The sequence below is a fragment of the Anoplophora glabripennis genome, unplaced genomic scaffold (assembly GCF_000390285.2).
Source record: "Anoplophora glabripennis isolate ALB-LARVAE unplaced genomic scaffold, Agla_2.0 scaffold627, whole genome shotgun sequence".
In the NCBI taxonomy this organism is placed as follows: Eukaryota; Metazoa; Arthropoda; class Insecta; order Coleoptera; family Cerambycidae; genus Anoplophora; species Anoplophora glabripennis.
The window spans coordinates 12455-156633 of record NW_019416971.1 but is presented as its reverse complement, the minus strand read 5'-3'; the positions used below and the strand labels follow the sequence as shown (position 1 = coordinate 156633).

Here is a 144179-nt window from a genome sequence, read left to right as displayed (position 1 = left end):
ACAATAGTAATATCATCTAATACAGAATTAAAAATGACTAGATTTTGTCATAAAAATAGCAGCGATATATTTCAAAAAATTAATCTGATGATGGCCCCTCGAAGACGAAACGTGGGATTGCAAAAATGTTGACGCTATTGGATAGAACGAAAAAAGTGGCAATGTAAATATGCAATTTATTTAAAATTCGTTTTCAAATAAAGCCAGAAAAAAAATAAAACGATTTTGCAAAATTGCGGGTTTTCGGATTTCGCGTCAACAGTAGACTCTGCTGTTAATACTTTGTATTGCTGAAATCTCAAATCGTCCAGAGATAATTTATCATTTGTGCATTTGTAATTCGACTTAGATGTTTATAGCAATACTGTACAAAAATAAAGTTTTCGGGCAAACCACGACACATTTTTTTTTTTATTTTTTTCCGTAGAATTGAATGGTGTAATCGTGCGTAAAGAAATTATCAACAATAACTGAAAAATTCATTGTTGCAAGTCATTTTTTATTTTTTTGCATTTTAGAGCATGTCTGAACTGTTTTTACAAATTTTTTTATTTCACCAAAAAGTATATGTCAAAACGAAAAAAATTATTACCGGCAGAACTCTGTACGATGATTTTTTTAAGTAGAATTTTTCTTTGAAAAAAAAAAGTGTTTCAGGCCGAAAAAAATTAATATCTCAGAAACTTCTTGATTTTTTTATCTAAAAAAATTTGAGGTTATTTATGACAGAGAAAGGTATGTTTTCACAAAGTTTCGTCAAAATTAAATTACTTTTGCGGAAATGAGAAATAAAAAACGAAAAATCAGAAAAAAAACTGTTTTTCGCATTTTTCTCGGAAATTTTGAGGTTATGTTAAAATGTGACCTTTACAAAAGTTGTAGATTTTTGTATGATCTACAACTCTTGTACTGATACTTTTTGGTTTGACGTCAACTTTCACTAGAAACCCCAATGATACAATTTTTCATAACTTTTCAACCCCCCAAATCAACCCTCCGCCGCCCCTGCTGATGCATTTATTTTTTTTAGGTTTATTATAAGCTCTTTTACCATTTCCACTTATAAAAGTCCAGGATAAATTTTTTTTTCTCCAAGTGTAATTTGGTTGGACTATATATTATGATGCCATTTCCGAGAAAAGAATGAAAATACATTTTTAAGCTGCATTCATGTGAATTTTATTTATACCTTTAATAGCAATATTGAGTTTTATTAATTTATAAAATTTTGTAAACAGAACTCTGTTCAAATTATAAGCACACTATATTGTCTAATTATTTATTTATTACATTATTCAATAGCTATGTAATATTTTTGGTTTTTACTATATTGGAATAATATATATTTAGTATATTTAATATTTAAAACAATGTTAATAATGCCCTTTTTGCTAAAAGCTTAAGGAGATTTTTATAAATCTAAATTTGCATTGCCATGTAAGAACTCTTTTTAAATCATTAGTTAGTATGGGAAAATATTTTTCATTTGCCTTATTCCAGCAAGTATTTTTTCCCTATGTTTAGAAATCGTTCCACTTTTAGTGTAATAATGCTTAGAAAGTTTTACTTAAGATAATTGAAAAATTTAGTTTTATTATAAATCTGACTTTCTCCACAATGGTCTGAAATGTGAAGTAGTGGGAGGGTAATTCACAGCAGTATCAAACTGAATTGATTCCATTGGTCGAATGTTTTATACCATCTTCCTCATAACTATATATCTGATTAATTATTATATGTTATAGTGTTCGACAGGTTTCACAAAATAGGAGAGTAAAGAGAATAAATATATGTATTGCATAACAAACAGGAAATAGTATAAAAAATAATGTACATAATGTAAAATTTAGTATAATATTACATTAATAGTAGGTGTCTAAAAATTACTACAATAAAATAAAAGAAATATCAGACAATACATAAAGATAATTTTATGTATATGCCAATACCGCTGAAATTGAAAATATCAAATCGCTAATATTAAATACATTCGTAGGTAGGAAGAGTAGAAAAATGAAAAATATTACTCTCTTTTCAACTAACCCTCGAAAAATAAAGAGACAGTCAATTTGACTATGCAAAAAACTTACGTCTTAAATGAAGACTTTTCAGTGAATTTAATCTAATAGACTTCATCCATTTTAAAACTAATTGTAATACATTTAAGGAACTTTTCTTTGCACTGTTTCTATGTTCTGCATAATTCATATAATTACAGTGAGGAAACCAATTGTGGGCAGCATATTATCCGAGTTTGAATAGAATAGAGGAGTCTGTTTATTGGGACTAGTTATCAATTTGAATTAAATTGTTTTGAATACGTGTACAATCGTTAGTGTTTTCAAATATACATAATATATTCAAGTCAAATAATGAATAGTAGAAGCTTAATAACAGATTTCGATTGGACGCCAGATTCAGCTACGTAATCACCAGATCTGTATTCTTAAAAAAATTCATTGCTGATACCTAAAAATTTACTAGTGGTGTTACAGTAGATGTGACTGTGAATTAAATACTTAAAGATTTTATTAAAATTTCTTTATAAATAAGGCAGACTTTTGTTTATTTGCAAATGTTAGGGGAAGTTTTAAAATAAAGATTAATTAAAAAGTAAATACATAAATAAATCGGTAAGTTAATATATCGTCTATAGTAAAACGAAAAATATCATTTCAACGCAATTTTATAATGTCACTTTCAATCGGACCAAGTTGCTTCTGAAATGGACTTTGATATTAAAAAAATGGAAATGAATTCGTCTTCATTTCCACATGTTACTAGAATACCTGTCAAACCATGCATACTCCGGAGAGTCACAAAGCACTGTAGTCAATTCTGGCATGTTGTGCTTTCTATAGTCTGTTTAATTAATAAAATCAGATTTGTTCTCTGTACAAAGTCCATCAGCTCTCTTCTGTGAAGGAACAGTCAACATTTCCTTTGCATGAGCCTATTTTGGTTGAGTTTGAATATTTACGATGTTTGTTTGTTTGTTTGTTTGTTTGTTTATTTAATTCCAGAGATCAAGACATTGTACAACATACAATTCTTAATATAGGATACGTCACAGAAAATAATTAAATACAAACATTAATGTTAAAATATTTATCAACCGAGTAAAAGGCCCAAGGGAGGAGAAATTTTTTTAATTCTTGTTTAAATTTATTTTGTGAATTTATATTTTTTAAATATTTTGGTAGCTTATTAAATATACGAATAGACATAGACTGAATACCTTTAAAACACTTATCTGTCCTATACTGTGGCATTCGCAAATCGTCTTTGTACCTTGTGTTATGTATATGAATATCTTCTTGCTTTATAAATTCATTTATGTTGTTCTTTATGTATAATGCACTGAAGTATATGTATGTATATAGAAGGGAATGCTAATAAATTATATTTAAGAAATAGTTTTTTGCATGTAGATCTTCTCGGGACCTGTGCCATTATACGAATGATATTTTTTTGCGCTATCAAGACCAAATTTGCAGTTACAGCGTTTCCCCAACAAATAGTATCCCCAAAAGATAGTAAGGAATATACATGTCCATAATATAATGAGAGAAGCGTTGAATCAGCAACTACCGGTCTTAGTTGTCTAAATAAGAAGCTTAAAGAGTTTAATTTGTTACAGACATGGGTCACATGTAAACCCACGATAAATTCATGTCAACATGTATCCCTAGGAATTTATATTCATCTATCACAGGCATGAATTTACCAGAAACAAATTTAATTAATGGGCTGAGCTCAGAAATTATATTTCTTGCAAGAAATTTCATAAGATGGGATTTATCACAATTTAACTTTCTTATTCTTTTTGGTCCATTCCATTATATTTTGTAAAAGACGTTGAATCTGTTCGGTGGAACAATTGCCCTGCTTGATTTTGAAAATGAGGTTAGAATTATCCGCCTATAATATCGGTAACACATCTCTGTCTGCTATATCAGGCAGATCATTAATCATAATAATAAATAATACCAGGCCCAAAAAACTGCCTTGTGGTACCCCACTGTTATTCAGTAAAACTTTTGATTGTGTGCCAGCACTGAGATGCACACATTGCAATCTATCCTATAAATATGATTTTAGCCTATTCAGAGCAATGCCCCTAATGCCAATCTTTTCCAATTTTACAAATAAAATATCATGATTCACCATATTAAATGCAGAATATTCTTCTAGTAATACGTTGGTACTTTGTTTAACTACAATTAAAAAATCTTATGAGAGACGGCAGAGACACAAATCTATCAAATCTATGTATTCTTCACTCCTTTGTATTGCTTGTGGCTATGTTAATGAATCGTTCGATATTTTGTCATTTGAAAATTAATTAAACCAATATAAACTTAATATATTTCAACATTTACTAACAATTGTGTCTCAGTAATCACTATTGATTCAGCTTCTTTTCTTTACATCACACGTCATGTGAATTGTGGGGCAACAGTAATTCTCTTTTCTGGTCGCCAAACAAACGAGTTCTAGCTGCAATTATCCCAATTAATCGAATTTGTTGGCTGGCACCTTGCTCACGTGCGCCCTTAACAACTAGGAACGTAAAAATGTTGAAATCTGTAGATCTGTACCATAATGCATGTCAACTGAAAAATACAGTTCAAACCTATTACTCATGGACTGTTTAACTGTGAAACAATTTAATTATAGGAAGTCAATGAAAGTTAAGAGAATGTAGAATTAGATAAATATAATATATTAGTATTCAACGTTTTTTATAGAGGGGGTTCCTGAAATAAATGTGTTCTTTCAAAGGTGTAATAGAAGATGTGAAAATATATTATTTTCGTAAAGCAACTTGCGATCTATCTAAAATATGCGTTTCAGAAAATTAATCAAGAATTATTACTTGAAATAAAGTAGACCAACTCTGTATCGCTCTACTTAATCTACTGATTACAATGCAGTAACTAGGTCAAGTTCAGTGTGGTTACTTGCACTACGAATTGTCGACTGTATATATATTTTTTTAACATATTTACTTAATAATCTGCTCACAATAGATGGATGCTATCCTGTTCGCATATGTGGACTTTGTACTATACCTAACTTCTGAATTAACTAATATATCTCATGTTAGTATTTCCATATTTCCTTCATTTTATTTTCTGTTTTTCTGGAACACATCATTATATCATTCGAAGACGTTATTATAAAAGTTATACTGTGTACAGAACGGAGATAAGTTCGAAGAACAAAACTTTGTTCTTAAAACTATTTTATGACTGTTGAATTTAATAACTTCAACTAAAATTTAAAGGTTCTTAAAGGAAAACATCATGAAATGGCAATTTCTATTCCGCAAAGCTTTCTAAACTCACTTTATAGCAACGTGTGTCTCTATTTGCTTTACTCTCCGTTTGGTCATGTAGCTTTCAGAAAGATTTTAACCAGTGTAGTCTTTATGAGCCGTGTAATGTCTTTTCCAATAATATATCCATGAAATGGTGCCGAAAATGGTCACTTAAGAGATCTAAAAACCAACCATAAAAGATTTCTGCTATATTTAACTTTATTACCATGTTTCACCAAGAAAGTAAAATGAAGACAGTAATTTGTGTGTGATTTTATTTACGCAGTACATGACTGATGCATTTGGCTAACAGTAATAATGATTCGCTTCTCCTTTGGATCATTTTAGGCCAAAAAATCTTATGAGCCAGAAGTCTATACCCACTGTTTTCTGAGATATAAAGTGTTGAAGTTGAAAAATTATATCCACAGATTTTTAAATATTTCTGAAAGTGTCCTGTGTAAACTGATGACACTTGGCCTTGAATGCAGTATTGCCAATTTTGTCGTAAACAAAACCACGGAGCATCAGAGTCTTTTTACTCTTACTTTATTATCTCGTATTATATAGAGCACTCCAAATATGTACCTAGGCTTGTTATATATTGTATCACGTACTGTTTTCTTCATAAACGTTGAAATGTTGAACCATTATTACTAAAAAAAAACTAAAACTGTGTAATTTATATTTAAATAACCACGTTCTATTAATGGAATAAGTATTATTTACATAGTCTCCCACAATTATTTTTTCTACTGAAAATAAACGAGATACTTTTATTAATTTTCAACACTGCCCATATGGAAGATTCATCGTTTTTTGGACACATGTTGACAGCAACATTTTTATTGGTTTGTGATGTAGAATTGGGTCTAGCCTGTCATTTTCAACAGTATATTAGAATTCTCTCACAATCAGTAAAAAAACTAAACTAATATTTTACTAGGAATATTCATTAAGCAATATAACTGAGTGAAGTTTCAATTTATCCTTTAATTAAATTTAATATGCAGGTGTTTTTAGAAGAACATGTTTTAAATTTGATTACTACAAATTAGTATATTCAAAATACAATAAATAATGTTAATAACATAGTTTACCAGTTTAAAAATTAATATTATGCCATTCAATTTAGATAACATCTACACTGAAAATTTTTATTGCACAGATACACTACGTACTAAGCTTAAACATATACAGGGTGTTAATTAAGTATGTACAATAAATTCAACAGATGATTCTTTGAGAGATTTTAAGACAAAAAGTTCATATAAAAAATGGTCCGCAGATCTTTCGTTTTCAAGATACAGAATGTTAAACTTTTGTAAAAAATTGCTATTTTGTAAATATCTTAATACCCTTTACCAAATTTTGTTGTAATTTGGCAGTGCTACTTGTAGTGTTAAGGGGCCAATTTAATCCTAACTTGATTAGATTTGTTAAGTCCAGTTGCGTCCCTTAACGAATATTTTTGACAAAAAAATGTACACCACTGACTTTATTGTAATTTTTATATTTATTTTCGATTAAGCAACTAAAAATACAACTTTTTTGTCGCTAGAATGTTTTTCGTATCTTGATTAATTTTTGGAGAAAAAAAAAATAAAATCCACTTAATTGCATATCCCTGGACCACGCAAGAAACATCTAACATCTTAACAAATCTAATCGACTTAGGGTTAAATTAGCCCATTAACACTACAAATAACACTGCCAAATTACAACAAAATTGGCTAAAGGATGTTTAAGGTAGGTATTTACGAAATAGCATTTTTTTTACAAAGGTTTAACACCCTGTATCTTGAAAATGAAGGATCTGCGGACCAATGTTTATATGAACTTTTTGTCTTAAAATGACTCAAATAATCGTCTGTTGAATTTATTGTACATACTTAATTAACATCCTGAATTGAAATAAGGCTTTATTCTTTGTAGATTCACCTACAATTTTCTAAAAATAAAAAAACTCGTAAAAACGAAGCCGCTAGGTTTTTTGTTTCAGTAAAATCTGGTGAACTTCACGTTCCATTTCGAGCTGTAGAGATAAGAAATTGGTGCTAAAATATGCTGTAAAGTTGTAATCTTGGCAGATTGCTATCAATCCGTGGAATTCATCCGGATTTGTTCTGCCGTCTCTAATTCACTCTTTTCTTTAAATGGTTTAGAAGTTGGTAGTAGGTCGATAAAATGTTTTATTTATGTTATAGCCATATATCCAAATGTTTTAAAGCATTGTAATTCAATTAAATAAACGCATATAAGGATTTCTGGTGTTGCAATTAGATTTGAATGTCAATATTCGTAGATAAATAAGGACGAGATGCGTCATGAAAAATATTGTAAAAAATGTTTGTAAAAAACGAGAAAAAAATTATTGAAGGCGATTCCGAATACTGAAATCCGATGTTAGTATTAACGTTTCTGCGATAGTGTTTACATTAGTTTTTCAAGTGCCAAAAATGTTTTACGTTTATAGCAACTCTGGAGTTGATGGATATCGTTTTAATTTATGGTGAACCAATACAACATTTGTGTTGTGGTGAAGTATTTGTATTATGGGGAAGCAAAACAACATTTGTGTTAGTTCGTAGAAACTGGATAACAAGTGTATTTACACATCGGCGGACAAAATTTTGAACAGTTGTTGTAACATCAAGTATGTCAAATTATTTTGTTAATTAAAACCACACATTAATTGTATTAATTAATAATAACAATAGCACCAAAAGCAGTTGATTTGCTGATATAAAATAGCTGTTATAAAATTGTATTTATTTCCTTCCTTAGGAAAGAAAGTACATTTTTTGTTCGTTCATTTTTTATTACACTTTGCCGCCGTGCCGTTCGCCGACTGCATACTTTGACTTGCGTAAGATCAGGTTTTACAGTGGATCAGTTTCCAGTGCCGTGTATAGAGTGTATAGAGTGCCGTGTGTGTGTAGAAGTGTATTTTTAAATCATTTTCGAACTGCTCTTTTTGATTTTTTTTACAAAATTGTATTTGTAAGTCATTCAAAAATTTTGTTTGAATACCATGTATAACATGCTCCTTTTATTTGACGCTTATGGATTTTATGAAAACTTGCTATAGGTTTCCAATTATATTTGTAGAGCCGCCTGCCTTACGCTTCCTAAAATTGGTTTATCTAGTCGTTACCTTATAATCTCTGGAGGCCCCTAAGGTTGCCATCTGAGTCCCTTTTCCTTTTGTATTTACTTTGACATTAATTAATGTAGAAATGAAATTTTTCTTTGCGTTTATACCGCGCAATTATAATAATAGTCTTCTTAAATTATTACAACCAACATCTTAGGCAACCAACATAACACGATCGGCACAGTCAACTAAAAATCTCTAAAACTTAACGTCATCGAAAGTAATAATTCGCTTACAATCAACAAAGACAAACCGATGCGTTTACGTTCGAGATAATGCGAACGCAACAAAATGTGAAAAGTTGTACTAATCACTAGCCGGTGTTAGTTTAATAAATTTTTAATTTTATTCAATTTACTGGTTACATAGTTTGTAATTATTTATAATACTAATTTCTGTGATACATTTATTTGTAACATTATTTGCTTATATTTTGTTTTAAGAAACGCAAGTAAATTGTAAATTAACTATATAGTTGCATATTTATCAGATACCTTTGTGCTTTTGTATAATATACACCGAGTTTACAAAGTTGAAGAGAGGATTTTTTTAAAGTATGCATCAATAATAAGCATTACTGACAATTAAAATCATTGAAACTGAAAAAATCATTGAAACTGAAAAAATCATTGAAACTGAAAAATAGTGTTTAAAATTAATAATCAAAATTGCTAAAACTTATTGACAACCTCTGAAATCGTCCCGGACTTGGATACTACATCAAAAGAAGCGAATAGTTGTAGGGATATTGGAAACGGTAAGAGATAAGAACTAGCTTAAATGGGGGCAAAGTTGCGTAATCAGGGGACCAACATTATGGCTAAAAAATCAAGGCTAACATGATTAGTTTTCGAAATATTTGAAAAAATACCGAAATTTTGAAAATCCGTTTTTGTTTCATTTCAGCCTTGTTTGAGGTGATATTGAAAAAAGAAAAACACTTTCTCATGGCCAGTTTTTGCTCTCTATCGAATACCGTAATCAGTTTTTATATGTAACGTTTCGTCTTTCCAGGACCATCATCGACTTCATTTTTTTAAATACGACCATGGAAATTTTATTACATTTTTTGCTAGCCTTTATGGCCCCCAATACTCTATTGCCTCGAAAAATTCATCTTCAGTGTATTCGTTCCAAATTTACTTATTTTTTTTATTTAGATTTCTTTGTTTATTGAATTATCGTACACTGTAAGTGTAGTTAGACCCTGTGAAATCCATCTAGTTATTTAAACTATTACCACCACGCGTTACAATAAAACATTTATTATTATTAAAGATATTATAAAAATATGTACCTATATTTATATTTAAGAGATTAGTATCTAACCACAATATTTTTCATGAACTTCTTCCGGACATTACCACTTTCCTGAATAATAATTGTATGCACCATTTAAGTTTTTAATTAGTTTAAACAAATTATACAATTACAGATAACGTCATCTTGAGAGGAACATCGAGGGGAAAACTACTTCAAGTTACGTTAAGTTGTTTCTTGAGCAAACTTTACGCTGCAGTGAAATTTAGTTGGTAGTTTGCCGAATAACTTATGATTAATAATTTCACTGTACTGCATCAAGTTTTATCTCTGGCAAACGCACGATAAAATTAATTAGACATTGTTTAATTTTGCATAATTCCGTGAATATAATATTCTCCAAACACATGACGAATTGGATTCCTCTTTCTGGTCACGAATAAAAAAACAAGTTTTAGGAAATTGATATAAACTATTATTTTACAATGTGTTAATTATATACAATTTTCCAATTATATACAATTCATCATGAAAATTATATTTTGATGGTGAATTCTACATAACAAATCAATGAAATAGTTCCTATAAATATATGTCCTGAAAAGTTAAGGTTTCGATATAGAATGTGTTGAAATAAAAAACATGTATGTCACATTTATTTAAATATCTCTTCAGAAGCTTGATGAAGGTTATTGAAACTTGAACTAATGACGCAACCCATTCTGGGTAAAATTTTGTGATAATTTTGAGATATAGAAACAGTCACGAAAAACGTATACTGCTTGTATACTTTATTATGTATTTTTTTTCTAAAAGTAGATATTTTAAAATCATTACCCAGAAGCATTATTGACAAATGTCTAATAACTAAATTTGAAAACTTTAAAGAAACGAAGGAAATTATGGAAACATATCATTCTGCCCGCAGAATATGCTTAGATAGATGGCGACCCATTTTATCTGCGTCAATTAGTTTCTACTCTCGGTTTCCCTCGTCACAGTCTGTAACACTCTTCTGACAGCTCTGTTACAATCCCTGTCTATCTGTAAAGAGAATTTCCCCTAGCACTAGAATATCTTTAGAACCACAGTGGGAGACTTCAATGTTAGTTTCGTCGATGTAATAAAACAAGGAAGGTACTGGAATAAATGGTTTAGCTGAATTGGGAGAAGCCACATTTCATACGAAAAAATGATGATGAACTTTTCAAACATGTTAAACTAGAAAAATTGTATAACAAAGTCGCGAGAATAGGTAGTTGTATCAAAATATTACACTGTTATTCTTTACTCGAGAAAATATGACATATTTCAAAAGACATTAGTAAATATTTCGATCTTCGACTTGTAATAACTTTTAGGAAATTTCTCTAAAAACTTTGCGATTACATTGCGAACATATACAGGGTGTTCGGAAGCCAATGAGCCGTGCCTCGAGGGTAGCTTACTAACATGAAAATATACCGATTTAGATTTAAAATACCAAAGTTATTTACTTGATACAATTTTGATTCCTTAAAGAGTAATGGGATTTCAGTTTTTTATTCTATAATCTATCATTTTAACACATAGTATGTCCATACACTGGCAAGTTATTTTTTTAGAGAAATACAATATAGAAACTCATCAAAATAAAGAATGGTGCATTGTTTTATATTGTATTAATAATTTTGAAAGATCCATGTTATCGACATCAGAAATATTAGATAAACTTTCACATACTTCGTTAAACTCCAGGATCTACTTTAATGTTTTTAAGGCTGTTATATTTTCTTGAATTGTCTTCAGTACTGAATAGGGCCTACCAGTTAAAGTAATAAATAAATTCGTGACTTATTTTGATTTACAAAAATTCTTGATGTGTATACCTTTTAGGTAACTTTTACAGTATTTGCTTTTATTTTGTAACAATAAATACAAGATAAATGCCATTGCAAGTCGACTGGTCACATTCAGTGTGACTCTTTAAGGTATGAAATCTCATATCTCAGAGACAATTCAATTGATTTGGGTAGATGCATCATTTTCCCAAACAAATTTCTCATAAATTGGATAAATATAGTAATTACTACGCTCATATTAGTTAACATAAAGTTTAAGCTGTACTAATTCGAACATATCAAAGCTAGTGTTGACTTTGTTTTCAAAATGTTAAAAATAGACTATGAGTTTTTCAGCTAAAAAATAAATTACTTGCAAAAACGCCAAACTATCAAATCAAGAGAAATGCGTGATGGGACACTTAAAAATAGTTACGTTGGAAAAAGATTATAAATGAACGTGTATATTTTAGCAAACCGGTGTTTAGCATTTTGCTAGTCACTAATTTAGAATAAATTCAGTTGAACAATTATACAGGGTGTTTATTAAACATATGGCAAAAATTCAAGGGGTTGTTCCCTGGAATATTTTGTCCTCTGATGATTTTTGGAAAGTTGATTTTTTCCGAAGATACAGAGCGAGAAAAATTTTCAACAATAACATTTTATTACCGAAAATTACATGTAAAGATTCTTAATCTACAAGAACTGTTGAAAATGACTACCTCTAGCTAGGATGCAAAAATCCAATCTTCTGCTAAACTCTTTCAAAATCCCCATGGTTGTTTCTTATTGAGTTACACCCAGCAATTATCAGATTTCTTAAATCTTCCACATTTTTCACTAGAGTAGTATAAACTAATGATTTTAGATGACTCCATAGGAAATAATCCAGAGGGTTTAAGTCCGGGGATCGAACGGGCCATAAGTGAGGTTCACCTCGACCAATCCAGCGATCTCTGTATGTTATTGTTAAAAACTCACGAGCCGCCTCATTAAAATGCGCAGTTGCACCATCGTGCATAAACCACTAACAAAAATTGAATTGTTGAAGTCTAAAAATACACCTCGAACAGCCAAACGCATACACATGTACACACAAAATGATCAATCACAAGATGTATTAAAATGGAATCCACGTTCAAACTGTTTTTTTTTTCAATGCACTTGCCTCCTTTTTTTCTTTCAAACAAAATTTATACCCGGTAAACCCAGTGTAGTGCGCCATACTTTTATTTCGACTACATTAATAATATCAAAAATATCAAAATTGGTTTTGCCGAAAATTTTTCTCGCCTTGTATCTTCGGAACAAAGCGGCTTTTCAAAAATCATCAAAGGATAAAATATTCTTAGAATAGTCCAAGGAATAACCCGCTGTATATTTAAATATATGAGCAAAACACCTGTACATAATATTTTTAATGACCATGGGCAATACAATTTAATTATTAACAGGTAATATATTTGCAATATAAAATAACAAATTGGTGAAAACAACTGTTGAGTGTGTGAGCGCATTGTCATCGTTCAAGAAAAACCATGAGTTGTCCTGCCACAAATCTGAACTCTTTTAGGATTTTTTCACGTAGTCGTTGTAAAACACCTTGATAGTACACATGGTTCACTGTTTCATTTACTGAGTTACCGACTTTTTTTCTGTTGTTCANCGCATTTGCGCCCAGGAACGACTTATGTTGGTAGGCCCTAACCACCATTCAGTGCATGAATGAGGGAAACCTGGAAAACCTCATTAATTAGGGGGGTGGTCAAATGCCAACCGGTGTCAATCTCTCACATTGATCCAAGCCAACATTCTTCCACCCTACCATACCTGCACAGACGGTGCCAATCCTCCGTACAAGCATAGCTAATCTACGGTCTACCGGCCGCGGGAATCGAACCCGGGCAGAAATTTGCACACGATTAAACGACTGACGCCTTAAACCGTGCGGCTACCGACCGCTAATAATTTCAAAAATATCAAAATTGGTTTTGTCTAAAATTTTTTCCGCCCTGTATCTTTGGAACAAAGCGGCTTTTCAAAAATAATCTTCAAATGACTAAATATTCTCAGAATAGTTCAGGGAATAACCCTTTGAATTTTTGCCGTATGTTTAATAACACCTTGTATATAAAACGGTTTTGTATTTTATACACTCAAGTTATTCAAAGTTAGTTGCATACGAAACCTCTGTGTTCTATCGAATTTCAATTTCTTTTAGTACAATGTTAGCTAATTCGGATCAGTATCAGCTCGATACCATTGCATTTGATCACTTGCTGATCTACAGTGATGGGAATTGGAAACTCCAATAGCGGAAGCGATTATCATGTACACCTTGTTTGTTTGCTTTTTGGGATAGCCGCAAAGCTTGCAGACCCCAAGCAATTATCATGTACAATATTGAATTATAAAAAGTAGATTCACTACAATGTAAATTACAGTTACATTAAATCCAGATAGTTCTAAAACATTTCAAGTATCAGCAAAGCTATTTCACCGATTTTAAATTAATATTGTTAAGTTGGATTAAACTTTAGTTCAGGGATAAACTTCATGTCAAAAACGACTACGTTCTAACGCCTCTCCATCGATATATAAGTGTATTTATGTACGTAAAATGCAATTTTACATTGTATACATTGTATATTTTAATTAAAAAGCATATTAGAATGCATTATTACTTTGTAACCTTTTTCCTAAGAATGGGGCAAAAAAGACGAAGTCGACAAATATTATGTCCGACCTATCGAAAAAATCAGATGCAGTCGAAATGGATGATGAAAAGGGATTATCTGGAATATTCAAAAAGAAAAAATCTGAAGAAAGGGAAATCGAACGCAAGACTGAAATACCCACTGAATTATTAGTACTTTTATCCGAAAATGTTTTAAAAAATATTATAGAGAGCGGCACATTCTTAGGAAAAAGTCGCAAAATATCACGACGTTCGCCCAATTATAAAGAAGGAGGCAGACACAATTGAAAAACAGAAAGGCAGCAAAGGTGAAGCTAAAGGTTTATTTGGACTGTTTAAAAAGAAACCATCCGAAGAGAAAGAAATAGAGTCGAAAATTGAAGAGATACCAATTTTATCTGAACAAACTGTTAAGGATGTGACGGCAACCGACGAGGTGCAGTTATATCACGATGTACGACCAATTATTGAAGAAACAATTAAGATGGAAGTAACATCAACAAAAAGAAAAAGGACAAAGCGAAAGGGTTGTTTGGTGTATTCACGAAAAAATCCTCGGAGGAAAAGGAAGTGGAGTCAGAAATCGAAAAAGAAATAAAGCGTTCGAAATATGACCGAAGATTTTACTGTATATTTTTACTATTTACTCTAGTGATTTTATTACAGCGATATGTATTTTATTAACCCTTTTATTAACATCGAATTCAACAATCCCTAAGGGCGTTAAAAGTTTATCATTCCTAGGTTTGGGTTTTAACGAAAACCCCGCTGATTTCACTACATTAATTACTTGTGTACCTCTAAACTCAGAATGACTACAAAACTCTATAATATTCTGTCAACAACATAACTTTGCAAAATTAAGTTCCCTGCTTTATGATTTATCTTTCTCAGAGTGTTGTATATTTTATACGTCGTAGGAGGCATAACTAAATAACTGCTGTTATCGTAAATATGGCTGTTCATATACGTGAAGCAAGAAATAATCCAGTCTCATTATAGTACAGTCACCACAGATTTACGCGACAAGTGAGTGATTTCAATATTGCAGTTAAATTATAATATTGATTTGTGTGTCATCAGCAGACGTCCCCAACCCTTGTTTAGAGTTGACAATTAAATGGAAATATTACCTTATGACCGATGGAGCTTTACTTGATGTGTTGTGTTCTTCCTTGGATTAGGGTAAACAATGAAATAATATACAGGGTAGCCCATCGAAAACGTACCGCAAGGCATTACAGGGTAGTAAAGAACTTTTCGGCAAAATGCAAAAACAGGTCAAATTTGTTTCTGAGGGGGATAACTTTTGGCTCAAAAAGCATACCAAAATCTTCAACCCCCTAAGTGGGGGTGCTATCCCCTAAATTTTTTCAAATGGGAATGGGGGTCAAGTGGGGGGTCATTAGAAAGGGCTTTTAATTCTCTATACATCGATTCTTACTTTTTGAAAATCGATTCATTATTTTAGAAAATATGCAGCTTTGAAAATACGAACAATATTTTTGACGAGAAATGCGAAAATCGATTTAATTTTACTTCAAAACTTACGGTATTAGTCAAGTAAATGCTGAAAATGTTGTCCGCCAACTTGCATACAATGATACAGGTTGTCTTCAAACCGTTGTCGAACATTCTGGAGCACTTGCGGTGTTACTTCGCGACATACATTAATGATTCGTCCTCGCAGATCTTCCAAGGTATCAGGTGGAGTGCTGTAAACTTTGCTTTTAATGTGCCCCCAGAGAAAGAAATCTAAAGGATTTAAGTCGGGTGACCGAGGGGGCCACTCAATTGCACCTCTTCGTCCTATCCAGCGTCCTGGAAACGTCTCATTTAGGTAATTGCGCACATTGAGCGAGTAATGTGGAGGAGCTCCGTCTTGCTGGAAAATCAGTTCGTGTTCATTGTAAGCAGGGTCGTCCTCTATGATATTTGTTAGAGCTGGGTCGATGACATTTTGTAGTAAATCCAAGTACATATCGCCTGTCAAATTTCCAGGAAGGAAAAAAGGACCTACAATGGAATTTCCAAAAATACCTGCCCATACATTCAACTTCTGGGGGTGTTGGGAGTGTGTCTCATGGAAAATCCTTGGATTGGTATCAGCCCAGTAACGACAATTATGGCGATTCACTAAACCATTCAAGAAGAACGTACACTCGTCCGAAAAACACACATTAAAGAGGAAATTATCGTTTATCGCTCGTTCAGTCATTATTTCGCAAAATTGCAAACGACGATCAAAATCGTCTTCATTTAGCTCTTGCACTAGCCGAATCTTATAAGGATGGAATTTGTATTTTTTTAATATTCGTTGGACACTTGTACGACTCACTCCTGTCGCAGTAGCCAATTGCATTGTACTCAGCGTACTATCCATTGCCACTTGCCCCAATACCGCTATTTCCGTAGGTTCATTTAGTACCGGATTTTCAACCTGCCTCTTTTTGTTATGAACGGAGCCAGTTTCGCGAAATTTGGCCACCAATTCGCGAACAATTTTTCCAGACGCATGTTTCTCAGGATGCCGTTGGTTGAACAGTTCGGCGACCCGATTTCCGCATTCATTGTTTTTGAAAAAAAGCTCAATAATTTCTACTCTTTCTGGAATTGAGTACACCATAATTAATCAATTTAAAAGACTCGGCAGTATTGGTACTCTTCAACTACAAGTCACAAGACAGTTATCTAGCAACTTCTTGTGGCCTATCTAAATACGAAACAAAAAGCGGACAATTTTTTGCTCACCAAAATCAGGCTAAAGAATTCGCAAATCAAAAAAAAAACAGCGAATTCTTTTGAAGGAATTTACCAAGCTAATACCGTAAGTTTTGAAGTAAAATTAAATCGATTTTCGCATTTCTCGTCAAAAATATTGTTCGTATTTTCAAAGCTGCATATTTTCTAAAATAATGGATCGATTTTCAAAAAGTAAGAATCGATGTATAGAGAATTAAAAGCCCTTTCTAATGACCCCCCACTTGATCTCCATTCCCATTTAATTCCCCCTCTTAGGGGGTTGAAGATTTTGCTATGCATTTTGCGCCAAAAGTTGTCCCCCTCAGAAGCAAACTTTACCTGTTTTTGGATTTTGCCGGAAAGTTCATTACTACCCTGCGGTACGTTTTCGATGGGCTACCCTGTATGTTAATATACAACGTGAATGACAGAGTGAATACGAATTATCAACTTAAAATTTGTGGATATATAGGGTCACTATATGATGTTACTTTTGATACGATTTTTTAAGTAAATAAGAATATGTTACAAGAATTTTACTGTTAATTCAAAAGTTGCGTAAAAAGTGACAAATCAAATGAGTGCTTTTTGTTAATTACTGCTTGATGTACTTTCAGTATACTGTATGAAACAGTAAAACAATTATACAGGTGTGAATTTTTCTCGGCAGCTACAAAAAAAAATAATAATTATCCCAAAATAACTTACGTGTGAAATTTAACGGTTAAAATTTTCAAAACAGCCGAATGACCATGGGCGTATGATGTATTAAAATGAGGAAGTTACATCAAATTTTCTTTTGAAGCAAAATTTATTTAAAGTCCAGAAAATTATTATAAAAGTATGTTTCTCTATGTAAAACCCCTTTAAACTTAACTATTAATATGTAATTAATTATTGAAATATTGAATATAATTAGGTGGGCGAAAACGGTCCCTAATTATTCGTCAAGCAATTTGTGACGTCAGGATCCGGTATATGAGTGTTAAGACTGTCAAGACGCGGGAGGCTGGCGCTGTCATTACATTGCTGTCATTTAATCTTGTGTTGACTTAGTTTGTGTTCGCATTGAATTCTGAGTAGTTTTGAGTAGTTAGTTTTAGCGTGTAAATTTAAAGACAAGTTTCATTAATATTCATGGAGTCTACGAACATTTCCACTATTTCTACCCAGGCAGCTTTAATGCGTGGCGGCTTTAGGGTCAGAATTACGACACGAGAACGTGAAAAACATAACAGTGTCTGAACATAAATATTATAGTACTCATGTGTAGTTCCACAACAATAACTGCCCCCAACAAACTATTTAATGTAGGTACCAAAGGATGAGAAAATGAGGAAGAAATGGTGCTAGTGTTAAATCTATTTAAAATATCATGCAAACATATTTTATAGAACATCTATTTTCGGCAAATTATCAGATTGCTTTTGGACAAATCCAGCTTCTGTAGCCATAGAATGTACAGTTTTTAAAATAATTAACAATATTGTGTAAAAGTAAATAATGTAAAATCTATCGGGCACACGTAGTTTGCATAAACACAAATGAGTAAGAGTGAGACAGACTACAGAACACAGAACTACACGACTCGTTTAATTTGGACCGATACCGGATCGTGACGTAAGAGTCAGTCGTCTTTGTTTAAGACTGTGTTTTAGTGCATAGAGAATTATTTTGAATTTCTATATTTTTTTATAGGAAAACTATTAATTAAAAATTTAAAATTTATGTGGCAATTGACTTTTGACGATGAAAGGAATTTAATAAGAAAAGAAAAAAAATGTGCAACTTCCCCATTAGGTACCTATTAAAATGAGATTCTCATTAGCAAATTTTTATTCGGCAAAAAATTTTTCCAGAAAAAACTATTATTTTTGTTTTAAATGTAACACCAACAACATCGAAGTCGGCTTTTATACAGGGTAATTCACAAATGGTGGCCAAAAATGAAACCTCGTATACTTTGGTGAATTTTAAGACTCTTTCCTATAAAATTTTTATCTAGGACGCTTCGTTAAAAAGGTACAGGGTGTTAAACTTCAAAAAATACTTTTAATTTTTTTAAATAATTTAAAAACTAGTAAGAGAAATAATGTGAAATTGGGCAAATGATGTAAACATTGTTCAAAATCTGAGGGCTCTTCCTAAAATTTACATATACAGGGTATCGGTGACATATTTTTCTAAATAAAATAGTACGCCACTCCTTTACGGTAACAACCATGATATTTTGAGATTGGTCTTTCAATTTTCTACAAATTACTACTCTCTTATGTTTTTCGAAAAAAGTCTGAAAAACAGATTTATAATTTATAATGTAGTAAAAATAATACTAGAGCTAATGTATTAAAAAAAAATTGTTGTATTTTAAAACAGATGGTGATTCTGACTTTCAAGTAAAAAATTAGTAGATTTGTAGTTTTGTGAGCTGAAATTTTTAATGAGGGTCTGTAAAACTGCCCAACTAAACCTTGTGGGTGTATGAAACTAATTCTACGCTGAAATAGATAGGAATTCTGGATTTTTAAAAAAATTAATGTAATTCGAATTTCTATGAGCCATCATATTCATTTTTCTTAAAGTTTAGCTTAAGTAAAAACTGACTTCAGGGAGTGTTGTTGTATTTAGAACAAAAATATTATTAGTGATTCTTAGTAAAAACTGTTTGCTGTATAAAATATTGCTAAATTGAAATCTGATCTCAATCACCGTACAAACACGGCCATTCTGTTATTTTCAGTTATAATATCACAAGAGCATAGAAAATATTCGATTATACTTCCGAGTCACGAGACGTATTCTGCGAAACACCACGACAGCGTAGCTGGAGTGGTGTTTTAAGGATATACGTCGAGTGAGGAGGTTAGTATAATCGAATATTTTCGTTTGCTCGAGTGGTATTCGATACGATTACATAATGAATTAATTTTTTTTGACGTTTATTGACAAATGTTAAAACTATCGTTACCATGACATAGTTCACATTGTTGGAGGAGGCGAAACACCAAAACGGTTATACCACGTCGTCAAGAGTATACTCGCTTATCAATACATAGTAACTACGTAAAATTTGTAATTGCTATTGGCTAAATTTCTAATGAATTATATAATCGGAAAAATTATCGCCAATTTCACATTTATCGCCAATTTCACACCGGTAAGTCCACAGCCGTAGCATAAAAATTCATGGCTCATTGCATAAAATTGTCTTCTCTATTTACCTAAATTGTACATAATGCCGTTACGGAACGTCATGAACATCACCCTGTATATTTTACTATTTAACGACTAAATCAAATAGACCTTGGTGCGTAATATTCCATTTATTCCTTGGTCTTATAATCCCCACTTATAAACACTGTGGTACCTACCCCAAATCGCATTAAACCTCAAAGCGTTTGTTTAACAGCCTAAGCCAGAAATAAACTTTATAGAGCAACTGACAAATTTAATTCCGAACAAAGTCAACTATACAACCCTAACGCCTAATCCGACTTCATAGAGAATAGATGTGTAACAGTATTTTGAACACCGTTACGGGTGCCCGTAGAGAAATGTCCACTTGGGTAATTTTCAAATGCAAACGTTGTTAGAAAGTAATTCGGTATTCTGAACTCGTCCACATACGTTTTACATCCGAGCACATTTTGCTACGGGCTGTAATGGAGCCGAACACGGGCTGTTTCTTATTTCATTCTAACCATAATACATGGTTTGCATTAAAGGCCGATCTTTTCATCTTCTTGTAAATTTATTAGCCGTCAAATCGATACGTTTTGAAGAATTATCTACTGTTAAAAAAGTGTAAAATTTTGCTTTAAAAAATAAGAGAAAGTACCTAATGTAAACGTAATATGTGTGCAGCACGCTTTGTTTCCGAAGATAGGAGGTGTTTAAGTTTTCGAAAATAAAATTTGTTTCTTCATAGTGACTAAATGGGTTGACTAAATCAATGCAAATTGGAACGGATTATTATCTAATAAGTCTACACTATTTGAATATGGCGGTAATGAATGAATGATTGGCAGAGATTCTGAGATGTCGTCATTTATTTGAGCACTACTTCTACATCTTTCTCTTTTCAAAAAGACCCTCTATTTTCGAGAAAATTGCAAAATGTAATTTTGAAACATTCTTTGTCAGTCTATCCATAGCAATGCAAAATTTGACTTTTTTATGTAAAATTATTTTTTTCCGGAAAAGTAACATCGTTCTGTCCTTTAAGTTTTGAAGCATTGTCATAACAATAATTTACTGTGGTAATTAACAAACTTTATTTCGATTGTAACTTTAGTGCGATTATAAATTTGCTCCAAATTATACAGGGTGATTCAGACCTTATACAAAAAAAAATCTGGATGTACAAGGGACTCTTACAAATATAATTTTGTAAAGAAAAAATTAAAAAGGGCAGTTCGAAAATGATTTAAAAATACATTTCTACACGGCACTGGAAGCTGATCCACTGTAAAACCTGACCTCGCACAATGCGACCGGCATGGCGGTGCGATAAAAACAGACAAAACCTTTCGCAAGGAAAGAAATAAATAGAATTTTGTAGCACCTATTTTATATCGGCAAATTCAACTGATTTTGCCTTTATTAGTTAATAAAATTAATTTGTGTTTTTAAATAATAAAATCATTTGACATACCCGAATAACAATTGTTCAAAATTTTATCCACCAACGTGTAACCACATTTGGGTCCATCTTACTAAGTTTATACGAACTAAAATAAATGTTGTCTTGCTTCACCATAACACAAATGCTTCATCATAATACAAATGTTGTCTTGCTTCACCATAAATTAAAACGATATCCATCAACTCTGAATTGCTATAACCGTAAATCATTTTGGACACTAACTACGAAAAAACTATTGTAAACACCACAGATAACAGGTAAACACTATCGGAACGACGACTGCAAAATGGATTTCAGTATTCGGAGTCGCTGAGACCATGTGGCTCTCCACGCGTATTGCGAATGCCGCTAGAGACTACAGTTGTCCAGCTATGTAGTGGTTGAATGTACTATAATTTCAATAATTTTTTTCTCGAAAACTATAAGAAAATTTTAGAAAAAAATTTTTTTTACGATATTGACTATTTCTCATGCCGCATCTATTCCCAAATTTTTTTGGATAAGTTGTAAATCTCCCTGTATAATTAGAACTCTGGACTGAATTCTTTTTATATCGGTTAAATACTATTATTATTATCTAGAGATATTAGGTATTAAAAAGGCTTCATCTTTAAATATAACTAACAAAATATTTTTGAAAATTTGATAGTTCTTTTGACAACTGTTTGTACATATTAACAACAGCATTTTGCTTAGTTTATATATTTAAATAATATACAAAATGGTAAATAAAAAAGTACTATACAGGGTGTCCCAGAATATGTGAGCAATCTCTAGAATTTATAAAGGGGACGTTAAAATGACAAGTTCCTATAGTAATTTTTACCTAAAGGGTCCCCCTGAAAAACTATTTTCTTTGAATAACTTTTAAAATACTTTGTGTAATTTAACTATTTTTTAATATGATGAATTTACATTTGCTGAATATGCCAGCATGCATTTATTGTATGGACTTTTGGAACTTCTTCAAGACAAATTGCCAAAACTTTTAGACGACCTACCTTTAGCAATACGACATGGTATCTAGTTCATGCATGATGGGACACCACCCCATTTTAGTCTGGCAGTTCGAAAACACTTAAACAGGCATTTCTAAAATCGTTGGATAGGTAGAAGAGGACCAGTGGCTTGGCCTTCTCCATCCAACAATCTGTAATTCGCAGACCTAGAGAATGCTTAACATTAAAAGGAGCTCCAGTTGAACCAACATACAAAATTATGTAATCAAAATCATATTAAACAAAAATATTTTATCCATATCAACTAAGGGTACCTTTTCTTTAGTTTAAGGTTAAGCTATCTAAAAATATTATGTTTGTGCCTTTATCGTAACGGGTGTAAAAAAAATGGCAGTATTGTGCTACAGCTAGACCGCCCCTGGCAAACCAAATAAGCCAAATTGTTTTCATGGATCAATTTTTAAGGGATCTTATATGTTGTCCTTCATATTAAAAAATAATTAAATTGCACAAAGTATTTTAAAAGTTATTACAAAAAATCGATTTTCAGGGGCATCCTTTAGGGGCCTGTATCTCCGTAGGTCCCCTCTTCTAGGGAAAATTTTTATAGGAACTTGTATTTTTTAACACCACCTGTATAAATCCGAGAGATTGCCCACATATTCTGGGACACCCTGTATAGTTGAAGTAGGACAAAGAAATAACAGTTTAATTTCTTGACTAAACTAAATTATATTATTTTAAATCTTTCTTTTAAATAATAGTATAAGAGATGAGAACATTAAACATCCAACATTATAGAGAAACATTTAAATATGTTTATTTTATTTTTTAAAACCTTAACGTTCTGAAACACACGTATATTAAAATTATTACCAATTTGTTTGGTAATTATTAACCATTATTACATTATTATTACATTTCGTCAACGTTTCGTTTTTTTTTAGAAACATTTTGAATGTAATATTTAATATTAAATTTAATAGTTAAATATTTAACCTTTACTGTGGAATTTTTTTTAAATTAGTTGTTATCTGAGTTGCAATAATTGTCACCTACCTCCGTTAATAAAAAAGTGTATTCAAGTAATACTGTTCGTAAAACATGAATATCTCTTGTAGACATTTAAAATAGCCTAAGGCATATTTATATCATTAAATGAAAATATTATTTAAAAATCAGTTAGATGTTAATCAATTCTGAGAATTTGACATGAGTAAGAATGTCCGAATTTTTTAATACATAGTATGAAATATTTGCCAATTTTGAACAAATATTCTAGTTAATGCCCTTACACACAAAAAAGTGTTTATACTCGAATATTCTAAATGTCTGTGCGAGCAATTGAGTAGTAGATTTGTTTGAGGCAAATCGTTAAGTATTTTATAATAAAAACAAACATATCTATCTCGTGTACTAGTGAATTACTAATTGTCTTGAAATAGAACAGTCCAACGAATTTGTATTGCATGCATATAAATGGAAAATGTCCCTGTCACCTCAATATTCCAAGAACCAAGTCAACAACTGACATACACCACATATACATGCAAATTTAGGTATTGCTGCAATGTAATAGTGGTAATAGTAAACTGGAGTATAATACTATACACCTAGAGAGAGCGAATCGCATAAACGGTATCAAAGTGATCAGTTTATTTTGTACTGCAGAGAATTGTATTTAAACGATCAATAAAGAAATAGATTTTATAACATTTTAAAAATTTCCTACATACGACTACATATTGAAGAAGGGCATTTTCCTAATCAGATTATAATGTAAATATGATAACTAAGAAAATTGTTTTACTCGATTACGTTTCTAAAATGGTCTCTCAATCTTCTACTCCTGACAATTTTTGCTCCTGGATGTCTAAAACATGACTAGGTAATTTTCTACATAAATCGACATTAGTGAATCTGCAAAAGCTTATATATAGAAACATAATTCGTGACCTGCTGTTAAAACTACTTGTATTTGATACACGTTAGGTTTTTGCAACGTCAATAAATCCGTTCTGATTTTAAGTTAGTATTTGATGTTAGAACCTTTAGACTTTAGACATTTGTCTGTCTATACTTTAAAAGCAGTGTTGAATGTCAAGTTGTAAATAAATAAATAAAACAAGTCTAAATATGTTTGACTTCCGCTTCAATGTCTTATTTTAATCGAACAGAATATTTTTGTGGATTGTGGAAAAAAATATATAATTCTATTTTTTCTTTCTATTTGTTATGTGCACACATTTTGTATATGGGTATATACTAAATATCTAGTACAGTTTTTTTATGAATCACTGTGTATATGCAAACTTGTTAAATTAATTATAAAAGTTAATATACGAGACAATTAATGTTTCTGTTTTTTAAATGAGAACACTCCTTGTTTCCATTTTCACATGAGAAATAGTTTCACGTCTCCCTGGTACCAGAAAACATCGCAAAAGAAGTCACTAGAAATTTCAGCATAATAAGAGCAAGCATAATGAAATATAATGCCATTAAAAAGCTTTTAAAGGACACTTGGAAGATAAGCTGCAGAGAAGTAATTGCTATTGTAGTCCAGACCGCGCTTTTCTCCAGATATTTACCATGGAAGAAATTCTGGAGATTAAGCCGACTTAGTAATCTTTTCAAGCGGTAAATTACAATGGCATAATGACTCATTTTATTCGGTGTGTCGCATCAAACTGATACTATTGACGAAAAGTTCTGAGCATAATTTTATAATTACCGATTACTTTGGCGACTATTCTGAAATGTAAATTTTTGAGGAAATTTAAATAAATGTGAAATAGTTCTACCGTATTCCATAAAGTATCTATAATAATAAGTCCGTGTAATATTTGTAATATTTGTTGAAATAAAATTCCAAGAAAAGAATAAAGCCAATAAAATTCTGTTATCGGAACTACTGTAACAATTTACTGCGGCAGGGGCGTGCCTTGAAATTTTCCGGGTTATTTTCAGTATATTAAAGTATCGTCAATAAGTGTCGAACGCGGTTGATTCCAAGAAACTGGCGCAGGTTTCTTCTTGGAATTCATCTCAACAAATACCGCACGGATTGTAGGTATGGTATGTACCAGCAAAAGTTAACCAAATAATAATTTCTTACTCATAAGGAAAGCGATCTGTAGAAAATAATGAACAGTTGTCCTCTTTGTTCGTCTCTGGCGATCGGTATATAGTAATTTCAAAAACGAGAATGGCCGTTCAACATTCATCAAGGTCACAGCCGCATATCTAAAATAGTCGAAGTTCTTAATAGATGCTACTTTTACTAATGATGACGAAACATCAACTACTTCACATTTTAATAATTCCACTATCCGCGTCATTGTGTAATAAAATGTACATATCTACCTGTGATCTGATGTTTCACATCGATCAATTTATTCAATACGTAGTATCTAGTGGCACCCTAAGGCCTACCCTGTCGGCTTGATGGCGTGCCGATGAACAATCTCCGTTTTTTCTGAGAGACGTTTGTCCATGCGTGAGTGAGTTTGACGTTTTGCTTGGTCGAGTGACTGGCATTTTTTTATGGCAGTTATTAGCGTGTTGTGTATTGTGAGCATAGAGCGGCACACGGTTTGATTTAGCGCATGTCTGCTACTATAACGTGTGTTGCCACTTACTAGCATAATATAGATTACTACTGTTTATTTATTTGATTTTCGATGTCTACTTATCACCAACTAGTCATTCTTGAGAGGAAAATATTTGTAGTCATAAATTATTTTACTGGTGGAAAAATATTTTCACACAAAATGAAGTATTTTCACAGAAATTCATCACTGCCGCTTTACGCTCAAGAATTTGTGTTGATAAATGTATACCTTTGATGTTTTATGTATATAGAAGATGAGGTTCCTAAACTTTAGATAACTAACACTTTGCACATTTTAATTATACTTCCATATTTTAGGTCAAATTATCTCCAAATGTAGGTATGCCTTAATGCAGATAAATTGTTAATATTAATATTAACTGTATTTTAAAAATTTTTCGACATATTTAAATGTTTTCTTGTCGGAAAGGAATTTTATAATATAAAATGTTTTAAATACAGTTTTAGATCCAGGAAATAAAATATATGAATACATCCCACGGATAACTATATTTTATACATTTTTTCCTATTCGTTTACATTGTAAAATAAACCATTTGTCAGAAATAGCAATTTTGTTTAATGTTCTTTGGAAGAATACGTTCTACTCGTATAACACTTTGTAGAGATGTTTATAATATTTTCCGCAGTTCCACAAACACCAATTACTAAAAGGTAATAATTAAATCGTCGTGCGATTTTAAATAACCTTACAAATTGTTGTCTTTTTTAAAATAATGCAGTTTTAAACTATTCTTCAATGCACTAAATGAAAGTATAAAATACTGTTTTAATGTTTTGTTTTTTGTTTTGTATATTATTTACTTTTTAATATAATTTTCTACAAATTTTAAATTTGACAGGTATACAGTCGATATTTTCATATAATATATTAAAAAAGCACAATGAAGCACATAAATATATTTTTCTATTATTCTAATTCTCCAAAAAGTAAAACTTTTACCACAACTATGCGTAAATATATAAATCAGGTCAACAGAGGAAGTTGTACGGTGCAAATTAAATTTATTCCGCTCATTTATGCGATACGCTTTACGGATGAATTCATAAAACTTCCTACATAATTTTTTGCGTTTTCATTACACCAGTTTATATCATAGTTTTCCTCTATACGCTCATTCAAAGCGCATATATGTATGTTAATTATAAATAAATCAATACCGATTAATGTGTACTTCAGTGTGAGTGTGTTAATGTGTGAAATAACTAACTTTGCTAAAGGAAAAAGTTTGAAATTTAAATGCAGTTAATTCAAAATGAATACTTTTTATTATTTATATTATTTTTTGCATTGTCTCCAGTTACCTTTGTTCTTTCACGTACTTTTACAGGTAGTACAAAAAATTATGTTGTGTGATCGGAATAAAATTATGTTCTTTTAATGCAACAACCTATATTATTCGCTTTTCAAAGTCTAAATTTCTTTATAGGATTTTTTTTATATTTCATCCAACAACAGTGTATAAGGTATACGTTCTGCTTGAACTGCGTGACTTTCAATCTTAAGTAGGAAAGTCCGAGATCCCCCTTAGCCCTCATGTTATAATTATGGGAATCACCGTAGGTGGATATATTATTCACATTTCTGTAAATGAGTAGCAAAGTTTCAAATATATAAACACTTGGCTTGGAGATGATCCCATACTTCCTGAACAAATGTCTACAAAATGTACCATATGGAGGCGAGTTAATGATCCTCACAGCTGCTTTTTTTATAGATAAAAAACCTTAAATTTTGTAATAATTTCCCCACAGCACAAGAGCATATGATAAAATACTATGTATCAACGCAAAATATACTATCGACCCCCATGGAAATGTTATCCAAACATGGTCTCAACTGACGCAAAGCATGTATTTGGGGTGACAACAAATATTTTCAATATGTCCGACTAGCACAAACTAGTATCAAGAGTGACGCCAAGTAATTTTATCGTTTGAATTTATTTGATTTAGCTTAATACCTCTATAATATAGTAGTTATATTTTATTGTAAATATGCGTTTACTGTGTGGAAATTAAACTAATGGTTTCATTGAATAAATGGGGGAGGGTCAATTAGGCTGGTTTTCGGTCCCCTTCATTTTTGGCCAAAAAAAAAAAGGAAAAAATTAAGATCAATTAATTAGAGGTCAGATTGAGAAAAAGCCGAGTAATCAAGTCCACCACCTGTGATACAGGATTTTGGGGTCGCTGGATTAGAATCCGAGGTTAGTTTGTCTGTATCAGGTCATTTGAGAGTTATTTCAAGGTCATTTACAGGTCAAACCAAGAAAAAATTGAGAAACCGATTACCATTTTAGAAGTCTCCGAGTTTGAATCCAAGGTCCGTTTATAATATATCTATCAAATCGTTTAAGATCGTTCCAAGGTTGATTTGAGAAGAAAGGCGTTCTCTGGTGGGATTAGTGAGGAGCGATTTTGGACTTCCCTGTATTTCACCGAATCTTGTTGGAAACTAAAAACGAAGATAATAATTATATGACAATTTAGTCCTCTACTATTTGATTTGTGTCGATTAGCTTAATGTGAATCGAAGGTAAGGAGAATTGGCCTAGTTTTAGGTCAGAACCCATGCGAAATCCTACAGCCTTTGTACAGGTCATTTTTGTGTCAAAGAAGTAATTTTCGAGAAAAAATACCTGCTCATTTGATCCTTCAGATGAACTTGCCTAAACCTTGCGTAGCTCTATTTAAACCTATTTTTAGTATCAACAATTTTAATTTCGGTCGAAAACAGAGGGGTCTGAAATCGTCTCTCACTGACATACTAGAAATCCTTTTTCTCAAATCAACTTTGGAATAACCTTGAATCTTTATTAATACAAATAAATGAACCTCGGATTTGGACTCAGCGACTATAAGAACGGTAATTGATTCCAGGTTTTATTCCATAAATTAACTTTCAAATGACCTTAAAATGGCCTTCAAATGACCTGATACAGACAAACTGACCTCAGACTTGAACTCAGCAACTCAAAATACGTGTACAACAGGCGGTTAGTAGACTTTTTTGGAAAAAAATGAAGGGGGCCGAAAACTGGCCTAATTGACCTTCCCCTTTAAACTCATTTTAGAAACCATACGATGATTTAATGAAAATAATTAATTGAGGAGGTAACTGTCTTTTTTTTCTTATTTGTTTTTTTTTGATAATCTTTACAAATCCTTCCCAGATACAGATCTGTTGCATCAGCATTCGAACCACGAGTTGAACCTCTGGATCTATCCAATCAATAACATAACATAATCATCTTAATAGTAAAAGCATGTGACTACAAAACATATTATAGACATAAATATAGAATACATACTGACTATAATTGATAGATTTATTATTACACTATTCAAAGTTTTTACTATTTAAAGATTGTTCAATATATTCTTGTGATGTTATCACTTCTTTCTTTCGTCGGTGGCGAAGTGCGTCTGTCACTATGATGCCTCCTGTTTACAGTGCACATATACCACCACATCACATCACAGTGAAGACACATTTTACTCACTTCCTCTTTTTGACATGTCTGTTCTACAGAAGCGGTGGAAATGAACTAACTTTGAAGTGCAATTACCCCACCAGGTTTCTGGTCGCCTCAGGGGAATTGCGTATTAACTAATGCACTTCGGTGGCTGGACGGCTGCTAGGCAGGACTGCTCGCTCTGCTAGTCGATCAGGAACTCAATTCCCAATTCACCTTGACTGCCAAGCTTCTACGGCGAGCGGTCGCGGCTGCGCAGTCTTCGCAAGTTGGACTTACTTCCAACGGCGATCTTTCTATGCTGAAGCTGGTGACGGACTGGACTGTTCGCTGTGACGCGACGAATCGATGTCGACTACCACTAGCTTTCAAGTGCTAGACGGGCTTAGTGTGCCAGCAATTTCGCTCTGGCGCCGTGTCCGGCTAATGTAGACGACGTATATTTATTAAAACAAAATTGATAAATAACAACTCGGCGTATCTCAGAATCCTGTCTGAAAATCATTTCGTAACATGATAAAACTGAAATAAAACCAACCCTAAACTATTGTTGTAATCAAAATGATGAATTGTAATTTATTTCAATTAAAAATGATAATATTTTGTACTTACTCTATAAAATACAGATACCGTTTTTTAAAGATATACACAAGATTTATCTTTTTTAAAAATACAACCAAACTGTATGTTTACGATTTTTAAAGATACACGCATTTTAAAGATACACGTTTTTTAAAGATACATAAAGACACATTACAGCCAATCAAACCGTATTTAAAAAAAAACATATTGAGCAAACTAATGATAAATTATTTTAATGTTTTCTACAGGGTGTAAGAAGTTTGACTGCCATTACTTCAGCATGAGATAGAGTAATCATAAATAAACAAAAAAGTTGTATATTACACGGGCGTAAGATTAACATTATTTTTCAAAATACAGCGAGTAGTAATATTGGGAAGTTTCATCACAATGTGACAACAGCGCTTAACCTGCTGATGCACAGCACGTGTGCACGCGGCAGACTTGTCCTACGGAAAAAATGTAAACAACTATTATTGTGAAACATTTAGAAAATTTCAAGATATGTGTTTTCCAGTTTTTAAATAAATAAAATAAAATGTATCGATTTTGTAGTATGAAGACACTGTTGTGCTTAAATTTTAGCTCGAAATTTAGTAATTATGAATCTCTTAAAACAGGAACTAAACTTTTAATCAAATTATGTATTTGAAAAATGTGTAATTGAGTACCCAAAAATTCACGTCGTCCAAATAATCATACGTATTAAAAATAACTTAGGTACTTACCAAAAAGCAAAATTCAATAATTTTTAAATGCACAAGTACAAAACAAACTACAAAAAACTACTCAAAATGCCCACCACCATTTTCGATGCACACACGACAACTTCAAATCCAATTTTCGCGCACTTACTGGAAAACAGCACAAGAAAAGGAAATAGTGGTACATAAAAAACACTCCGACAAAGTCGAATCCAGATACCAACTGAATTGCGTATTGGTGGTTGCTAGACACCTTAGTACCTCGTGTTAATAAACCGCCGCACCGTTGTCACATTGCTCAATATGAATTTTATTGAATTATTTATTACAACGCTAATTATTTTTTAGGATTAAGCATAAAGAAGTCCAAAAAGTTATAAACATCGTATTTTATGGTATTCTATGCGCGCATTTATGTCAATTATGTAATTAATTAATCGAACTTCTACATCAATTTGGAGATTTTGATAAATTTTGTCTCGGAAATGGTTGAGTTTAGGACCCATGTCATATAAGGTTTTTTTGTTTATTTTAATGTATTCTATCGTCTGTTAAAATTAAGGCAGTGAAACATCTAACACCTTGTATATGAATTTTTTATTGAAATTTGGTAGGACGTCTATCCTTTCTTTAACGTAGTATTGCTGTTAAAATAATACGAGTATTCGTAGTTAGACTAAATTTTATAGATCTCTGGAGTACACATTAAACTTTCTAAAACTGTCGAGCATTTTTGTTTTTCAATACAAAATAAAAAATCGTATACTTCTCCAAAATTATGTTGATTAAAAATGTCTACTGTCAGTGCCCTGTTTATCCATGATTATTTACTATAAAATAAATATTGCCTGAATACTTCACAAAATGTTGAGCTTTTAAGCCTATTTAAAAATTCAGATGCACAAAAAAGTTATTAATGGGGGGCTCAACGTAAATACCAGATTCTTCGTTTCTACCTAACAGAAATCAATGATATTTCGTCTAGATAAATCTTCTACATACGACAAAAAAAAATCTCCTTTGCGGGAATAATAAGTTATATTACTTTTTTAATATCGCTGCCATAGGTTGTCACTGTGGAACATCTTCAAAAGGGAAAAAATAAATTAGGATGGGACGGAGGAAAATCGCGTCTCCTAATTTCCATTTGAAATTCGCGTTTGGCTATTCAGTATTATTACAACGATTCTGGAAAATGAGTACGAGGATACACGCTCGGAATGCGGGGTTTTGTAAATGAAAATTAAATTATATATCCTAATTGGATGACAGGAACGGCGTTTTCGGGAATGTTTTTAATTCACATGCAAATTTTGACACACTTATACACGAAGACTTTTGCGCACTGATATGCTTAATCTTATAATTTGCAAACTGATGATAATGTGGGAAACAAATGCGGACTAATCCCCCGACCAGCATTGAATTAGGTCGGCCGTACATTGGACACAGGGCAGAGCACACCACGATTCAGCCAACTAATTTGTAGAAGTGCGGCATTTACGCCTTTATTATATCAGTCAGTTTTAATTTAGTATTAAGTGCTGTTCTTGGTATCAATCCTGGTCTGAATAATTTTACACAGCCCCAAAAAAAATCATACATTTTTTAACAGTGTATGATATTCTCTTTATTTTGCCCTGCTGAAAACGATAGAGCTATCAGAAATACTCACCCACGTCAGGATTTTTCCTTAACCTCAAAAAATCTATTTATCGTTAAAAAGATTTTGGAAATAAAGTGCACATACATAATAGTAGAGTCAAAATAAACACTTTTTGTTCCTGCACTTTTTTCTCTAAAATGTCTACTCGTGGGGTTGTAGCCATTTTTAACAAATTATATACGAGTATAACCATTAAAATGCCTATAACTTCTCAAGAACACATTTTAGAGAATGGACACAATAAGATGATCTTATTCCTAATCTGACTTTACCTAGGGATGGTGCTGAATATTTCGCAGCACAAATGTAGAAGAAAAAACAATCTGACTAAACGAGCATAGAGTACTGTACCTATGCCGAAAATGGGAATACGAGATTCGAACATCTTTTTCTTAGGATGAAGATCATTCATTAGTATATTCACAGACAATATAGCGTATCGCTACAGACTGCTACTTAAATGCTGGAAATTGGCAACCCGAAATGAAAGCAGGGTCTCCTTAGCCGGCTTCCAGCTATAAAATTTAGCGTGGTAACTCTTCTACTTGCTAATAGGCGGCAGTTCCAGCGGTGGCTTTGTTGCCAAATAATAACTGCTAAATAAATTTAATGCTTTCAATTATGTAATTAAAGAGATATGGAACTTATCTTGTGTTTGGAAATCACATTTGCCTTAAATGTTAAATAAAATAAATCAAGTTAGAATTAAAACTATGAATTTACCTAATTAATTATTTATTTTATATCACCTTGGAATGGGAAAATTCAAAAACTCGAAAGTAATGTTTTTAGATTTGTGCGTCGACTTCCAATATGGTACGATATCAAAACCTATGTTTAAAAAAATTGCATTATACAGATTGTGTATCCTTAGATGGGTACTGCCTCTTATTGTTGATTTCTTTAGATAGGTAAATAATTATTTATTGACACAAGTGTTGCATATTATGGATGTCATTGGTAGTGCCCATATTTGTGACACAAGGTGTTCAAAAAAATTAACACAATGTAAAATTGCTGGAACCTCAAGGAGTAGTTGAATACGAAATTTATTTAAAAAAAAACAACAAATCATCAATCAATACAGAGATAAGATAATGCGTTCGCTACTGCTGTTGCAATTTTTAACTAACTAACTTTTTTGTTTTTCGACATACTGACTTCGGACCGTTTCCATTCAACGCAGAACGGACAATCAGAACCAGAGTAGTGGGGAGATTTTTTTAATTATTTTTTCAATTCAACGCACCGTTTCCGAATTATAAGACCTTTTTTACTGTATCACCTCACACACCTCTTCTTTCCGAAATTTATTTTCCACATACGGACTTCGGACCTTTTCCATTCAACGCAGAACTGTCATACAGAACCAGGGGTGTGGGGAGATTTTTTCAATTATTTTTTCGATTTAACGCACCGTTTCCGAGTTATACGGCCTTTTTACTATAACACGACATACCTCTTGTTTCCAGAATTTATTTTCGACATACGGACTTCGGACCTTTTGCATTCAACGCAGAAGGAACATACAGAACCCGGGAGGGAGGGGTTGACATTTTTCAATTATTTTTTCGATTCAACGCACCGTTTCCGAGTTATAAACACTTTTTTATCCTATGACGTCACACACCGTTGGTCCCGTTTTTTTTTTTGACATGCGGGTTTTGACGTTTTTCACTCGTTCACCATGGGAGATTTATTTGTTCACCATGGGAGATTTTTTGATACTTAAGAGTCTAAGCAAATACTGTTTTTTTTTCTTTCATATATTGTGACACCCCGCTCTGCGTCACCCACCGAGTGCTCTACTCAGAACCAAGGGGAAATTTGTTTATATTTCCAGCCATTTCCGAGTTACGAGCAAAAACCATTTTTTTTTCTTATACTGTGTGACATCATAGATCGATAACGAAGGCTTAACAAGGCCACGCGCTCTACCCCACGTTCCCTCCCTAGGTGTCCTGAAATTGCTGGGGAGACTCCTGAAGACAGGAGAGAGAGAGAGAGAGATAAGCTCTCTATGAGGACAGAGTCACTCTATCTCTATCGCACACTATAACTCTATCTCTCTCGCACACAATCAGACAAAAACGACAGAAACGAACCTTCTTTTAAAAATACATGGGATTTATCATTATTAGAATAACCCATTTTAATTTAAAAAATTAAAAAAATTACAATGGGTTATTCTGATGACGAAAAATAAAACATAATTAACTGTATTATTCAAATAACAATAATGTGCAAAAGTTCTTCAGGAATATTGGCAAATTTATTTTGGAGGAAGAATCCCGTCAACGAACACTAAAAAATATTATTAGAAACCTTAGGTGGCCAGAAAACAGCCCCGATCTCATTGTCAGTCCTTTAGACATTTTTTTTTTACCTGAAAATTTGCAAGTATTGAAAAAAAAATACAGGACGAAATGCTTGATAATTTTGAATTTGTTTTTGAAGCAATTAATAGTAAATTGAAACATATTTTCAACTGTATCATCACAATCACTTGCATGTTGATTTGTAAAAATTGTAGGTATATTAATGTTATTTCGTTTTTAGTTATTCTCCTTATGTTGTTGTAAAGGTTAGTTATAAAAAGCGTTGTTTGTTATTTTCATAAGGATGAATTTTAATTTTTTTTAATGATTTTTTTTATTTTAAACATATATATTTTATGCCAGTAAATTTTGATGTCAAATGAAATAAAGGAAAAGTCGTACATTTGTATTTAAAGTTTCTTTCTATCTTTAATTATTAAACCTATAAGTGGATGTCAAAAAAAAAAAAAAAACCTGTACCTACATTCCGCGACGTACTAATAACCCACCTTGTATATTAAATAAATTTATCGTCATCATCAAATATTAAAAAAATTATATTACAAGCTGTTTAAAATATTATTACGAATTTTGTTTATTTGGAAATATATTTTCTGCAGTATTTCAATACCAAAAAATGAAAATAGTAGGTAGCTAATTAACGAAATTATGATTAAATAACTTAATTGTAACACCACTGCAGAATATCATATGATACATACATAGATATTCGTTGATTCTTTAAAAACATTTTTATCAATACCTACATCATACATTGAAGTAAATACAGTAACGCAAAAAACAGATATTGATAAAAAAGTGTACAAAAGAAATCCGTAAGTACGCCTGGCAACATTACCAAAGTCTTGTTTATATGTTGCTAGGATACGCTTAGATATGCGGGCCGCTGTATTTGATTCTTCCTAAAATTCTGCTGATGGTGTACTCTACCGGCAATTCGGAAATTTAAAACTGCTGGCCTATTCCAGGAGCGGTCTGTGGCGATGGCTATTTTGTCTGTGGTATATTGCACAAATATTCAACTGAACTGAAGTCAGGTATTTATGGAGAAGAATGGAGACTGTTCATAGATCCTTTAAAGCAGTGGTTCTTAACCTTTTGTTTACCTCTGAGCTTCCTTCAATATTTTTTTTTGTTGTAGCAGACATAAGACAGTGCATTTTCTTAATTAGTTGTTATTAGTGATTAAATGTTTTTAAAAATTTCGCGGACCCCTTGGGAGGAGATGGCGGACCCCCAGGAATCCGCGGACCGCAGGTTAAGAACCACTGCTCTAAACGAAGTCTAAAGGGAGTCCTTCTCTATAATACCAATAATTTCGCTTCTATTTCTTTAACAAATTCAGTAACGCTAAAAGAGGAGTACGATAATATAAAATTGGTTTTAGATAGGATAAAATATGATCTTAAATGGCATGTTTGTGTGTAAAAATTATAACCATTCTTTTAAGGCAACAAGCAGGGTTCACAAAATATCCCTGCTTTTTTTGCAAATGGAATAGGAAAAATCATTACCTACAAGAAGAAAACTTAGCCAAAAATAACTTAATTGGATCCTAGAACTAAAAATATTGCCAACGCCCGATTCCATCAAAGGTTGTTCTTCCGCCATTACAATTAAACTGGGTCTAATGAAACGATTCGTAAGAGCTTTAAATAAAAAAGTACATTTTTCCGAACTTTTCTGATTAAAGGAATTATAGCCATTTCAATGCTCAAAATTGGTTCAAAATGGCTGTAACTCTACAAGTAGACATTTTAGAGAAAAAATGCTGGAATAAAAATTTTTTATTTTGACCCTACTAACAAGTCTGTGTAATTTCAAAATCTTAACGATTTTAACAAAAGATCGAGATTTCCACTGATTTTGAGCTACTTTTTGAGGTTGGGAAAAAATCCTGACGTGATGGAACATTTCTAATGGTTCCATCGTCTTCAGTGGGTCAAAATACAGAGGTCAAAATACTCTGTTGAAAAAAGTATACGATTTTTTTTTATGGAATTGTATTATTAGAGCTGGCACAATTATCCGCGCACCAAAGGCGCGCGGATAATCGTTGGTACGTAACATAAAATAAAGTGAACAGTAGTTATAAGATTTATGTCATTTACAAAACAGGTAAGTAGTTTTACTCATGGTTTTCATCAGTTCCACAATCTGGCTGCCATTGGGTAAAAATCTGCACCATCAGGTGTACTTCTACCCTTGTTTCAGCGAAACTTATTTGATGTGATGTAATGTATTATGCATAAGTAAAATAATCTATTCGTATCCTGGTCTGACTTGGTAATTTCCACTCGGGATTGTATTTATCCCATAAGGAGCGAAATGTTTCATTATCTAATATGTGCAATGGTATGTTACATACAATCAGAATGGAAACTAAATCAATGATGACTTTGTACGAAAAAATGCTTAGGACATGATTTTGTTCGTAATAAAAATAGCTACAAAATGGCGGTGGTCCGATTACGAAATTTATAATAACAAAGCCGTGAGATTGAAAAACCGGTATAAAACGTCAATTTTTTAAAGTTGCTGTAAAAATGTCAATTATAAACAAAACGTGATAAAACTTTCGAAAACTATAGTTCAATATATATATACAATAATGACGCTAAAGCCGAAAATCAGGAAAGCAAAACTTTTGTTTTGTTTTATAAGGTGTTATACATTCATCGGCATCTGAAACTCGAAACTTTGTCAAATTTGTTCGAAGCTTTGCTGACACTTGAAATTTGGTATACACATAGTGTAAATATGCAGAAACCAAAAGCAATTTGCAAAATTCAATTAACATCATTTTTGCAGCTTTGTTAAGGTTTTATACGTCACCCTAGTTTTATACGTCACCGTTTTTCTTAATTTTTGAAAAAATATATATATGTATATTTATAAAATATTCCATCACGGTAGATTAACCAGCACAATTACCTACAATTAAAAAATAATCATAATTTTCATCGTTTAGATCCTAAGCTACTTAACATTTTGCGTGTGTTAGCCGTAGTAGTACATTATTCAACATATCAACATAAAACAAAATCGTACTTTTCATTTTCGAGCACGAGCTCCGCTCTTCTGCGTTTGTATACTATTAGAAATATGCAACAGTAATTTTAAACAATTGTTTACTTAAAGTTAAAGGTCTACTCCACACGTACGTTTTTGTTTTATGTTGATATGTTGAATAATGTACGAGTATGGCTAACGGGCGCAAAATGTTAAGTAGCTTAGGATCTAAACGATGAAAATATTTTTTTTTTTAAATTGTAGGTAATTGTGCTGGCTAATCTACCGTAATGGAATATTTTATAAATATACATAAATATACGTCCAAAAATTAAAAAAACGGTGACGTATAAAACTAGGGTGACGTATAAAACCTTACCAAAACTGCAAAAATGAAGATACTTGAATTTTGCAAATTGCTTTTGGTTTCTGCATATTTACACTATGTGTGTACCAAATTTCAAGTGTCAGCAAAGCTTCGAACAAATTTGGCAAAGTTTCGAGTTTCAGATGCCGATGAATGTATAACACCTTATAGAACAAAAAGTTTTGCTCTCCTGATTTTCGGCTTTAGCGTCATTATTGTATATATATTGAACTATAGTTTTCGAAAGTTTTATCACTTTTTGTTTATAATTGACATATTTACGGCAACTTTAAAAAATTGACGTTTTTTACCGTTTTTTCATTCTCACGGCTTTGTTATTGCAAATTTTGTAATCGGACCACCGCCATTTTGTAGCTATTTTTATTACGAACAAAATCATGTCCTAAGCATTTTTTTGTACAAAGTCATCTCGCTGAGTTATTTAAAGAAAACTAATAAAAAAATTTTTTTCACTATTAAATTGTTAATAACTTTTTTTCCTGATAAAATACTATGTCAGTAAATTGGCCTGTTAATAAGAAGTGGATCTTATTTGTGGAAGGGCGAAATGAGCGGTGACTATTAGACGCTTTCATTATAGCCATCTTTCTCTATCGCACGGATTTCTATGACTTTCTTTATCGCTCTCATGTAACGGCCGGTGAACCATGGGGACTTTCCGACCCTGTATAACTGCGTTATTATTTATATATTTTTTTTTAGTAAAATTAAATATTTTTTTATTTAAGTTGACCACACTGATAAAGATACTGATCTGGGTACATAGGTAATTTATTAATAATTTTTTTACGCATTTTTAAAATAATGCAAAAACAGAACTTTGAAAGGGAGTAGTTTAAATAGGAATATTTATTTTTAAAATTCTTAATCTTCCTTTCGTCTCCTAACATTCCTTTCGATTTAAAAAAATATATCTATTTTGTTTTCTACCTGAATACGGTTTTGATTGGTTAATAACGTTATAGCTTTGACTATGCTTACCTGACCTTCAATTTGTTTTCTTTGGCTTAGTATAGTATAAATTGTTTGCTGCTTTTTATCACTACGTATACTCGACATAATTACAAACAATTATTCACCAAAAGATAACTAAAATCGTAATATGAATTAATAATCGTTTGATTATAAGCAATTTAGCCACTAAATCCACAGTTCAGGCAGCTTATTGTCGACATCAATGACCAGCGGACAAATTGTGGCAGTATAATAATTATACGAGTATAAATATAAAGTATAAATTGCAGTAAATGGACTTGCTTGAAAAAATTTGAATATCGTGTCAAAATTTCTCATTCATTGGTATTTGTTAGTGTAGAGATCGAAAATACAACGAAAAATAATTTTGTTAAAACAGATTGCTTTTGTATGACTTTGCGACCTGTTATTTTTAAAGTCAACATATTTTCTTGACGCAATATTGGCGATGCGGGGGGCATTAAAAAATATTGAAGGGTTTTTTTAAATAATATTGTTTGTGTGATTTATTAAATATTAACTAATATCGATATGTGTGTGGATCGGTATAACTTATTGATTGTAAACTATTTTATAGGAGAATTATAATTATTTTCGCTGTTTCATAATATATATACAGGTTGTCCGCTTCCACCGACACCGTTTGACTGCATATTCACGACGATAAATGAATACGATCTACGAAAAAAAAGTTAAATAAAAATCTTTTGGCTTTTTAGTTACAAGCGTTCAAAGTTAAAAAAGTCAAAAATAAAAATAATTTAATTAATAACTTCATAACCCTTTTACCCATCGCGTTAAAATTTGGTACATTTATTTGAACTATTATTGCGAATTATTTCTTAAAGTTTTAGTAAAATCGATATACTGATAGTTTTCTGCGGTTACCTTACCTCTTCCTTCTTAATGGTCAAAACATTTACAGTGGTCGTTTTTTTTTAAAACGGGCAGCAACATTGAAATGGTCGTTTTATTTAAAAAAAATAGTGTCTCTTGAGAAAATCGCCTATAGAAAGCCATTCTTGAGAAAAATGGAATTATTTGCAGGTCTGTACGGTTCGGTTTGTATAGCGGTGTCATGGATTTAAAACTTTAAGTTCAGCAAACATGAAAACAAGACGTCAATTATTGCTGTGGCTATCAGGGAATGTCATTATTACCGTGTTTCTTTAGGATTCTTATCACTCTACACATGCAAATTATGAAGTGTCCGCAGTGTATCAAGACAATTAAACGGAGTTGTAAATTTTCATAATCTGCATGTGTGGAGTAATGAGAATAATAATGAAACACGAGAATAATCACATTACCTGATAGTCACAACAATCAAGATCTTGTTTTCATCGTCTACTGAACTCAAAGTTTTAAACCGAAACGTATACACATGCGAATAATGCCATTTTTCTCAAGAATGGCTTTCTGTAGGCGATTTTCTCAAGAGACAATATTTTTTTTTTAAATAAAACGACCTTTTCAATGTTGCCGCCCGCTTTAAAAAAATACGACCACTGTAAAAGTTTTGACCGCTAAAAGGGAGAGGTAACCAGANCGTAGATTGTCTTTATTTATCGTCGTTAATGTGCAGTCAAACGTTGTCGGTGAAATTTGCGGACACCCTGTATATGAAAAAAAAAATAAGTTAAAAAACTAGTTTGATAGATTTAAAATATAAATTTTATTCATTTAAAGTTTTTAATAAAATATATTTGTTACTATTTTTTTAAAGAAATGTATTTAGTTTGTGAATGTCAATGACAATTTCTGACATTGACATACATGGTGTGGCATTAGTGCGTCGAAGTACGATATCTCCGTTATTATAGAAGATATCAAAAAAAAGTTATTTACAAAAATTGTAACCAACTTAAAACTGCACATTTTAAAACTATTTTCGTATATACAGGGTATTACCAGGCTGAACCAAACATAGTATTTTTTAATTGGGACACCTTATATATTATTTCAAATTTAGATTAAGGTCATCTCTCTCATGTTTCCAATACAGGGTTTAATTATGTTATACAGGGCATTTCAAAAGTTATGGTCAATTGTATACGGGAATCATTCCCATTTCAGCTTCCTGTATACCCTAAACAGAACAACTTAACAATAATTTTTTGCAGGCATAACTTTTTGATATTGGTACAGTTTTACGAGAAAGTGATATTTCTTTATTATTGCAACAGTTGAATATAGGACGAGACAAAACTCCAGCACATAATTTTTCCAATTTTTTTTAAATGAATCACCCTGTATTTTATTTTAAAAACGGAAAATACACCGTATATTCTTTCATTTTCATAAAGCATTCCCTATGGCTACAATCATTAATTACAAAAAATTCCTATTATAACAAGTTGGCCGTGGGCAAATGACAGTGTGACAAATTGTTATAAAAAATTATAAAATATCCGTTCTGAAGACGAAATTCTTATAATATTAACCAACTTGTTATAATATAAATTTTTTTTAAACTCTATGTTTGTTATTAAATGGTAATTATCTCAAAAGTTAATGATTTTGGCTATAGGAAATGCTTTATAAAAATGAAAGAATATAAAGTGCATTTTCAGCTTTTAAAATAAAATACAGTGATTCATTAAAAAAAAAAATAAGAAAATTATGTTCCCAGTTTTGGCTCGCCCTATATTCAACTGTTGCAATAATAAAGAAATAGCACTTTCTCGTAAAACTGTACCAATATCAAAAAGTTATGCCTGAAAAAAATTATTATTAAATTGTTCTGTTTAGGGTATACAGGACAATGAAATTAGAATGATTCTCGTATACAATTAACCATAGCTTTTGAAATACCTTGCATAACATAATTAAACCCTATATTGAAAGCATGGGAGAGATGAGCTTAAGTTAAATTTGAAATAATATAATATAGGGTGTCCCATTTAAAAAAATGGTATGTTTGGTTCTCCCTGGGAATACGTAACACTCTGTATATTCGAAAATAATTCTAAAATGTGCAGAAGTTGGCTATAATTTTTGTAAATAACTTTTTTTGATATCTTCTATAATAACGGAGATATACTACTTCGACGTACTAATGCCGCACCCTGTATATGGTTGAACTACATAATATTTTTCAGAATGTCAGTTTACGGAAAGGCTATTGTAATAAGGTAGGCAATTTCAGCGTGAAGTATTAGTTTTTGGTGAATTAAAAATAGTTTAAATAAAAAAAATAATAATAATGATGTTTAGTGTAGATGGATAAATTTACAAATATATTTCTTTCAGTATTAGTGGTTGTATATATTTTCGTGTTTTCTTTGTTAAACTTCTATGTGAAAACACATTTAGGTATACACATCGAGAAAGATGAGACTTGATAACCGTGCATGCCGTAACTCCCAAATGAGCATGCGCTCGTGGCTGACGCGTGCGGTTCTTTGACGTTACACTAGTTTGTACAACGGCGAGGTATGAACATTACGAAAAAATTGATCAAAACTCCATTTTTGAAGACGAAATTTGGGAAGACAACCTTATGACATGTGTTTCTAGAGGTTTCTAAGGCTAGTCTCCGTATAAATATGACCTCCATTCAAAGTTACACCATGTATATTTTATATCGTTTTATATTTTACACTTGCTTCTCTAAATTTAAACACAGGAAATTTCTGTAACAGGAATATAACAGCAAAGAGGTGTTACTGGCAGTGATAAAAGTTCTATTTCGTAAATTCAAATTGCGTTCTCTCAAGCAATTCAAATTATTTCGAAATAAGGTATGGCAGTTTCAGTCTGGGAGTTTATTAACAAAAAAGTTGGGAACTGAAACTCTGAGTATTAAGGCAAGCCCGCAAATTAGACTTTTTACTAGCATGTTTTGTTTCCTGAAAATTCTGTAAAAGCCGTTAAGTCTTTTTTCAGAGATTTAATTTAAATGGAAATTAAAGCTTGAATAACAAAAGTTATTTTTTTATGGATGAAGGAGATTCTGTCTCGAAGGAAAGAGTAACCATCTTAAGGGATGTTTCTTAACCAATATTTAAACAAATTAATTGTGTATTTTAAATACATTTATGAACCTTCGTTGCTGAAATTGCAGATAGAATGTATACAATGAGGGTAAAAGTGATGGATTAAATTAATTCGATATTTTATGAAGATGCTCGGACAGGTGGATTTTTTATAACAATTGCGCATCATCTTATTTATTTTTTCATCTCATGATGCCATCGTTGTTTAAGTTGTTTCTTTATCGTTTTTTCTTTAATAGCAACCTATATTTTTTCATTTGATTTTCGAAAGACTACGTTTTTACGTATGGTGGTGTAACACTCACAGTGTGAGACATGAAAAGATTTTGGAGAAAAACTACGTTAAAAAATGGAGTACTTGTTTCTCGTTAAAATAATGTTATTTTAAAGTATACATTTTTTCTTCCAAAAGCTTCCATTTAAAGATATGATATTGAAAAAAAAAAAATTTTTTGGTTTGTATTAATTTTTTTCTGAAACTATGAAAGCCATTTGTTTTATATTTAGAATGAAGTATACGAATGAAAAGCTCTATCAATTTTACAAATTATTGTGAAAATAGATCAATCATAGGCGTCCGTAAGGGGCTCTGATTACCCCTATTTTTAATATAATTTGTACACCACTGGAAATTTTTTAAAATGAATATATTTTTTTACATTGCGGTATTCTACAGCAAAAATGTCTTACTATTTTTAAATGAAATGCTTTGTTTTGAGAAAAATGGCTTATGGATTCATTACATGTGAAATATTTCAAGTTTTTCAAACAAAGTAATACAGAATAAAATATTTAATATTGAGAAACAAACAGAAATAATAAATATGTCAAAATACGTATAAAAAATTGTTATTCTAAGAATCACCTTCAAGGAGNAATATTTGTAACAATTGTTATTCTAAGAATCGCCTTCAAGGAGCATGATATATTTTTTTTAAATCTGAACCACCTACAATAGTCTCTTTAATTAATAAAATAAAAAATAGTTTTAGATGTCCCTTTAAAATATTATTAACACATACCTAACTGTTATATTCTAGAGCCTTTCTTAATCATAAATTTAAATAGTGTCGTACATACTTCAATCATTATTCTGTTTACCTAATTGTAATGAATCCATAAGAAGTCATTTTTCTCAAAAACCAAGCATTTCATTTAAAAATAGTAAGAAACCTTTTTGCTGTAGAATAAACCGCAATGTAAAAAAATATGTTAATTTTGAACGCCAGTGGCGTAGAAATTATATTAAAAATAAAGGTTATCAGACCCCTTTCCGACGCCTATGATTGATCTATTTTCACAATAATTTATAAAATCGATGGAGCATTTCATTCGTACACTTCATACTAAATATAAAATAAATGGTTTTAATAGTTTAAGAAAAATTCCATAAAAACTAAAAAAAAATATTTTTTCAAGAGTTTATATTTCTAAAAGGAACAAAAAATGTACAATTCAAAATGACATTATTTTGATGAGATCTATCGATGTTTAAAGTCCTAATTATAAAAAGTGAATTACCCTGTATAACCAAAATTTTATCCGAGGATGTAGCCGCACAGCATTCTCCTAATCTAATAAGGGAAATATTCACATAATGTTTTCACTAATCGGTGGATAGGTCGAAGAGGTGGTATAAAACTGAGATTTTATATAGAGATATCCTAAAAGTCAAGTGTGTAAAGGAAAACTTGATTTAAATTAATTAAAAGAGAGAATAAGACAAACTATCATATATTTTTTTAAACACTATACATGCAAAACTTGAAGTTCTACTTATTTTAAAATCAAGCAAAATTTTGTATAAAGAATATTTTTTTGCATAAATGAAAAGTAAAATATTTCCCATCTGTCCTGTTCCTTGTATCTAGGAGTTAACGTGAACCATATAAGAGGAAATCAATGTTGTATATGAGTGTACAAATTGTATTTATTTAAGAAATTATTATTAAGAAAAATATTTGGTTTATTGTTTGTTAGTGTAAAGTAAAGTTATTCGTCAGCTTCCTCCGACAGTTTTGTATCATATGCCGTTGAATGTTGAACTGTGTTCTATCACGTCACTAATTTGATACCTGAATATATTAAAACTTCAATAACCGCCATGTGTTTTATTACAACCGTCTAGGAACGACGGGAAACGCGAGTGTTTGAGCAAATAATTGCATTTGGAGTGAATGTGAAAATTAGTTTAGAATTATGGATTACCGCAAGTTCCTGTAAATAATGTTCCCGCCCTAAATGAATTAGTTGGGCTTTCAAATCAACTAATATAGTTGTAAATTTTACAGTCACGAATAGATGTGAAAATAAGGGATAGAAAATCATCGAATATGAAGCAGAAAAATACCTATTTAGTTATGACATATATGTACATAAATTTAATACTTACCTCACTAAAAATTTGTTTAAATTGTTATTAAAACACTTTATCGCAGTGTTTTAAACAAAAAAAAATAATTCATTCATTTAATTCAGTGAAACTGCAAACTGATATCAAATCTACGCCGAAATGAAAAACTCCTGCTCTTAACTTAATTTTAGTAAATTTCACACGACTTCTCGCAGGATGTGCAGGAAAGTATAAATCTCTCCGTTATCCTTTAGTTATCTCTGGGTGGTTGTCATGTCGACCTGACGTGAGCTGACTTAGATCCCTGCTATATAACTGCATACATTTTGACGAAGATATATTGTGAGTGCCAACCGCCATTTATAATGTAACGTAATTTCTGGATAAAAGTATGAATTAATGATAGGCTTTTTCGTGTATCATTAAATGTTGGTATGTGCCCTGAAAAGATATTTCATTGTGTTCTTTCTCATTTGTTACCTTGTTGCAGTAGGGATAAAGGTTTTTCCCTTCATTGTATTAGCTTCCTATTTTATGCGGACAATAAGTCCTTCCTTTGTGTTAATTGGTGTTTTAAAAATTATGTTTTTCATTTAACCACCATAAAAGAAGTCACAAAGGTGAGGTAAGATCTGTTGACCTGGCCGCTCATGCAATTGGCCCTCCACAACCTACCCACTTATTACAAGCTCGACCAAACTCATCTTATCCGCCAGATGAGCAGATCAAGAAAAGATTCCGCAATACAAAAATCCCTTCTGTGCTGTTTTCTTCTTTCATGCACTGAAAGAAATGGGCTTATTAAACTGTTTATTTAGAATAATGTGTATAGCGCATATTAAAACTTTTATAACCCATATACGACTTTTATTTAAAAAAAGCAATCATCTCCATACTCATTATAGAATGAGTTTAACTGGATGGTGCTTATTACACCTTATGCATCTATGAAATAAAGGTTATAATGAATTACTTATACATTATTAGGTGTTATAGACTTTATGTTCCAATTGTATAGTAAGGAAGATTTGTTGTATAAAGACCAGTATCTGAATTTGTATATAACAATTATATTAACAGAATTATTCGTTCTTATACTGAATATGTTTCCGTTTTTAACGTGTAAAACGCGTCTTATAATGGTTAAGTGATCGTCACCTCTCCGTGCATAATCGGTTATGATCGTAAAATTTCCGACAGTCCGCTGTGCATCGACTTACACACGTCTAGTTTGATGAAAATGGACAGTATATGCACATGTTTTGTGGGATACATGATCATATCGCGTTGTGTGAAATGGAAAATTATTATGTANTTAACATAAACGTTGGCCGTTATAAGCGAAATTATTCAAAAAATGTATGTCAAAAGATAAGATAATAAAATGAAATAATTCACAAAATAATAATAAATAAGCAAAAACAGTATTTGAAAAGAAAATCCTTCTTTTAAGCAATTTTACACGCTGATAATACGACTCACCCTGTATAGACAATGCTCTGGAAATCATATTAAGAGGTCATTGAAATGATAAAGGATTATTTAACCATAAATATCAAAAAATGTTTCTAGCATACTTCTAGGTTTCTTTCCAAAACTATAATAGTGGAGCACCAAATTTCAACTTAGGATTATGTACCTAACTAAATAAGAATTGTTAAGAATATGTCAAAACAGGTAATAAAGTAGAAGGCTTTTTTTAAAACAAATTAATGATTTTTTGTACATAATAATAACATAAAGGGTCTCAGAATGGAATTTTTACACCTAAATGGATGGATTGTTATAAGGATTGAAAGCAAAATATGTAAAAGTTTTTGGGCTTTTCCCATACTGTATATAAATCATCATCATTAAAACAAACCAACATTACTAAGTGGGTGAGACCTAATATTTTCGCTCATTTACTGTTTTGGCTATACTTCCTTTAGTCAAAGATAGACATTTCAAATCATATATCACTGATCATTGTAATCCTGAAAAAGCACTCTTCTACTCAAATATATAAATGTTGGATAGGCCAACCTTCAAAGAAAAATTTTTATACGTATTGTATGAAACTACACAACAATTTGTTTCGACTAAAAACAGTGATTGTTCTTCCAGTAGTTTAGAATCATCGAGTAATATTGAACCTAGAAAATCTAAACTAATGAATCCAAATTCGAGAATCGTTGAGAAATATGTCAAAAATTTCAGTGCATAGTCTTCCTGAACTCCTAAAGGGTCCCCAATTTTTCCTCCAATTTTTTCAAAGTGTGCTATAAGTTTTCGTAATCAAGGTATTCAGGTTTAACTGCTGGTCTTCTTGTAGTCATCAGAAGCGATAACGAAAGGTCCCTAAGGTACATTGTGCTTATTCTGATCATTTCCCCAAATTTTTTGACGTGCCGCATGGCTAGATTTTAAGTTCATTTGAAGAAAAATACGTGCTATAAGATTGTTTTGTAATTCCATACCACACGTACTTAAGATTTTCTAAAACGGTCAGGTTAGTTTCATGTCCTTGTGATCAATGTATTCAGGTTTCATAGTTTATAATCTCTCTGTAGTCAACAAAAATCATAAAACCAATAGACCCTGTGCTTTTCTGAGTGTTATTGCAAATTTTGTAAACTTACATACCCAGATTTTGACTATTTTTAGACGAATAAAGACCTTATAATCTGTTTTTTTAATATTTCCTTAATCTTCACCATGGACTTACTAATTATTAAAATAAAGGCTGCTATTTTCGATTGGTGTTAAAACTAGGTGTTAAAAATATATATGGAAACCTTCTAATTAATAAAACCCTGTCGTGGCATGGAACATAGGAAGCATCGTGTTCCTAACTACCATCCTAAATAATCCAACATTTAATGTTATCTAAAATATACATAACGTTCATGACACTGACATATACAGTGTAACTACATTGACCCAGAGTTCCAAACTACAGCATCTTGAATATATTATCTGAACACTCTCTCGTTTCATTACTTAATGCACCCACTAGTTTAAGGGAAAGGCAATCGAACTCTGAAAGCAACATCTGTAATTTCAATTTTAATTATCTTATACTTCGTTCTTCCGGCTCTTCAAGCGCTGAAATTTAAATTTGCATGTAGATCAGGTGATTTCATCAGCGGAAAGATCGTGCTTGCTTTAATAATTAGTTTTTGTCCGTGGCATTTGCAAATTTTAACTCGAGTCAATTAAAAAAATTACATGTTAATTGAACTGGAAATACAATAATAGTTATCTGTTCTTGACGATATTTTTGTATTCATATATTTAGCAATTTGTACAAATATAATTATAGGTAGCTATATATTTATTTTCTCTCATAAGCCAGTTCGCTTATATTTTACACAGAAAACAATTTACTTATACCTACATCGGCAATATAAGTTATTAATTAGGTACCAATAAATAACAGCGATGCTTGATGGCAATAGATACATACTAGCAAGTTTTAAGAAACTATTCTCTTAGATTTGTTTGATGATGTACGTGTCACTTAAACTAAGCGATCAAATGTGGTGCTGGCAGAGAATGTGATGCCTATACTTAATGGACACTACTATTACCAAATTTGAGTCCCCTTGATTTTTTATTTAAAGTATTTTAAAATATCGCTAAGTCGAAGTAAATATTGATGAGAATATTTGTGAAAAAATGGTAATTCGATTTCTGCATAGATAAATTTACAGTGTGTAATTTAAATGGTAAATTTTAATAAGGTACCTATGTAGATATCACGATTTTATAGAATAAGTTCTTGTGATTAATGCATTTATATAGGATGTATCAGACTTTAATTAAAATTTAGTCCATAGAACTCACAAAAATAAAAAGTTCGTTTTCCAGATACAGGGTGTTTTAAAAAAGCTCCTAAAAACATTTTTTCAAATAGGTATCTCAAAAATTACATGACTGATTTTGATGAAGCTTCGTACGTTTTTAGTAATAATAGTAATAGTAAAGTAAAGTAAAGTTTATTGACCAAAATATATACAATGTATATGTATAGTCAGAGTTACATTAAAATAACACAGAATAAATAACACAGACAAATAAGAAATATCCTAACCTACTACATACGCTTGCAAACTATAGAAGCAAGTAGTTTCAAGGTACTTCCTCACAAAGTGTTTAAACCGGATGGTGTTCATATTTCTAAAATTAATATCTGGAAAACGACCAGTAAGAGTATTATACAACTTGAGATCAAGCTTATTGTTTGCTGTTAATTTAATTCTGGAACGAGCAGGAACCAAATTGTGTACATGCCTTGTATTGTAAGTGTGATTAGATGAATGGGTGGGGAAATCTGAGCGATTAGTATGAATACAAATTAAAGTTTGCAGTATATACAGACAAGGCAGGGGCAAAATCCTCAGCTTCTTAAATAGAGGCTGGCAATGGCTTCCAGGTGGTGCGCTGCTAAGAATGCGAATAGCCATCTTTTGTAAGCTGAAAACTCTGCCAACATTAGTTGAATTACCCCAGAAAACCACACCATAATTCAGATGGCTATGAATTAAAGAAAAATATACCGTCCGAAGCACATCAGATGAAATAGATGATTTTAAACGACGCAAAACAAATATTTGGGATGAGATCTTTAGTCTCAAGCTGTCGATGTGTGACTTCCAGCCAAGATGAGTGTCGAGAGTCATTCCTAAAAATTTCACGGGTATTGAATCCGGTACCCGTTTGTCAGCGGTAAAATATATAGTCTGAGTTTTTGAATCATTTAATTTTAAATGATTTGCTCGAAACCAATCTCTGGCCTGCTCCAGCCTATCTACACCCAGCGAGGAGTCACCCGTCGACAGAATGGTGGTATCATCAGCGAACAGAATACAGTGGTCAACTACTGCGTGTGGTAGATCGTTTATATAAATAAGGAATAATATTGGTCCTAGGACCGAGCCTTGAGGTACTCCGTTGTTTACTGATAACACAGAAGAAACTTTACCACTACAGGTGACACACTGCCTTCTATTCGTGAGGTAAGATTGAAAAAGATCTAATTCCAAAGCTCTTACTCCGTAGAACTCTAGTTTGTGAATTAGTATGTCGATAGAAACACAATCGAAGGCTTTAGTAAGATCGCACATGACAGCTGTTGATGCACGACCTCTATCCAAGCCATCGACAACTTCACCAATGAGATCTGCCACTGCACCCAATGTGGACCTATTACTTCGAAACCCATACTGAACCCTAGACAGCAACCTCTTTGACTCAAAGTAATTAATAAGTTTGCTTTTTACCATCATTTCAAACAATTTAGATATGATAGGGACTATGGCAATGGGTCTATAATTATCAGGTTCCTCTTTATCACCCTTCTTAAACACGGGTGTTACTTTTGTGATCTTCAAATCATCGGGCCAACAGCCTTCTGATATACATTTATTAAATAATAAAGTAAGAGGAGAAGTGATATATGGTAGAACAGATTTAAGAATTTTGCTATTCATATTATAATAGTCAATGCTAGGTGAATCCTTTAAAAGTTTAATAGCTGCAATCACATCTACCTCAAGGATGGGCGACATAAAAAATGAGGATGCCGGCTTTACAATCTTATTTAGATAGTAAGTTGAATCACTATTAGCAAGCTCGATAGATGTGATTAGAGTTTCGGATATATTAACAAAGAAACGATTGAATTCTTCAGGCGAAATAGAACACTGGGCAGGCTTAGATTTGTTAACACGTTCAGAGTTTACAATATTCCAACAAGTTTTCGGTTTGTTTGAAGAATTAGAAATAACATTGGAAAACGATTTCCTCTTTTCCTCCCTCATTTCGCGATTATACAAATTACGTGCAATTTTGTAGGTTAGCCAATCTTGTTCTACTTTAGACTCCAAAGCTAGCTGTTTTAGATGAAAAACATTTTGTTTCATATCACGCAATCGGCTAGTGTACCATTTGACACTAAACCCACTACGCCTCTTGACTTTACGAAAAGGAAAACACAGATTAATATTTGATTTCAAACAGTCTAAAATGGAGGTGGCAACGCCGTTGCTGTCCAGTTGATCAAAGCTCGAGCAATCCCAATCCACACCAGACAAGTTGTTATGAAATTTTTTTAACCCTTTCTGAGTAATGAGCCTTTGACATTCGGTGACTTTATGGACATCACTTAACCGTGTAACTCGTATAGTGACATATTGTGAGCAGTGATCGGATAAATCCGGGTCAAAGTTTGAGACTTCCAACATGCCACCATCGATATTAGTCACAACATTATCTAAGCAAGAAGCAGTGGTAGTGGTAATCCTAGTGGGGACGTTAATTTTATGAGACAATCCATATGAATTGAAAATATCCAAAAGCTGTTTAGCACAGTCAGTGTCTCTCTTGAACTCGATATTAAAGTCACCCACTATTACAATATGGTTATATTTTCTATTGAGGTGATACAACAAATTCGATAGACAATGTTTAAAAATTGCAATTGCAAGGTAATCAGAATAGTGTGGGAATAAGCGACTTCACAACCACAAAACTAATACTAAAATAATAATTTTAATAATAATAATAATAATTTTTAGTAATAATAATTTAATGTGATTAGATTTAATTTAATTATTCCAGGGGTAGAGCTGGGGTATCATAACTAGATATTCTATAGAAAAATTTGAGCACGCCACTGCTTTTTCATAAGTTAGATGTTATGTTTATATTTAGTAATTAAGAATGCGATTTTTCTGTCCTTCTGATATTTCATTTAAACAACAACATTAAAATAATGCGGATATACTTTTTTCTCAAAAAATAAGTAGGATAGACAAAAAATTCTAGATTACTCAATTTAAAAATAATATAAAACTTACAAAAAACAGTGAAGTGCACAAATTTTTATTTAAATAAATATCTAGTTATGATGTCCCATCGCCGCCCCTAGTCTGTAATAACTAATTGAAATCTAATTACCTCGAATTGAACATTTTTCAAAACCGTAGTTTTTGAAATATTTGAAAAAATAGTTTTTATTAACTTTAATACCCTGTATCTCGAAAACGTAGCTTTACAACTTAGACTGTAAAATTTAACTCAAATTTCACTCAATAATGTATCAATTTCTGTCCACATCCGATTGAGTGAAATTTTCACTCTATTGTGTGTATAGTATAACTGAGTGAAATTATTGCATCAGAAATAGTGAGTTTTACTCAAATCCGAGTTACTGCTAACTCACTTGGCGGGGCCTCCTCATGTCCTGGCTGAGACCCGTCAACTGAGACCCGCCGCCGCCGGCTAAGGCCTGTTCTCCTGGCGATCACGCTTTTCTGGAGCATCTAACGGGCCCCTATAAACTGTGGTCCAGAGTACAGAAGCAATATGTAAGTGGTGCCATCTTCACGGCGCCATTCAAATTACTCGAAATGAATAAACTCACTCAGTAATGAGGATATTTACTCTGATTTGGGTACAGGTTTACGTGAAGAATTTATTTAAGGAGTACCTCTATTTGAAAGTACCCAGTTTTAGATTAAATATAATCACAAATTAGTAAAATGATCAAATTGAGTGAAAATGTATTCAATAATTTCACTCAATGGATTCACTCCGAACCTTTATTGCTTTCACTCACACCGATTTTTTTACAGTGTACAAGTTCATATGAACTTTTCTTTTTTTGTTTGCGAGTTCTACCTCCTATTAATTTTCCCAATTAAAACCAGACATCTTGCGTCTCAGTATACAGGGTGTAACTAAATGCTTGGTTAAATTCAATTTTGGATTCTGTGTGAAACTAATAAAAAGTCCTATAAATGAGTGTCCAAAAAAACGCTTCATTTTCAAGACAGTTATAGTTAAAAATATTAATTATTGCTAAATTTCAATAAAAATCGGCTGAAAAAATTTTATTCTTTGGCCAATAAATTCACAATATATTTTTGTAGGAAGTTGAGATAATATAAAGTCTTCGAGATAACTATGTTATAATATGCTTTATCATGTCTAGATAATAATCAATACTAACTAATGGTTATTCAAAAAACGTATAAATGTAAACTACAAGTACTAGCGAAGTGAGTGTTTTTATATGCCTGGTAAGAGCAAATAAGTACCTAAATTCTCGTAAGAAGTTGGCAATTTTTCATGAATATTTGTAAAACTATATACATTTTTTTTAAATGTCACATTGATGGCCAGTATTACTCGAGTGTCGTAACTGAACAGGAAAAGCGAAGAATCTCACGGAAAAAGTGTTATTTCCTTATTTTTTCAGAAATGATAAAGCTTTTAACACTTAGCGGAATATTCCATGGTGAACGATTTAAGGAGAGCTCAAAAAGATATCGATCTTATAAAATTTTCTAAATTAACCATTTATATGAAGAGGCAGCGTGTAAATGAAATATTAAAATTTGTAAACGAAAAAAACATATTTAATGATGAAGGTGTGCAATAATTTCTTTGGGTACAGTGACTAATACTAAATAATATCTAATTCTATATTGCAATAATTTTTGGTATTGCCAGTGCCAACATAAGAGGAGAGTTATATAAAATCAACGCTGATGATCATATATTGACAGTGAAAATTGCGACGTCGAAAGCAATTTTATTATTGATGATGAAAAGAGAGAATTCAAAAATATGGTTGAAATTTATAGAAAATACGCCATTCTTAGGTCACCAGCAACTCATAATCGACTCTTTGTTAGCTACAACAGTAATGGAAAATGTTCTCTTGAGCCGATAGGTGTTAATACATTTCAGAAAATACCTACCTACACAATTCACAGAAGTATGTGGAACATACTGTTGGACGGTCATCTGCTTGCAACCATGATTGTAGATGATTTAAGAACATATATTTAAAGGTTGCAAAGGGCGTGGTGGGTGGACGTCATCGTCCGTCGGTGGCATCATCTAAGGAAAAAGAATTAATTCAAAATAGAATTGCAATATTAAAATAAAGTTTTTTCAAAGAGGCGGCTAAGGAAACAATCTAAATCTGATGTAGTTTCTACAGACTGCATTGAAGAGTTATAAGATGCAAAGTAGTACCTATAAATTGTTAAGAATGAATAAAATACTGAATGGAAATTATAATAAAGCACAAATAAAGTTTGCTTGCAATTGGAAATAAGCCTCCTATTTTGATTATTTAATTGTGCACACCACCTATCTCGAAAATGAAACTTTTCAAGAGACACATTTATTACATAACTTTTTTTTTAATCTGTAACGTAGAATCCTGATTAAAGTTATCCAAGTATTTTAATTGTAGCCTGCATATGTAAGCATCAGTAGGTAAATTCGAATATTGCAAAATATTATTATTTCATTTACACTATGTTTAATACTAAATTCTGCCCCCTATATTTAATTTTTGTATTCTCGCCATCTACATCTGATATGATACAAAGAGCTTATGACAATAGCTCGGTATAAATTTAAGTGCTCTTTCATGTCTTGGGGGTTTATATTGTATACTTGCCTTAATCGCTATGAAATATAATGAATCAGTGGATAATAAATCGCCTGATCTTCCACGTAAAAATTATTTATTGGTACTCTTTAATCCCGGAAAAAAGTTGTTCATTATTACCGCTCGATTTTACTGCCGCAACATCAGTTTTGTGGATTCCCGCAAAATTAGGATCACCGTCAATTTTATGGGTAGCATCTGGTTGATTTCACAGAAAAGAAGTGCCGGAATCGAAAATCAATACACGTGCTAGAGCGGGGATTACCTCATAAGATTTTGTGCCTTGATTTAATATACAGGTAATAACAATATTTAGAGTTAGTGCATAGTTAGCTGATAAACATGGATCACAATAATAAAAAACAAATAGTTTAAGAGCGTCACACAGTTGCTGTAAATGTAGCCCTCATCAAGCAAAAAAGTGAATTTTTTTTAATTAAAAAATATTAAACATTTTTCGAGTTATATTGATTTTTCGAAAAAAGGGTTATTTCGAAAATCGGCTCTTCTTTGTCGACGAATATTGGTAGAGAAACGAATCAGAACTCATTTTTAGTTATAATGATTTTATTCATTTCAAGTATCCAAAAATTTTCTGGTCGCGTTTTTCTTGAATATCTTTTTCGCTTTTCATTTCTCGAAAATGTCTATTACAAGAATCGATAGTTGGCATTTTCAGGGGCCTGTGGAATTTTTTGAAAAAAAAAAAATATATACCTCGACTGCAGAAGGTCGTAGAGCAAATTCGCATAAAAAAGCCAGCAACCGATTCCTGTAATAGACATTATCGAAAAATGAAAATCGAAACAGGTATTCAAGAAAAACGCAACCAAAAAATTTAAACTTTTTTCAGTCATTTTTGGACATTTCAACTGAATAACATAGTTATAACTTTTTTTACAACTCTTAAGGAAAAAATTGGCCTTGATTCATTCGTTTCTCTGCGACTATTCGTCGAGCACGAAGAGCCGATTTTCGGGATGACATTTTTTTCGAAAAATCGATTATAACTCGAAAAATTTTTTAATATTTTTTTATTTTAAAAAAGGCACTTTTTTGCTTGACGAAGGGCTACATTTACAGCAAGTAACAAATTTCAAAACCTTAATTTACAAGAGATAAGTACAGCAAAAACAAAAAAAGTCGATTTTGGCGGTTTCTCGAAAAGTAATATAACAATTGGTATATTTAAAAATACAAATCGATAGCTACAACTTTCTCATTTAACTTTTTCGATTGTAGTTCAATTTTTTTTTATTAGCGAAAAACCGTTTTTCTTACTTTTATGAATTTTTAGGTCAACTTTGCCGTTTATGCGCCATAGGAAAAGACACCATCTTTCTTAGAATTTTTTTTCTATATCACCATATATTTTGTTTCCAGGTGCTATTTTTTTGTGGTGATTCTGCCCCAAATTCGACAGTTTTGCTTGTTCACATACCCACTGAGATGGAAATGGGCGTGGTCGCCATTTTTTGATTTTCCAACATCCAATTAACGAATGTCCGGCGCATTAAATGGTCGTCTGGTTTCAATTCCTGGGTTAGCTGAATCTTGAATGGATGCAGATCTTTTATTAAAATCCGATGCATTGCAACCGAAAGTGTTTGTTCAAATTTGGCAACTTTTCAGTTATTCCATTGGGGGACGTTCCTTCTACCGAAAATTCCACGTAACTTGCGCACAGTCTCAGCTACATACTCTGCGTACTTGTCATGAATTTTCACAATCTTCACTCGCTCATCTGTTATATAGACCCTCCACAATAATGCCAACTCTTCTGAATAAAAATGGCGCACAATTCAAATCTTGCATTACTTTTGGGACACTCATTATATAAAGAGAAAAATTAAAAATAAATGACTACGGTATTGCATAGCTAAGTGGGCTGCGTAAAAAAATTTTACCTTTCTCATCACAAATTTGAACCTGCTGGTAGTGGTCATCTAAATAAATTTAATACGTTAAGCGTCATAATAATTTTGTAATTTTAATAGAAGTAGTTTGCTAGAGATGATTTAAAAACTGATATTTTTGAAGATGCATCGAAAAAACACCTTAAAACTAATCATAATCATGTCACAGGAATTTAATATTTTTTTTATTAGTCTTTTTCTGAGTTTAAAACGAATTTACTACGCACTGTAATAACAAGGCTCATATGAAAGGTATTTCTTTGTTAAACTTGAAATCCAATTTAGGTTTCAATAAAAATATTATGTTCACACACCGTCACCTGAAAATGAGATTTTTTTATAGGGTCCTGGTGAATTTGATTCCATTCCCTTTGTAATCAACGAATTTAGTTATATCTTGGCAACCGTTGTGCCTTCCAAGTACATCCCAGAAGTGCCCTATTGGATCAAGATTTATGTGATTTTTTTAGTATTTTCATCAAGATACATACACCACTATAACCATAAATCTCATGTTCAGTATGACTCGACGATTTGTGGAACTCCATGAACACGGAAGAAGGTGTACTATTTCTTTTTATTTCGTCGTTATTTTAATAAGTTCGCCTTATTACGTTTTTGTCAATATTTCTTAATATTTTATAAAGTGACAAGAATAAGTCGGTATTATGTTGTCACTTTATTTATAAGGAGAAAATAATGTTCTAGTGCAAAGTTACAACTTATTTGATATTATTAAAATTGTACATTCAACTTTGCGAATAAATCAAAATTTTAACAGAAATTTTTAAATACACTAGTTATTCCTATAATCTCTCTTTTTTTCTCCTTTATTCCTTTAATTTACATAAATATGACTGAATACGGAATAAAATATTCTAAATGCTCCTCCCTTACGTTTTGCCAAAAGTTAAGCTATTTTTTTACACAGAAGGTAAATACTCTAATTAATTTTCAGCTTAAAATAGCTTCATAAAAAGAAATCGCAGGGACTGAAATCTGGCGATATTAGCGGATATTTCTTTCTCATAAGACAAAGAAATTGGTTATTCAAAGCAGATAATTTTAAAGCTTATTTCGAGATTTTTCAAAAAGTGTTGGTATTGAAGCAACAAGAAATGCATCTGTAGGAGTTAAAATAATGTTACAACATATATTTGTTTGTGATGGAAGAAGTTATCTGGAAACAAAAAATATATTTTTTAATAATACACTGTGATGCTCAATTTAAAATAATTTGTTTTTAATGTTGGTGTAGTTCTTTGTAATATGTAATGTTGAGCCTCAGTGAAAATACCTACGAGTATTATAAATTTTGATTATTATTTTAGAAAATATATTTTTATTACTTACCAGGCTAGCTTTTTATTTATGATCACTCAATTTGATATTGAAATATAAATTGCAAATTTAAAAAAATTAAAAAAATTCTTTCTTTTTTTTTAAAATGTTCTTGATTTACAATGAGATATTTTACGTTTGATAATTTTAATAACAATTAAGTTACTCAGGTCAATTTTTTATAAATAATGTACATCAAATTTAATAGAACATGAGTAGTTATCTCAGTAGTCGGTTCACAAAATAGGTTTTACTTGTAATTAACTTTGTTAAAAAAAAATTAAATAGTATTGTTGTAATCTGTGTTTAAATTTTTATATTGACATAATAAATTATAATTTTATAACCTTTCAAGAATATCCCTATTTATCCTGCGATAACTTATTTTTACTCTTTTATTCTACAAACTAACATTTACTTATTACCTATACATACATATCTATTGTCCTTTCTTTCATTTAATGTCCACGATTTCTTAAGTAGTAATTTTCTGCTATTTCTCTCCTGTCTTCTTTCTTCTTTTCGTCCCCTCACTCTCTCCTTTTTGTCAATTTGTTCCTTTCTCTGTCTCTTGTATTGCTTTGCTGGCTGCAACTTCTGGATTCGCCTTAATAGCTCCTACTCCTTATCTCCTTTATTACTAGCTACGACAATTCAAATAATTTTACTAATATGTCTATTTGATTATTACTTTTTAGTTATCTGTCATTGTCTTATTACCTAATGCCACTGAATGCTTTGCTTCTAAAAGTCTCTCTTGTTTTGATTAATCTGTGACTAAATCGTTTGTTATTGTTGTCAGTATTTTTTTACATAGCTGTTTACACCAATCACTTATATACGGCAAATGTAGACAAAATGGAGTAGTCGCAGAAAATATTTGAAACTGATCAAACCTATTGAGGATGTGACGGAGATCAAGGCAGGTTTTTACGCAATATCCAGTTAAGCTTTATGTGTTAACTTTTGCAACAGTTTACTAGCAAATTGTCAAGAACGCCAAAACCTCTGTCACAGTCTACTAGTTCTACCAACAACTGATTTATCACATTCCATAATAATACTCATCAGTGGTCTATTGAAAATCTCTTTGTCGTACTAATTTTAAATATAGTTTGTTCATTACTATCTAGGCTGACAAAAAAATACTCACATGTTTTTAATAAACTCTTTTTTGTTGCCAAATCACTGAACGAGATCGTTACTGCCTAACTGGACGCTATTTGAACATTTCCTGTCAGGTAAATAAGATGTAGTGGTTGTCTTAAACCAGAAACACTTCTCATTCTATTATGACTGATGTGTCATAATATAATGAAACGTGACATTATTTTCTGTCGATTCTAGAAGTTCTCAATATGCTTGCACTTATTTGTTAAGTCTAGTTAGTGTTTACTAATTTCTTTTTGTTACTTTTTGCGTCATTATTCGCAATTTTCAAGTTTGCACTTGCATTATATTTGTTTTAATAGTGATAGTTATAGAAAGCGATTTTAAAATATTACATCAAAGAATGTACTATTGTTATAATTAAATGAAGCATTTAAATGATTTTAAATTGATTTAAATTTAATTTAACACTTCTTTCATATACAAAACACAACTTTGTAAATTAAATATATAATTAATTATTAATTAACCCGTTTATTTCCCCGTTGAACCTTTATCCAGCAGTTGAAAATAATTCAGTGCTCGACAACGAAGTTAACAAATTAAGATAATTCAATGAAAATTGATAACTTCAGGCGCAAAGTTTCCGGCAACATTGAAAATGTAAACAAAAATGTTTTGTCCCTTGACATAATTACATGCCAGTGGTGTATTCGCAAAGAAGTGAAATAATAGAAAAGTTAAGAAGAAGCAGTTATTTACTCTTTACTTATTATTAAGCCCATTACACCGACAAATCTTTCGAACCATTTGCGTCGAAAGTTTTAATGAATACGGCTTATATTTATCTTTAGCGTGAAGGATTTGGACGTTCGTATTAATTATTTCAGTGGGATATTTATTACATCTGTCAGTGAGGAGTCCGTTGTATGAACTTGAATGAAATAAACAAAGTGAGGAGAATCATGAACGCGTGGGCGAATATTAAATGAAGCAGTTTCTTAAGATCATTTTCAATACTATTTCCTCATCTGTTCATGTATCTCGTCTATCTGCATCTAAACTAGACACTGTAAAAAAACCGATCTTAGTGAAATCAATAAAGGTACGCAGTGAATCCATTTCGATCCAACCGTTTTGATAATTTTACTCATTTACGATAATATTTGAACTAAAACTGAGTACTTCCACTCAAATAAATAAATTTTCCAGATAAACTCGTATTTAGTACACCTGTACCTAAATCGGAGTAAATGTCCTCATTATTGAGTGACCCCACCTCATTCTATGGTTGTCGTGCGTTGTCGTTGTCTATTCCCATCGTCCCCATTAGGTCATTCATCTCGTGGCGTGGTGTATAGGGTGTAGTGCTGGACAAGTATCCGTTTATCCGGTTATTTTGTGACAATTATGTTTAAATGCAGTGGTTTGATTACAATAATTAAAAACAATAACTATTGAGTTCCGATTAATATTTGGTTAAATAAATGGATAGTTAGATTGACCTGTACTTACGTATCTGTAACATACATCATAGGTTATGGCAATCTATCCGTCCGATCTGTTAACCAATTCCTTTAATCGAGACCTAAAATATTGTCTCTAAAACAGATCTGTGTAGAAACCACTGTGGCAACTTAGTAGTTTAGGACTTTAATACAATGATATTTAAATTAAAATTTAAAGAGAGCATAAAAAAGTATGTGTAAAAAATTACTCAATAATAGTTAAAATTAGAGAAAGAGTCAAGTCTGCATTGGTGTTATATACTTAGAATGGAGTCAAAAGTCATTCACTTGATAGTTAGCAGAAACTCGGATTTGAGTAAAATTCACTCACTTCTGTTGCAATAGTTTCACTCATAAAATTTTAGTTATACTCATTCTACTAGAGTGAAAATTTCACTTAATAGGGTGTGGTCAGAAATTGATACATTATTGAGTGATTGTGAGTAAAATTGAATGAAACCTTTTTATAAATTTTCGCGTTCAGTAATGTACATTATTTGAAAAATATGTACTTAAAATTACAAATTTTGTCTATGTTACACCGTTGAGTGAGAAATTTCCTCACTCAGCGGTTACTCTCTACACATTTCTATAAATAGCGGAATAGTTGTGGGAGCTCATTATCACAGTTTGAAACACATCATTGAACACCTCTGGTAATTGGTACCGATTCACGATAAAACAAATGAGAATGACTTGGAAAATCTGTTCTTAGTGTATTAGAAACGGTTTCCAATAGTAACCGGAATGCGCATGCGTCTGACTGTTGGAAATCGCTTTGGATTGCTCTAGGAACAACGCTAATAAAACTCTACTGCCCTGTATCTTAAAAATGAAACGTTATGAACGTTATGAATATTGCAACAGCCTATATTCCTACATTTTAAAGTAGAAGTAGAATATTTGCATTGTCTTCATTGACAAATTTTAGCTTTCCTTTCTTACAACACATTTTAACTGAAATAAATTTACCGAAACATATCCAAATAGTTGTAAATTTAAATTTAAAATACTTTTTTTTTGGAGAAGCTAGGTAGTAAGTGTAACAAAACATGGAATTTAGTCCGATTTTTACAGCTAAAAACAACGCATTCGAGTTATAAATCACACAATTGAGATTCAGAGAAATGGATTTTGACATGTGTCAGTAACAACAACTAAAAAATTAAAACAAACTGGTTGTCAATTAACATATTAATCGGTAAATAAATAATGTATCTAATCATTAACTTTAATTAAAAATAAAAATAAATAAATGCATTAAAAATTTTTCGACCTTATGCTATTTAACGATATTATAGTTTTGTTTAGTAAATTCCTGATTGTTAGATGTATCAAAGTCAAGTCAATTACTGACTATGATTTTTAACCTACACTTATAAATATTTAAAATTTCATTTATTTTTTTATTGTTATCAACTTGATGCCATTTTCTCTGACACTCTGTATGCTTTCATAAAAGAAATACATTTTCATTAATTTATTTTACAGAAACTAATCTCACAGGTTATAAGTAAGTATATGTTACTGGTAAATTGGTCTCTCTATCTCTAGATCCAATTTTGACTGTTACAACATCATTGTTATTTCACACAACAACAGGCAAAGGGTGGCTATTTTATCTGCAACAACATTAGTGCCATTTGTGTTACTTGCGGCTACTTATCACTTAATTAATCGAAAACTTGTTGTTTGTTTATCTGAAAGCTCTTTGTTGCGTTGATATCATCAAGTCGAATAAATAAATAGCAATAAGCAATAGCAAAAGTAAAAAATGAAATAAAATCTAAGTATTTACTGCAATTTTCTATTTTATCCAAACTATAATGAAACTATTTGAACAGTATACATCAAAAACTGTTTTATAATTCACAGTTGTACAGAGTTACCCATAATTCTCATTTTATTGCCTTTACCCTCTTTGTTATTAAGACGTTTGAATGATATAAAATGTAGGCATATGCTAAAAGTCTTGTAGAATCAGAATACGCAGTCGAATACTGTGTATCTTTTGCAAAAAATAATGTAGGAATGCGTTAGAAACATTTCGGTAATAGTCATTCATTTGTGCGACTAATTATTTAAGTTACCAGCACTTATACACAAAAAAATAAACTTTTTTCCGACGGTTTACATGTGTCAATTTTTCCTTAAAAATCAAAATATCTCGGATACGGTCAATCCTAAGTAGGGAGTGTGCTATATGTTTTCAACTTAAAAATAAATGCTCTTTCCAAAAAAGCAATGAATATCACAATTCTAATTCATTTTTTCATTTCTTTTTGATGGGTTGCCCTCGCAATTACTTCAATAAAATTTGATTTCGCTTTATTTTTTTTGAAAATCCAATGATGTACTTAAAAAACCAGTTCATTCTCTTTGATATAGAGATTTTGGTTAATATTGTGTTGGTGAATTTTGATAGAAACAATATTGGACCTAAAACAGTTTCTTGTGGAACACCACTACATATTTCTAAAAAATTACTGAATTGATCAACAAATTTTATTTATTATTTACTTTTTTATTTACTTATTATGTAATAAATAACTTCTAATAATATTCACGTGCACAAAATTTAGCGTAAAACGATATCAAACGTGATTAAACAGTTTTCTGATATGTCCAATGTTAAGATTATAATTTTAGTACCACTTTTTTGTGGCAAGCTAAGCTCATTCATTGTTTTTGAATACTATCTGGCATTTATTAGGAAAGTTCTACAGTACCACATAATTTATATTATGCTAAATAATCTTAATGAAACATTTCCAAATAACGTCCATAATTAGCTTGACAGAAAAGTAAAGTTCTAAGTCATAAAGACTAGAATTCACGAACTTATAACCAACCGCAGCCTTCTAGACTGGGTAGGATTTCTCTTAAGGGAATTCCGCTTTAAACATTCGAATCCAAATAAACCGGCGCATTGTTAAGAAAACTTTCCCAGATATGTAGATAGCAATGCTTGTGGAATTGGAATATAATTTAAATCAGAAATCAAATACGGAGGCACCGGGCTCACGGCCTTCTCCTTCTTTTTGATAATTTTCGGGCCAGGAAAGCTGCCGTGAGATTCCCAAGAGAAAAAACCGGCATCCCGGGAAGCGCCTATTTCATGCAAACGATTTCTTGCAGCAGAGTTCCTACTTTGCATACATAAATCCTTCACGATTAGTTCGCTCACAATGGCGGTGGAATTGGGTTTAAGCGGGTTCATATAGATTAGGAAATATGTACGAGTAAAACAATGCTGTGTAGTATTAATTACTAATTAAGTACTACCTGAGCATGTCTTGATTCTTTTTATAATGTTAATAGAAACTTTTTAGTTCAATTGGTATAATAACATGGCAGTAGAGCATTCGAGGCTATTCGTATTTGAAGTCATCTATTTTGTTGTACAAAAAAATCCCAAGTATTATCTAGAATAAGAATCCGAATTTTCTATTCTAAAAAAACATTGCTAAATTCAGGGGAACAACAAACATACAGAAAGAACGAAAAATGACCCGTTTTTCGACATATTTTTCCCTGTAACATTGAAAGGAAGTCCTAAATAAAAAAAGTAACTCTTTATTTTTTATTTATTTGACGATTTTCTATAAAGTTACAAGAACTGCGAATCAAAAAAGTTTAATTTTGCATTAACAATGGATTAAAGTTAGTAGAAAATCATATGTATATTTGGAGCAATTGTTAAAATAAGTAAATATTTATAAATATTGATGATATTTTGTGAACAAATAGTAAAACATATGTCAATTCTATCTCTAGACCCAATTTTGACTGTCACAACATCATTGTTATTTCACACAACAGCAGGCAAAGCGTGGCTATTTTATCTGCAACAACATTAGTACCATTTGTGTTACTTGCGGCTACTTATCACTTAATTAATCAAAAACTTGTTGTTTGTTTATCTGAAAGATCTTTGCTGCTTTGATATCATATCAAGTCGAATAAATAAATAGCGATAAGTAAATATTAAAATGAAATAAAATATAAGTATTTACTGCAATTTTCTTATTTTATCCAAACTATAATGAAACTATTTGAACAGTATAGAATCTGTTTTATTATTCACAGTTGTACAGAGTTACTCATAATTCTCATTTTATTGCCTTTACCATCTTTGATATTAAGATGTTTGAATGACATATTGAAATTTTGTGAACAAATAGTAAAACATATGTCAATTCTACCCTAAAAATTTTGCAACGATCGATCGCGTGGTTTTCGATTGACAGGATTGTTAATTAAGAAAATTTCAAAAAGTTTATCGCGTACCGTGGGTTTAAATTAAGGTTTAGAAAGGGCACACAGTTTTTAGAGTTATTTGGTGTCACAATAAACAATGATTAATACTAAAAATACCTATTTTTACACTTTTATAACCATTTAGAATATTTTTTTAATTTTTCAACATTTTACTCTATAAACAATTATTTTTTGCCCAGGAAATTTTCTATGCAATCGACAAAATCTTGCACACATAAAAACTACGTCGTCATGCCTTCCTTTTTAGCCAAGTACGGCAACATTCTACACTGTAGATTCTGAAATATATAACTATGACAACGAGTATCTCTAAAAAACTGTGTGCCCTTTCTAAACCTTAATTTGTTTTTTATAATTCCAATATTTTCCAGGTGTGAAGTTTCAATTGGAATGCTCTCTATAGTCCATTTTCGATAAGCATGTAGCGTCATTGCAAACTTATCGCAAATATGCCATAATATGAGATTTTGCTTGAGCTTCCTACTAATAGACCTCATAATTGTCTGCCAAGTTTGTTTTATATATTTTCTTAATTTTCAGTTAAATTATGGATTCTTATGAATATTAAACAACACATGCAAGTTTTATGAGACACTATTTCGTTTTCTGTTTATATTTAAATAGGTGCCAAACCCCATTGTAGCACGAACTACAATTTATATAAAAAATACTAACTGAAATTTTATATTTAAAATGTTTTATTTAACTTTTCTACAATTTTGTTAAACATTCACTTTATATTCTGCTATAGGATGTACAGTAGTTATGTTTAAATTTTACAAAATCTCAAAACTGCATAGATTTTCTACAAAAATGTATCTGTTTTTTGCTACCATGTAGAAAATTTTTTAAGTAGTTTCGTAAATACCTTGTGATTTTGAAGAAAATATGCAAATGTACCACAAATTATTACACATATGGATGTATAAATCTTATGAAAACAATAACTGCATTAATTAAAGTTCTAATAGGAACATAAAGTAGGAAAAAAATAATACAATCTTGTGTAATAATTGTTGATTTTTTTATATTGGCAGAAACTGTACTTAAGAATAATGAATATTATACATCTTTATTTGACTGAATATCGATTCTCTTGTTATAACAGATCATTCAGTTCATTATTTATTGTTTTTATATTCGGAGTTTCTATGTTTTTGTATTTATGATAATTCGAGTCTAATAATAATGCTATAGGATAATGATGTAAAATGTGTTTCTGTACTATAAGTACTTTATATAGGGTGACCAAATGAAAACGAAGCAGAGCCATTTTCAGGAACTGCGTCAAGATTGTAGAAAAACGATCAGACCTGTCGATTTTAGATTAAAGGGGGGCATTCTTTGCTGGTATTTTTGACTCCGCCACTTTCACCCCCAAGCAAGGGTAAGCATCACCCCAAAATATTTAAATGGCATTGGAGGTTGAGTAATATTTCTTTTGAAAGCTCTTACAATTCTCTTTACAACAGACTTTAAATTTTATAATTCCGCCCAATACTTATTAAGAATTTTGATTTTAAAGTTGAAACTTATGTACAAACAATTAGTAACGGTAAAAATGTCAGTCATTCGAGTTAAGTACGCCAATGGTATAAATTTAGTATTTCTTGCGTTACATTGGTTTTTGGCGATTTGTTATCACTTTCGTAAAAAAAAAAAACAATTGTAAAAAACAGAAATGAATGCTATACACACACAATGAACGTAAAATTAGTGGATTCCAAATTATTTTCTAGTATTATTTGGAAGCGTTGGTTGGTAGTTTATTTAATTGTGTTTTTGAAAATTAAACACTATGGTTTATTCCATTGCGGAAAGGGTAGATATCATTTCGCTTTACTTTATGAACAATAAATGTGCGAATAGAACAGCTCAGCTATTTAATGAACAACATCAAGATCGACATGTCAGGAGGAAGTATGTTCTAGAGTTAGTAAAAAAATTTCAAGAGACAGGGAACGTAGCCAATAAAAAACGAGAAATTGAAAAACCTATAGTTAATGAAGCTAGTGAAGTTGCAGTTTTGGGACAAGTTCATCTTGATCCTACATTAAGTACGAGGCAGCTGGCATCTGTGTCTGGGATCAATCGAACTAGCATACAAACCATTTTGAAGAAGAATAAATTCCATCCATACAAAATACATTTAGTCCAGGAACTTCATGAGGATGATTATGACCGCCGTTTGCAATTTTGCGAAATAATGAGTGAGCGAGCAGGGAACGATCCACAGTTCCTTTTTAACATCTGTTTTTCTGATGAATGCAGTTTTTTCTTGAACGGGACGGTAAATCGTCACAATTGCCGCTATTGGTCCGATTCAAACCCAAGAGTTTTTCACGAGGTGCATACACAGCAACCGGAAAAATTAAATGTATGGGCTGGAATTTTCGGTGACCGGCTGGTGGGTCCTTTTTTTCTACCTGGTAATTTGACTGGCCAAATGTATTTGCAATTACTGGAAGACGCTATTGACCCTGCCTTGACTGATATTATTGAAAATGTTCCAGAGTATGATGAAGATCATTTGATTTTTCAACAGGACGGTGCTCCTCCGCATTATGCGTTAATTGTCCGTCAGTATTTGGACCAACGTTTTCTACGGAATTGGATTGGGAGAAGAGGCAGCATTGAGTGGCCTCCACGATCACCGGATTTATCGCCCCTTGATTTCTTTTTGTGGGGATACCTAAAAAGTAAAATCTATAAAACACAGCCAGCGTCGCTGGAAGATTTGCGTCAAAGAATCGTCGACGAATGCCGTCGAATCACTCCGGAAATGCTTCGGAATGTGCGCGAACGTTTCGAACAAAATCTTTATTCTTGTATGGAAGCGGGCGGTCATCAGTTTGAACATTTAATCAACTAAGTAGTAAGTAAGCAACTAAACATAATTTAAATTTTAAAATGTAAATTTTTTTCAAAGTATTGGGCGGAATTATAAAATTTAAAGTCTGTTGTAAAGAGAATTGTAAGAGCTTTCAAAAGAAATATTACTCAACCCCCAATGCCATTTAAATATTTTGGGGTGATGCTTACCCTTGCTTGGGGGTGAAAGTGGCGGAGTCAAAAATACCAGCAAAGAATGTCCCCCTTTAATCTAAAATCGACGGGTCTGAGCGTTTTTCTACAATCTTGACGCAGTTCCTGAAAATGGCTCTGTTTCGTTTTCATTTGGCCACTCTGTATAAATTACAACACTTTCTGTGTCGATATTCCTTAATAGGATAGGATTTAAATTTGGCCAATTAATCTTTAAGCATCCCTACTTTTAAACTGGAAAACTTATTTGCTTAAAAATCTAAACTTTCTAAAATACAGAAGCGTACTTCCTAACACTTCACTTTACTCTACCATTACCAGTGTTTAATGGAAAGACTCCCTCTCACGTCCCGTTATCCATCTTTTGCAGGAAACGAGCTCCTTCGAGGTCCACTTGGCGCCGACGGGGCGCGAGCTGGTGCAGGCGCTGCGGGGCCTCCTCATGCAGGCGCACTGGCACACATTCACCGTGCTGGCGGACCAGGTCTCGGCCACGGCGCTGCGACGCCCCGAGCTGTGGGACGCTCTCGCCGCGGCGCCCCTACACCCCTCCCTGGTGAGCCTGCCGTCGCCGCTGCGGCCGCAGAATTTGTTCAGGTAAAAAATAACTGTTTGGCCCGATGCATGTTTAATGGGCGGCCGCTTGGGGATAGCGTCGGGGTCAGGGTTACAAAGGTTAATTAATATGGTGTGTCTAAATAACGGCCGCGAAAGCGGCACGGAAGGAAGGATAACGGGGCGAATTATTCTTGTTCGTGGATCCCCGCTATCGTTATCTGTATAAAACGGAAGAGTTATGTTCTCGGTACAAAAATTATTTTCAGCAATTTAGCTAGTTGTCATTTTGTCGCGGTATTTTGGTACCGTATAAACTCCTAATAATGGACACCCACGGGGATTCTTAAAATGTCCGAGATACACAGGCGGGCATTAATTAGAAGTATGGATAAATAACGAAAAAAAGACAAGTTTCATTTTATATAATACATAAATACATACAAAAAATTAAAATAAATAATAATTCACAGGCCGACAAAATAAAAAAATCGTCTGTTTTTGAGATGTGACACTTCCTATCTGTAGTAAAATTTTCCGTTGAATCCGAAAATGATAAAAAAAGTCTGGATCCCCCCGCCCCCACACACCCTCAATCCCCACCAAAAATTTAAAAAATCCAAACTAACCATCCAACCCATCTACCTTTAGTAAAATATGCCGCTGAATCCGAAAATGATAAAAAGAAAATTTTCTGGAGGTATGAATTCTCCCCTGCACACCCTCAATTCCCCCTCAAAAAATAAAAAAAGCCAAACTAGCCATCCAACACACCTATCTGTAGTAAAATTTTCCGCTGAATCCGAAAATGATAAAAAAAATTCTGACGGGTGGATTCCCCTCCAACACACCCTCCATTCTCCTCAAAAATTAAAATAAAAAATCGAAACTAGCCATCCAACCCACTTATCTTTACTAAAATTTTACGCTGAATTCGAAAATGATAAAAAGAAATATTTTTAGAGGTATGGATTTTCTCCTACACATCCTCAATTCCCTCCAAATAATTTAAAAAATTCAAACTAGCCATCTAACTCACCTATTTATAGTAATATTTCCCGCTGAATCCGAAAATGACAAAAAAAATTCTGGATTCTTAATTCCCACTAAAAATTTAAAAAATCCAAACTAGTCATTCAACCCACCTATCTTTAGTAAAATATGCCGCTGAATCCGAAAATGATAAGAAGAAAATTTTCTGGAGGTATGAATTCTCCCCTGCACACCCTCAATTCCCCCCCAAAAAATAAAAAAATCCAAACTAGCCATCAAACACACCCATCTGTAGTAAAATTTTCCGCTGAATCCGAAAATGATAAAAAAAATTCTGACTGGTGGATTCCCCTCCCACACACCCTCCATTCCCCTCAAAAATTAAAATAAAAAATCGAAACTAGCCATCCAATCCACTTATCTTTAGTAAAATTTTACGCTGAATTCGAAAATGATAAAAAGAAATATTTTTAGAGGTATGGATTTTCCCCTACACATCCTCAATTCCCTCCAAATAATTTAAAAAATTCAAACTAGCCATCTAACTCACCTATTTATAGTAATATTTCCCGCTGAATCCGAAAATGACAAAAAAAATTCTGGATTCTCAATTCCCACTAAAAATTTAAAAAATCCAAACTAGTCATTCAACCCACCTATCTTTAGTAAAATATGCCGCTGAATGCGAAAATGATAAAAAGAACAATTTCTGGAGGTATGGATTCTCCCTTACACACCCTCAATTCCCCCCTAAAGAATAAAAAAATCCAAACTAGCCATTCAATGCACCCATCTGTAGTAAAATTTTCCGCTGAATCCGAAAAAAAATAATTCTGACGGATGGATTCCCCTCCTACACACCCTCCATTCCCCTCAAAAATTGAAATAAAAAATCGAAATTAGCCATCCAACCCACTTATCTTTAGTAAAATTTTCCGCTGAATCCGAAAATGATAAAAAGAAATATTTCTGGAGGTATGGATTTACGCCTACACACCTTCAATTCCCCCGCCCCCCATAATTAAATAAATCCAAACTAACCATCCAACCCACTTATCTTCAGTAAAATTTTCCGCTAATTCCGAAAATGATAAAAAGAAATATTTCTGACTTACGGATTCTCCCCCACACATCCTCAGTTCCCCCCAAAAATTAAATAAAATCCAAACTGGTCATCCAACCTACCTATTTTAGTAAAATTCACCGAATCCAAAACTGGTAAAAAAATTGTTTGGACGTGAGGGATCTTCCCTACTCTTCCGTATTTTGAATTTTTGGGGGATATTGAGGGTGCATGGGGGAGAATCCATAGGTCAGAAATTTTTCTTTTAATCATTTTCGGATTCAGCGGAAAATTTTACTAAAGATGGATGGGTTGGATGGTGAGTTTGGATTTTTTTAATTTTTGAGGGGAATTGAGGGTGTGGGGGGAATCCACATGTCAGACAATTTGTTTATCATTTTCGGATTCAGCGGAAAATTTTACTAAAGATATGTAGGGTCGCATCTCAAAAACACACGATTTCTTTTTGTCGACCTGTGTTATCAAAATGCGTAAAAAATAAATATCATAAACTGATTATACGCATATATCTAAAAATACAGGCTGTTTCAAAACATGTGTCGGAAAAAGAAGGATGTGATTTTTTGGCCCATTCTAAAAAAAAAGTTCATATTAACATGGATCCGCAGACGCACCGTTTTGAAGATATATGGTGTCAAAAAAAAAACAAAAAAAATATTTTTTTTCAGTTTAAGGAGTATTTCTACTTTTTAGAGTGAAAAATCGACGTTTTTGTGATTTCTTTTTGGGAAACCTTTAAACATTTACATTCGTAGAGCGCGCTGAAGTTGACACCTCAAAATTGAAATGTCAAACGGTTGCATCTGTAGCTTCGCTCTAATTGTTCTAAAACACAAAAATCAAAAGCTGTTTTGTTAGAAATAAGTTCCTCTGTTTGGCAAATGTTTGCATTAGTCTAAATTTGAAAAAGAAAAAAATTGACAAAATGCACTTTTACGGCCAAAAATGAGTTGAGAAAAAGGGGAAAAAATAAAAATAAAAACTTAACTCTGACATTTGCCAAACGGCCAACACAATACCGATAATTTCCCATAATGTTTAGGTTAATTGATCAGTTAATTTTTTTGCATTAACTATGCAACCGTTTTGAAAAAGTGCATTTTGAGAAAAAAAAGTAATAATACATTATTGTTCTTAAATCTAAATTAGCGACATTAAAATTTGGAAAAAAATGGTAATGGTATATTATCTTCTATATTCACTCATATCAGTACCAAACAGATTAAATCCACATTTTGGGAAATAGTTCTTTTGCCGTTACAGGCGATAATATTTTCTAAGCCGTCGAAATCCATATTACTACAATGACTCTTGTATTTCTTTTCTCTATCATTTCCAATTACTCTTCTGTGTGTCGATTAATGCCAAAAGTCTTTCAACAAGCTTACTTCTCTAAATAACTTTAATATTTTATAGGCTAGCTACGCGACATTGTATTTGGAGGAAGGAAAATCAGTTTCACGTTTTCTGATGAAATATTCGGATGAGAAGCTGCAATATCGAGAAGTAAGATTACATTTCTCGTTTCCCTCTTCATCTTACTGTCAAAGTTTTTCAACCGAGTTGACAACATCCAAAGCCATCCGTGTTTTTTTTTATTGGAAACCTAATCTATTGGCAATTTATCCACATACGCTTCTTTAAAACATCTAGTCTTCTAACTTTTGCTAATAATAACGACTTTTTCATATCTCCTTCTATGCCTTTAAGCATAACAATACCGTTAGTCTTTGCAGATTTTTCTCCTGCATACATATCATTTCTTAATACAAGTGTGGCTGTAAGAAGTGCGCAGAAAAACAGACCTGTTTCATCGGCATTAAAAATATATTTTGGAACCCAGACCTTCAATACTGACTGCAATTCAGCTTTCCAGTCGTGAAGTTTTTTGAAAGTTCCGTTGGAAATATTGAAGTCAGTTAGCTGCTTGCATTGCCTTTTTGAGTAGAAATGTTTTTGTCTCGTACCTTACAAATAAATTAAGGACAGTTTCACCGAACATCACCTTATACTCGTAAATCTATTACTTATAAAAATAGCTAAAACAACTACGATATGATTCACTAGACTTTCCATTTAAGTGCAATGAAAATCACTGGAATGTAGATTAAATAAACCAAAAAGGTAATTGAAACTTCTAGATTTCCAGGTAAGACGGTTAATATGAATTTGCAAGAGTTTAAAAACTCTGTTCTGCATGGATCATCGTATACGAGTAAGCAAAATCAAGTCAATATAGGCTAGGACAATAAATTAATGTAATTTCTTTCTTACCTTCTACAATATATAGTTAATATATTCATTTTCTTTAATGTGATATAATGCGGAAAATTTTTTCTTCTCAATAAATTGACTTGAAGGCACAAGTTAAAATCAACTGGCTGGTTATTAATAAAAAGTGACGGATTGTCTCGAAACAGTTTTTTAACGTCTACACGTGTGGTATATTTACATGAAACCTACCAATATTAATCATTTGTGGAGTCCTTAGGTATATTTCCACTTCTTTATTCCAGGTTCTTCAACTGTGCTATTCACAATATATCGTTGGCATGTATTATTTAAGAAACTTCCAATCTTCCCTTTCATTGCCCAGTTTTATTTTATGTGCTTATTTCAAAGGAAGAAACAGGTTGGAATGTAACATATAGGATGCCTCAGAATGTTTGAATGTCGAAGTGAAGTTTTATTTTTTCAATCTTGTTTTTTTTTCTTCTCGTGGCAAAATTATCTTCCAAATATATTTCTGGTTGCTGACTTGTTGAGATAAACACTCTTTCTAATACAATATTAGGATTTCGTATCCCACTGCCCTACACTGTGAGAACTAATTAGTATACTTCTTGTTGCCCTGCTGGTGATTTAATCCAGGAACTAACTTTGGATCAATAATCTCTTCCGGGTGAAACATTCCAAAAAATATGTATCTTACAATCTCTTACGGATTATCTAACTGTCCCGAAAATAATAACCGATACTGATACCAATTAAAATATTTAATATAACAATTAATATAAGCACTATAACATTAATAAAATTTTTACGTTATGAACAGATAGTGGTTTAGTTACATGCAACAGTATTTGAAAACGGTGTCAGAAATTGTATTTTTCAAATGAAAGCAGGATGCGCTGAAAATTTACGGGACCATTTTGAGGTGCAATTTATTGTTTAGTCCCCTTTAAACCTACTCGCACGAGCGACCCTTTTAAAAATTTCATATGCCATCTTGTTTCCTAAATTGCAAAACATGAAAGATGAAATGAATTTTATTTTCACTTTCCACAGCGACACCGTTCTTAAAATTCCAAGCGTATCTTATCACCTGGAAGGAAAATAAAGTAATATACAAGATGTTAAAAATAACGTCCGGAAACTATTAATTTCCTAGATAGAGGGTATTAAAGTTTTCGTTAAATTCAGAACCCTTTTTTATTATTATTTTTCAAAGACTTCTCTCAAAATGCTTCTGTAAAATGTTAATATAGCATCGCAGTCTCGTCATAGTTGTCGATTGAGTACAGGGGATGTGATAGAGGAATAGAGGAATAGTGTGAGTTAGTTTCAGTAGAAAGGGTATTACAAATTTTTACAACCTTCATTCTTGGTGTGACGAAAATTCGACATTGATTGGGCCAGTCAATTCGCAGTACCAATGCTCCATATACACGTGGGCAGGGATCGTTGGCAATCAAATCATTGGCCCCATAGAACTTCAAAATCCCCTGAATCATGCATCTTATCTCAACTTACTTCAAAATAACCTTTCAGATTAGCTTCCTCTAAACGAGAAATAATCGTTTATAGTTCCAACATGACGGGGCACCGGCGCATTTTGCGGCTCCAGTTCGACAACATCTGAACGAAATTTTTGGAACCGCTGGATTGGAAGGGGTGGTCCAATTGCGTGGCCGCCTCGTTTCCCAGATATAACACCCATTTCTACTGGAGATGAGTGATATTTCAACGAGCTAGAAAGACCATCAAAAAAACAAATTCGGGGTTGTATTCGAGCTGAAGGTGGACACTTTCAAGATTTCCTGTAAAATGTTACATTATTTTTATCGAATTGTTTATTGTAATTACGTTTACAATTCATAATTAATTTTAGATAAATATATAATTGTTTTTTAATATTACATTTAAAGTAACTAAAACTCGAGGAAATACGAAAAAAATAGTAAGAGTCAATTTTTGTTCAAAATTGAGCTAGAATTTAACCCAGGTAATTATAAATTAGAAATCTCAACGGAGCAGTATTTTCTCTTTGATTAAATCCAAGGGCTTGCAAGTAACTCCGGTCCTGTAATTCATGTTCAATACAATAAGACCTAGGAATGTGTATTCGGTTGTAAATAGTTAATTGTCCAAATTTCATATAATTTCCACAAGTGGAAATCTAGATATTTGGAAAAAACATATTTTATTTTAAAATTTTGACACTGTAGTTAAGGACGAAGCGAAATCGGACCCATGTTCATATGAAAAAATAATCTTGTTTTTAGGTTAGGAATCTGCCCCGAACGTTGGCCCATGTTTTCTGAAACACCCTGTTTATTTGGTAGTATAAAATACAAGGCTATGGTTTTTCACATTGTTTTTGCTCTAACATTCATTGTTTGATCTTAGACGTGCAATTAACCCACTCGTATGGGTGGGTGTGAATTTAATTTGTATATATTTCTTTCCAGTACCTTATCTTCACTATTTCACCTTATTTTACAAAATCTATGTAATCATGCAATTGGTACAGAATTCAGAACTTTTTTGTGGGGCTGTTGCATCGTAATTATACTGATCATGGTGCTGACTAAATAATAAATATGTTTGATACAAGTTTTCACTTAAGCATGGTTCAGATATAACCTACAAATTATCTATTATATGTCATATCTCTAAATGTCATGCTAATTTATGTCTCCTGGCACACAACAAATAAAAAGTGATCTACTAATCTGTATAAATACGCATAACTAGTACTGCATTAGATGGAATAAACTTTAGCTAATGATATTGTGGGAAACAGCTAATTCAATGAGTGAAATTTAAAGCCATCCGGAGCAAATACCCCGTGAAATAGTTGTTTCACACAATATCATTCATAATAATTTTTAATATCTTTAAATTGGAGAGAGATGTAGATTAAAGGGGGAAAGGTTCCCCTAGCAATGAAAATTTGCATGTTCAGGCTCATTTCTTTAGTTTTATACTCCCACAAGTTTTCGAAGATGGATAGTTTTTATTGGAATGCACGACATTAAGAAAAGCATTCAGAATTAGGTTAAAAGGTAGGGATGACGTTGGACTATTTGATGTTTTTACGGCAAGAGATAAAGCGGCGAAATATCTACTACCTACCCCTGTTTTTTCAGGAAATCGTTCTAAACAACATAATATTATTCTTGGGGGTTAGATGTCATAGAGTTAGTATAACGATTTGTTTTGTAATGCACATAAAACGATTCAAATTTGTTATACACCACGTTTGTAGATTAGTTGCGAATAAAGTTCACTAGCGAATTATTTTGTGAACATAAATGAACAGTGGGAAGCCAACAAGAAAGGTGTATATGTATAAATAATATAACCCACCGTTGCTGTATCTTTTGGATATTTATACGAAAACAAAAAACTGTGTTTTACACTTGAACAAAAGTTATGTGAATCAAATGAAATGATGTTAAGGGAGAACAATAAGAGAAGAAAGATGAAATATTATGAATTAAGCTAGGTGGTCCTTAGGTCCACTACACTGAATTTATTTGGTCGGTCGGTGGTCCAGCGGTTCGAAGTGTCAATACTTGAATCGATTATGCTACTGTCGCGGGTTCGATCACCGCGGCCGTAAGACCGTAGATCAGCTATATTCGTAGAAAGGGATTAGGTACCCTTTCTGCGGGTATGGGTACGGTGGAAGAACGTTGACCTGGGTCAATGTGAGAGATTGATACCAGTCGCTGTTTGAACATCTACTTAATTAATGAGGTTTTCCAGGTTTCCCTCATTCCTGCACTGAATGGTGGTTGGGGCGTAAGTCGTTAGTGAGTGTACATGCAGCCTACTTCTGAGCTAATCCTTGCGATTAGAGTGAAGGGTCGAGATCGTATCAATAAATTTTGCCTATGACGATATCAGGAACATAGGTAGCATGGTTATACAGAGTGATTCACTACTTATCCAAAAAAATTTGGGAATAGATGCGCAACGAAAAAGGGAGGCAATAACGTAAAAAAAAATTGTAAAATCTTTATAGTTTCCGAGAAAAAAATTATTAAAATAGTATTTTCAACACTTGCATCGTTTTCTCTACACGTGGCCTCAGGCGATTCTGAATACTGAAATCCGATTTTAGTATTCGGAATCCGTTTTTGCGATAATGTTTACATTAGTTTTTCACGTATCAAAAATGGCTTACGTGTATAGCAGCTCGAAGTTGATGGATATCGTTTTTATTTATGGTGAAGCAAAACAACATTTGTGTTCGCTCGTAGAAGCTAGATAAGAAGGGCTCAACTGTGTTTACACGTCGGTGGAAACAATTTTGTACAGTTGTTGTAGCATCAGGTATGTCAAATTATTTTATTAATTAATAATAACAATAGCGGCAAAAGCTGTTGAATTTACTGATATAAAATAGGTGTAAATTTATATTTATTTCTTTCCTTGGGAAAGAAATTATTTCAATTTTTTGTGAGTTCATTTTTTATGACACTTTGCCGCCGTGCCGCTCGCCCACTGCATATTTTGCCTTGCGCAGGGTCAGGATACACAGTGGACCAGTTTCTAGTGCCGTGCAGAAGTGTATTTTTTAATCATTTTTGAACTGCCCATTTTGATTTTTTTTACAAAATGTATTTTGGATAAGTTCTGAATCTCCCTGTATATACAAGGTGACCCATTAAAAATGGAAACACTCGCATTCAAAATGTGTTTATGGACCGATTTGAACAGGTTTTTTTTTAAAAGATAGATCTTCAAAAGCTCTATATTGATGCAAAATTTGAAGACGAAATTTTGATTTTTAAGGCCTACTACGATTTTTTTTAAGTGAAAAATAGCAAAATTTTGTTAGCGATTTTTTTATAAAAAATCTGACTACACCACTGGATTTAGGAACCTCTCAAATGCATTTGTACCAATTTTTGCGAAAAAAGTTTACCCCTAAAAAAGTTATGACAATATCGGCATCACCAGTGTTTGCCGTTGTCAAAGGGAAACAAAATTAAATAACGAACCCTGATTTAATAATTATTAATAAGAGTCATAAAAACCAGTATGTATAAAATAAACCACAAGTTTGTCAAATTATTATTATTTCGTGGTATGCCAAAACTTACAAATATTACCTTCTTAGACAAAAATAATTACATTTATAATATTTTTATTCAAAAAGCCACTGGATTCTACAACCATAATCCAATTCTTTTTGAAGAATTTTCTGAAAAAAATATTACTAGATATTCCAGAAAATAACGTTGCTTAAAAATAATATGAACAAAATTTGGTAGGCTGTGAAATATAGAAGTTTAGAAAACAAATGTCAAACTTCACAAGTAGTGGCACATTGTAATATTTTTTGTGCATGGTTAAATAAGTTTCATAATTCTTTGCGATGGCTCAAAGTTTAACTTCACATGAGAAAATTGAAATAGTACGCCTTTCTGGAGAAAATGATCGGACGGCAAGAGAGGTGTGTATAATTTTTTACAACAGACATCCAGATAGACCTAATATTACGCGTAGCAGTTTTTTAAATAAAAAATACTTTTATGGAATATGGTGCTGTATCAAAATGCATTTTAAAAAGGGACAATCAACAGAGAAGACCTATTTACGAGCAGGAAATTTTAAATTATTTTACAAACAATCCTCAGAATAGCCTCAGGATTGCTAGTTTAGATTTAAATTTACCTAGAGAAAGTATCCGACGCTGCCCAAAAAAAATAACATAAAACCCTATAAACCTAAGTTTCTTCACACTCTGGAACCAGGCGATAATGAGAAACGAATGGAGTTTTGTCTCTGGGCACAGGGACAATATCTCAATTACCGGTTTTTGTTTTTAAATATCTTATTCAGCGATGAGGCCACATTCACGACGCCAGAGTGGATAATTAATTGCCGAAGACAATATAGTCAGAAAGTTAACGTTTGGTGTGGGATACTTAAAGAGAGAGTCATTGGTCCGTTCTTCTTTGAAGGGAACATGAATGGCGAACAATTTCCTTCAAAACGAATTTTTTAATACAGTCGATAATCTTCCATTACAAGAAACAGTAAATCTACATTTTCAGTTGGATGGATGTCCAATACACAATGCAGGGAGTGGCTTAACGAGAATTTCCCCAATCATTGGATAGGTCGAAACAGTCCATTAATTCATTGGCCACCCCGATCTCCGGACCTTACCCCACTTGATTTTTTTCTGTGGGGCTTTATTAAGTCCAAAGTTTATAAGACACGGCCAAATANGTTTATAACAATTGTTTTACAATTTCATTTTGACGTTGATAAATCATTTTTTTTTAATTTTATCGGGAACAGTCAATGACTAGTATATTTTTCTAGATATGTTTTTTGTAATATCAATACTTCTTTTAGGGATGTTCAGATTTAGGCAACCTGCTTTTGATAAAAAGAGTAAAGACAAGGAAAAATCTAGAAACGTATAAATCTGAAATATGTAATTATTTTCATTTTGGCATATCAGATGAAATCTTCGACAAATGAAAAATGAATTTGTTTCAACCAAAATTTGTTTCTGCTTCTTTAATTTCATGCATTTAAATCTCATAAATTCAGATCTATCTGTTTCAATTTCGTTTACTGCCTCAATAATTTATGCTTTGACTCGACATTGACGCTATCAATATTTACGATATTTTAAAGGGGCCTTAGGCACGTGATTTATAGCCTATTTAAAAATTGTACTATTTACCCTGCTAGAATGTCGTCAGCAAAAACTTTTTCAGGATATAAGGACGCGAACGTTAATTAATTACTTGTTCACCGGTACGTCATCCTGTTTTGTAACGCGGACCTAAAATACGCATAACGAAGCATATGTAATGTTCCAGCTATTTATCAAAGTCAACTAACGTAATGCGACAGCCCTTTTACAGATGAGAATAAAGCGTGCCGGTCCATAAAAAACTTACAACATACTTGACTTAATAAATATGTAGACATCTTTTACATGAGGTTTTGCTCGTGTAGTTATGGCAACATCAAGGATGCGTAAGCCCTTATCCTCGCGGAAAAAGGCTTCGAACCCTTATTATTTGAATTCTCAAGTGAATGAGAAAAGATAAAATTACCTTACCCTGGACAGTATCAATCATATTCCGGAACATAAGAAGAGATTGTGCTTGTAATGGAGAGTAGGTGGGCGGGTCTATTACTTGCAAACACAAACATATGAATTTCATAAGTTTTGCAGACCTCTGTTTCATGGTTACAATTTTCTGGGGCGTCAACATAATCATTATTTATTTATTTAACTATTTGTTTGTTTATTTGTTTACTCGTTTGTCTGTCTGTTTGTGCCTTTGTTTGTTCGGTTGTGTATTTATTTACTTATTTACTTATTTATTTACTGATTTATTTATTTATTTCTAAAGAAGTGCGAACCTACCTACATTACCTACAAGTAATTATTGTGTTGACACAGCAGGTCACAAAAGGAAAATTAAAGTAAAACTTAACCATTAACATCACATTACAAGAACAATGGTTAGTATATATACAAATTGTAACAATAGAACAATTAGAGCAGCTATAGCAGACACAATTATGTGCATACCAAAACATAATTAAAATACATTTTCAATGGAAATGTTTTATTAAATTCATTATTAAAGATAACTAAATTAATGAAATTAAACGTAACTATGGAGATGGGATGGGATGTCAAAATGGTGCATTTCCAGAGGGTATGTTATAGTAAATGAATGACAATAAATAGGGATCATTTGTACGAATAAAATTATAATGAGTATACTAGGATATCAGGAGTAATATAATTATACTTCTTAAAACAAAATATATTAAGAACTTTTTCTACATCTTGTAACACTCACTATTTATGCAGCGTGAATGTCATCATTTTTAGCAATAACACTGCTCGTGTACAACAATTAACAGCTTCTTGAGATCTTGATATAAAAATTCATGTTATTAAACAGTTAGTTTGTTTCCACCTGTGTACTGTTGTATTGTTGATACAGTAAATCTTCATTATACCCTACAACTAGTTATAGAACATTGATTTAATAAACTATATTTTTTAATGTTTACTACTACCTGTTTACGAACTTAGAGAAAGTGAAATGTAAATCTGTTCGAATCATACGGATATCTGTACTTGTATAATTTAACTGTACTACCTTTTATTGTTATTATTTCTTTTTATTATTGTTTATATGTGAACGAATCTGATGTACGAATTCACCACAACATTTGGGTACTTGGATGTCAAGTATTGAAGGTTATTTATCTGTTTCTCTCATATCAAGCTAGGAACTCGATGAAACCGTAGAAGCCTGCTAAGTGAACTGAATAATATGTAGTTTGGACCTAGGTTAAGGTCAATGATAGAACCTATTCAGTGGTGATAAAGTAGCAATTGCCCAGTCTGAAAATTATTTTGTTTGAACGACCAATCATATCGGTTGAGTTTTTATGAGATTTAATTTAATAAAACCTGTGTCGGAGCGACTCGAAGCCCTCTTTGATTTTGCAACTGGTAAAGTCACAAGCTCGTGTGTGATTATAAATTTAAACCGGAAGCTTACCTCAATTTAATCACTAGTGAATAGTGAAATCCATCCTAAATAGCTTACCAGAAAGATTTACACATTTAAAGATTAATATCACAAAGATTAACAATTTAAAGATTTGTATGAAGATTATAAAGTTCTAAAGATTTATTTGAAGATTTTATGATTAAAGTGAAGATTTAATTTAAATTAAAACCAGTAAAGGTTGGGTAAAGTTTTACAATTGAGTAAAGATTTACATTTAGCGAAGAATTAATAGCTAAAGTTTAAATAAAGTCACCGAACTTTTGAGTCCCGCAAGTGACAGTCTGTATCGTAGCCTGGCAGAAATTTAGGTCAATCATTGGTCATCAGAGCCGTGTACCCCGAGTTCGATACACCCATCTGTAACAACCCTGAGCTCCGCTGAACACCCAAACACACCAAGGGACGAGAACTGTGAGGAAAATATCTGGAATTTTATTTGTGCATTTTTTTCTCTCTCCAATCCTTACCTACGGAGTGAGGAAACCGTTTTAGTTTCATTTATTAGTAGGTTGGCGCCCAGTTAACATCCTTTTAACCACACTGTAATGTTTTCCTCAAACTGGTGATCACATAATTCGTAGGCTTACTGCAAAAATCCGTTAAATCCACTTTTGCCGGAAATTACAATATGTACACGGTTAAGTCCAAAAAAAAATAATAGAATCTACTGCAGAAATCAGATAAATCGAAGCGGTCGACTGATCTATTAAATATTATTAGCCTATTTCAAATAAGTCCGTTTAGTCCAAATTTTTATTGCTAAAATTCTGTAAGCGCCTTTATCGAGCATTGTGCTATAAAATTATGTTTCAATTTCTTAAATCTGTACAGCAAATATACGTTAAGATCCTTTATGAAGTTTTGACAGTAAAATAAACTGAAATATTGCAGAATAATATACAGCCAGAATCAGTTAAGATCACTTAGATTCTTCTTGTTGTTAAATTTTTTATGTAAATTGTAACATACAAAGTTACATACAGGATTTCTGCTGTAAAAATAATTATCGAGATATTTATACATCGGAGGTTATTATGTGCACTTAACAGATTTTTGCAGTACCATTTAGTAATGTAATCTCTCGCGGCGTACTAAGTGCGTTTGTTTTGTTCATCTGTTTTGCTATAATTAATGAGCATAATGTACAAAAAAAAAACATGTCCCGCAGTACCCGATATCAGTTCCATGTACTACAGTCTTAAAATATGCATGTACAATTTTACTATCTATGAGCTTCAAGAGCCAAACGACGCATTTTGTTATGGGTGGACTGAGTTACAAGGAAGCTCAGAAATAGGTAGTTGTTTGCTACAATACATATTGCAATTAAATCCTGAAATTAAACACCTCTGTCTATATTCTGATACTTATGGTGGACAAAACAGAAACCAGCATGTTGCTGCACTGCTACTGTATTTAGTACAGGTAACCAATTTAGAGGTAATAGACCATACATTTTTAGAGAGCGGGCACACTTTCATGGAAGTCGATAGCGCTATAGAAAGGGCCAAGAAGTATGTCCCTGTCTACACAATCCAAGATCGGTTGAATACTTTTAGAATTGCAAGATCGCAACGTATAAAAAGTAAAAAAGTAATAGCTATAGGGTCAGGGAGATGTTCTTCACGGATTTTAAAGACTTGACTGACTTGTCAAAGCGTTTAATAAAAAATAAAAATAAAAACAAAAACAGTAAAGGTGAAACTGTTAATTAGTTAAAAATTAAATGTCTTAGATACGAAAATAGCAAACCATGTATAACCCAATATAGATATGATCACTCCTCAAAGTTTTGTGAAATTTATTCTTTTGGGAAAGGTCGCCCAATTAATTTTAAAGAAGTAAGTGTAAAGGATCTATACAGAAAAATATTGTCATTAACAGTAAAAAGAAGAATAGTTTATTACAATTATGTCGAAATAATGATATCCCCGTAGAATTTCATGGCTGGTACAAATCATTACCAACATCAAAAACTGCCACAGACTGCATTCTCTCAGAAGAGAGCGAATCTGAAGAATTTCAAAACTAAAAACTTGATGTTTTGTTTTATTTTGTGTTGTTATATTTTGCAAAAAAAAATTATACTTCTTTCCTGTCTTTTAAAATATTTAAAATAAAACTGTTAAATAACTTAAGTGTCTTTTTAGTTTCAGCTAAAAACCTTTAAATCCAAATTTTTGCTATATTTTTTTAATATCTTCAAGTTTCACAAGAATTTAAAAAAATGACAACATTGCAAATGTATTTAGTATAAATTAATGCATCGAATTTTCATTCTTTTGAAGTGTTTCACATATTTACTGATTTTTACTGACACAAAGAACTTTAAAACTCATATAACTCCATAACAACTTTAATGAACTTACAGGATTTTTGCAGTAAGCCCACGAATGTTGAAATCAAATAAAATTAGAACTAACCCACTTCCCTTTGCTTCCGCTTCAAGAACTGCCGTTCGCACTTTTTAGTTTGAACTATTCAAACAAACACTACAATATTGAACCCGTTGAATAGACAACGCACGACAACCATATAATGAGGTGGGGTCACTCAATAATGAGGACATTTACTCCGATTTAGCTACAAGTGTACCAAATGCGAGTTTATCTGCAGAATTTATTTAACGGATACTGTAAATGTTGATAATTTTACTCATTCGTGATAAAATTTGAAATAAAACTGAGTACTTTCACTCAAATATCGGTACCTACTCCTTAAATAAATTCTTCACGTAAACTCGTATTTGGTGTACTTGGACCTAAATCACAGTAAATGTCTTCATTATTGATTTATCCCATCGTTTTTCATATCCAGATGCATTGCCTTTGTCTGTTCGCATCGTCTCATTAGGTTATCTCGTGACCGTGGCATGGTGGATGGCTGTATGGCGTATGGTGTGCTTTATACAAATTAATAAATTACAAAAAATATTAGAAAATACCGATTTTCATCTCTTAACTTTAAGGGTTAATATATACTATCAAAAAAATGTAGATTTGAGACATTATTTTTACAATATCTCTCCTAATGAAAGTTCATCATTTGTAGAACACGCTGTATAGCGTCTAATTAATTTCAACACTATATTAATCATTTATGAGTGATTTATTTTTTCACTCAATATTTAGTTAACTAAAAACCAAGTCTGAGTAAAAAATGACTCAATAATATTTAAATTTAAATCATATTAGAGAAAAAGTAAACTCTAAATTGATTTTATATAGTCAGAATAGAGTCAAAAGTCACCCAATTGATAGTTAGCAGCTACTCGAATTTGAGTAAAAGTTACTCATTTCTAATGCAATAGTTTCACTCAATTGTACTTATACTAACAGAGTGAAAATTTCATTCAATCGGGTGTGAACATTATTGAATAAAATTGATTGAAATTTGAGTGATTTTTTTTACAGTATATGTTGTAATGTTTAGAGTAATTCTAACACCCTGTTTTTCCGAAAAGATTCCAAGGGTAAATGTTTATCGATATATAAACTATATTGATAAATTGGGAATACGCTTCTTCAATTTTGGAACGCCTTTATATAGGAGATTCTGAAAACAATTGGCATGCTTCAAGTTTTTTGTTTGGAAATAAACTGATTTAGATAAAGTTACTTTTATCCCTTGAGTGCTACTGTCCACAAAAAAAATCTCCAAGCAATGCAGCCCAGGTACCAATTTTTATAAAATAAGGATTATTGTTTGTTGCAATCAATTCACATTTATATACCGATACATTCGAGACCTCAAGTTATGAAAAAGTTCATTTTTTTAATTAGTACTTCAAATAATTAATTAATAATTCAATTATTTAAATACTGATCCGATTAGCAATCGAAAAGGTACATACTTTCAATAATTGAATATATTTCTCATAATATTTGCTGGCATAATAAATTTCTTCTTAAAACTAGGTACGGATTCAGGGAAGTAAAAATAAATAACAAGTCATGTTTGATACACTCTATAGAATTAATTATTTACGTTTAAAATAGACTTATAAATAAATAAAATATTTTGCTTTGGGATTTATGGCAGACAGTATTCTATTTTACTCTTTTTTAAATTCGAGAAACTTAAAACGCTTCCTAGACTTGCTTGTTCTGCAGTTGAAGTCTAGCTAGAGATAAAATGTGGCATAAATTTTCTACACTACACTTTCTAGGATTTCCCCTTTGTATTTCTGTTTTCCAACATTCTTTCATACTTCTTCGCATGTGCACAACGGGTTTCCCTTGCGGTTTCCGTAGTGGTGGAAACAACTGTCGTCAGAAGCTTAAAAGTCTGCAACTCTAGCGTTATGTTAGAGATTTTGACGTCAACTATAACAAAAAACAAAATATCATAACATATCTTAAGAACTACTTACTTGAAACCGTTGTACTTTAGCGCGAAGTGTTTCTATTCTTTTATATATTTTGTTTTAGGCCATATGCAGTTTTAATAGTAGATGATAGAAATATTACTTATGAGGTAAGTTGTTTAGTGAGTTTCCTCACGAGTTTTGACTATCAAATTGTGCTAAATGAAGGAAATTTGATACGGTATATATTTTGATATGTAGTTGCAATGTTATTAATAATTACTAAAGGTACTATTACTTTGTGATTTTAATTTACAAATAGTTTTCATGAAATCTGGTTAAAAGATTGTTAACTGAAGTAAAATTATATAAATGTCGGGAAAAAATCAGGAGGGTACAAATCCAATAAGACTTTAACAGTTAACAACACTAAAACAATTAAATAAATCGATAATGACGGATGACAAATAAAATGACAGGAATTTACTACGATAACTTTAAAGTGTTTAAAGTGTTTAAAGTTCGAAATGCTTAAAATGTAGGTTTATAAGTTATATTTTCTTGTATGAAAATTAAAAGATATTTCGAAATTTGTGTAGAAACAAAAAAGTTTAACTTGAATAGGTCTATTCAAAACAATTTTTTTATTTTCAAAATTGTTAAGTACGTAAAAAATTCTGTTTATAAATGTACAAGTCATGTATTATTTCATCCTCTTATTGTGACATAACAACTTAGGATACGTCAGAAAAGTGACATTTTAACAGTACTGCATCCACGCAAAAATTTTAGTTTTTAATTTGAGCCGGATTTCAACATCCACTTTTAAAGGATTGTAAGTTCTTAAGGAAGGCTAGACTACAAAAATTTTATAAAAAATACCCTCTAAAATCGACTGAAGGATCCACTGTTTTATATTCCTCCACCATTTTCGAAATACTCTGTATGTATTTTATTATTATCTTTTCTATTTTTAATTTATTTTAGAGTTATCTCATATAAGTTAAAAAACGTTTCTAAAAATATTATCAAATGAAATCATGACTCCAGTCGAATTAAAGTTTGAACGTAAAAAATTTATTAGTAGACATTTTATTATACTTTATGATGGGGAAGTGTATGTAGAATGATAACATCAAAAAAGTAACTGGAATGAAGTGACACTAAGTTGACAAATTGCAAATAAGTAGCAAAATTACGTGTTTTTTCACTTTTTTTTACTGCCCATGAAAATCTAGACAACCTACAATTTAAGGTACCTATCTAAAGTCATATCTTACCAATTTGTTAGCTGTAAAACAAAGGTCCAACGCGGACAAATCAGTTTTCAGAAATTACTCATTATTATTGTAAAATTAATGAAAATGGAAAAGACGGTCATTCCAAAAACGAACATGTGTGCCAAAAGCCGATTTGATTGACCATGAAATTGTTGCTCCAGGTATTTGTTAATTAATTTTGTCCGTTTTTTTGTAACAAATTGTTTAATTACTAAACATTAATTTTGGAAGTTAATATCATAGATATAGGTTCCAATTGATTTAAAGAAACGCATCGAAAAAGAAAAATTTCAAAAAGTTGAAAATAAGTAGCCCTTTAGAACCAAGTAGGATGTATAAAACAGCGTTATAAACAAATTGTCCCAGGGTCAGGTAAAATCCGCTCGGGAATTCGCTCTTTTTGCATTAAATGAGGCTTATTTTTACGGTAATTTAGAGAAATCACCTAGGCCTTTTTGTTCCCAAGATAGCTTTTTTCATAACGTTAATTGTTAATTAACTATTAGACTTATCGGAGCGGGATTTTAGAGACGATTAAAGAATGGATTAAACTTTTATTTCCAAAAGTTATACATTGATAGTTCATGTAATAAACGCGCTAGTAGCAATATAAGTTAACGTTAATGAATGGCATGCGGGGGAAGGAGAGCCAGGTCCGTGCATGCACGTTTATGCTGTTCTCGATAGCGCGCGAGATTTTTGACTTGACGTTTCATCGTTGGTTCAAAATTTTCATGGGCAGTAAAATAAGTAAAACAACACACAATTTTGCCACTTATTTTCCAATTTGCCAACTTAGCGTCACTCCTTTCGAGTTACTTCTTTGATATTATCATTCTACATACCCTACCCTGTCATAAAGTGCAATAAAATATTTACTAATATATTTTTTAATTTTCATGTTGTGGATACACATGTTGCAAGTGACCCATATTTTTAAGCGCAATGTCAAGAACGCCGCCGGACGTACCACGGGGTTCCCGGAAGCCGACCCCTGCAGAGTGGCGCCAGGACCAGGGACTTCTGCCACCGAATACCAAGCTACCTACGACCGACTTCAACCACAGACTCTCCAACACACCCTAACACCGTCAACATTACTTTTTCTACACAAGCTTAGTTTTCAATAAAATTCTTTATTAATACCGTTGAGAGAGCGCTTATTTCTTGCTGCACAGCGAAAGCAACCCTCAATGTTCTATGAACCAACGAGTGGAGTAGGTATAACCTCGTAGACAAATGTTTTAACCAGTTTTAACAAATGTCTTAACCAATTTTAACAAGTCTTAACCAGTCTTTAACCAGTGTTAACAATTGCCTTAACCAGTTTTAACAGTTTTAGTTACTGTAATCATTCCAACTTATTGACGAAAACCAAAGTTACCACCTTTTCCTTTATAAAACAGTTAATTAATGAAGGAGTAATCGTTACGACTTGCCGAATACAATATTTCAACTGTGAGTCGTTTACTTATAGGAAAGAGTAAATAATGTTGACTATAAAATAGTGTGTACTAAAACTAAAACTTCTATATTGACTTAACCTCGTACAAACGCTTTAAAATTTGCTAATAAATTAACGCCGTACACTCAAATTGTCGAAACCTTTCTGTATGGTTACACAGCAGAATAGTTTACTAAACGCAGGCCACCCTGAGAAATCCTGCACTCGCAGCTCGGCTTTTGATGTATCCAGCCATTTGTCCGGTTGCACCACGCTCCGATTAACTCAGGCGGGATTAAGCGACGGGAGGCATCCGCGATTTGCCATTTTATTCACCGAGCATAATCTACGGTTAATTCGCGTACAGGCATTCAAAAGACTATTATCCTGGCGGGATGTTGCACTAGGACGTTTTCTGAATGGGATCTTTTAATGGGGCCTCAGAACGGTAGTTGCATATACAATGTAAATAGGGAAGAACTGCAGAGTTGGGGCATTATGCATAATGGGAATTTCCAACGAGCTGAAAAATTTTAGCAGGTATTTTTTCCTTCTGGAAAAAATTTTAGTTTTGAAGTTGCACTTAAAAAAAAGATAATGCGTTTCTGAATACAGTAGGTATACAGCACAGTTTTTACATATTTGCAATACCAAAAAATATAAATATACAGGGTTGCTGATATGTATGGAAACGGTCGATTATTTCCTAAAGTAAGATAACTATCGAAAAATCATGACACAAACGTTTTAGGGTTTTTTAAAATCTATTACAATAAAGAAAAATTAAGTACCTATACAGGATCAGTCAAAAAGTCATGTTGAAACAAAGTTGCTTCTTCTTTAATGCAACACCCAAAATAAAGTAGGCGGATGCCATAACAAATTAATTGTTATTTATCATATTCATAAATTGACATTTTCTGTCAACCAATAATTAGTACCAATTGATTAATTTATTATCAGAATAATTATGGCAAATAATATTTATACTAGTGACGAATATGTCGACATGGTCCAAGTGTTTTTCGAATCCAGAAAAAATAGTGACGCTGCAGTAAGATTATACCACCAAAGATATCCAAACCGACCGATTCCTCATAGACAAACATCGGTTGAAAGAAGGCTTGCGAAACTGGTAAAATTCAGCCCAATCGTAAGAGTGCCGGAAGAAGGCGTAATGTCGAATTGTTTAAACTGAGGAAGCTATACTGGAACATCAAGAACAAGACTGTGGTACACGCACAAGACAGGTGTCCAGGCAACTGCAAATTTCTCACAGTCTTGTGTGGAATGTAGCTTATGAAAATCTTTTATACCCTTTTCACCATCAACTCGTGCAAGAATTAAATGACCCTGATTTACCTAACAACGTGGATTTTTGTTAATAGTACATTAATATTTCCAGGTATGACTTTTTCCTAATGAATATACTTTTTACCGATGTTGCAAATTTTCCTAGAGTAGGTGCAGTAAATTCATAATGTTCATTCATGGTCGGAAGAAAATACTCATGAAATATTTGTTTCAAGATGTCAACATAATTTCAGTTTAAATGTTTGATGGGATTGTAGGAAATACTCTAGTATGTCCTTTTATTCTTCCACACAGGCTTGGAGCGGCCGAGTATCTTAGATTTTTTAACGAAAATCTTCCAATATTACTTGAGGATGTACCCCTCGCTACACGTCAGGCGATGTGATATATGCACGATGAGGCGCATGCACATAGTACACTTGCCGTTAGAGAATGGTTAAATTTAAATTACCCGAATCGCTGGATTGGTCGTGGTCGTGATGCCCCTGTTTGTTGGCCTGCGCGTTCACCTGACCTAACGCCTATGGATTTCTTTTTGTGGGGATACATAAAAAGTATTGTTTATGCCACTCCTGTTGCCTCCTTAGAAGAACTACGCTTAGGAATATTTCAGGCAGCAGATGACTTTCGCAATAACCAAGAACTGTTTGTGCGAGTGCGTTCTAACTTCAACAGACGTATTAGGTTATGCTTGCAGCAAAATGGATATTATTTCGAGATTATTCTTTGAATTTAATTTTGCATTTCTTGTTTTTCGTTTATATTACATTTTATTTCAGATAAATAACTTTACCTAATAAATGTCCCATAGTTATAAATGATCAAACATTTTTCATTAATTAATAGCAAATTATTCTTAATGTTATTATTAAATTACCAGAAAGAGTCAATTTATTAATATGATAAATAACAATTTATTTGTTGACATGACATCCGTCTACTTTATTTCCGCAATTACCCCATAAAGGGGATGAACGATGACGCATCTAATTTTTTTGTTACTAGAAAACTATCGGTTTTATCGAAAAATTCAAAGAGGTAAAAAAGTTGCGCAATAAATCAGTCTTTCTAAAATATTTTTAAATATATAATTTGCCTCATATAAATATTGCAGTGGGGTTGACCGTTTCACTCCTTTATAAAATACGCTAATGATCGAAAAAATATTGAAAAGTTGTCTCTTTATTAGTAGGATGTTCATATCAAGTTTCGTGTCTCTAGCATTCCCCATGTTAAAGAAAAAATTAAAATCTGAATTTCAATCCCCTCCTTTAAGAGGGTATATCGCCTCAGGGGTGCAACTTTCATATAAGGTATTTTTACTTTAATCCTCTTATTTTTGGCTCTACATTCTCTGGTACCATTTTTGCTACTTCATTTAAAAACACCCTGTATAGGCCAAAATAAATAACTTCCTACCTGACCATCATGACAAATGTAACTTAAAAATTTGAGACCTGGTTGTGGAAACGAAAACTACTATAGCGGTTCAGTTAATCCCTAAAATAGGATTACCTAGTTAATTTACACCCTGTATTGATTCCGTAAGAAGGTGTGTATAATTGTTTATAATCAAAATCACTCAACGTACAATTCTTTTGAGGAAAAATAATTTCGGTGTCATAAAAGTTTAAAAGTCATCACTTATATGCCACGCAAAATTGAAAATTAACTAGAACTGTTTGTAATTATAACAAACGTCAAAAAACTATGAAAGTAATGAAGTGATATTAATCACAAAGACGTGCAGTGAAAATAGGCTCTATATTTAGAACGGAGCAACCTACATCATTTTACAAGTGTTTAGTGAGCTGAGTTTAGTAAGCAGTTTAAAAAGAGGAGAAGGTAATATCGTCATTTGATTATTGCAGGAGCAGCTTTTACCGAGCGTAGCAGTTGGAGGAAATAGGTCGTTTATTCCCAGCCAAACTAAATTATTATCTCTTATTCTTGTACGAAATATTTGCATACACATATTTGCATTGTAGATACAGACCTTCATATATGTTAGATACAACTTGCTTTTCAATGTTTGGAAATTTATAAATTGAAAATGGTAGTAATAAAATTTACGTTGCCAATTCAAATTGACTGAAATAAATGGTAGTGCTTTATTATTAATTTATAGATTGATAATCAGTGGCGGTTTTACCATAAGAGCTGCGGAGCTGCAGAACACAAAAAATTTTATGTATTTAATCATATTAAATATCAACAAAATATTTAAAGAATCCAAATGTACTCGCGCTAAAATAAATCTAGGAGCTTATATTATTATTTATTACGACGCGAGCTATGCTCCTTAATGTATGTAACCTCATATACAAAATATGTGCACAGCGAACAATTAGATGCGTCCTTTGTTTTTATTGGCTAATCAGGCACGTGACCCAGTACACTTTTATATGGGCTTTTGTGACTGCAACAACGACAGCCACTGCTGCAGTAAATGCAGTAATATTTCGTACGTGGTATGTGGTGGTTTATTTCTGTGAGCGGCACGTGTGAATATTTTCGTTTAGGATATTATAATTATTAAAATGAATAGCGTTTCGTTTTAAAAAAAAACTTTATTTGATTCTCTGCCTTATGAGGATAAATTAAAAATAAAAAAATTAGTTGGGCCAACACCACAATTAAATATTGAAGTTAGTGGAATAAGCCGAAGTAAAGGTTATAAAAGACAATTTAACAATAATGTATACACAAAAGCAGAGTGGTGTGCGGGTGTGATTTAAAAAATACACTGTTTTGTTTTCCGTGCTTACTTTCGGTGGGGTTAAAGCATGGATATACAGTGTGAAAAATTTAAGTAATATAAGTCATTAGGTAAAATAGACATAAGAAGTCTCATAAATTTTAGTGCAGGTCTTGACAGCATATTAAAAGAACATCTAGCCACATGGGTATGACCGGGATTTTCTGTGATTGTACCGGGAATTAGCTGTATGGTCCCGGATTTCGGTTTTGTACGTATAACTCCCGGAATATAATATAATGTACATATATATAAAAAAAAAAGATAAAGAAAAAATCATAACACGGCGAGGAAAATTAAAATTCGTTGAATCGTTGGCAAATTTCACAATCGATTTTTTTGTTTATAAACAATATTCAATAATTTAATAAAATATATTTAGTTTATTCCAATTTATTTATACCGAGAATAGATATTTCAAAAAGGTATCAATTTTAAAAATCGTTCTTGTGAAAATCTGTATTTTTATATAAATGGATTGTTCCTTGAAATTCAAAAGTGCCAGGAAAACGCGTGACTGAAAATTTTAAAATTTTTCGCCTGCAGCGCCATTTAGAGACTCTCCGGGCACTTGATATCCCGGAATTCAATTCAACAAATGCAACAACCCTAAGCAGAACACACTCAATCAATGTTCACGCGCCGCCACTGTTGATAATTTGAATAATCATGGATTACTTTATTAAATAATAATAATATTGTTGATTAAGTTTCACTTCACAATCATCATTTTGAATCATGTTTCTTCCTCTTTCCTCTCTGTTGAAATTGGCGCTAGATGTACATGTTCGTCGATATTCGGAGATTGAGTAACAGAAAGTGAAGATCCAAAAAGAGCGCAATGAAGTAAATAGCGAACACTTTAATTTTCACTGGTTCTTCAGGTATTCGGGGTTGCTGATTACGATTCTGAAGTCAGAATTACAAAATTCAAAATGGTATATCCTACAAGGGGAATGGAACATAAATGAAAAAAAAATTAAGTTTTCAAATTACGATCACTATAACATTTATTTTCAGCTCTCAGTCTGAAGAGAATACAAATGTAGCATTACAGTTTCGAAATTCAAGAGTCCCGGCAGGTCCAGTATGGCGGGTGACGTGATTCTATAATACATTACCTAACCCTAAGGATCAAATTTTCACGTGCAACAAATTTGAATATTATTGTCTCTATAACCCATTAGCTCTAGGGACTGAATTTGAACGGGGAAGAATTTTGAGACCGTAGATTTCTTAAACTCATAGTCTTGTATATTGAAATTTTTGAACTAGTCAATTTCAATAAACTGTTTCTTGGAAAGGAAAACAGATATTCAAACGATTCAGAATCTATTTTGAAGCAGAGTAATACTTCTAGACGCTGTGTAATGGGTTTTCTGGAGAAAAAATTGCGAGGAATAGTATATGTAGCACTTCCTGGTTAGGATATCTCTAAAACTTGTTGTGATTGAGTACTTCTGAAATCGGAATTTGATTCAGTGCTTCGAAAACCTCATCAGAAGAATACAGTTTTATTTTTGGTTTAGAAAGTTGGTCATATTTTGTTGGCTTGTTATAATTTAAAAAGAATACACTAAAAGACACTAAAAAAGATAGTTGAAATTTATGGAAAATACGTCATCAGCAACGCCACATAATGGACTGTTTGTTAGCTATCCAAATGGAAAGTGGTATAAATGGTTTTGGAAAAATACCAAACGAAATTGGTAGATGGTAGATATGTTTATCAGTTCATATGTTTGAAAAGTGTATATAAATCGAAAAATTTTTTAATTGACCATTTATAAAACCAGACTTGTTTCAATTTTGACGTTATAAGAGTTATTTCTGTTGGACGACCGTCAATCAAAGATAAAATCTAAAATTCTTAAAAATATTTCATATAGAAATCCGCTTGACTTAATTAAATTGCTGAATGAATACCAGATTCTTATTTAACTTTGAACTTTGTATTGGCGAAGATTACGAACGAATAAAATCCCGAATTTCGAATGTAATATTAGTCAATAAATCAATGATTGGAAAATTTTATTCACGGAACTCTTAATACGCAAGGTTCTAAAAGGTATAAGTATGAACAGTTAGATTTACACTGTAAAAAATCGGTGTGAGCAACAAAAGCAATAAAGGTACAGAGTACTTGTAGCTAAATCGGAGTAAATGTCCTCACTATTGAGTGAGGGGGGCGCCACCCTCCTTTGAAATTTTTATAGTACAAAATTACTCATTAATAGTTACATTTAAATCATATTAGAAGAAAAGTCAACTCTTAATTAGTTTTACATACTCAGAATAGAGTCAAAAGTCACTCACTTGGTAGTTAGCAGAAATTCGTATTTGAGTAAAATTCACTCACTTCTGTTGAAATAGTTTCACTCATAAAATTTTATTAGTACTAATACTAATAGAGTAAAAATTTCACTCAATCGGAACCGGACAAAAATTGATATATTATTGAGTAAAATTAGTGAAGTGGAGTAAACTTTTTTTTACAGTGTATGGTTTTACATGTCACAAAATAGTGGTCACAGCACGTGTAGTGCAAAGTAAGATAGATAATCTGTATTATTGTATAAAAATTAGAGACCAAATCTCAAGGGGAATGTAGATTTAAACATGAATTTGTGTTTTATTTATTTTACATATCGCTTGTATATGTTCCCTTCAATGAAAATAGAACAATACAGAGGAGAATAGTACTATTGATTTGAAATGTAAACAAAATTTTGCTGAACTTCTAGTGGCACTGTGAAGTGGAAGATTGTGAAGCTAGGAAAATCATTAACAAAACAGCGTAGAAGCATAGTGTCGACTAGGAAATCGATGGAAGATTATTGCGAATCATTCATGTATGAAACAAATAACAAACACATTCGACCTATTTTAGTCACTAGCTGATATTTCCTCAACAACCAGGGTACAGACGTATCTCTTCCTGTTTGAAACTGTTCGTAATAACTAGTTCTAAGAATACGGTTTACTTACAAACAATTTTATTGACTAAATTTCTCATTTATACAACGTGTCCCAAAAGTATGGAAACAGCACAATAACTTTCGAAAAATGCATTTTGAGGAAAAATGATTCAAACAAAAGATTTCGGATTTTTCCCTGGCTATTCAATGCTGATCCTAGATTTAACCTTGACCTTGTTCTTCAAGGTTATTTCAAGGTCAAGTTAATTTTTTCAAACGGGATGCCCTACTTTTGACCCCGGAAATGAAAAGAGCGGAAAAATTTACGTTCAGATATGTACTTTACCATTTTTCAAGATGGCGGACGCGATTCCAAAAAATTTACCGATTTACGTAAAATTTTCCGCTCTTTTCATTTCCGGGGTCAAAAGTAGGGCATCCCATTTGAAAAAAGGTCAAGGTCAAATCTAGGGTCACCATTGAATAGTCAGGGAAAAATCCTAAATCTTGTCTGAATCATTTTTCCTCAAAATGCATTTTTCGAAAGTTATTGTGCTGTTTCCATACTTTTGGGACACCCTGTATCTCTTTTTTTACTAAAATAACTTTGAAGCGAATTGTGAAGGTTTAATTATGGAATCAATTAGTATATTTTTTAGTGAAAAACGACAAAAGAGAATCTATTTACAGAAACAAAAAACGGGATTTAAAAGAAAATAAATGCACTGATGCAAACTCATATAAAAATGTATGTAGAATTATTTCGTTTTACTTTTTTAACGCTTATACACAATTAGTTAAAGAAGGCACATTCTGAATCTTTCTGTTCCTTTCCAAAATATTTGGGTTCAAATAAGCTAGAAAAGTAATAACTTTCCACCTCCATTAGAGCGAATAATTTTAAGAAACATGTCGAGGGAAAATAATGCATCAATGATTTATAGTGTTTTCCCATCGTATAGTTAAATGAGAGGTCTAGATAAATTAAAGACGTCAGGATCCATGACAAGATAATTTTATTTGGGTTAAGCATGAACTTAAACTAATGGAGGGTCTGTTCCTCTTAAAGAGGAATCACTATCAAAGTTTATTGATTAGATTAGCGGGAGACGTATGAAACTTTCTGTTTCTAACTTAGATTAATGAATAGACCAAATATTTTTCAAAGCCTGGGAGGAACACTGATCCGTTGTGTCTATTTTCTAATTTATTATGGTTCATGGTTTATGAGAAAAATAACCTTGTGCATATAATTTATTACTAGTTTGTTACGACCAACTGACGTTTTTACAGCGTAGATATAAATATTTTAAGCCCAAAGGATTAGCTCTCTGTAAAATAGAAACTCAGTTTTCCAGTTAATCTGCATTATGTTGAACAACGCAAATTAATTTTGTAAAATAACTATCAGTGGACAGTTTCAGTAAACAATTTATTTGCTTTAGGAAGTCAATCTGAAAGTATAAGTAGAAAAACAACATAACTTATTATAGAAAGTTGAATTTAGGAAAAATATTTGTAAATAGTTATAAAAAATTATTTTCAAGAAGTGACGTAAAGGTGCGAAAAAAGGAATCTCTAAAAAATGTATCAAAATCAAGTAAGCCATAGGATGGAATTGTATGAAAATTTTCATTCTAAATTGCATTCCAGAAAAAGTTTCATTTGTGTTAATAAAGTTTATACAGGGTGCCCCATAACCACATGATCAAAAAGGTACTGCGGCATTCTTTGGCTCAAAAGAAGACGATCTGACCTAACTTCCATTAAGAAAAATGTCTGGCTCCTCTGCTATTGATTGTCAAAATTCTTGAAAAAAATTATGTTTTTTGTAATATCTGGAGAATTTTACTGTGTAGTAAGACTGATGTTTTGATGAAGCAACCGCGTTTATCCGCCTTGGGCTAGTGGTAAATTCTTGAGTGTCTTAGTACAAGAATTATCAGATCTTTTTATTTGGTCGACGGAATCAATTCATTTTATTTTTATTGACACATCAGTCCTTTTTCATGCTCTTGGTAGAGTCTTATAGTATAGTAGAGGAGACAGACATTTTTTCTTAATGGAAGTTAGGTCAGATCGTTTTCTTTTGAGCCAGAGAATGTCGCAGTAGGTACCTTTTTGTTTATGTGCTTATGGGACACCCTGTATATGATATGTCACATTTGCCAAGGTCAGGCTGTAAAAAGCCATGTAAATGTAAATATTAATCTGCAAAAAATATTTGAAATTGGCTAACAGCTAATATACCATAAAAATAAAGTGAAAAGCGAAATAGAAGTTAATGTTAAAAATCCACATATAAAACTTACAAGAAAAGTCGTGAGAAAAGTAACACTGCAAGAAAAGAAAAGTTAGAATCAAATCAGCAAGAACCCACCTGGGGAGAATATCAAAATAAATGTCAAATACCTATTGTTAAAAATCATAACTAGATTTGCATAATAGTATGAAAGAAAAAGGGGCACCGTCTATTTTTCTACATAGGTCAGACACTTCACATGGAACTTACCATTAAACATATAGGAGAGTTCGTAATAATAAGTACCAATAAAAGTTAACAAAATAATACTTTCTAACCCATAAGGAAAGCGAAATTTCAAGAACAAAAATGACCGTTCAACATTTACCGTGGTCATACCCTATAATAGTAAAAAAATTTAATGTATGTTATTTTTACTAATGGAGTTGAATCATCAACTACTTCACGATTTAGTAATCCCACTATCCGTGTCATTGTACAATAACGTGTGAAAGCTTCGCATCGATCAATTTATTCAGGGTACCTAGCGGCACCCTAAGACCTGCTCTGTCGACCTGGTGTGCTGGCGAACAATCCATGTTTTTTTCTGAGGGACGTTGGTCATGCATTTGCGTGTGAGTTTGACGCTTTGCTTCTTTATCCAATTCCGAGGTGAAATGCTAATTTTCCTGGACTATAAGAACGATACAAAAAGTGTGTTTCATTTTCCAAATTGTTCTTTTAAGCAAAAAATTGGAAATTTTTTTTTTTGATTTACGTAAAAAATTGTATACTCAGGAAAGAAAGACAAATGGAGTAGAGAATATACATACATAAATTTACCTACTACAAATCATATATAAAAAATATGTGTTGTATGCAAAGCAGAAGCATTATATGTATTTTAACACCACAACTGAATATATAAAATAAATTAAACATATAAATTTTGGAAACCAAAATAACAGAAATAAAAAAATATATTAAAGTGACATAAGAAACATTTTGTTTAAACAGTGGGTATGCAGAATTGGTTACCGATTATTCATTTCACATCAGTATCTCGGCAATGCAACGTTTTATTTCATACTGCATGAAACCCCTAAGAGGGAAGCGGGAAGTATTATAATATCCGAAACGTTCTATACTCGTATAACTTAAAACTTCAGCGAGATGCATTTGTATAAGAGACACTAATAAAACTTTTATCTCGCTTGGGTTTATGCTTTATCTCCAGATTTGCTTTGGCATTTTATTTCGAGTAGTTGTCTGGCCTGCACTTAAATAAAGGCTGAGGCTATATGCACAATCTGAAATTGGAGCGCACTCCTGATAAAGCATATAGACTTTTCAACGAGAAAAGTGGTATTGGAGAATCATTACTGATTGAATCGGGTCTGTCATTAGCCTCTATTTAAATACAAATTAAAGTGAAATATGAAAACGAATTATACCTGTTTTCTTATTAGTTCATGTTACTTAAAATTAAGGTATATATGTATAGGGTGTTTCAAAAAGGTGTTGACAAACATGAGGGGGATATAGAAGACATTGTGGTAGAAAATTTTTGTATATAAATCCCTAGTCGGAAATGAGCCGTTTTGACCCTGGAGCAATTTTTGTCCAAAAATGTAATGTTATCTCGTTGACACCAAAAGACTTTGATATTTAAGTAATTTTGATTAAGGATAACGCAAAAAATGATTTGAAACAAAATAAACACCTTTATTCTACACATGATTTTCGTAAAAATTGATTTGATCCACAACTGTCTCATAACAACTCTATTGCATGCATCTAATCTAGCCTTGCAACGTTATCTGTGTCACGCTGCGAGGAATAGTGAATCAAATGAACAAAGCTGTCATGTAACAAAAGATCGGACCTAATTGAGTGTTTCACGTTTGTTTTATTTGCTTCTAAGTTGTTGAATTGGACCAATTTACGTTCGAAGATTATGCAGACATGCATCTTATTTATGGCGAAGCAAGTTGCAACGTTAGAAAAGCTGAGCGCTTTCCGAATTAGTGCTGGCAACTGAAATCGGTTTTTTGGATAGTCGGTTAACCGGTTTCGGATAATTCGGATTTTTATTAAATCCGAAAACCGGTTATTCGGTTATTCGATTCTTCAAATATCCGAAAACCGGTTATTCGAATCTTCAAATATCCGATTATTCAAATAACCGATTATTCGATGATCTACTTCCTTTTTTTTAGACATCGATTTGTCCGATTTTGACCTTTTTTTTTGGAGATCGATTTCTTCGTAAACTTGGCGATTCAAGTAACGGGTTATTCGAATAACCGGTTTTAGCAACTATTCGACTAACCTGTTTTATCTGAAATCGGTTTTTACGGAACCCGGTTAACCGGTTTCACTTTTTTCCGGTTTTTGCCAGCACTATTCCGAATCGCCGATATACTTGCCGAACAACATCTTCGTCAATCTATCGTCGGTTAAGAGAAAAATGCAACTTTAAACCAGCTATAGGAAGTCGACATTCACGAACTACAACGACAGTGGTCATAGAGGAAGAGGTCTTGTATCGAACTACCACAAGACATTTGAACAATTATTATAAATTTATTATTTTTGCGTTATCTATAATAAAAATNTTTATTGTATATATAGCAATAAAATTCAAATAAGGAATGTCAAACGCTGTTGCAAAATATTTTGAAAACACCTACAATATTTCACTTTGAACAAGAATTTATCTCGATGTGGTTACTTTACTTAATTTCATGTATTATTGGTTGCCTGCAATATGAAATTTAAATTTTTATCGTATAACTTCTTGTTTAATGTGTTGCTACTTATTTTTAATATTAATGTCTAGAAATTTAAAACAATTGACCAATTTTGATGATGACATATTGTGAAATTAAATTTGTTTGATATGAAAAATTTTGAATATCTGAAATTTTTGTATTCTTCCCTTTTTATTTGTACTTTTGAATCTATGTTGGCTAGCTATTTCGTATACGAATTTTGGTTTAATTTGTGCACAAAAACGACAAGAAAAGGTACCTTTCTGTATGGCTTATTGCTTGATTACTTGTCGACTGGCTTCCCGCTTTTACTCTGCTTAAATGTTGTTCTGGACTCCTTGTCTCTCCTCTCTCGCTGGATTTCCGGAACCTGCTTCTGCTATTCCGCTCTTAATGGCTTCCTGGAACCTGCTTGCTGGTATTCCGCTCTCCCTAGACTTTTCTTGATTCATTTTTCCAAAACTTTTTACTTTTATATATTTGGTTTCTCCCAATTTGCTTCTTTTATACACTCTCTCACGATAACTGCTTATATTTTATCTAGTTTTATCAATTAATTTCGGCAACACCTATCTCTTTGACAAATTTTTTTGGTAACTAATCAATAATCATTTTATTTTTTTCTTTCTTACTCTTGATTTCTTCATCCCTGTTAGGGCCTTTCCACATATATGCCTTAGCTTTTTAAATGCCGTTTTCCTGTTACACTTCACGTCACTTCACTTTATCCTTTTCAAATTTACAACTTCTTCTAGTTTCTTTACAAACATTTTTAAATTATGTTTCAAAATATTTCTTATTCTATAATTTTATTTGACTTTATATGTACTATTTTATGCCTTGTGGATCCAACTTTAATTTTGACATTTACCTGACATTTTCATCTTATTGATATACAAATTTTTCTTTGGACCTTAATATCTTTTACTACTTATTATTCTAACTCATATTATAACTATTTAATAAAACTATGACATTTGAGCTTTTATTTGATATATGTCACTTGCGATTTCTAATTAATATATAATTATGTTTTTCTAATAACATCTTTGGCATGTACTCTATTTGACCAAAATGATAATAATTTTATACTTGAATTCTTGAAATTCATTCTGTTCTAATAATCCGACTTTCTGCTAATGATTCATAATACTTATTCAATACTAACAAATTCTTTTAATCAAATATTTTTCTTAATTTTATAACAATTATTGCAACCTTTCTCTTTACTGTGTTGTATTTAAATAGAATTTTAATTTAACTTTTAAATTGCTCTCACTAATCTGATTTCATCTCAATATATATAGGGTGTTTCAAAAAGGTGTTGCCAAACATGAGGGGAGTATAGAAGATATTGTGGTAGAAAATGTTTGCATATAAATCCCTAGTCGGAAATGAGCCGTTTTGACCCTGGAGCAATTTTTGTCCAAAAACGTAATGTTATCTCGTTGACACCAAAAGACTGATATTTAAGTAATTTTGATTAAGAATAACGCAAAAAATGATTTGAAACAAAATAAACACGTTTATTCTACACACAATGTTGGTAAAATTTGATTTTATCTCATAACAACTCTATTGCATGCATCTAATCTAGCCTTGCAACGTTATCTGTGTCACGCTGCGAGGAATATGAATCAAATGAACAAAGCTGTCATGTTACAAAAGATCGGACCTAATTGAGTGTTTCACATTTGTTTTGTTTGCTTCTAAGTTGTTGAAATGGGCCAATTTACGTTCGAAGAGTATGCAGACATGCATCTTATTTATGGCGAAGCAAATTGCAACGTTAGAGAAGCTGAGCGCTTTCCGAATCGCCGATATACTTGCCGAACAACATTTTCGTCAATCCATCGTTGGTTAAGAGAAAAATGCAACTTTAAACCAGTCGACATTCACGAACTGCAACGACAGTGGTCGTAGAGGAAGAGGTCTTATATCGAACTAAAGAACAACCTACCACAAGACATTTGAACAATTATTATAAATTTATTATTTTTGCGTTATCTGTAATAAAAATTACTTAAATATTGGGCCAACATAACAACATTACGTTTTTTGGACAAAAATTGCTTCAGGGCCAAAACGGCTCATTTCCTACTAGGGGTATATACAAAAATTTTCTCCCACAATTTTCTCTATAACACCCTCAAGTTTGGCCTATATTGCGGCTGAATTTTGGGACCTTCGATCAAAATGATGATGTTATGCTTAAAGAGATAATTTTATTTGAACACTCACGAAAGACTTAAATTGGGAGAAATAGAATTTATTAAATTCGATTAGACTATTATTTATTTGTAATTGCCGAATTAAAAATTTATTTGGAGTTAATAAAGGAATTTATTTGAATTAAAATACTAAATATTTAGTTGTAAAAAATGACTCAAACAGCTAAATTGAATTATAATGTTTGTGTGCACAATTAAATGTTTATTTCTAAAACTCATTTAATTAGTATACTTTGTTTATTATTGAAAATATTACATTAATTATGTTTTATTTATTTACCATATAAAAATCTTGTGAGGAAAATATACAGGATAATTCAGTCATAATTTCATTAATTTTAAATCACGTACTCAGAAGACCTAATAGAGAAAACCGAAAAAAAATATTCTCGACCTGTTAAAAGACAAACAAATTACCCCTTAACTTCCGCTAATCCGGCATCCTCACATTTTCTACCGGAGCCGGTGGATAACACACCGTTCGAACATTGAAGGGAAAACAGCGTTACCACATCAGAACCATATAAATAATAATAAAATATTCAAAATGTAAAAAAACATTTCAAAAATATTAAAAGCGTAGGCCTCTGTTAAAATTGATGACATGTTATCTGACATGTGATATGACCGATTATTGTGTTCAATTTAAAGATAACTTTGTGTTTTTGACTCAGGCAGAACTGCACGAAATTAAGAAAGAACATATTCGGCTAGATGCAATAAGACGAAGGCACGGCAGTTTGTAATAGTGGCTTCTATAGCACTTCCTTGATGTGTCTAATGCGCCTTTGTGGGCGGGGCTATCTCAGATGCAAACTTATTTGTGTCTGTCTATAGCTTGAATATCTTAACTAAGATGTACAAAATATTCAAGTAAGTACTGTATTTGAATCTTTAAACTATTTTCACTTTAATTTGTTACTTTGTTCAAACAGTGTTCATGAAAACAGTTGTTAATTATTATGAAACATCCATTGTTGACGGTATGGCTTTCAAAATACAAACATGAACCCTTGTATAACATGCATAACAAGTTCTGTACCAGTTTGTTTCAAAGTGTCAATAGAACCTATAATAGCACCGTAAAAGCATATCTACCAACGTGAGAATCGATATTTCGCCCAAGTTTTCCACACAGACTTTCAGTTATATCTGAAAACATGTTTACATTAGGCACCTGATACAATTATTACTAAATATTATTAATTCATTAATTAGTCATTATATAATTTAATTCGTAATTTAATTACTTTTAGGTGTCTGTCATGAAAAGTATAATATAATTTGGTTATAAATTTAGATGATTATTTACATTCAGGTAGTAAAGAAGCTTACCCCGAAAAAAATCGGGAATGCTTTAATAAGCTTTACTTTTTTGCAAATAAGTGATTTACACCTCTAAATCAAATTTTCTTCTACAGAATATATTAAAATTTTATTTACTCAAAGTACAAAGAGACTATAATTTATTACGAAATAAATTCTGCTGTGAAATTTGTTGCGCTAAAACATTACTTGTTTTGCAATAAATTTCATCTCAAATATTTCGCGGATTTCTTGCACTAATTAGTATCCAGGACTCAAAGCAGATTTAATTAAAATGCAGTTCGGCTTTATATTTTCCTCAAAGAGGATACATGCACAAAAGTTACCTAACATAATCTTGGTACACAGGATTATCAAAATTTTAATAAATATCGTTGAAGTTGAGTGCGCTTTAAAATGGTTTCCCTGTATTTGAATAATTCCTCTCTAGATGCTTACATTCTCCAATTTCCCTTTGATGTAAACCGCTAACATAGACTGTGTAAGTTATTCAGAACTTATCCAAAAAAAAAAAAATTTTTATTGTACAGGAGACTCTTACAAATACAATTTTGTAACTAAAATCAAAATGAGCAGTTTGAAAATGATTTAAAAATACACTCCTGCACGACACTGGAAGTGATCCACTGTAAAACCTGACCTTACTCAAGGCAAAACATGCAGTCGGCGACCGGCACGGCGACAAGGTATAATAAAAAATGAACGAACATGAAATTTTATAACACCTATTTCATATCAGCAAATTCAACTGCTTTTGCTATTGTTATTATTAAGTAATAAAATTAATTTGTGGTTTTAATTAATAAAATTATTTGACATATCTGATGTTACAACTGTTAAAAATTTTGTCCACCGATGTGTAAACACATTTGAGCCCGTCTTACTCTAACACAAATGTTGTCTTGTTTCACCATAACACAAATGCTTCACCATAACACAAATGTTGCCTAGCTTCACCATAAATTAAAACGATATCCATCATCTCCGGGTTGCTGTACATGTAAGTCATTTTTGACACTTAATGAAACTAATGTAAACACTATCGCAAAAACGTTAATACTAAAATCGAATCGGAATCGCCTGGGGCTCAGTACACCACAAGTGGTTTCCTGATCTTCCGCGCATCCTAGAAGCATGTGGATATTCTATCATAATAAAAGTTATATACACACATATAGGTACATACACATGTAATATAAAATATATAAAAAGTATACACANTGGTACACAGGATTATCAAAATTTTAATAAATATCGTTGAAGTTGAGTGCGCTTTAAAATGGTTTCCCTGTATTTGAATAATTCCTCTCTAGATGCTTACATTCTCCAATTTCCCTTTGATGTAAACCGCTAACATAGACTGTGTAAGTTATTCAGAACTCATCCAAAAAAAAAAAAATTATTGTACAGGGGACTCTTACAAATATAATTTTGTAACAAAAATCAAAAAGAGCAGTTTGAAAATGATTTAAAAATACACTCCTGCACGACACTGGAAACTGATCCACTCTAAAACCTGACCTTACTCAAGGGAAAACATGCAGTCGGAGATCGGCACGGCCACAAAGTGTAATAAAAAATGAAGGAACACAAAATTGAAATAATTTCTTTCCTAAGGAAAAATGAAATTTTATAACACCTATTTCATATCGGCAAATTCAACTGCTTTTGCTATTGTTATTATTAACTAATAAAATTAATTTGTGGCTTTAATTAATAAAATTATTTGACATATCTGATGTTACAACTGTTCAAAATTTTGGCCACCGACGTGTAAACACATTTGGGTCCGTCTTACTCAGTTTCTTCGATCTAACACAAATGCTGTCTTGTTTCACCATAACACAAACAATGCTTCACCATGATACAAATGTTTTCTTGCTTCGCCATAAATTAGAACGATATCAATCAACTCCGAGTTGCTATACACGCAAGCCATTTTTGACACTAACTACTAAAATACTATTGTAAACACTGTTGCAACAACGACTGTAAAATAAGATTTCAGTATTCGGAGTCGCTGAGGCCACGTGGCTCTCCACGCGTGTGACGAATGACGCTAGAGACTACAGCTGTCCAGCTATGTAATGCTTGAAAGTACGTTAATACTAAAATCGAATCGGAATCGCCTGGGGCTCAGTACACCACAAGTGGTTTCCTGATCTTTCCGCGCATCCTAGAAGCATGTGGATATTCTATCATAATAAAATTTATATACACACATATAGGTACATACACATGTAATATAAAATATATAAAAAGTATACACAGTAATACAAGACAAAACGAGAAAAGACTTGGAAATGATCATTGAAAAAATATTTCTTTAAAGACATTCTGAAACAATATAGTGACATTGATTTTAACTCGGACTTGTTGTATAATTTTACAATATTAAAAGAAAAAGATCGCTCAAAGAATGTGTCTTGGCATGGTTAATAAACCTTTGCTACGAATATTGATATTGTGTACGCCAGTTCCAAATGTTAATTTATTATAAAGATAGTGTCTTATAATAATTAATTTATAATAGAAGCAAAGAACATGATAATTTCTTCTTACTATCATCGACAACCATTTTAATTTTTTAAAGGAATTAGATATATGGCTAAACTTCCTTATACCACATATAAACCGAACACAGGCATTATACACTTTTTGTATTCTGTTACAATCGGATCTGTCTATACACTAATTATATAAGATAGCACAATAATTAAATTGAAATAGCATTATCTTGGTATCTTTAGTTAATGTATGTCTATTATTACATAACAATTTTAAATTACAAAAAGACTTTTTCAACATATGATTTACATATAGCCTATATCTTAGATTAGAATCCAGAATTAAACCTAAATTTCTTGCCTCCCTCGTAACATTAAGTTGCTCATCATTGATTTGTATGTTTATTAAATTTGTTACTTGATTAAGCTTATTTTGTTGACCTATTAATGAAACCGACGATTTTAAACTATTAAGCTTTAAACAATGATCAGCTGCTACTTCAGTTAAGACAGACAAATCAGCGTTAATTTTATCACAAGCTTTATTTACCTGTGAAGGAAAAAAAGAGTAACATAATTGCGTATCAACTGCGTAAAAATGGAATTTACAGTAAGTAATAAATATTCCAAAATTTAGCTTGTAAATAGTATAAAGAAGCGGTCCCAAAATAGACCCTTGAGGTACACCTGAACATTCTTACTTGATTTGATTGTCGATTATTATAAACGACTTGCTGCAACCGATTAGTTCAAAAATTCTTTAATAATGAAACCGCATTTGTCCTGAAACCTACAAAATGTGGAACTGAGAGTAATATATCATGATGAAGCGTATCAAACGCTTTGGTAAAATCCAAAAGTGTAAGCGTGTAAGTTATAATCTCATCAGTTATGTGAAGAAGAGCAGTTAAGCAACTGTGATTTTTCCTAAATCCCGACTGGAACACTGTTATTTCGTTATTGCTAAGATGATTTCGAATTATTATCCATTACTCTCTCCAAAACTTTAGATAATATAGTGTTAATTATTTCAACAAACGTGATGTTTCTGTCACTGTGAAGCATCATTAATTGAGGAAGTACGTGCTAAAACATTAAATTCATTTAGATTTACTGCTGAAACACTATGTTCAAATAAATAGGTAAAATATGCCTACCACTTCGAACTTTCCTCGTTCTTTTAAATTAAGCTAGCCAAGATTTTATTAAAGGTTTTTCTTTACATTATTATAAAAGCCCGCGATCTTCAAAATAATCTATGTAAATAAGGTCACTGATACAAATATTTGCCTCTTTTACCGTATTACCTTTTACAAAGTTACTACAAAAACATTCTTTCGGATAAAGTTCAGTTAATTGAATATTCAACATTTCTTGTAAGATAATTTATATTTCCCTTCTTTTACCGAGCTCTGCAAATATTCTGAGGGGGAATACATTGTGATCTGCTCTATTTTCTGATTAAATTGGCTTTCTTGTCTCAAAAGGAACAAAAAATTTCCCCTTCGACCTTCGTGTGGCAAGTCGTTGGGAAATTTCCGTAGCATTAATTGTATCAAAATTGGCAAGTAGAACCTCACAGTGGTAGTTTATTGTTAAGAATTATTATAAGGTTAATTAATTAAAAAACCAATTCTATTCTAAAATTGCATGTTTTTATTAAGAAAATTTGTTATTAATATCCAAATATCAATTTATTACATTATATTTAAATATTAATTAATTTCCTTTTGCTATTTTTATTTTTATTTTATGATATTGTAATATTGTCACCAAAATGTCTAGGTTACTATTAGAGATTTGGGTAAAAATTTTTTTAGAATAACGGAAACAATAATTTACTGCAGTTGTCACACAAATACAGCAGTATGGCATATAGTTGTAACATTTATAACAATTATTTTTATTTTATTTATGTTTAGAATACAGTATGTGCAGAGTAACAGCTGTTATTTGAAACACGTGTAGACTTTTATTTTATTATTCCAAAAATTTTGATTTTTATTTTGTTTTTGCCAAATTCTTGTATTGGTGTCAAAGGGGAGTGTTATGTTATAAATTAATTAAAATCGAAATATCAAGTAAATACGTGAATTCCAGCATTGAATTTATACAGGTAATGTTAAAAAGAAGTCTGGACTTTCTGATATTGTCTCAGTATATATTGTCAGTAAATATTGTTAATGTTAATGAGTACAATTCATGAAAATTTTGAAGAAAATTTTAAATTTTATTTGAATTGGTATTAAGGGCCCTATATACAATAAACTAAAGCGTTTAAATTTAATGAAGCATTGTCTCAACAATGTGTTATGGTAAAGTCTATTTACGCTAAGTTTATAATGGCGTCACATTTGGTAATTAAGTGCAAAATAATCTTAAATTCCTGCTCTGTATCCTATTAATTTTCATCAAACTATGATATTCTAATGTATTAAGTTTACTTTGCGCTTTAGGCCAGGCAATGAATTAAAATCATTAAAATTAATCGATCGCCTTTTGTGTATTCGAATCGATTGAAAGCTTATAAAAAAATTTTCACAACTAATAAATAATTAGAGTAACAGCCTAGAATATTAAGAATGCAATAAAACTTGTAGAATACTCAAATTTCTAAACAAAAGGAAACGATATCTACAAATCATTCTTATTTTTGTTGCAATAACGTGTTGTTTTTTCTTCAAAGGATCTATGCAAAGAGTTACGCTTTCGTTTAGTTTATCTATTTTTCGTTTCTCTTTTTAACAACCAACAAAAATCGGCCATCATGTTTTCATCTTATCTTCCTTGATATAGCTCTTCTATAACCTTCATATCCTGATGAAATCGTTCGCCTTGTTCTTTGCTGTAATGTCCAAGATTTTCAGGAAGCCAATCCAGATGTGAATGAAGGAAGTGCAAATTGTAGTTCATCAAACATCCCAGATCTTGGAAGTCTTTTATCATTTTCGATACAATTTCTTCGTATTTAGGACTCTTGTTGTTTCCTAAAAAAATTTCGCCCTATATAGGTTGAAAATTTCCGAATATTTCTGAGGCGAAATTGAAAGAAGGAATTCGATGGACCTCAGATTAGGACATTGTTCAAGGATGCAACATTCATCACTACAATGAGTAGAGTGCTTGGACTAGTTTCAAAGCTGTAGCGACAAATTTTTTAGGAAACAGGAAGAGTCCATACAAAGAAATTATATCAAAAATGATAAAAGACTTCCAAGATCTGGGATGTTTAATGAATTACAAGTTGCACTTCTTTCATTCATATCTGGATTGGTTTTCTGAAAAACTTGGATCTTGGCGAAGAACAAGGCGAACGATTTCATCAGGATATGAAGGTTATAGAACAGCGATATCAAGGAAGATGGAAAATATGATGGCCGATTTTTGTTGGTTGTTAAAAAGAGAAACGAAAAACAGAAGGACCAAACGAAAGCATAAGCCTTTGCATAGATCCTTTGAAGAAAAGAAAACACGTTATAGCAACAAAAATAAGAATGATTTGTAGATATCGTTTTCTTTTGTTTAGAAAGTAGAGTATACTACAAGTTATATTGCATTCTCAATCTTCTAAGCTGTTATCACATCTCTCAGTACAAAAAGTAGATGGATAGATGGGTGGATGGGTGGGTTTTATAGGTGGTACAGGTGGATGAATAAATATGCGTTTTCATGCATGAACGACTGGATAGAAAAATGTATGAATTCATAAATGGATGGGTGGATAAAAAGATGGATCCAGAACTCTGCAACACGAATTATGCCATGAAAATGGCGTTTTTAATCTATTTTCTGTTTTTGAATGAATTTGGACCAGCTTGTCCAACTCTATGATGATAAATTGGAATTAAACGAGTGAAAAATCGTCTAGTGAAATTTCCCTAAAACTCAGACCCGTTGGGCCAAATCTGAAGGTAGTTTCGGATTCAGCGAAAAAAAAAATACATGGAAATACATGGGTTTGAATACCAGATCCGATACTTTTTATTTCTTTGTGGAGCTGTGTAATTAATCACTATACCTCAAATTTCACATGCTCCATTTTAATATGAGTGGTAAATAAAGGCAATTTTTTTGTTACAATTAAACAGATTTTCCGGCGGAAACCTTCCCAAAACTGCTAAATAAACAACCTCACGGGGCAGGGGTCTAAAACATATAATCTCTTTTCCAGACACAATAAATGATAAATCGCCTTACGCCTTTTTTGTTCCAGGAAATTAGCCGATATCTCACGATCTACAAGGGGGGTTGTAACCCTCATGAGCGACCGATCGAGCGCCATTAGGATCCTGGACGACGCTAAACGTCTAAATATGATGGACGGTCACTTCGTCTGGCTCTGGATCGACACCGCGGCTACCATCAACCTGAAAAACGTTACGGACGACGAGAGGGACCTCAGGGACAAACCGGAGGAGCGAGTCAGACGCAGCAGTAGCTTAGGGCAAAGTGATATAAGTGATATGCACATAAATTATTTGTTAAAAAACGACCAGTTTCTTTTGTTTAGTCGTACTCATGGCGTTGAAAGTTCTAAATTAAAAGACCAAGACCGCCGGTCTCAACACCGCCCGCGCGCCGGCGGGTCCGGCGAGAGCTCGGGGGAGCTGCCCGCGGGGCTCCTCAGCCTCAAACCGCTTTCCGTTAAAGTGGATAGACACCTGGTTAAGGGTGCCGTAAGGTTGTTAGTCGCGGCTCTAAAACTTGTGATAGGACGATCACCTGAGTGGATGTTGAACAATTTCGTGAACGGACACCTGACCAATAACTGCTGGAAGAATGTGGCCATCAAAGAAAATAGTTTTATAAGCGAATTCGCAAGGTAAGGGTTTATAAGCTTAATATTTAGTTTGTACGGGTAGGAACAAATTCGACAATTTTAAGTAATTTCTCGTATTTCGCGAAGAGGTAGACACAATGTATGCAAGACGTAATGGGCTCGATTTTTGAGAAAAAGTGAACCATGAAAACTTCATCCTAATCTTTAGATTTGTTTAAGGACATTTTCATTTTTAGTCCTTTTTCTTTTTGTGGTGTTAAACATTTTTGTTTGTGAAAATATTTGATTTTCGCAGAGATTTTTTATGCAATTCTTTGCGTACAGTCTAGTGGCGTACGCGATATTTTTCCGTAAATTCCGGTTTTTCGGTTATAATCCAAACATATTTTTCTAAACCTAATACTAGATACCGTGGGATGGGGTTACTTTCAATTTCAGGGGCTACTTTGACAGAAACATTGACGATCTTATTTTATATTCTTCCTTCCGACATTTCTCGAGATATTAGGCAGATATCATAATATGGCAACTCCACATAGTTAACGCGATCATGTCTAATCGTTTCTCAGTGAACGAGTGATGTTTGGAGAGTGTACCAGGCTTTTATTTGAAAAACGATATTTTATCCCTTTTTTGAAGCCAATATAACTTCAAGCACACAAGAGAAACAGGCACTAGGAGTAAAGTAATATATAGTCTTTGCTGTAAAACCAGGTTAACCCATTAGGATATTAAAAACTGAAAAATATTGCATAGTAAATATGGCCGAAAATTTAAATATTCTGTCGTGGTTAACTTTGATCGATGTAGTGGGGCAATTTTGAAAATTATCAAAGTCTTCGAAGTATATTTAAGTAATATAAGATTTAAGTTAGGGCAACCTATTCTTAATAGAAGCTGTTATTGTTTTGGTGAAAACATTATTTAAAGAACTTACAACTGCGCAAGGAAAAATTGTTATTTTTTTTATTGCAAAATATTATATTTATATTTACTTTACATTTGTATAAGAGTTAAATAATATTTTTGTACCGTAAAAGATAATATTTCCTTAATATATCACTAAGTTTCTAATTTCTAGTGTCTTAATGCCATTTATAAGCNCTTTACATTTGTATAAGAGTTAAATAATATTTTTGTACCGTAAAAGATAATATTTCCTTAATATATCACTAAGTTTCTAATTTCTGGTGTCTTAATGTCATTTATAAGCTCAATTTTTTTCTTGTCATTCAGTGAGATTGTTTCTGATATATATTTTTCGTACCTGCGTAAAAATAAGGGGTTACTTGTCAAATATCATGAAAATTAATGAGGTGGACAAAGTAACCCCGCTCAGAGTTTAACTTTGTTTTAGTCTTCAAGAATTAATTTTTCAAAAACTAACATATATTTTAGCAAAAACTCTGGACGAACCGATAGCTCGGACAAAACCAATATTGAGGTTATATTTATAACAGATTTGAGACTAATACAAATTAAATATTATTCGACAACTTTTTATTTTTAGCAAAGTAACCACATCCCACGGTACATAGTGTTTACAAACTTGGCGAAAATTTTCGAAGAATACATAAATCGAAATACCTATAAATATTTATTGGAAATATAAAATATTTTTTTAATATCAACTGACTTGCTTCGATAATACTAAGAAACATTTTTGGAATCGCTGACTCCATCAATAGCTCGACTTGTTCTGTTCGCAGATATTACACAAATTGTTGAAGATAAATGTATGCAGTAAAATCACAGTTTTGTCCAATTATTCATTTTTAATATACCTATTGATGAACTATTGTGGAATATTTATTCGCACTTATTAATAAATATGACTGACTTGCTTCGATAATACTAAGAAACATTTTTGGAATCGCTGACACTATCAATAGCTCGGCTAGTTCTGTTCCCAGGTATTACACAAATTGTTGAAGATATATGTATGCAGTAAAATCACAGTTTTGTCCATTTATTCATTTTTATTATACCTATTGATGGACTATTGTGGAATATTTATTCGCACTTATTAATAAATATGACAGACTTGCTTCGATAATACTAAGAAACATTTTTGGAATCGCTGACTCCTTTAATATCTCGACTAGTTCTGTTCGCAGATATTACTATTGTGGAATATTTATTCGCACTTATTCACACCTCAGATAGTATGCATTTTCACAAAAGGAAACATAGTTAAAAGTAAGACAGAAAAATAAATTACTCCACTTAAACATCTTTTTACTAATAACACCGGCCAACAAAAAAAAAGTTACGTGAACTTTACATGCGGCATATGATTTCCTGTGTATTTTTGTCTCCTGGGCACGAATCCATAGTCTGTTTTGCTCCATCACCCTTCAGTTTTCCGTAAATCGCTGAATATTTTCAGAAAATCGCTAAAAATCTTCAATAAAATGGAGTTTAAGAAATGACGAGACCTTAACACGTGACATATGTTTTTCGACGTAATTCTATCTCCTGGATCCGAATCCGTTGTCAGTATTACTCCATAACCCCCTAGGCTTCAAAAAATTGCTGAAGATTTTCAGAAAAAGGGCGAAATTTCAGAAGCGACGAGATCTTGACATGCGGCGTATGGTTTCCCGTATATTTTTGTCTCCTGAACTCATGGTCATCGAAAACCATGAGTGATTTTTTTAGATCTTCATCGATTTTTTGAAGACTAGACGATGATGGAGCAAATCTGACACTTTTTTGTTCTGTTGGCCGGTGTAATTTTACCAGAAACTAAAAAAAAACTAAAGTAGAACTGATAATAACCTAATATTGAAATTTTTCTGTTCGCTACAAAAAAAAACGAGTCAATAAAGCAGAAGGTGCCACGCAATCACTTTTTTATGGAGGTTCCAGAGTTTCTCCATAAGTTTTAACAATCTTTATTATTTAATTATAATTGAATTTAATGCACTTTTTGCAGTTTTATCAGCTTAGATTATTGAAAATATTAATTTTTAATTCGTTCTACTTACCGCTAAACAATCTCCTTCAAATTTTTAAAAACTCTTATATTTTTCCATATTTAAAATTTGACTATAATTTCTCATATAATAATATGATATGACCGCACACGATGTTTACACAAAAACATTTTTTTATGTATTGTACATGATTTGAAATATAATTTTACTCAGAAATAAAAAATATGGAGGGGTGTAACTTTTAAAAACATATGTGTGTTATAATTAAAAAACCGTAAGTTACAGATAAACATTGTGCTGCTACATTCTATTCTATTCATAAGAAGAAACATATTTTCACAAATCAGGAAGCTATTCAGCATCACGAAAGAACGATAAAAGTAGAAAAGACCTTGCATCTCTTAAATTAGGCAAGATATGGAAGTGCAGTTTTGACGAACCAGCTTTTCTGGAAAATTGTCTTTCTCACTAGTTTATTTTTTCTGGAAATTCGAGAAACTTTCCCAAAATTATCGAATTTGGCCCATCATGCATATAAAGTAATTTCTAATATTATGTCCCGAAGAAGGAAAATGTTTCTATTTGTCAATTTCACAAAAAATTATTTTTTTGATTTATAAAATTTTCTGCCTATACTTTTCATGAAAATTAGGGTTATTTTATTTACGTGTTCAGTTTTTAGAAAAATCTAAAAGATGCGTGAACCTCACTTTTTTAAATAACGAAATTGCCACTGAGATATATTATTAGGATGAAGTTGCATTTGTGTTTTTTTTTAGTAATTACCTCATTTCGTTCACTTGGGAGGTTTAGACATAATCATAAATACTATACTAAATAATGAAATGATACATAGTTAATTAGGTAATAATCCTTTCAGTTGAACTTAAAATTAAAAAAAAAATTGTTAAAGTAAACCTTGAAGAAAATAAGAAAACTATGTTTTAAAATTATTTTGATATATTTATCTGTAGGTCGATATACGAAAGCATATGGTATTTCAGCTCATCTTAAAATTCTGCATGTAATATGGCATAACATGCTCTAATTTCTATAGCGATGTTGCCAAGTATAGAAAAAATAAATTTTGCTGAAAATATGGTGTGCCAGAACTTGTAATTTTAAAATGGTAATGGTTAGAACCAAAATATTTAGTCGTAAGGTAAATGCTAGTCAAACATTAAGAATCAGTTAAAAAATTATTTCTTATACAGGGCATTTTATATAGACTTGCCAAGTGTACAAATTACAATTCAAATGTTCCTAACCTTATTTAATGGTATCATTTTATATACCTCTTTATTTTCTTTAATTTTTAACAGGTAGTTATTTTCGCAAATTATGGAAGTACACAAAATATCCAAGAAACATTGAAATGTACTCGTTATCTACAGGAGAATAAAAATTTCACAAATAAAATTTTTTTAGAAAATTATTTTTTATTAGAAAATGTAAATTAGACAGTCGTAGGTACTATTGGCATAAAGAAGAGCAAAGAGAAGGGAAAGCCAAATCACAACACACTTTTTATTATTTTCTTACATATTGAATCTCTAGCTAAAATTTAGTTAGTCTCGTTTATTTAACTGCGTCACTAATTTTAGTACCTACATAGTTTTCTTGTCTCCATTACCTTTTGTATCAACACTTTTGATAATAACAATGTCGTTTCTTACAAAACACCCCATATATACAGTTCCTACTTTTATATATTTTAATAATTATTATTATGAAATTCAATTACGTATACAGTGTGGATACAAATTGTGGAATATTGCTAATATTTCTTAAAATATTCGTTATATCAAAAACATGTTTTAATAAAAGTGTTAGGGGAATTATTTCCCGTTTAGTGATATCAAGCAATCTTTCGTAGCACAAAAAATGTGGTTGCCAAGGTAACCGACTTAATTTTTTTAAACGGCACCATATACTTTTTTTGAAGAAAATTAATACATTGGACCTTCCTAAATACGATACAATACAATTTTAATAAGAAAAAAATAGTAAATTCAATTTTTACAATTTTATTTTATGTCGTAAGTAAGGAGTCAAAAAATCAAAAGACGCTTATTTAAGCTAATTTTAATAGGATAAATGCAAAAATGGAACGGATGTGAACTAATTCATTAAATGTTCAAAATGGCATCCATTATTGTTCAGGCACATTCTTCGTCTCTTTAAAAACGAATCACTCAAGTTTGCCAACGCGTAGCGTCGAATTTGCCGTAGTTCGATTCTGATCCTCGCTTTAAGATCTTCCAGATCTACTGGTCTTTCTTTGTAGACTATATTTTTAAGTAACCCCACAAAAAATAATCACACCGATTGAAATCGGGTGACCTTGCTGGCCATTTAATGGTACCTTCGCGACCTATCCACCTTGCAGGAAACATTTCATTTAGATATTCTCTTACGGCCCTTCCATAATGTGGAGGAATCTTGCTGAAACCACATTTGATGAATTGGACCTAGGGCCTCCAAAGCAGGTACAATTTGTTCTCTCAACAAATTAAGATATTTGTCGGTAGTTAGGTTCCCATCAATACCTGTCCAGACATTAATTTTTTCTGGTCGCTAGGTTCGAGTTTCTCGTATTCAGTGAGGATTTTCTTGACACCAATATCGATAATTTTGTTTATTATAAAATCCATGAAGCATAAGAGTGGCTTTATCGGTGAACACAATCTTTTTGCCAAATTCCAAAGCCATGTTAAATTTATCTAACATAGTATTACAAAATTCAACACGTTTTGCAAAATCATTTTGCACAAGTTCTTGAACGAGCTGCATCTTGTATGGATGAAACTTTTCCTTGTGGAGCTGTTTCAACGCAGAACGGTGTGAAATGGCTTGTACCCTACCAACTACCCAAATGGACAAATGTGGGTTCTCTTGTATTGACAGAAGCACATTTAAAGTAGTATCGTCATCAGTGTTGTTTTTGGCCGCCCTGTATGTAGTTTGTCTTTAACGCTTCCCGTCTCGTTAAATATTTTTAACAATTTGGAAACACAAGATTGCGTTATTTGAGGTCTGCTTGGATGAAGTTCGTTAAACAACTCGCATACTTCCCGCTGTGTCCTTTTCCTGTCACCATATCCCACCATCATTAAAACTTGTATTCTTTCCGTTTCACTTAATTCAAGCGCCATTTTAACTTACTAAGTACTTAAGTACTACACAGAAAATTGAGTAAAAAAGTATGTTTACTGCAACAATGCACACCATTACAAACAACTGACTAGTGAGAGTTTCACATTGTTCTGATTTTGCCATGGCTAACTTGATGTTAATAATTATTTTGATAAACAGTGTCAAAAGCATAATAGAAAACTTAAATTTACTGTATTTTTTTCTTATGTGACCCCATTAAAATTGGATCGTATCGTATTTAGAAAGGTCCAATGTATTAATTTTCACCAAAATAAGTATTTGGTGCCGTTTAAAAAAATGAATTCGGTTACCTTGGCAACCACATTTTTTGTGCTACGAAAGATTGCTTGATATCACTAAACGGGAAATAATTTCCCCTAACACTTTTATTAAAACATGTTTTTGATATGACGAATATTTTAAGAAATATAAGCAATATTCCACAATTTGTATCCACACTGTATATTTGCTTACAATTAGATGTACCTAAGTCACTACCTACAAGAAGATTTGGCTTACAAAAAAATGTTTAAATCATTAGTGAAATACATACATCTAGAGGGAATAATTTGAAACATAAAATAAAATCTTTCTAATATAATTAAATATTTTATTATATCGTTACAACTACTGGCAAATGTGGTTAATTTATTTAAATTTAAATATATACTATATGCTTGTATTTTACATGAAAACGCGGCTGAGGACAATAAAGTTTACAACTTAGTATCACGTAACGTATGTAAAAAATATTATTGCCCTCTTTATTAAGAGCATTTCTTCCAAATGTAGCTTTTTATAGCACCCTTAATATTTATTGAGTGCAATAACATTCTTTTATTCATTATTTTTTTTTAGAACCATCTTTATATTTCAAGATAAAATTCGAATTGTTTCCGACTTTATAGCGAAATTTGATCAAACTTTTATTTAAAATCATACATTTGAAACACATTTTTTTTTAGTTTCAAATGTAAGCGGAACCTATAATTCATTTAAAATACTACTAATAAATAAAAATTACGTACCCAAAAAATTACTACTTTTTCTGTTTCATAACATTGTGTATGTTTATTTTAATTGCGTATGATTATTTGTTATGATAGTGTTTATACATATATTTAAAATCTGATATTTCTATAGGAAAAGAAATAATTTCTAATTTCTGCGGGATTTAGCATAACAGTTAAAAGAACTTGTGATAGTTCCTTCTATTTCCTTTGATTGTTAGAATCAATTTCTGGAGCAATCTTATTTAATTTCCTGCTGCAGTTTCCGATACTAATTATCCTGAAAGTAGGAAAAGTCAAGCTATCTTGGGCAGTTCGATGGATCTCAGATTAAATGCTTAGCCATGAAATCCTTCAATCTGTAGTGGGCTACCTAAATGGAATAACAATGAGGTTTTAGCCAAAACCCGAATAAAAACAAACACGGTTTTATATGCTCTAAAGGTTTCGCTGAATAATACAAGAAGTGGTGCTATTTATTTATCCCCTATCTCTTTTCCAGGGGCCCATTTCGAAATGATTCATTAATAAAGTCTTTGACATATCATGTTGATGTCGAATATACGCTCTATAATTTTGTACGGTTTTTAAAAATTGGCAAAATAGAACCATTTTTCCTTTAAATAACAGGATACTCGGTGCTCGAGATACAGGGAGTTAAAGTTTACAAAAAAAAATATATATTTTCTGCTATATTTTCATAATGCCCTGACGGAATTGAATGAAACTTACTACAGCCTATTCACTTAATTAGACCTTTTATTGGATGTAATATTAACCTTGTGGTTTTAACCAGTGGTGTGCTACTGGAGGTGCCACCCCATTTTCCTAAAAGAAATACGCCACTGGCGGTTTTTTGTAGAAATCAGTTACATTCGGGTACTGCTACGTTAAATGAATGAAAAATGTTGAATGGTGTTTTTTAATAGTAGCAGCCGTTTAGAAGATATTTGAGTTTGTTTTTACGTTTTATCGCATTTTCATTATAAATTGGTGCGATTATTTGATGAAAACCTTCTGGTTTTAACCAGTAACGTGCTACTAAAGCGTCCGCCAACTTTTCTCAAGAAAAGAATACGCCACTGGCGGTTTTTTGTAGAAATAATTTTATTTCCGAAAAAATATCAAAACTAAATAATAAAATAACATTCTACAGGGTGATTCAAAATTTAGTACAAAGAATTTAGGGGCGTATTTTTGAGGTCAAAATAAGACTTGTTTTCCTATAAACGTAGGTCCACAAATGCTTAGTTTTCGACATACAGGATGGCATTTTTTTTTATTTTTTAGGAATAATTTTCAAACAAATTTGAATGTTGGCATAAAACTTGGGGTACGGAGGTTTAGGATGCTAAATTTAAATATGTCGTTAGTTTTGACGCTGCTTGTAGAGGACGCCACCTATAAGGGTACTCTTGAATTAAATTGATTCTAACTTTTTTGCCACCTTATATATTGACGTTTCGTATTAGTGCCTTTATTCCCCTATCAATTTTAAGCTAAAAAGCAAAACTGGTCCAGTGTAAAACCTGACCTAGCACAATGCGACCGTCATGGCGGTGTGATAAAAACGGACAAAAACTTTCGCAAGGAAAGAAATATGTAAATAGAATATTGTCGCACCAATTTTATATCGGCAAATTCAACTGCTTTTGTCGTTATTAATTAATAAAATTAATTTGTGTTTTTAAATAATAAAATCATTTGACATACCCGATGCTGCAACAGCAATTGTTCAAAATTGTATCCACTCACTTGTAAACACATTTGGGTCCGTCTTACTCACTTTCTACGAACTAACACAAATGATATCTTGCTTCACCATGACACAAATACTTCACCATAATACAAATGTTGTCTTGCTTCACCATAAATTAAAACGATATCCATCAACTTTGAGTTGCTATACACGCAATCCATTTTTGACACTAACTACTAAAAAACTGATGTAAATAACACAGATAACAGGTAAAAACTACCGCAACGACGGATTTCAGTATTAGGAGTCACATGGCTCTCCACGCGTATTGCGAATGACGCTAGAGACTACAGTTGTCCAGCTATATAGTGGTTTAATGTGCTATAACTTCAATAATTTTTTTCTCAGAAAGTATAAGGATTTTACATTTTTTTTTATACAATATTGACTCAATTTCTCATGCCGCATCTATTCCCAAATTTTTTTGGTTAAGTTGTGAATCACCCTGTATGTTTTCAAATTTTATTAACTATTCTCTGAAACTCTGAAATATTTTTTACGGGGGTTGTCAGATATGTTCTCTTCAATGAAAATAATGTCATCAACATATTACAAGAAAAATCAATGTTCTATAATTCGCGTCCAATTCTTCATTTTGCAAAATACCAAATCATATAAATGCAGCTAATACTGATTCATGGTGGATGAATGTCCGTCCCATTGATATAAAAAATATTCAAAATGTCTTCATTAGAATAATTATTCTGCAATTTTCTTGAGAAAGTATTTGATACTTGTAGAATACTAAATGAGAATACTATAATATTTGCCATTCAAGGCACATTTGATGACATTTTAACGTAATATTCTTGAAAATGTAAGTATACCGCAAATATCTGAGAAAATTGAAACTGTAACAATGCTTATATCGGTGAAAAGAGAATTTGATTTTCTATAATATGATGCAGAAACATACAGGGTGTTCCATTTGAATTTTAAAAAGTTTTGTCGGTTTTAAGTTTTCAATATGTAACGTAAAAAATGAGACACTTGTATAATTTTCTTCAGGTAATTTTGATAGCAGAAAGTAGTGCATCTTACGTTCTTTGTGTATTCCAAAAAGCAAGTGAAAGTTCCGAGAACGAAGAAAGATATAAGGAATTTTCGAAATGCTTGCATCTGTAAAAGTTTTTATAAAATATCGATTATCTCGAAAACGGCTAGATTTAGGTACAGGGAAGCTTTAACATTTTTGACTTATTTTCAATTTATCTTGTGGATAATGCAATAATATATAAGTTGTTCCATTTAAAATAACGAAGTTGACAGCCGGAAATGTTACGTTGATGGCATTAATTTCATTGGCGAGAACATATCTGATAACCTCCGTAAACAAAATTTCAGTCATATTGCCTTTGGTTCATCTGAAATGTTTAATAGGCCACTTACCGCGAAGAACCCTGTATAATTTAAGAACAGTTTTTTTTTTAATTTTGTATTTGTGTATTTTGCCACCTGTGAAAACCATTAAAAATTAATAATATAAACCCAGAACGATCTGTCAGTGGTTATTTTTATAAAAATAGTTTTGCCTAACTAAAAAATCACACGCTGAAAAAAGCAAACAAATACAAATTATAGTACATAAACAAATAACTGTATCGCGATATATATATTGCAAAGCTTACTATATGTCAAACAAAACTTAACAAATTTTTCAACTAGAAATCAGCTGCACACTCATAATATTAGATCAAAGAATAATTTAACTACTAACTACTTAAGACTAAGTAAGACTAGAAATGGTACGGGTTATATAGGAATACGTCTTTAAAATGCCCTACTAATCCACATAAAAAATCTCAATCCTAATAAATTTACAAATAGAATAAAAAAATTTCTTTCGAGAAATGCATTTTATGATATTGAGCAGTTTTTTGACAGTGACTTTAATCATTTGTGAACTCTGAGCTATTGTATTTGTTTTTAATATTGTTTTATCTGATTTTATTTATTCTGTTACAATGTCAATTTTAATCTGTATTTATATTTTTACTAATTTTAGGATTATGTATATATCTGTAATTGTAACTGTGTTGTAATTTGAAAATATCAATGTTTCTTTTCTGACGTATGTAAACACTTTGTGTAATAACACGAATCAATAAAATGTAAAATGTAAAATGTAAAATGTAAAATGTAAAATGTTAAATGTAAAATGTAAAATGTAAAATGTAAAATGTAAAATGTAAAATGTAAAATGTAAAATGTAAAATGTAAATTGTAAAATGTAAAATGTAAAATGTAATGTAAAATGTAAAATGTAAAATGTAAAATGTAAAATGTAAAATGTAAAATGTAAAATGTAAAGTGTAAAATGTAAATGACTTTTAAAAGTTGTAGTCGTTTCAAAAGTCTATCTATTTTCGTCTTCTGAACTTTTTTTGACAGTCAAAGCAAATAAAACGAAAGGCGAATACTGCTAATTTTCTACTTGTTTGGAATTTGCAAAAAATATATTCCTAAGGTAATCTATTTACAATAACGATTTGAAACCTATCTCCTTTGTAATCCTATGAGACCGGGTATCGGCAATATTTTGTTGAAAAGGGTCATATCTAGAAATTCTCGAATACAAATTATCTGATTCCAGTTCGGATTCTTGTGGTGAAAGGTCGTCCTGAAATACTCTCTATATTGTGAGTCTGCGGGCATATAAGCCCATGTAGTAAACTAAACGGACAGGTAAAATTTATTTGCTTTAACACTACGCAGTAACAAATGCCATAGTGTAAATTCAATGTTATTTATGAGGGAAATTATTTTGGTGTTGAATTTTTAGTGAACTTAAGATTTTAACAAAGAAATTAGCTTATCAACACAATCTTTACTTAGAAGCAAAATACTGTGTAAAAATTACATCATTTCAGACAACAAATACGTTTACTTAGTTTTAATTAAGAACTGATTTTAGTTGCTGATATCAGATTAAGTGTGGTATAACAATATGACACAATTAATTTATCAAAACTCAAAAGTTTTTCCATATTACCATACCATAGTTGAGTAAACATTACGATTAGTAATATCATTTCCACACAAATTGGATGTGGACTCCTCTTAACAAAAATTGTATTGATTTTAAGTAAAAATTTATCCAATTTATTTACGGTGTGACAAACATTAACTAGTCTTGTCGAAACAAACGAAAAACCTGATTTATTAGCTGAACATTTTTATATACATTTTATGTTACAATTCGCTTATTGTTTTCTAATAGATGTCGATACGTATCTCCATACTGAAATATTGAATATACGTATTCAAAGCATTAACAACTACTTACAAATACAAGTTAATCAAATACTGCGTTACTCTGTCTGAGGTCCGATTCTTACGTTGTATTTGTTCAGGTATTCAAATTTTCTTTGCGTTATTTTCTTCATTTTTCTAGTAATAAATTCTGATAATGTATTTCCACACCTCTAACTCTGTTCTCGTTCTAGGTAAATATATTTAGATTTGAGGTATTTTATGAAAGGTTGTAAGGTAGAAATATAATTATCAATCACATTTAATCTGTGTAGAAGCCTCAAAAATCTCTTGAGGCTGGACAATTTTTGAATTCAGAAGTAACTGATAATGTAACTACCCACTGGGTAACTAGAACTTTCAAAGTTAAAGGCAGTCTTAATAATTTGTCGAAATTAGAATGTCTACATTAATATTGTTTTCAAACGGACAAGATATTAACTTTCGAAAACAATGGCGAATGCGCCGTGAACAACGTTTATAACATTTCCTTGTAGTGCCCCATAATTAAAAGTACTAACATTATATTTGAATACATAATATTCTGATTTATACACAAACAATTCATTCAAATAATAAGTTAAAAAGAAATGAGATTTGAAAAATATAACTTCCATAGTACTGCAATACATCCTAAGTATACTGCATAGTTTCTAGGTGCTAATTTTTTAAAAATAGCAATTATTTATTCTAAATTTCTATGCCTCATACAGCACCCCCGTAATTTTTATTTACGTTTCTTTCTAATTGATATCGCAAAAGGCACGATTTTTCAACTTTGCACAAATAATTTTCACTTTTTCTTGAACAACTTATAATTGAATAATATATGTAAATAAGTCAAACAGTGTAAAATAGCATTCTGTATACAATTATGTTAGAATTAAAAAATAACACTTAACATTATGCTAAAAATTTTCAATTTTTGGAGAAGTTATAGTTTGCAAATATGGACATTTTTAGGGTCTATTTAGTAAAAGAATATTTGAATTTGTTTTTTGCTTATTACGTAAAAATGATCTGTATACCATTTAAATCTAGACACTACATGAATATTTCAAAATAATTCAATTTTGTAGCTAACGTAGTGAATTATAATGAACCTGTATCTTTCATATATTTTCTAAATAACTTTCACAACAATATTAGCAGGAATTTGCCCAAAATGGTTTTAATTTAACATGTAAAATTATGTCATTTTCTATAGTGTAAAAACTGCATATTTTTCTAAATGCATAAAAAAACTTTTTTTATATATGTTTTAAAACATTAACACACATTCATCAACGCACATTTTTTTGTAAGTCTTGAAATGATCCAATTCTATCACTGTATGGATAATTCATTTTCAACAAATATGTTACAAATCAGACCATATTATAATTTATTTACTGTTTTATTTTCAACTATGTTACGAGCAGCTATAAAACTGTCCACTTAAAAACTCGCCATCTATTTTTATCAATTGCCCTGCATGAGAAGGAATAAAATTGCTCTCTGTATTTAATCCCAATTGTGCTCTAATTCTCAAACTGTAAATATTTCACGTCTTTGTAGACAAAATTTAATTAGGTAATCATTTTTAAAACTGATTTCACGCTCCAGTTCTAGCACTCTGTTGATTAAAAATCCACTAAACTTTAATTCCGTTAAGTGACTGCTCAAAATAAAAGCACAGTGATTGCCTGAAGGAGTGTAAGATAATTTTTTTATCACAATGTAAACTAATACTTAGGTACCTATAGCAAATTAAATTACTCATCTTTTACTGACTGAATTTAAAGATTTTAATAATTTTATAAGCATTATAAAAGCTATGATCAACGACAACCATTTCGTTTGGTTAAAAAATGACAGAAGTAATATTGAGGATAAGTCTACTTTTATTCGAAGTGACCTAAAGTATAATGTTTTTTTGGCGTAAATACATTTATTTGTAAAATTCTCAGTTTTTTTTAACAATACTTATACAGGGTGATTCACAACTTATCCAAAAAAATTTGGGAATAGATGCGGCATGAGAAATCTTAAAAAAGAATTTTCGTAAAATTCTTATAATCTCGGAAAATTATTGAAGTACATTCAATCATTACATAGCTGGACAACCGTAGTCTCTAGCGTCATTCGCAATACGCGTGGAGCGTGTTTACTATAATTTTTTAGTAGTTAGTGTCAAAAATGGCTTGCGTGTATAACAACTCGGAGTTGATGGATAAGTTCTGAATCACCCTGTGTAGACTGTTATAGGAGATTTTTTATTTTTAAATTCATTTAGTTAAAGATCTACCTACGCAATTCTGTTTAGTGACTGCTAAGTTTACTTTTCAATTGAGTGAAATTATACTATATAACAAAACATGTTCATGCTCAAATAACACTTGCAAACTTCAGAAAAACCATTATGCCAAAAAATTTAAAAGTAATATTGACCTGATGTGAAAACCTGATAATCTATTCTTAATTATTATTTTTTAATCATATTTTATTAGTTTTTGTATTTTTTTTCTATATTATAAACGTATTAACCTAATTCAAAGAAATAGAAAACAATTTGTTTCTAAATGATTTTATCAAATGAAGATAAGTTAATTAATTATTATTAATATTATTATTAATCTGAAATTGACTCAAAATCCGGAGAAATATATTTTTTTATACTTTAATAAAATGGAAGTTTTAATGTATTAACTAACCTAATTTAATAAGTTATATTACACAGGGTGAGCCGGGAGAATTCCAGGAATGGATTGTAGACGTTAAAACAATAAGAAAAGCTCAAATGTTATTTGATTTTCATTTGTTTTCAAACTATGACGTACATTTTAATAAAATAGTATTAATTTATTGATAACCTATTACTCATAGCGTTCTTTGATGAAAGTTCAAAAACACCACCATTGACCTCTAAAACACTTTTCGCTTCATCTACGAAGGGCACTGGTAGCTCTCCTGATTGCTGCATGTCCATCTAGTGTTGTGAGGTCTGGAACATGTAAGATCTCTACTTCCGGGTGCCGATGAATTTAAGTTTGTGGTGGTGTATTGTCGGTATATTAAGCAATTGAGAAATAAATGAAACTACTAAACTTCAACAGGCGATTTCTCAAAGACGAAAAATGATATCGGGATAAATCAAAGTACGTTTTAAAATGTAAGTATAGCACATTAAGGCCCCATTAATGGTTTTAGCAAAAATAATTCATATCCATGTAACATATCCTCAAATATGCCAAAGAAATCCGAAATCCTTCGGAAAAGTATAGAGGTCGGCCAAATTTTGCCGGCCAGTTATTGATCCATCGATAAAACTCGATACGCTTAGCATAATCTTCCGGTTGTAGGTGTTGTACTCTCTGTACGATGAGCTCGTTGTCGATGAGCTCGTTGAGATGTTATTTATTCATTTATTTATTTATTTATTTTCCCAACAGGCATGAATACCTAATTACAGGGAAAAATTACTACACTCAATTTTACAATATGTGACTACCTAAAGCAAGCACGCTAACAAAGGGTAATATCCTAAATACATAGCAGCACTATATCAGAAGGGGAACAACATCCACATTACGATTTTAGAACAATAAGACATATAAAAATAATGATTATGGTAAATTGTTTATAGAAAAAAATTGTTTAATTTCTTTTAAGAATACTCTTTGGGGTGAAAACAGGTCAATGGATTTGCTTGATAAAACTTGATCAATTAATTTAAACATAACTGCAAGAGGAGAACATGATGTCTTGCGTAACGTCTTGCGTATGCAGAAATTGGTTTTCACGGGTGTCTTTGGAAGGAACATTGATAAGTATACGGGAGAGCAGATTTGGTGCATTAATGAGACTGTTTAAAATGTTGTAACCAAATAGCAGAATAGAAATGATACGACGGTGATGAAGTGTATTTATATTAAATTATCGGCAAAGTAGATTAGTTCTTACAGTCATATAGTCAGGCGGTCTATTATACTTCGTAAAATATAGATATCTCAAAAATTTCTTTTGTATTTTTTCAACCCGCTCTGTATATTTTTTTGGCTGCGCGTGCCATAACAATGACCCATATTCAAGTTTTGGCCTAACAAGTGTGCAATATAAAGTAATAAGGGTTCGTATATTCTTCAGATTACGCGATTCCCTCATAACAAAAACAAGAGCTTTATAAGCATCAGATATAAATTTGTCAAAATTAAGTTTATATGACATTGTACTATCTATCGTAACGCCCAGATCTTTAACATTATGAACCTTAACTAAATGAGCATTATCCAACTTATATGCGTAAGTAACAACATCCTTTTTGCGAGTAAAGAAAATATTGCACTTTTTAATATTGAAATGAAGCTTATTTTCTTTACTCCAACGCAATACAGAATCAACGTCCAGCTGGAGCAAAGCACATTTACATCTTTAATTTGTCTATAAAACTTGAAATCGTCGGCGAACAACAAGCATTCAGAATGATGAAGACTTTGGGGTAAATCATTAATAAAATACAAGAAGAAGAGTGGGCCCAAGTTAGAACCCTGCGAAACCCCTGAATTTGCTACATAAACTTTTGAAAACATTCCGTGATATTTGACTTTAAATGTGCGGTTTTGCAAATAAGGAACAATTAATTTAATTATGCTGTCATTCACTCCGTACATATCCATTTTTTTTAAAAGCACATCATGATCTACCTTGTCAAATGCCTTTTGAAAATCTGTAAAAATCGCATCCACCTGACATCCGTTCGCAAATGAACTGAGTATATCATCGGTATATATAGTCAAATTAGTTGATATTGATCTCTTAGGCATAAATCCATGTTGACAGTCTTTGACTAGTGTGCTAAAATGACTCCATAAGTTACGGTACAATATTTGTTCAAACACTTTTGCAGGCGCCGATAATTCTGCAATAGGTCTATAATTATTTACATTAGATTTTTGTCCCGATTTATAATTTGGACTGACTAGTGAAATTTTCCAACAGTCAGGAAATTTATTAGTCTTCAAAATTAAGTTGTAAATATGCAGAAGGGGTTCCCTGAAATAATCAGAACAACTCTTTAAAACATACGGTGGTACCCCGTCCGCACCTACAGCTCGCTTAGGTTTGAGTTTTTTAATTGACGTATCATAGTCAAAATTGGTTATATCCTTCAACTGTGCCATCTGATAATTTCCAGGTGTTGTATCTTTTAAATTATAGACGGCCGGTGAAACAGAGTATACTGAATAAAAATATTTGGCAAATGTTTCGGGAACTTCATTTTCTGATATAATAACGTTGTCACTGTCTCGAAAGGATACAGAGGCATATGGTTATACTAGGCTTTCCGGTTTCGCACAGTTTGTTGAAAACTCTGATAAATTCATTTTTATCAGGACATCTGTGATGTGAAAACCGTTGACGATATTCTTTAACAGCAGCATTAGCATTCCCATTACAAAAACCATAAACAAACGTCATATTTCCATATTTTAAATTTGAATAAATTCTTGGCATTTGTATCACTTTGATCGTACGTTTGAACTTCCAACAGGACATACTTACTTTGTTTTCAAATTTTGAAAATGTGTAATTAGGCTATATCTTGAAACAAGAAAAAATCGCCTAACAACATCTGAGTTTTTCTTATTATTTTGATGTGTAGAATCCATTCCTGCAGTTTGGTGCGATTTTCCCGACTGTATACTTTAAAGATACTTTAATCTTAGTCTTTACATTATATACTTTCGTTATTTTTAGACTCACAATCTTGTATTAGTGAAAATCTTTTGAAATGAGATGGCAACTGAAAATTATATTAATTGTGTAAATATCAATAAATGACATCGAATTATTTAGCTGCGATATGATAGTTTAGAAAAATATTAGATGTGCTTCTTTTAACGGGTATACTCGTATTTTATATGAGTTAAAAATAAAATTAATGTTTATTTTGTACGACTGGTAAACGTGATATATGTAGATTAATATATTTTTTGGATCCTTAACAATATGTAGGTATTTTTAAAATTATTACACCGACCAATTGTCGCAATTAGCCTTGACGTTGAATTATGTAGTGAAAATGAAGTCGGTAAATCATTGGAAAATTACGGAAATATAATTATAACAACATGTAACAGTTTCATGAAGAGTGTATATTAAATCATATTAAATAAATCTGCTGTGAAAATAATGAGCACTCCCTAACTTTAATTTGACCATCGTTGCAGAATCTACGTGATAGTTGTTCGAATATTATTTTAAAGACAGAGTTCTGGAAAAACTCTTTCAATGTAGTTACATAAAAAGGTTCGCTTGCGAGAATCGTTAAAATGAAAATGGGAAAATATCATTTCCCGCCTTTGCGAATTACCCCTTCAACACTGTAACAGCTTCCAGAACGCCATCAAATAAATTATTATTACTTTGGCTTAGTTTGCAGAAAACAGATGCACTGTCTGCATAACATGCAAACAATGTTAAGCAAGTACTTTTCAAAATACAGCACGCAAAGTTAAATCAACATCAATCTCAATAATATGAAAGGTACGGGAAGGGAAGACGGATAGCTGAAAGATGCTAGTGTTGACCTTCCTGTTTTTTGCTTTGGACTGATAAGGACCAATACTTCCGAAATTGCAGTTTTTAGAGAATCACTTGAGGAACAGTTACGTCCGTAATGACCTTAGACCCAACCAAGATGAACATCAAGGCCGATTTAGGGGTTCTAATAATTGGTCCGCCTCCACAGAGTCTAGCCCGAGAACAACCGAGGCAAGTCAAAGATTCCTAGCTAAGGCTAAGGAAGTGTACTCGAAAGGCACTAAGTACAGCGTAGGAATCTTTCATATAGTGGGACTTTATCATATAACATAGTGGTATACAATATGATTAGGTTAAAATAGATAATATAGTTACATACAGGTCAGATAAAACGTTCGTATAATGTTATTGGATTTTGCTATTAACTGATGGGAAGAGAAATAAGAGACAAAGATAGAATTTGAATTTCAAAAGATGTATCTTATTGATTTTTTTTTAAGTGTCCCATAACCTACTAAATTTATACACAAAAATAATAGTTATCTGGGGGATCAGTGCAAGCAATGAAGCGAGTCTACGGTCAAAATCTATAGTGGATTGATAGGCTCACGCCGATAGTTTCTCACACTCCTAGAATGAGATCTTAGACCCAGTGTGTTTTTTTTTGTAGTTTTTTTTTGTAAATAAGACGTATGATTAATATTTATTATTATTTATGCCTCTTGTACAATTTATGCCAAAGAAGTATGTTCAAAATAAATGTTGTTAATGTTATATATAATATTTTATTTTATTGATGACATTAGGTAGAGTTCATGTTGTCCTTAGAAAGCACTAGCTATTTTTCTAAAATTTTAATGATGGGGATCACAATTTTATTAGAAATAAACGACGATTTACCATACTACAGTAATAAAGATAAGATTTAAAAACAACATTTTAAAGTAACAAACAAATGAGTGGTAAGTATCTGCAGTTGAAACGTCGGAAATTCTACGTTATGTTAATATCTATTACATTTACTGTGTTTATCTGTGATTGATACACTTTTCATTGTTTTGTTTTTTTTTTGTATAGCATAATGAACTTTATCTGAGAGGGTACATATTATCTCTTATTAATTTTGTATTCAGAATGTCTTAGTTTATTGCCGATTCACATCTCTAGAATGTATTTGATGAGCAGTAACCAACATCTCTGGAGAGTCACCTTAATTTGCATTTAAACAGATACCTTATACACAAGTGGGGCTGTTACAGTAAGTCTCAATTGATATCTCTCTTACCTTTGACGGTATATAAACTTTAAACTTACACGTTCAAATCTGTTTTCTTTATTATTGTCATTACAATAATCTTATTAATTGGGACTTACTCTACCATATTCTCCCATACATTCATAAAACCTATAAGTGAAATAAACATAAAACCATTTTAAACTGACTGTCTCCAAATACACTTTAAAAAATAATAAATTATGCGGTTATTGCTGAATATACCAAACAAGTGTCAAGAGACACAACACTTATAAATCTATTTTACAATTGTCTCTTTCTTTGTAGCCGTTTATAAAACAGTTTCATAAAACGTGCCCCAGCCTTTATAAAATAAATTAAAGTACATACTACATTGTTTTATAAATTTTCCTATTTGACGTTTGGAAATCATCTAGAATCCAACCAACAACCTCAACAACAAAACAATATTTTATAAACATTCTTTCAGCTTCTACGAGTATAACACATCAAATTGTTAGTTCGGATATTTAATTGAAAAGAAAATCAAAAATAAATACTTTATTCTGTATTCTACACACGTATATCAAAATAATACTTCCCAATATCATCCGTATTAGTTTAATGGTCGTATAAGCGCAGAGACAAGCGAATGCTGCAAACTTTACGCTTGATTTAGTAGACTGTCAACCTCAGTTCCTGATTAAGCTAATGTAGAAATTGAGCCACAATTTAAGATGGCCTACTCGTAAAATACAGTTGCGGTTTTCATACTGCAAACTCCAAGTGCAAATTTCGGGTAATATAGCGCTGTCCGGGAAGTTATTAATTTAACTGGTTTGTAAATCTAACACGACTTGGAACGAATCAACTAAGGACTGTGTGTGACTCTGACATTTATATTCTACAGACTCGCAGTAAAAATTGGGTAGAATGCATATGCGAGTGAAATGTAGGTAATAGAATAAAATGATTATAACTATTACAATAGCTTAAATTTTAATTTAAAAGGGCTATTAATAAAGTAATGAAAGTCAAGACTAAACATGGGCGCACTTAAGAAAAAAATTAATACTGGAAGAAAATACTGGAAACGTTAAATATACTTAATTTTATTATATCTCTCTGTATAGCAAAAGCTTTGTGATTAATCTAGATCTCAATATAAATGAAACAATAAAATTTTTAGGAGTGTAATAAATAACATTTTACGAAAATATACCGAACCTTTTTAGAAACGTGGCCATATTTGATCAACATGTTTTATTTGGTTTTAGTTTTATCAAACTACTAACTATTCTAAAATAATTTAATATTTTCCAATATACCTTTGCATCGTTTATTTTTATCTAAAAACACATTCGAAAAAATGGACCTTACGAAGGCTATAGTATTCGAATAAATGCGAATAACTCAAAGCAAACCCAAACTTAAAGTTTTAGTTTATGATTCTGACATCTATTGGCTTTATACTCAGAGTACTGATTGATGGCAGCTCGCAATTATAAATTTCAACTTTGTCCGTCTAGCTATGATGCTGAAAGTTTCTATTATAAAACTCATAAGCACATAAAATCAACTAGTTTGGACTTACCATTAATCATACTGCCACACAGCAAAACAGCCAGTTATAAAATATAGATATATTCTTTTCCTATGAATATACTCGTAACTTTAAGTTTCAACCACTGCTAAGAGACGTTTCGTATATTGTGTGGTCTTTTTTTTAAGAAAGGGTATCACCTAGTAGATATAGAGAAACTTTTGAAGTGTTAAAATATATGGTACAAGTTTAGGAGGTCGGTTTCCCCTATTATTTTCTGTATTCTTTATAAAAGTTGGTACAGAATGGAAACAAACAGTTTTAGACTACAATTAGGAATTAGAATTACTAAATTTTCAAAATACCCTGGCGTATTTCTAAAAATTCTTAGACAAAGTGCCTACATCTACATTAATGGTACATTATAGATACTTAAATATGTATATACCGGTTCAGTAGATTGGAGGACAAAAAAGGAATCAAAATCAAAAATTCTAATTGTTATATTTCCTTAACACGTTATTACTATTATCATTAAGAACGAAATATTTCTTGTTGAAGACGATGCTGAAAATGGGTAGAAACGTAGGTATCTCAAAATATGTTAAATTAATTGGTTTTCTTGAAAACATTGTCTTAAACTCACAAACCGAAGAAGTTTTCTAAGAATTTTTGAGGGAGGTTTCCGATTGAAAATACTTAATAATGTATGTATTCGTTGCCTTTTTTGAAAAACGAATATTTGCTGATTTTGATTGTCAGTGTTGCGGGAAACAACTACTCCACGGGCTATATACCCCGACCGGCATTGAATTATACTCGCAACACCTAGTGCAACAGCTAGAATCGTTTGTCAGTTTAAACCATCAGGCACAGACCGGTTTCTCATCAGTGTGTCATAGGTGAGACAACCGACGAACGATCCATTATTTTTAACTACGGAATCAGAGGAAGTGAGGTATATACTGATAATACCTGATGGTATTCCCTAGTGACCTTGATCTTGAGGTCACTAAAAAATTGTGAGTCCCTTCTATTACATCGTCGAAAATAAAAAATGAGAGCCGGAATAATCACTTCTGCCTGACCTCCTGAGCATTGACTTTAAAGTTATGTTTAAGATCATACCTAATAACATGTAGAATTCTACACTCTCTTATTTCTAGCGTCGAAATAAGGGATCACTACTCCAAAAATCGATAAGACCTTGACATGTTCTTTCAGCCTTGATCTCAAGATCAACGTCACTAAGGAGTACCATCAGGTAATAGTAGCCAAAGACTATTACTTCCCCTGATTCCGCAGTTAAAAATAACAAATTACAGTAAAAATCAACATTTCACGTTGACCATTGACCTTGACCATGGATTTTGACCATTGACCTTATCCATTGACCTTGACCATTGACCTTGAGGTCACGGTCAAGGTCATATTCGGATGTAGTATTTTCTGCTCTTTCCATTTCCGGGGTCGAAAGGGAGGACCGCCATTTAAAAAAACCGACTTGATCTTGATATGACCTCGAACCTTCACCTTGATCTCAAGGTCAAGGTTACCGTCGCATGCGTGGTGAAAAATGCTGAGACTTTTGTCCTCACTATTTATCCCAAAAATCCTTTCCCCCCGAGATTTTTGGGGGTTTCCATACTTCTGACTAACCCTGTATGCTAATACGCCCGTTGTGGATAATTTAAATTGTCAAATGCTTTAGGATATCAATTTATTTTCCACATTAAATTTACATATTATATCATTATCCACATTTGACTGACAAATATACCGCATCTACTATTTTCGTGTCACTATAGTGTGGTTTTTATTCTAAACCCATTTGTAACGCTTGATAAATGTATATAATATTTTATTGCAGAATTGTACCTAAATTATTAATGGTTAGCACTCTCAGTTTCAAATGAATATGATGTGGGAACCAAGTCAGTGTTATAATTTAGAGTATCTCCGTTCATGAAATATGAATTTTATGCAGGAAGTGTAACAGACACTCGGGTTTGATCATTAATTATAACTGGAAATGTGGTAAAAGCAGATATTAATTCTGTTCACTTGCAAGTAATATTAATTTGTTGGAGGAATTCGGTTAGATTTGAATCGATTTCTGAATATTCATTCACCACTGAATGGACTGATTCTTATACAGTATGTTCTAATATCAAAAATGCTTAAAAAAACACAAAATCGACAAATCAGCATTTAAAATCCAGATATAATTCAGCAGCGGCTGAAACTATTGGTCAAATCAATATATTCCCATGTATCTTGACCTATTGAACACGACTCCGGAGTCAGATTTGGCCCATACATGGAAATAACTTATTCTGGTTATTTGCACAAGACTTTCTTTTTTGTGGAGCTGTGTAATTAATAACAGTTGTTGCTTTCTAGGTTACCCAGAAAAATAGTTATAATGTAGGTAATTAGTTACATAAACTAAAACAGTTTGTGTAGATTTTTCTATGTATGTTTAACATTACCTTTATACTTGCGTAAACATTTCAACACATTTCCGTATATAAAATAAAATACGTTATTATTAATTATAATGTACATTATGGCTCAATTTAGTTGTATTTGAAAATAGCTGTTCAAATGAAACAGTAGTTTAACAATTAATATACATTTAACTAAATTAATGATGAATTGTTCAGCAATGGAAATCAATATTTTATCAGGAGTACGAGCAAATATTGGTATTGCATTTTTTATATAACTTGTAGTTAATGGTTCACAATAATATACTTGGTTGAGAATAAATGGTGTTAGAAGTTTTATAGCCCACGATAGAATACATCAAAATAAACAAAAGAACCTTATATGACAAGGGTCCTAAGCTTAACCAATTCCGAGAAAAAAATTATTAAAATCTCTGATGTACAAAAGTTTAACTTTATTGAACTTCTTTATGCTTAATTTTAAAAAATAATTAGCGTTGTAATAAATTTAAAATTCAATAAAATTCATATCGAGCAATGTGACAACAGCGCGGCGGTTAACACGAGGTACTGTGTCCAACAATACGTAATTCAGTTGGTATTTGGAATTCGACAGTCGAAGTCTTGCGAGAACGAATTTTTGCCACTGGTCATCAAATAAGGATAAATCCGAGTATTTTCCAGCGAATGCGCGAAAATTGGATCCGAAGGTGTCCTGTGTGCATCGAAAATGGTGGTGGTGGGCATTTTGAGCATATGTTGTAGTTTGTTTTGTACTTGCATTTAAAAATTACTGAATTTTACTTTTTGGTAAGTACCTAAATTATTTTTAATACGTATGTTTATTTGGACGACGTGAATCTTTGGGTACTTTAATTACATATTTTTCAAATTTGATTGAAAGTTCCTGTTTTAAGAAATTAATAATTTCTATAATTCGTGCTAAAATTTAAGCACAACACTATCTTCGTACTATAAAATCGATATATTTTATTTTATTTATTTAGAAACTGGAAAACAATTGTCTTGAAATTTACTAAATGTTTCAGAATAATAGTTGTTTACATTTTTGTTATTCCGTAGGACAAGCCTGAAGCGTGCATCAGCTCTGTAACATTAGGTTAAGCGATGTTGTCACGTTGTGATGAAACTGTCCAGTGTTAATTCTCGATGTTTTTGAAATCTGTTAATCTACTACGCCCCTGTAATATACAACTTTTTTGTTCATTTATGATTACTTTATCTCATGCTGAACTAATAGCAGTCAAACTTCTTACACCCTGTATATTTCAAGCGAATTGTACTTGATTTTGTAGTAGTCAGTGAAGTAAAGCAGTTATACCTGTGCCATATTTTACAATGGACGAAAAAATATTTGTCATAATTGTCGTAATTAAACTTTTAAAAACGTAAATATTAATTCGCCGAGAAAATTCAGTTTAATAAATTAATCTTTAGACAATAAAGTTCATTTTTAATAGCTGTAACAACAGATAATTGACACATTTACTTACTTCCCCTTAAACGAGTATCGTTAACTAATATTCTTTATATTTTGACATTTAAATGGAGGAACGGTTATCCCAAATCTTCATCTCTTAATTAACTTATTAAGTAAATAATTGAGAACAACCATTAATTCTAGCTACAACCTTAATTAATTTTCTTACTTGTGTTAAACCTCCCTCTTGTAAGAGGGAGAAAATTTGAGGAATAAACAATTTAATCTGGCTATTTTACGCTGAATGCAATGTTACATCTCATTATCGATATACAGGGTGCGCACTCAAAAACAGAACGGAGCTAGTAACTCGGGGAAAATTATTTTTCACAGAATTTTAAATGATGGAAGGCATCTTTTCACATAATTTTGACTGTTACTGACTTTAATCCCGTGGGAAGGGTTGGTGACTACCCAAAAATCTTAATACGGATAGAGGGAATCACCTAGAAGATGATTGGAACTAAGTATATTTTATTATTGGCGGTTCAATCATGAAAAATAAAATTATTCAAAGAAAACCCTTGGTTTTGGTCCCTTGTTGAAGCTATGTTACTGAACAAAGTTACAAAAACAAATTTAGTCCACAAACTTCCAATTCATTATTTAGGACACTGTCAGGTAAGGTGTTGTTTCACAGTAAATAAGAAAGACGTCAGGCGTATTGATCTGAAAGTCTTCAACTCATCATGGGAGGTCCGGGCTGCCTTGGGAATGTAAACAAATCTAGCGGTTCTTTAGGACTTTAGAATTCCCTTTGACCGATGATGCAGTTGATGTATGATATGTTCTAACCATCTAACCCATGCTGTAGAAGAGCCGGAAAGATATCATCAATTTCTGCATTTTTAAATGGGGAAAAAGTAAGGATTACCCATTTAATTCTTTCCTATGTGACTACCTTAGAGCTCCTCTTCCAATCTAAAGCGTCCATGTGGAGACATACCTGGGGTTGTTGAGTATCATTATTTAGGACGAATCCAGGGGAGTCATAATTAATCAGATGTCCCAGTGGCCCCTTAACATGTATGTACCAAACGGAAATCTAAGAGTATCGATCCTAGACTCGTGGTTTCTTTTCATTATTTTGCAAATTCTTGAATTTAGTGGAAGGTTATCAATACTTTCACAAAATTCCTTCCAAGCCAGCCGTTTGGTTTGCTGGACAAGTCTCACGTTGAGCCCTTTTATATTGGTCCCAATCAATGTCCAATTTTGGAGAAATTTTGTGCTTGGAAAGTCGAATTTCATCACGGAAATCTCAGCAGACATAATCGGGCAGATCTGTTCATAAACAGAAACCATAACCTCCTTAAATATTTTGTATTATGTTCTATCTGAGAGACGATACGAGGTCTTGAGCACGGTTCCTGTGTCTCAAATAGTCTCTCCTTATAGGTGCTCCAGGGTTCCTATATTCATCCGTCTTGGGGATTGTACTCACCTCAAAACTGAAATTAATTTGACGATGATCTGACGTGGACACATTTGATGAGATATGCCCGTTCCCAACCCAATGGATGGAACTATGGTAATGTTAATGACTTTTTGCCTGTTCCTTGTGATGAAGGTATGCCTGGAAGCTTATTGAAAATACTCAAACCACTTGAATTCGAGTATTCTAAGAGAGCCAGACCTCTTGCATTGGCGTTGCTGCTTCCCCAGTACAAATGATGGGTGTCTGCGGCAGTGGTAAGATCGGGTAACCTGGTCCTCCTGACATCATCTTGATAGCTACCAAATCCATAGAATCCATTTGTAAGCTTAAATGCATTTATTTGTTTAGCGCTATTCAGGGTGGTCCAAATTTTATGCAGGGAACTTCGAGGACAGATAGATTTCTTTAAAATAATAGGTGTTAGCCTTGTAAATATAAGTCTGGAACGACCCTGTATTAGAGATACAGGGTGTTGAAGTTGTTAAAAAAAATTGATTTTTTGTTTATATCTCGGAAATGTATTAACTAATCTCAATAAAATTTGGTACAGATAATGTATGATAGTAGGCCTTACATTTCCTAACATATGAGCTTTAAAGGTTCGACCAGTGATGTACAACTTGACAGGGGTCTTTTTTACAAAAAAACCTACGCCACTGCATTTTTATTCTAATATACAAAATACGTAAAAAAGATATTCTCAAGTTATTCATGCCAATACAATCCCCTTGTGGCAGACACTTCTAACCATAATATTACAAGAATATTGTGCTTATGTGTGCTTTATTTTTAACAGGTCATATCCCCAAAACTCCAAAATATGGAGAATTGAAACACCTTTCAAAAGGTGTACCACTTAGCCCCCCTCCCCTATTAACACTTCTGGGGGGGAGGGGATCGCTAACTCTCCCTAGGGAATAAAGTTATATACGAGTATAACAAGAAATTTATGTGAAAAGAGAGTCACTCGCTTTTTATTTAATTATTAACTAATTGTTTTGTGGGAAATATAGTTGGTATAGTTGTTTCCTTTAATGTCATTAGTTAAAAAATTACTAAACTCTAACACATCTTTGAAGTTATTGTAGTATAAAATGACATAATATTGGATATTCTAAAATTATGGGTACTTTGAAACATAAATTCTAATAGATGAATATTTGAAGAAATTTTCACTACTTATTACAATGAGTATGATGCATCAGTTTAGCATAAGTTTAGCATATTTCAATTTAGACCTGGACATAATCCATTACAAAATTTTACTCATCCAATTATAACGTATGCAATTATAAAGTAATCATAGATATCTGATAATTAGTTATAATATTCATTTGTATAGCTATATGCATAATTACAATATAATTTGGTAATTGCTTTACACCTTAATTTATTATATAACATGGATATATTATACACAGCCTTCATAAATTTTGTTTGGAATAGTAATTTTATTTCTTTCATTTAGTAATAAAATTTCGGTAAATTAACTATAAGATCAGAATTACATTAAAACAAAACATTCTGTTTCACTGGCTCAATCAATTAGCGATCGCATTATCTCGAGCATAGAGGAAACGGTTTGTCACTGTTCATTGTAAACGAATCATTAATATTGGTGGTCAGATTGGTGGTGCTAAGATTTACGGATTTTTAGCTAATAGTGCTAGCCTTGAAATGTTGGTTGCCTAAGCTCGGCGGACACGTGGCTTGCAATCATTTATGAATGATTTGTATGTGCACTTATACTACACAAGATACTTCACTAAATACTACTTTAAATTTTACTATAAAATTAAACTTAATAAAACAAAATAAAAAATCATCCAAAATAAATATTAATTTTTTAAAAACAGTCGAAAAGTTTTTTAATATTTGCTGACTTTAAAATAACATGAGATCATACCCAAACTATCTGTGTTTTCATAGTTATTTTCCATTTCAGTTCTCTGACGCTCTTTTAGATTCATAAAGTTCATTTAAAATAAAACCGAATTCGGGAGCTGCCCAATGACGGCGTAGACAGTGCAGTTTAAAAAACAAATTGTAACCCGACTATTTGTTTGACTTAAAAAATAATTTCAGATTAGTATTTTGAGAAACAGATACTATTACCTCCCAAAAAAATGACCCCCACTTGAAAATGTTAAAATATGTAGGGTTTCCGTATAATTTAATAAACTTCATATCTCCAACTATAGTTGTTTTTTTCTGAAAAGTTTCGTGTAAATTTAATGTATATTTTTCGGTAAGGTATATATTTAAGTTGCACCCTGCACATATTTCATCTTCAAACAATTCGAATTTAGTCAATTCAAAACAAAAATTACTGTCGAAAACTTCACACATACGTCATTACCTTTCATGGCTGTAAGTCAACTTGGATCCAATGTAAAATATGTAGGTGTTAAAGTTGTACATCCGACTCTCCTGACGCTGCCCGATGTACGAGTATAAATCAACTTTACGCATTGGGATAAGCCAACGAGCGGAGCTCCAAAGGGACCGCTAACCGAACGTTTCGAACCCTGACCGGTAGGACCACTGTATCGATTCGTTCAAATATAACGGCATACACCGATGAGGCTTGTTTTGATGATGTAATTGGTACTGCAACACGCAATCCAGGCGGGTGAATGCTGAATGAAACACTGGTGTTGGTATGTCCGCGTAATAGGGTGTGAGCAGATTGGCAAACATTTGTGTACAAAAAACATAGACATACAAGTGTGAATCAAATGTAAACAAGAATTTAATTTTGAAATTCAGAGGAATTATTACATACATGACTGGTAATCGACGTATTTTGTGTGTGCTGGTGGATCTAGTTTGCGATCAAAGGACTGCATATTATTCATTATAAAAAATACATTAATTCGTTACAAACTGTATAGTAGATCTTTTGCAAGTCCTATATGACTTAGTTGTGAACAAATATCACTTTTTTCTTCTTTACACAAATTAAATTTGTGTAAAGTTTATGTTCAATAATTCCAATTTCTGTTTTATCTACGGGTAAACAAATTTAGCGTTATGTTAATATTATTCTATTGCTATAGTGATTACGAGTATTTATCATTATATTAAAACAGTTTACAATATTGGATATCAGAGACTGGACTAATATTTTCGACGCTTTTTACGTACAAGTTTAAATTTAAGCTCAACAAAATGAATGTTTCTGTTGTACAAATGCGTAATACCATCTTCGAATGTTTTGGCAAAGTTATTGAGAACTGTAAACCGCGAGATTGGTGGAGAAATTTAAATTATGTGCGGTAAGGTAGTAAATATTATCATCCATGTCGAAAACAAAAAAAGAAAATTGAAAATTGATCCACGCGTTCTTGAATACAAAATTGTTCTGCTCAAAATGGAAATTGTATTAAATTCCGTTATATGTGTAGCAGGTATACGATGCTAATGTCAAGTTCCGCATTTTATAATGACACTAGTTCGAATAAAGGAGGTTCTGGTTTGACCCATTTCCAGACGCTTTGATTAAGGTTAGCATCATTTGGAACGGTCCAATCAAACACTTGAACATCGCATCGCTTCACCGCCAACTGCTATTTCTCTCTCGTGAAAAGGACTGGTATAAATCCAGGTGCTTATCCGGATTTTCTATGATTTCCTTTTGTTATTCAGCTTGAATCGTATGTAATATAAATGGCATAGAGCGAAAGTCATAATATCTCTTAGTAGAAGGATCAGGCAGTTCCTGAAGAAATTATTACAACAAATTTTTATCACAGGAACGGGATCTTAATGTGCTTTTTTTACATCCAATGACAACAAAGGAAAAATTTACGGTGTTCTCCCTACCCAATGTCTCATTATTTTCTATTTATTAATTCATCCCGACATTTTTAAAAATTTGGAACTTAAAAATAGATGACGGTAAAATATTATATAGACATCTACTTTCAAATACGAGTATTTCAACTATTTTTTAAAGAATATGTTTAATATTACTATTGTCAAAATAATATATTTTTTTATTTAAACATTTATTTAATCTATTAAATCAGTGAACGCTAGTTTTTAATGTTTAGAAAGTAAATATTTATGTTAAAAGTACAAATAAGTTTTAAGGATGCAAATACACAGAAATTAAATAATCATGTATACACAATTCGTAATTTAATATTAAATCGAAATGAGACAATAAATTTATTGCTGTTATAATTAACTAGATAATAATTATACGCATATTGGAATAGTGGTTTAATTTATACATAAATTGGTTGAATCCGTCATCTGTGTTTATTTAACGTAAATTTTCATGTACACATACATTTGAAATATTTATTTTATAATAGATTTATTATAAAAGAAGTGCAATTAATAAAATATTTTCATGCATTTGTAAAGAAACATTTGATTTCTCTACTTCGTGAAAATAAACCGTATTAGTAGTAAATGCTGTTAAAATTGTTCATTAACTATTCCTCTCAGCAATTTATGGAACGGAAAAATTAACAGGTATACTTGTTTGCTTTCGTTGATTAATTTGCGAGAATATTGTGACATGCATAATTCTCTAAATATACTTATTTAAAAAATCAGTTTTGCATACTTTAATGACAAAAAAGGAAAGTCTACATTGAATTAATGTTCACTTTTTTTACTTCTTTGTATGTTTCCATATTTTTGCACATGTAAAAAAAATTTACACATTCTTTTTTTCATTGCCAGATTTTCATTTGGGTAAAAATAGCTTCAAATTATCAACAACTCGTGACTGATCCATTTTTTAATAAACGTTTAGATGTTGTAACGACGTCATCGTCTGCTGTACTTGTCTTTATCGGGATAAAATGTATAATAGAATTTCCTCTTAGTCTATCGTCACAGAAATAGGGATGCAAAGGCAAATGCCATTTAGCCAGAAACTCGAGTAGCAGTAATTCTTATCTGCATCGATAGGAACAAATAAATTCTGAACTACATCGGTACTCGCTGCAACGATTAGCATGGGTAGCAATTTATAGTGTTCAGTGGCCGCATACAAATGCAACACTGTAAGTCGCATCCAGTTGGTTTATTCGAAAGGGAGTTGAATTTTTGATTAGTGATTATTTATTAGAAGTTAAGAGAGATAGGAAGATAATCAGCAAAAATTCACATATACAGGGTGTTTCAGAAAGACCTCCCGTAAATACACGAGGCCTCCATCAATAAGTTTTGACATAAGCCTACTTTGAGAAAAGTCACTTATTTTATACACCGTAATATTGTAAGAGTCCAATTAAAAACCTTTTTTCTCGAAAACCGTCCACATTAGGAAGTTCTAACAAGAGTACATTATTTTTAGAAAATAAAATTGAACATTATAAATCGGAGCCCGAATGGCAAAAAACCTAACCTTAAAAAAACTTAAAATGTAATAGAAATGTAGCATAACCAGCGCCCTCTATGAAATATCCAAAAAATAATTAGACCAGCTTATTTGGCATCCATAAAAACCCCGGAATAACAAATTTCATAAAAATATTTTGTACCGTTTGGAAATTTTCTCTATCTCGAAAACAAGAGGCGATAGACATAGTTCATAGGATAAAAAATTCTTATTCTTTTTCATTCTATTACCCCCTGTATTTACGAGAGGTCTTTCTGACACACCCTGTATATAAGATTATTATGAAGTAAGAATATTGTTCTCA

General features: G+C 31.8%; 1 protein-coding gene across 1 annotated transcript; it reads left to right on the top strand.

The window, feature by feature from the left end:
• The first annotated feature begins 64416 nt into the window (after positions 1-64416).
• Positions 64417-130680, top strand: LOC111692060. The gene is made up of 4 exons (XM_023455758.1): positions 64417-64443; positions 68763-68989; positions 111143-111751; positions 130494-130680. Exons 1-4 carry the CDS (start codon positions 64417-64419, stop codon positions 130678-130680), a joined length of 1050 nt encoding a protein of 349 aa, XP_023311526.1.
• The last annotated feature ends 13499 nt before the right edge of the window (positions 130681-144179 follow it).

What these genes read in the sequence shown, in the direction of transcription:
- LOC111692060 (XM_023455758.1), top strand. Translation starts at nt 64,417, where the DNA reads ATGGCAGTAGAGCATTCGAGGCTATTC. An exon ending in TAGAGCATTCGAGGCTATTC is followed by an intron (nt 64,444 to 68,762) that starts GTATTTGAAGTC and finishes CATCTTTTGCAG; the next exon opens with GAAACGAGCTCCTTCGAGGT. An exon ending in TTTATAAGCGAATTCGCAAG is followed by an intron (nt 111,752 to 130,493) that starts GTAAGGGTTTAT and finishes TAATGACCTTAG; the next exon opens with ACCCAACCAAGATGAACATC.